General features: G+C 37.5%; 2 protein-coding genes and 1 pseudogene across 3 annotated transcripts; all 3 read right to left on the bottom strand.

Annotated features, from left to right (window-relative positions):
• Positions 1 to 29,175: 29,175 nt before the first annotated feature.
• On the bottom strand, positions 29,176 to 95,363 carry RPAP3 (RNA polymerase II associated protein 3). Of its 2 annotated transcripts, none has more exons than XM_044679922.1 (17): positions 95,236 to 95,363; positions 93,077 to 93,232; positions 90,951 to 91,091; positions 88,130 to 88,252; positions 87,078 to 87,205; positions 77,165 to 77,286; positions 75,950 to 76,020; positions 75,077 to 75,202; positions 70,992 to 71,119; positions 64,532 to 64,653; positions 47,270 to 47,340; positions 47,057 to 47,158; positions 45,571 to 45,809; positions 43,226 to 43,436; positions 41,930 to 42,027; positions 41,281 to 41,381; positions 29,176 to 29,471 (listed from the first exon to the last, which is right to left on the bottom strand). In XM_044679922.1, the coding sequence occupies exons 2-17, from the start codon at positions 93,224 to 93,226 to the stop codon at positions 29,386 to 29,388; spliced, it is 2,019 nt and encodes a 672-aa protein (XP_044535857.1). In that variant the 5' UTR covers positions 93,227 to 93,232; positions 95,236 to 95,363; the 3' UTR covers positions 29,176 to 29,385. The 2 variants fall into 2 exon arrangements, with proteins under 2 accessions (XP_044535857.1, XP_044535856.1); XM_044679921.1 differs by having other exon boundaries at positions 29,177 to 29,471; positions 95,196 to 95,363.
• LOC123250709 lies at positions 71,411 to 71,944 on the bottom strand (annotated as a pseudogene).
• A 19,777-nt stretch (positions 95,364 to 115,140) lies between the features above and the next one.
• On the bottom strand, positions 115,141 to 137,915 carry ENDOU (endonuclease, poly(U) specific). Its single transcript, XM_044678656.1, has 10 exons — positions 137,861 to 137,915; positions 131,669 to 131,791; positions 126,063 to 126,128; positions 125,301 to 125,435; positions 124,949 to 125,120; positions 123,085 to 123,284; positions 118,988 to 119,101; positions 118,003 to 118,109; positions 115,462 to 115,604; positions 115,141 to 115,261 (listed from the first exon to the last, which is right to left on the bottom strand). The coding sequence occupies exons 1-10, from the start codon at positions 137,913 to 137,915 to the stop codon at positions 115,141 to 115,143; spliced, it is 1,236 nt and encodes a 411-aa protein (XP_044534591.1).
• Positions 137,916 to 144,179: the final 6,264 nt, after the last annotated feature.

Genomic DNA, 144,179 nt, shown 5'->3' with positions numbered 1-144,179 from the left:
CATGTAGAAATACATTAAATACATCAGGGAAACAGGATAGTTTTGGAGAGAGGTTATCAAAGCAAAACCCACCTTCAGAGGGAGTAAAGGGTGGAATAAGGGGAAGTAAAAGGAAAAAACCAGGGAGGGGGGAAAAAACACCAGGGAAAGGGGAAGAAAAGAAGAATAGTGGAAGGAAAAAGGATTGCATCAAATATAACACATTCATATGTTTAATACCCTTTTCTGTGTAAAGAAATTGTTTCTGTCTAGGGGAAAAGAAGTAAAAAAATATAATGGGGTAAAATGTGAGCATAAATGAAATGAACTCACCTTAAAAAACTTAGGGCAGCAGAATAGAATAGAAAGGAAAATACAACAATATGTTGCTTATAAGAAATGCACTTGAAATAGAAAACTTCACAAAGAGTTAAAAGGGACTAGCAAAATATAATACGATTCAGGTGAACTGAAAATATGCAGATGTAGCAATCATGACCTCAGATAATGCTACTGTAAACACAGACATGATCAAAAGAAAGAAACAGGGAAGTTATATTATGCTTAAAGACACCATAGATAATGAATTCATATCACTATTTAACATATATGCACCAAATGATACAGCATCTAAATTCTTTTTTAAAAAGCTAATCAATGCACAGGAAGAAAAAGACAGAAAATTGGGGATTTTATTGTACTCTTACACTTAAATAAATCTAAGCAAAATATAAACATGAAAGAAGTTAAGGACTTCAGTAAAATGAAGAGTTTATGTTTTCCAATTGGTAAATCCCCCAAAAGACAGCAGGCAGTTTTTAAGGAAGAAATCCAAACTATTAAGCCTATATGAAAAAAATGCCCCAAATTATTAATAAAGTGAGGAATACTAATTAAAACAACTCTTGGATTTTACTTCACATCCACAAGATTGGGGGGAGGGAGAGAAGGCAGCCCTGATTATAGAATTTTTGAGAAGTTAGATGTGTCAGATTTCTGGTGATTACTGAATAGAAATGGAAATGATACTCACTTCTCTCCTGGCTCTGCTTTTGATTCTCTAGACTTTTCCACCTCTTGTTCAGCTTCCTTCTCTTCCTGAAGATGGGTCTTCCACTCTTTCAGTGGGGCCCCTTCTCTCATTGGTGAGTTCTGGCTGGGAATCTCCATTTGAGGAAATGCTTGAACTAGTCACAGCTTACAGTTTTTCTCTTGATTCTCCTCACTTTTTCCACCTCTTCCTTGGCTGTTTTCTTACCCTGGAGCTTCTGTACTGTGCTCCCCAACCCTGCCCCTTTCAGTGCTGACCTGGTAAATGTTTATCAACTGGCTGTCTGGGGAAAAAAAAAAGTACACTTTCAAGAATCTGCAGTATTACATTTTTTACAGTATTACATCACCATCATATACCACAATTTGTTCAGTCATTCCCAAATCGATGGACACCCCCTCATTTTCCAATTTTTTGCCACCACAAAGAGCGCAGCTATAAATATTTTTGTACAAGTATTTTTCTCTATTATCTCTTTGGGGTACAAACCCAGCAGTGGTATGGCTGGATCAAAAGGCAGGAATTCTTTTAAAGCCCTTTGGGCATAATTCCAAATTGCTCTGGTTGGACCAATTCACAACTCCACCAGCAATGCATTAGTGTCCCAATTTTGCCACATCTTCTCCAACATTTATTATCTTCCTTTACTAGTGATTTAGAGCATTCTTCCATGCAGTTACTGACTATACTTTTTTTTTTCCATAAGTGACAGAACCAAAATTTAAACCCATGTCTTCTGACTCTTAAAATAAACACAAGTAGGGGGCAACTAGGTGACTCAATGGATTGAGAGCGGGGCCTAGAGATAGGAGGCCCTGACTTCAAATCTGGACTCAGATGCTTCCTAGCTGGGTGACTGTGGACAAATCATTTAACCCCCCATTGCCTAGCCCTTACCACTCTTCTGCCTTGGAAACAATACACAGTACTGATTCTAAGAATGGAAGGTAAGAGTTTTTTAAAAAACACCACACTAGGGGGCAGCTGGGTAGCTCAGTGGAGTGAGAGCCAGGCCTAGAGACGGGAGGTCCTAGGTTCAAATCTGGCCTCAGACACTTCCCAGCTGGGTGACCCTGGGCAAGTCACTTGACCCCCATTGCCCACCCTTACCACTCTTCCACCTATGAGACAATACACCGAAGTACAAGGGTTTAAAAAAAAAAAACCACACTATTTTAATTTTCAGTTCTAAATTCTCTTCTTCCATCCCTCCCCCAGCTACTGAGAAGTCAAGAAATGTAATATGTACTATACTATCCATATACAGTCATGCAAAACATAATTATACATTAGTTATGTTCTTGAGGGAAAAGCAAGAAAAATAAAAGAAAAAATACTTCAATCTGTACTCTGAGTATCAGTTCTTTCTCTGGAGGTAGATAGCTTTTTACATCATGAATCCTTTGGAGTTAAGGTGGCTCATTGTATTAATCAGAGTAGCTAAGTTTTTTCAGTTATTTATCCTTACTACATTGCAGTTCTTATACAGATTTTGACAATACTTATTCAAAGAATAGCTTTTTTTCTTTTTTGCTAGGGAGAGGCATTTAGGAGGTAGAGAAAAGTGGACAAAAACAGGTCATAAAAGATAGTAATTGAAGCATTTAAAAAAATACACCCAGGGGGCAGCTGGGTGGCTCAGTGCATTGAGAGCCAGGCCTAGAGATGGGAGATCCTCCGTTCAAATCTGACCTGACACTTCCTAGCTGGGTGACCCTGGGTAAGTCACTTTACCTCCATTGCCTAGCCCTTACCACTCTTCTGCCTTAGAACCAATATACAGTACTGATTCTAAGGCAGAAGGTAAGAGTTTAAAAAAATACACCCAATAGAAAGGTTCAAAAGGAAACATAGACAAGTACAGCTTTGAAAGTAATACACTGGAATAGCTAGGTAGCACAATGCTTAGAGTGACAGGACTGGAGTCGAGAGGACCTGGGCTCAAATCTAGCCTCAGATGCTTCCCAGCTGTGTGAGTCTGGATAAGTCACTTAACATCCCCTTTGCCCTTCTATCTTAGAGTTGCTACTAGGAAAGAAAGTAAGGGTTTAAAAAAAATGTTGAATTCATGATATATATTGAAAGCAATTACGTTCAGAGGAAAAAAGAAATACTTTGAAGAAAAAAAAACCAACAAAATCAGAATTATATCTTTTTATATAGCATATTTTAAATTATGAAATAGGGTTCCTCTCAAAATTGAAGATGAATTTTAAAATACCAGAGCCAATATTCAAAGATAAATGCGAAATATTATTTTGATGTTCTTGTCAGTTGAAATATCTGGAGATTTCTATGGTAATTATACTAAAGGATACTGATACCAGCCTGAAGGAAGGGGGAAACCTTTTATCTTATCTAGTGTTTAAATGAAAAATGGGGAACAGAGTTGTAGCTGAGAAAGCATAAGCCATTAGCGTGTGGTAAAAAAACACTAAAAAGCTGTCAGGAACATTGTTCGACAAGATGACTTCAGCTACTGTACTGGGAATTTGCAGATTGTTGGAAGGACAGAAGCTAACTGGAAGGGAACTGAACGCTGCTGAAATCTGAGCTATTGTCCTCCTGTAACATCATCTACAGACTGACTTGAAACTTCTTTTTTTTAATTAAGTTTATTTATTTATTTAATTTAGAATATTTTTCCATGGTTACGTGATTCATGTTCTTTCCTTCCCCTCCTCCCACCCATTCCCTGTAGCCAACGAGCAATTCCGCTGGGCTTTACATGTGTCATTGATCAAGACCTATTTTCATATTATTGCTATTTGCACTGGGGTGATCGTTTAGAGTCTACATCCCCAATCACAAATCCCCATTGAACCATGTGATCAAGCAGTTGTTTTTCTTCTGTGTTTCTGCTCCTACAGTTCTTTCTCTGGATGTGGGTAGTGTTCTTTCTCATAAGTCCTGGGTCATTGCATTGCTGCTAGTAGAAAAGTCCATTATATTCTATTGTGCCACAGTGTATCTGTCTCTGTGTACAATGTTCTCCTGGTTCTGCTCCTTTCACTCTATGAAGTTCTTTCCAGTTCACATGGAATTCCTCCAGTTCATTATTCCTTTGAGCACAATAGTATTCTATCACCAACAGATACCACAATTTGTTCAGCCATTCCCCAATCAAAGGGCAGCCCTTTCCAATTTTTTGCCACCACAAAGGGCGTGGCTATAAATATTTTTGTATAAGAGACTTGAAACTTCTTGAAGGTGCTTGGTTGCTCTCTGATGTCTCTGGTTTGAGGAGAAACAGAGGGAAAGACAAGCTCTGTAGCTGCTCTACTTTAAAAGAGTTGGATCTGATTGGACATCTACTTGATGAAGTTTTCTGTTGAATGGGGAGATGGATATGTTTGTTTTCTTTACTCAGCCAGCCATCCTAAGGAGCATCATTTGAGAGTTGTCTTGCTATAAAACAATAAAAGCTGATTCTGTCATCACACAGAATCTTACTGAGTAAAGAGCTGGCTGGGATCTTCTGCATTGTCCAGAGAATCAACCTGAGTTTTATACTTCTGATTTGAGACTTTGCTTGCCACTATAATAGTGAGATACTTTTTCTCTACCCTTTTAAGAGTGATTGTGACTTTAAAAAGCTTGGCATTATTGCTCAAGAGCAGAAGACAAGAGGATCTGCACAACTGGGGAAGAGTAAGGATCAGAAGGAGAACAACCAGCAAGAGAAGAAACTTTAAGTGGTGCAGATTGTCCCGGATCAGACCAAAGACGTTAAAGCCTGTCCCAGTGAGACTTATGTCAGAGAGAAGAGGCAAGTGTGCCTTGACAATCTCAACATTTTCACAACTCAAGGGAATAAAGGGAGCAAATCAAAATAACAAAAGGACCAGAGGGTGGTTTTATTCCATCTAATTGGTTTTAAGAGAATAAAGAAAAGGAATACACTTGGAAAGAAGTGAGGAAGATGCGAGGGATTTACTATTTCTCATAATTGTACTGCACATAATTGAAACATATGGAATATGTAGAGAGGACTAGTACTTCTGGTATGAGGACTTCCTGATCCCTTGGCAGGGCTGCTCATCCACCTTTGGTGTCTATCTTTTATCCAGCTCTTATGCTAATCCTCTCATCTTCTGCACTTGAGCAATACCAAGCTTTTTAAATCCATAATCCCTTTAAAAGGGTACCAAGAAAGTGAAAAGAGAAGTATAACCTTGACACAAGAAGGATAAAATCTTGCCTAAATAACATGAATCATGTAACCATGGGAAACAACAAAATCAGAATAGACTAAATAGAAGCCTAAGATTTGATGAGACAACAAGAATTATTAAAACAAAGTCAAAAGAGTGAAAAATAATAAAAGAAAATTTAAAGTATCTCATAGCAAAAAAAGTATCTCATAATCTAGAAAACAGGTCAAGCGAAAAAAAGGTATCATTGTACTACTACCTGAACAGTATAACCAATTAAAAGAGCCTAAATTAGCATCATATTACAAGAAATCTTAAAAGCAAAGCTGCCCAGATCTCTTAGAACCAACGAGCAAAGTAGACATTGAAAGGTTCCACCTGTCATATCCTGAAAGAAGTTCCAAAATAAAAACTCCTAGGAACATGATTTCCTAAATCCAGAGGTTATAGGCAAAAAAAAAAATACTGCAAATAGCCAGAAAGAATTAATTCAAGTACCAATAAACCACAATCAGGATTACACATGATTTAGCAGCTACAACTCTGTAGGAGTGGAAAGCTTGGAATACAGGCTTAGAACCAAGAATACCTTAACCAATAAAACTCCAAGCATTCTGATGAAAAGACTAGAGCTTTATAGAAACTTTGAAGTTCAAACATTACAGAAACATAAAAAGGTAAATATGAACAAGCAATAATAAGGAACCAAACAAGCATAGATGGCTTATATTCAAAGATGGGGAGATGATATATGTATCCCTGGGAACCCTATAATCATCAGAGATCATAGAGAGTCTAATTAGGCCAGGGAGTGGTTCTGTTATGTCTTTATGATCTTAAGAGAAGACTAGTTAGAGAGGAAGAGGAATACATTAGAAAGGAAAGGAAGAGAAAGATTAGGGGAAATTATCCCATATTATCAGAGTACAGAGGTAGATATGCAAGCAAGGAGGAAGAGGTGGGGATAAGCATTGACACTTCAACCTCAATCTCATCTGAATTAACTAGGGGGCAGGTGAAAGAATACACATATACTTTGACTTAGGAACAGGAAAAAAAATACATTTTATTCAGCAAAAAAATGGGAAAGGGGCTTCCGGGTTAAGATGGCGGCAGAGTAAGAAGCAGCTCTTAACCTCTCCTGACCGAAACACACAAAACTCCTCAAGGGGACATAAAAACAAGTCCAGATGAACGGAGGAACCCCACAACAGGGCACAGCATGGAAGGTACGTGGAATCGAGGCATTTCCATGCTATAAAGGGGTGAAACAGCTCTCACTAAATCGCAGGCTGAGCAACCACCCCACCCCCACCCCCTCCACACACATCTATAGCGCCGAAGCCAGCTAAAAAGAAATAGAGCAAGTTTGGGGCACCCATCGAGTCATTGGCAGCTCCGGGGCCTGTTCCTGAGAGCAGCAAGATTTAGGACCCCAATAAGCCAAAGAATGCACGCGAAATCTGAGCGCGGGAGCAGAGAGTGGACGCAGGGCGCAGAGCACGGGCTGAGAGCACAGGCACGGGCAGAGACGTGGGTGGAGGCAGACACAGCCAGGAACTAAAGCTCTGAAAACCTGAGTGGGGAACCAGTGCAGACGGGTATACGACTGTGGAAGCAGCACCCTGAGACTTGTAAAGGAACCTCCTGCAGAGGATCAAGCAAGGGGGTCCACCAGGGGGCTTGACCTTGGAAAAAAACAGAACTCAGACCTTAGGAGCCAATAGACCGCAGACAGACACTGAGCGTGAGGATAAACCTGAGAAGCTGCTGGGCTAATGATGGCTACCCAGTCTCAGGAAGCTCAGAAGAGAAAGAATAACAACAAGAAAAAGAAGCCTTTAACACTCGACAACTTTTACACAGAGAAAATCCAGACAACTGAGCAAACAGAGGAGGAGAACAAACAAGCATCCGGACCCTCCTCAAATAAGGAAAACTCCTCACAAGCTATGGAAGAGTTCAAAATTGAGATTTTGAGGAAAGGAAGAGATCTGGCAAGAAAATAACAGTTTAAAAGGTAGAATCTTGCAACTGGAAAGTGAGGCTCAGAAACCAAATGAACTGATAAGCAAATTGAACACCAGAAATGACCAGATTTAAAAGGAAAACCAGAAAATTATAGCCTAAAACCAGAAGATTATGGCCGAAAACCGAAAGATTATAGCTGAAAACCAGTCCCTAAAGGCTAGAATTGAGGAGCTAGAAGCTAATGATCTCTCAAGACAACAAGAACAAATAAAACAAAGTCAAAAGACTGAAAAAATAGAAGGAAACATGAAATATCTCAATGAGAGAGTGACACACCAAGAAAACCGGTCTAGAAGAGACAATTTGAGAATAATTGGTCTTCCAGAAAAACCAGAAATTAATAGAAACCTGGACTCCATACTAACAGAAATAATTCAGCAAAATTGCCCTGAAGTCCTACAACAAGAAGGCAATATAGACATTGAAAGGATTCATAGAACACCTGCGACATTCGATCAAGAAAAGAAGTCACCCAGAAATATAATCGCCAAATTCAAGAGTTTCCAAGCAAAGGAAAGAATCTTACAAGAAGCCAGAAAGAAACAATTCAAATATCAAGGAGCACCAATCAGGATCACACAGGATCTGGCAGCCTCCATGCTAAAAGATCGCAAGGCTTGGAATATAATATTCAGAAAGGCAAGAGAGCTGGGCCTGCAACCACGGATCAACTACCCATCAAAATTGACTATATATTTCCAGGGGAAAGTATGGGCATTCAACAAAATTGAAGAATTCCAGGTATTTGCACAGAAAAGACCAGGGCTAAATGGAAAGTTTGATATCCAACCACAAAAATCGAGAGAAACATGAAAAGGTAAATAAGATACAGAGGGGAAAGAAAGAAAACTTATAATTTTTAAATTGGCTAATAACTTTTAAATAATTATCTTCTCTCTTCTTCAGTCTCTCCTTTTATACTTGCTACTTCCAAACTGGAGAAAATATATTTAAATTTCCCCATTCCCATTCCACCCCCTAAAATATAATCTTTTGCCTAATCCTGAAAGGACTAGTCATATTTTAGCCTTTTATGATATCAAACTCTTAGAAAAGTCATTTATTTTTTCCCTGTACTTCCTCACAACCTATTCATATCTTGATCTGTTATAATCAGACTTCTGTTCTCTTCAAGGTTAGCAACATTCTTCTAACTGATTCATTCATTTGCCTTTTAAAAATTCCCATGTCTCCTTGACCTTTCTAGTGGTTTTTAATCTTTTTGGCTACTCCTTCCTTCTATACACTCATTTGTTTTTTGTGATGCTATTCCCTCCTGGTTTTCTTCTTATATTACCCCTTTTACCTTTTTAGTCTCCCTTGTAGGGTCATCTTCCATTTCCCATTTTATTAGAATCGTTGTCATTTGTCCATTTCTCTTCTTTTTTCAATATTCACTCTCCCAGAGACATTATAAGCTCCCAAAGATACAATTATCATCTCTATGTGAGTAACTTCCAAATCTATATATTTAACATTAATTGGTTAGTAGAATACTCTTCCTCTATTTCTAACTTCCTGCCAAATTCCTCTACCTGTTGTCCCATCAGAATATCAAATTCAATTATATTCAAAACAGAACTAATATTCTTTCTCATTTAAGCTACCCATATATCACACATTTCTATTTTGGTTGCTCATCCCACCATCATAGCAATCAACAAAGTACTTGCTGCAATATCATTGTTGGCCATTTCCTAACTCATTCCCCCACCCCTCTTGTTGCCTTTTTTTAAAAATATCATCTATAGCATGTCTTCCTCTTCTCTCCAAACACAACACCTTTGTTCAGACCCTCCAGTCTCTTCCTTGAAATATTATAATAATTCCTCTCCCCACCTCAAATCACTTCTCTGATTCCTCCTCTACATAAGTGACAAAATTATCTTCCTAAGGCCCAGATTTGACCATTTCATTCCTTTGTTCTATACTTTTTGTTGATTCCCTAACACCTTGTCTTTCACAATCTGATTCTGAAAGGACTAGTTCCATTTCACTTTATTCTATTTCTTCCCTTCTGATAAATTAGGACATGAATTATCACTGCCTCCCTTTCCACATTCTGTTTCCTACTTCTATGAATTTTCACAAATTGCTTCTGATTCCTGGAATGTCTACTTGTCATTGCCCCTATTTTTCTTTAAAGTACAGTTCAGGTACTACTTTTTCCATTTAGTCTATCATGTTTCTCTTCAGGTGTTAATTTCATATCTCTCCTCAAACTACTAGGTATTTTCATATTTGTGTATTAATTGTATTTTATCTCTACTCTCTCATTTCTTTTCTCCTACAATAGTCAGTAAAATAATTTTGAAGTCAGGAATTCTAATTTTTCTCTTTATGTCATTAGTGCATAGCAAAGTTTTTTGTTTTTTTTTACATAGTAGGTACTTGAATTTTGATGAATTGTTCAATAAAATTGTTAAATTACAAATTTGTTATGGTTTAGTTATGAACTCTGCAACCTATGCCCCACTTTCAAATGTCATCATATAAATTATTTACAATAATATTTTATTTAAACAAAAAAAATGGGAAAGGGGAGAAGGGAGAAAGGGCAGTCAGAGGGAGAATAGATTAAGAGAATTATTCATGAGCAAAACAAACTCTACCTGAGGGCATACAAAAATATTTATAGCTCTTTTTGAGGTGGTAAAGAATAGGAATCTGAGGTTGGTGCCCATAAATTTGGCAATGGATGACTATTATGGCATATAAATGTGATGGAATACAATTAGGCTGTAAGCAATGATAAAGGGATGATTTTAGAGAAACTGGTATGAACTATGCAGAGTGATGTAAACAGAACTAGGAGAATAATTTAGGGATTCTGATCAGTGAAAATGGCCAGTCATGATTCCAGAGAATGAAAAATGATACCCATCATTCATAATGGAGAAGGGAAGGACTTCAAAGTGCAAAGGTAGAGGGAAGTGTTGGGGTCAGAGGGAAGGAGAGAAGACAGATCTTTTTGCTGATAGAAAAAATAATATATAATTTTTAAAATGTAATGGATAAACATAATAAAACAATAAAATACTCAAAATAATAGAATAAGAAATAGACATTTCAAATATCCCAACCTCTGAAAGAAATTATATAAATCATAAAGTAATTCCAAAGGAAAAAAACAAACAAACCTAGGACCAGATAGAATTATAAATTAATTTAATCAAGCAGAATATCAAGCAGGATCAAAGAAAAGAGCTAGAAATATCTGAGTTCAGATTCTGCCTCATTTACTAGCTGTGTAACCTTGGGCAAATCAATTAATCTGTCTCAGCTTCAGTTTTTTCATCCATAGAATGAAGATAATTGTACCTTCTTTATAGTTATTGTGAGGATCAAATGAGATACGTATGAAATGTTCTTTATATGCCTTAATGATCTTGATACTTTAGCTATTATCATTACTGATTTTAAAATAGAAAAAAAAGTTGACGTATGAATCAGATTATGTTCACAAGGAAAAATAAGTAGCTCACTGCTTGATAAACTCAAGGATACGAACAAGTGGTAAGGGCTCATTATTCTACAAAAACTTCTGGTAAAATTGGAAAGCAGTCTTGGATAAGTTAGGAATTCCAACTTTCATAACTATAGATAAAGGAGATGCTTTTGACTCCACAAAGGATGGAAAGATCATAAAAGAAAAATGGACAATTTTCATTAAATATGTAGTGAGAATAGAGAAATCCCTGCTGGCCAACCTAACATAAAATGCAGGAATTGATGTACATAAATAATCAATTCAGTCTATTCCTTGAAATAAAGCATTATAAATATTCCTCAGCCTGCCTTCCAGTGTAGTGGTTATTGGAGTCAATTGGTCTAATCAAGCTCTTTCAATCTATCAAAATAAAGTCATCTTCTTTAGAGAAAATCATCCAGACTTGATACTTAATTAGATTGAGTATATATCTCATTCAATTGATCAGTCAATGACGGGTTTTAGATTAAGTGTTAATTAAAAGTGGAATAGTGGACAAGAATCACATCCCCATAGGTAAGAAAATTTGTGTGCGCCCCAAAGGATCATCTATAAAGAATCAAGTGAATTGAAAAGACATTGGAATTCCAGACATTGGAAGGGGAAGAGAGGAAAAACCTTGGCCACGTATCCCCCACCTCCCTCCCTGATCATATAGTTAAAGGAGATTCAAAGAGTCTGAAACATTTTGGACATTACCATATTTTCACCAGTTTTCTAGCTAGACTTTAGTGCTCTAAGATTGAGTCTACTCTCCTTTGGATTTGTATGTACTTGTGGGAGAGTATATCAAAGATCTTTGGGGAGGATGTTTTGTACTAACTCTTCTTACTTTACTATTTTTAAAATAACTCTTTCTAAAAGTTGTTTAAGGCTAGATAATCAAATTGATACTCAACTGTAGAGAGGATAGTGATACAAAAGAAAGAAAACATATCAATGAAACATTGAAAAATACAGAGAAGAGGGGAAAAGGAAGTTATGAAGGAGATAATAAACAGACGCAAGAATATTTTGTTTGATCTCATCAGATTCCCCTCAGACACTAAAACACTTAAAAAGACAAAGCCACAACTTTTTGTGTGATTTTGACAAAAATAATGTTTTGGTCAAAAGTAAGCAGAATAATTATTTAAAAAGAAAACTGAATATCAAACTTACATTTGGAGGAAATTCATTTCAGTTCAGACTGCTCAGTAATTCTACTTTTAGGGTCAGCTTGCTGTCCAAAATAGGATGACAGCAACCACCAAGAGATGAACCCTAATAGTCAGGGATTTGATGTAATCAAGAACCAGAGGTAGTCTGTCACAAAGGACAGGGTGGTGCAGAGCAACAATGTCTAAACCGGGAATATAACTTAACTATCAGTCTGTTAAGGATAAATATCACAAAGGCTTTCTAGAGAGTAGGGTCAGCACATACTTGAAATCTGCTAAATCCTCTGGGAAATTTTCTTGCAGCTAGCTCACATTCCCTCAATCAGTGGAAACACTAATGGAGCCATTTACCTTCCCTGCAAATCTGGGAAGGCAGGTTTGTGGCTACTTTGCCACATTCATCATTCTAATTGGAACACGGAGGTCTGTCAACCCTCTAATTTCATCCAATAAGGTTCTGTCTATTCAACAATCCTTCCCTACCACTAACTTGCTTCCAGCCCGTCTCTCACCTTTCCACTCCCTTCATTCATCCATACCACTAGACCTTAGTGTAATACCCTTTACTCTATTACTTCCCATACATTCAGTTCCATCCACCTTAGCCCTCTTAAAATATTTTCTTTACTAATCCCCTCAATAATGGTGTTCTGTGGGCCATGTTAGATGTGGAGAAGGTGAAATTAATCCACCAACAGATTGGATTTCTATTGGGGGTGAGGAATCCAGAATGACCCCTCAGTTGTAATACTGAGAGCCTGGGAAGATGGTGTCGTCCTCTATAGTAATAAAGAAGGTAAGAGGGGAATGAGAGTTTAGGGAGAAGGATAATGGATTGTGTTTGGTAGGCTGAGTTTAAGATATCTCCTGGGCATCAAGTTTGGATGTGTGAGGAAAAGCAGTTGGAAATGTGAGTTTGGAGATGAAGAGAGTTTGGGGCAGGTTAAATGAATTTGCAAATTAAATAATAATTAAATCCATGGTAGCTGATGAGATATCCAAATCTTCAAGTAGTATTAAGGGGAAAAGGGCCCAGTATAGAACCCCCAGGGACATTTGCCACTAATGGGAGTGATCTGGAAGAGTATATCCAGCAAAGGAGACAAAGAAGGCGTAGAAGGCAAATAAAAAGAAAGAGAACCAGGAGAGAACAGTATCCCAAAAACCTAGAGAGAAGATTATCAAAAAGGGGAGGGAAAAAAAGGAGAGTGATCAAAGTTTTGACAAAAGCTGAGAAGTCAAGGAGAAAGTGATGATTCAAGTTATTTGAGAGACTGGTTTGGGGTAAGAATATCAATTTATTGATTAGGCTAGTACTATAACTAATAAAGCAATAGGCCAGTGGCTCCCTTGAATGACCAAAGACCTTGAAACTCCCTTAGGCAGACCTATAAATACAAATTGGAAACTCATTATTCAGCCTCTCCCTTGAACACCTTAAAACATCTCTAGTTGGTAAACAACTAAAATAGGAGATGGTCCATCAAACTCCCAATCCATCCCCAAACCATAGATGATGAAGATCATGTTCATGGAAAGAGAATCCTTGTCTCACTTTTCTATTAATGTTTCTATTTTCTATCAAATTTTGTTAAAAGGAAGACATTCCTTAAGATTTCTAAAAAGCAACAGACTGATTGGAATTTCTGACCCAGAACCCAGACATAGGAATACACAAGAAATTCTATTTGATCCTTGACTCTTATATAGAAATTAATATAGAATATTAAAAATAAATTTCCATAAGAATGAGGATTAAGAAAAAGCCTTTAGATATGGCAACTAAGAGATCATCAGTAACCTTGAAAAGAGCATTTTTGGTGGAATGATAAAGTTAGAAACCAGATTGTGAGAGAGTGAGAAGAGAGTGAGAGGAGTTAAAGTAGACTGCTCTTTTGTAGATGGCCTTGAGGACTTTAGCTACAAAGGGCAGAACAGACATAGGATCATAGCAGGGATGGAAGGATCAGGTGAGGGTTATTTCAGGATCTAGGGGACAGTGACAGTAGTATTTTTAAAAAGTATCAATAAAGTAGGGAAAAAAATTGGGATAATTTGCCAGACAACTTTTGTTCCCATTCATTATTCTACCATCATTACTTCTCTCATAAGTAAGCATCATCCACTTAGAACATTTCTCTTCACTGTTCTGCTGCCTGCATTTAGCACTTATGACATATTTCCATTTTCCTTGATAATCATTTGGCTTTCAATTTTCTTCTGCCTTAAGGAATGCTGATGATCCAACTGATATCTTAGACTCTCATTTAGATTCTGATCTCATCCACTTTAGTCACTGTTACAGTGTAGCAGGCTGAGACCCCAAAACTGTTAAGTCAGGTTTTTCTGACTACCTGTTTTAGCTTTCAAAACTACTTTTTTGCTCTCACTGTCATCCCTGTCTTGGGGTTGTCTCAACCCTGAATGAAAGAAAGTTGGAATGGTGACTTGGGATGGTCTTTGAATATGCTTAAATATCTATCTCCATTTTATATAGAAAAGTGGTTGCTGCTGAATTCTAAAAGTTGTAAGGAATTAATTCTAAAATAATCTTGTGATCACCAATTTAAAATATTATAGTTCAAGTCAAAACGACTTTTAATATCTTTTATTTACAAAAGGGTGAAAAGAGTGAAAGTAGAGAAATACAAAAAGAGGGTAGAGAAGATGTCTACCCTATCACACTAAATATTATTCCAGTGCTCAGCTCAGCCCAGCAGGGCTTGTTAACCCTTGACCAGAAGACCCAGAGTTCCACCCCCATGGCCTCCCCCAAGAAGGGAAGGTCTCTCCAAAACTAATCTCTCTCCAGACACCAGGAAAAGAAGGCCAGCTACTCGCTCACCCAAGTCCAAGTCCCAAGTTATCTCCAAGAGGCAGGTCACTAGTAGAAGACGCCTACTGAAGAATCAAGGAGTGTTTTCAGTTTTGGTTGATCAGTTTAAAAGTTGCCGATGCTAGACAAAGAAAGTCTGATTCACACTTCACAAAGTGTACTTGACAGAATGCACCAACCACATCTGAAATTCTGATCACAACTATACCAATTTCTTGTTGACTCTATCATATTATCTATAGAAGCTTTTCTAATCCTTCAAGACCCAAATTCAATTTTGCAATTGCTGTTTTGAAAAAATGGAGGCAGGAAGCATGACTAAACACTACCATTCTATTGAAACAGATCTTTTCACAGTTATCATTGACTTTGCAATCATCAGAAAAGCATTTCTGTCTTCTACATCCTTGACAACTCTAGAGTATTAGCTATCTCAGCTACCATATCCTTCATTGAAACTCATTCTTTTTGGCTTCTTTGCCAACACGAAGCCTTGGTTTTTCTTCTGCCCTTCTGCCCCTTCAATATGTTGGAAAGAACACTGGATTTGGGATCAGAAGACCTGACAAGCTTTAATTTCAGCTCTGCTATTGCTACACATTATTTGTGTAATTCCTAACAAGTTATTTAAACTCCAAGTCTCACCTGCGAAATGAAGGAATTGGACTAGATGATATCTAAGGTCCTTTCTAGCTTTGAATACTTTGATACTGCAGTGTCTACTTCAAACCCCCATTGGACTATTCATCTATGGTTTGTTATTCTTAATATTTAACTGATTCATCCCCTTTTCCAATCATATATGTCACAGATGTATCTTTTACATCATTTCTCACTTGCGAGTCAGCATTGCTAATGGGCTGTAGACCCCTTAAGCATGGTTTCTCCATTGACCTTTAAATGACCTACAATTGATTTCTCCCAAGTCATGGTATTGTTTGGTTATCAAGAGTTGGATTGAGGGACATTCATAGATCATGCAGGGAGATGAGCCTGAAGGGGCGAGCCATACATCAGGCATGCTTTTACCTCCAGCTGATGATAATGCAATCCCCTTTTTGGTCCCTTGAAGTTCCCTAAATAGGCTTTAAAAGGGAGATGGCTTCCTTTCCTCTGTGAGTTTCCTCCATATATATATGACTATATATGTTTTTGCTATTATACCTGTTTTGCAGGCACTTAGCATCACTAGGTGACTTGTGGGTATTAAACAAGATGGACTTTTGGTACAACGAGTGGCTTGGATTCATTCAAAGTACTATGTAATTTCCAAAGTATGATGCAGTTTGATTTCATCCTCTTCTAACTCCCTCCCCCGGTTTAGACCCCAAATATTGGTTCTAGTTCATCGCCCATGGAATAGAATGGAAAAGCATTTATGAAGTACTTACCTTGTGTCAAGTATTGTGTTAAGTTCCTGGTCATACAAATAGAAAAGAAAGATAACCTCCTTGCTTTCAAGCATATACATGCTAACAAGAGGAAGCAATACCTCCTACAGGATGAACAGTGATGGATGGGTCAAAAGGCAAGGGCTAGGAATCCAGAGGCCAGAGTACCGAGGTCAATTAAATGCACTTATTGAATTTATTAAATGCTTACTATGTGTCCAGGCATGGTGCTATGTGCTAGGAATACACGTAGGAAAAGCAAAAGAGTCCCCCTAGCCCTCAACAGCTAACGCTTAATTAGGGAAGAATAATATATAGAAAGACTTAATAATTGACAGGATGCCCATGAATTGAAGAATGGCTAAACATATTGTAGTTTATGATTGTGATGGAATACTATTTTGCCATAAGAAGCAATGAGCAGGTTAATGTCTCTAATAAAAAAAAAATTGAAAGAACTATACACGATAATGAACAGTGAAATGAGCAGGATCATTCGGCTACAGAATTAATGCTGGGAATGTTACCTCCAGAAAGTGAACTGAATTAATATGAGCATGTTGGTCTCCCTGCCATACCTTCTGTGATGCAGGGAGAGTGGGAAAGGGCAGGAACACTTGTGATAGAATTCATTACATAAATATGAAGAAAAGTAAGTAAAAAGTAAACATGCAAGAGATTTGTGGTTTCATGTAAGTACCATCTATTTCTTCGTATATGGAAATGCTTGTTTTATTTGGCTTTGTAAACTCTGGATTAAAAAAAAGTTTTTTAACTGTAACCTGTTTGCCCTCTTCTCTACCAACTGTTTCCGTATGGGGTGGGGGGAGCGGGGAGTGTGGGCAAGCCAGGGAGGGTACTCGGCTAAAGAAAAGCTTGGAGCTGGGTCCTACATGCCAAATAGGTTAGCGTAATAAAGGTCCCAAGTGCGTGTAGTCTCTCACTCCACTGACTGATTCTGATAAGGTCTGGGTTATATGCTAGAAATTGAAGCTTTTCCCCTGACTGAGACATAAATCTCCCTTTGGTAATGAATGTTAGTTGGGGGGGGCGGATACAAGAAGATAGATATTATTGATTGGTTTACCCTCTCTTAAGGAATGAAAAAGGGGACCTCTTATCTTTCTTCCCCTTCTTCCAATCATTTCCCTCTGAAAGAAGACTGTCTTTAAAGGTAAAAGTAGCCGCCTCTCTCAAATTTCACTCCTTGACGCCATTCATAAACATCATACATTTATACTGTGACAATAGATTCACAAATAACAATAATGGTAAATGGGAACAAAACATTTGTAAGAAAGTGAATGAATGTAAAATTGTTTATTAGGCTCTTAATGTGTGCAAAGTACTGTGTACACCAATATTAGAAAGGAGACAGCTCTCACCCTTTCTAGGGGGGAAGACTTTCTAGGAATGGGGGCACTTTATTATGGGAAGGAGATATCTGTGGTAGCAGGCAGAGAGTGAGAGAGCTGGGTAGGTGACTGGATGCAATGTGGATCCGAAACATAGGTCTGAGTGAAGCCCATGGACTAGTTTGCACATACTTGGACACCAATCAGCTGGGGTGGGCCCTAGTGCTGGAGCTTCAAAGATGAGCTCATTGACTGCTCTTTGGACCAAAGACCTGGGTTTTGGAAGAGTCAAGTGTGGAGCACATCTGGTATGGAAGATGCTGGTCTAGGTGGAAAGGAAGCTAACAGATGGCCTAGGCTGGATGGTTGGGTATAAGGGGATGTGCTGGAATCAGCTCCTACGGACTCATAAGCCAGATTGTTCAAATTTTCACTCTGAATATTTAAACCTCTTGTGAGGATACTCACTCCTGTCCTGCTTTTCCCTGGGCCCTCTTATGCTTAGGCCTTAGTTTAGTGTAGTCTAGTCCTTCCCCTGTCCCTGTGGTCTGCCCTTAGCTTGTAAGTGTAGAATCCCAATTCCCATCCTTTACCTTGCTCTGTCCCTGATTAAAATGTGTTGTTAAACTCTCGCCTTTACTTATCAGCTTCCATAGGCTCTGTCTTGTTGATGCTGGGTGGCAGTTGGAGGCCAACAGCCATTTCTGTTACAGACACCCAAACAGCTGTTATAACCCAGTCTCCCTACTTGTTGGGCCCCTTCCTGTCATTCCTGTCTCCCACACACCCACCTGTTTACTGTTTAAGGCACCTTTCTCTGGTTTCTTCCTTAACAGTTTGGCACTCCAGATGGCTGGGTAACAGGGAGGTAGACAGGAAGTGTCTCTTGGGCAGCCAGAGTTATAGGGGAAAACTGAGATCTGAACATTCCGGGGGGGGGGGTGTGGAGGGGTGGAGTTTCAGCCATTGGTTGTGAGCTGAAAGTTCTTAACCTGTGGTGAGCTGCTCAGAGCTGCTCAGCCCCCACCCCAGGTCATTCATAAAATCTCTGTGGGAAGGCAAAATACTATCAGGCCTGGAGTAGCCCCAGAGAAAGGGTTTTTTACCATTTTTTTTGTGTGTGTTTTGTTTTCTGTTGTTTGTACTTAATTGTAATTGTAATTGTTGTTGGTTATTGTTATTGATTGTGGTTATTAGTTGTCATTAGTCAGTAATTGTGGCTAATAATACCACTGATATTGCAAAGGGCTGGTCGGTTTGGGCAATGATGAGAACAATGATGTTGGAGGACTGGATTAATTATGTCATCTTGGGGTTGTGGCAAGGAGTGTTAGCTATTCCATACCTGGGGTTCAAAATCATACCCAGGTATTGTAGAGGTGTATTAGATTTGGAATTTGCCCAACCCATTCTAACTATTAATGTCCTGGATTTACTATCACATACACCAATCATTGTCCTTACTGGTTATATTGTGTATAAATTGAGGTGGATGGTCTTTCATGTCACTTATTGTTTTAAGATCATAGTGACCTGATGTTTTAGGGATTTGGAGACTAAGCAGATGTTGCAGATGTTGCAAATCAAACTGAATAATTTGGAGTTATATATGCAGAATGATGATGTTTCTGGTCAACCCCCTAGTCCTCCTAATACTGGCAATGTGGCTGTACTTTCACACATGGGAAATTCTGGCAAAAGTGTTACATCTAAGGCTGAGTTGGAACAACAGGTGCTCAACAAGGGTGATAAACCCATTAATCTTTTTCCCCTTCACGACCTTCTGATTGTATGTGATGATGGCATTTTCCACGTTAGGCAGCACACTAGGTTTAGGACAGAGGATGTAGAAAATTTAAAAAGAAAAATCTCAAATTTCCATGATGATTCTGAGAAGTTTGTTAAGATCTTTAAGGCATTTATCAAAGCCCATGACCCTGACTTTGAGGATTATTGGTATGAATTGGGGGAGATCTTGTCAAATCATGATAGGGCCGAGTTTGTTGAGACCAGAAATACAGAGGGGATGACACCATGGCCAGTAGCCTGGGAGGAACTGGACCTCAATTCAGTTCCAATATACCAAATGTTAAAGCAGGCGAGAAAGTCATTAATAAAAATCATGGAGAAAAATTCATGACGTCCAAACTCGTGGTCTAAATTTGAAAGAATCAGGCAGACTGCACAAGAGACCCCAGCAACATTCCTAGATCAAATTATTGAGGCTGCTGAGATGTATCTGGGTATGAATGTCTCAGAGGATACCACCGTCGACCACGTAAAAAGAATATTTGTTAGGAATGCTGTTCCCCAGGTTAAGAAAGTTCTTTACAGATAATTACCCGGATTGGGAACTTCTGAGCCTGGATGACTTAAAACAGAAAGCCACTTATATGTTCACACAGGAGAAAGAAAGGGGAAGTGATGAGAAAGATACCCTAATTGAAAGCCTTAGGAAACAGCTAAGGGAGGCAAATTCTAGAGCCAGAGAAGGAGATAAATGAAATTAAGGCAGTGGCAGCATTAAGGGCAGCAGAGAAGAAGAAGAATGCCAATAGTTATAAGACCAGTGGTAATACATACACAAGGAATCAGAGACAGCAATCCTGCTATGTTTGTGGCCCAATTGGACATTTTGCAAGAGGGTGAAGATTTAGAAGGAGATCATATGAGTAGAGGTTCAACAATAACAATGGATTTAATCAGTTTAATAATAATTATGGATATAGGGGAAATAACTGGAATAATGGTTTTAATCGTGGAAATGGCCAGCAAAATGTGTTCCAAAGCCAGAATGCATGCTGCCAAGGCGCTCAAGCTCCTAATTTGGCAATGATGCAGGATTACATACGGGCCAGAGAGAGGCCGAAATACAGCCATATTGTACAGGGGAATGTTAATAATGGTAACATGAATGGAGGGACAGCTTCATTATGAAGGTGTGCCCGAAATTCAGAAGTAATTAATCAAGGTAATGGGACTAAAGTGAATATTAGTGAAATTGTATGTGTTAAAGATAATGATGATGTAATTGTGAATAATGGAAATGGTGCCCTTGGTGTTAATAAGAATTTAATAATGGTGATGAGTTGATCAATGCTAATTTAAATGGAATCAATGATAGTTTAATCAATGTGAATGATAATTTGATGAGAATTAATGATAATTTGAAGGGTGTAAATGTTAAATTATCTGAATTAACTATTGGTAATGGTGTAAATAGTACTTTAACCAATGTTAATGGTAATTTGCCCACTGGTAGTAGTTTGATTAAGATTGATGATGGTTTATATGGTGTTGATAATAATTTGATTACTGTTGTAAATAATGGTGAGGAAAAGAGAAATAGTGTTAGAAGTTCTATAAGTGTGGAATTAAGATGAATAATAGAAATTGTAATTTGATTAAGGATAATTTGATTGTAAATAAGAACAATGATACCAGAATAGAGGTGAAAAGGACGAAAGGTTTAAAATCCTGGGAAAATTCTGTAATTGGAGCTAGGCAAGAACATGGGATATGGATTACTGATACAGGAAGACCATTGTTACCAAAAGATTTGTATACCTATTTGTGTCAAGCCATCCACACAAAAGGTCATTTTGGTACAGGAGCTGTTGTGGATTCCATCAAGAGACAATGGGTTGCTCCTGGAATAAGTACTGTTGCAAATAAGATCTGTAATAGTTGTTCAGTCTGCCAAAAGTTCAATCAAAGTGCATTCCTGTCATTCCTGTCTCCCACACACCCACCTGTTTACTATTTAAGGCACCTTTCCCTGGTTTCTTCCTTAACAAACCCTGCCAACACTACAAAGCAGAGATTGGGTTTTTGACTAGACTTAAAGTGATGGAGAAAATGTTAATAATGAGTATTTTAAAAAAAGAAAATTGTTAAATAAATAAAAAGCATACCCTTGACTGGATGGGATGTAAAAGTGAAGTACCTCCTGCTAAGTAAGCTCCACTCCTCTGCCACAGGGTTAGGAAATTGGAAGAAATCATTCATCATTCCAATCTGAGAAGATGAACTCGGCACTAAGCATCAATTCCTCATTAAAAGGCAAGGTTGGGGGAATTTAGCAATCTCACCAAGGAGGACCCTGGCCATGTCCATCAGGCCTAAGCAGAGGTTTGCTTCTTCTACCTTCTATTCCCATTAGCTGTAACTTCAACCTATGAACCTCCTCAAGAGAAAACAGGGCAGGCACCCATCTTCCCTAAAACCAAGCTCAAACATTGTAGCTACTTAAAAAAACAAACAAACAAAAAAAACCACCTTGAAGTAAAAAGGCAGGTGGTCACCACAAGTCCAACCCTAAATTCATGTCTCCATTAAAATTCACTATCTGGATAACCAGAAGGCAAAGAATTACACACATACAAAAAGCTTATAATAAATGCTAAATAAGTGATCTAAATAATTCAAAGGAAAGAACAATTATTTAGAGTGGGTTAAGTACTCCAGGAAGATCTCTGGAGAAAGTCTGACTTGAGTGAATCAGATAACTTGGAGCAAGCTTTGAAGGAGGGCATACCTACTTTTATAAGGCTCAGAGTTGAGAAAGGAGTTCATGTGTTCTGCCATGCAAAAAAAAAAAACCTAGAAAAGCAATATAGGAAAAAAATCAATCTACAGGTTCTTAAAATTGAAGAGATGAACAAAACTGAAAAAATTTCAAAACCACATTGATTTAAAAGCAAAAAATTAGGAATTTGGTGGGTTGGGGGAGTAGGTATCTGGTAGAGTAGGTAGAGATAGATAAATTCAGTTTGAAAAGGGATAGAGAGGTGATACAGTGGATAGTGTACCGGGCCTAGAGTTAGGAACATCTAAGTTCAAATCTGGGCTCGGATACTTCTGGCTATGTGACCTGTAGTAGGATACTTAACCTCATTTTTCTAGTCCTTTCTCTTCTGAGAGTCTCCACTAAGAAAGTAAGGAGAAAAAAAAGGGAGAGTGATAAAACCAAATTATCAAAAACCAAGTGAAAAAATGAATAAAAGGGGTAGCTAGGTGCCTCAGGAATAGAGAGCCAGGCCTGGAGACAAGGGGTCTTTGGTTCAAAGTTGACCTCAGATACTTCTTTACTGGGAAAATCACTTAATCCCAATTGCCTAGCCCTTACTGCTTTTCTGCCATGGAACCAATACTTAGTACTGAGTTTAAGATGGAAGGTAAGAAAAAGAAAAATGAGGAAAAAAAGAGAATTCACAACTGAACATGAAATAAAGGAAACTCTTAGAAACTATTTCATCCAGTTATCTGACAAACTGATAAGTGAAACAGATGGATATTTACAAAAATGTATAAGAACCAGATGAACATTACTCAAAAGAAAGCCCTTTATACTTCCACCCCCCTCATCTTTGATTCTTGCTATTTCTTGAACAAGATAGTCCATCTTTCAGCTCCAGGCATTCTCACTGGTTGTCTCCCAATTCTGAAATGCTCTCTCTCTTCAGACCTGCCTCTTGGACTGCTTCAAGTTCTAGCTGCAACCCGACCATTTACAGAAAATCTTTGCCAATCTCTTTTAAAAAACAAACCAACAGTACCTAATCAGAAATGATACTAAGAAGTATTTATAGCAATAGGGGTATAGTATTATTTTCAGGAAAAAGAGATACTGAAGTATAATTTCATTTTGCTTCAGCTCTCACTGGAAGATTACTATTGATGCTGGATTGATGGAAAGGGCCAAATTATTGAAAACTATAAATTCCTGTGTTCACTGGAAAATCAGATGGGTAACTGGAAATCCTATATATTATTTCTATAATTAAAGGTTAAAATTGTGCTCAAGAAGCTGTTATACAGTTACATGATTTCATTGCCCCAAGATTCACAATAGCAAGTCTATTGACAAACAGAAAATAGCTAAAGGGATGGAAGTTTAGGTAGAGAAATCTCATATTGGCATAGAGAAGTTAGACTACTAAGAAGCCATGTTCTTACCTTAGATTACATTACCAAAAGTCCTGTCATTTTTTTTAAGTCAAGAAGCATTGCTACATTTTAAGACCTCCTTATCCAGTGTGTATATTGCATATAATTTTTTTTTTATTCTGAGCATACCATTCTCCCAAAATAAGCAAGCTTGTATATAAAGGAGGACAATAACAAAAAGATTGTGTATAAAACTGAATCTATTGTTTATTTTTAAAAAGTATGTAATAGAGCTGAGTGTGGTGGGAATCCACTGTAATCCCTGCTCCTCAGGAAGCTTTTGAACTTGGGAGTTTGGCAGTAAACCAAGCTGATTGGGGGTTCAAATTAAATCTAGCCTCAATAGGGCTGAGTGCTAAAATGAGGGAAGAGATGTGAACTGGAACAACCTCCAGGAATTGGCACAGTAAAAGGAGCAGAACCAGGAGAACCTTATACACAGAGACGGATACACTGTGGTAAAATCAAATGTAATGGACTTCTCTACCAGTAGCTACACAAGGATCCAGGACAATTCTGAAGGACTTATGAGAAAGAACAATATCCACATTCAGAGAAAGAACTGTGGGAGTAGAAACCCAGAAGTAAAACAATTGCTCGATTACATAGGTTGATGGGGATAGGATTGGGGATGCAGACTCTAAACAATCACTCTAGTGCAAATACTAATAATATGGAAATAGGTCTTGATCAATGACACATGTAAAACCCAGTGGAATTGCTCATTGGCTGGGGGAGGAGGGAAGGGAAGGGTAACCATGGAAAAATACTCTAAATTAATTAATTAAATGAAATTCAATTAAAAAATAAAATAAGATAAAATGAGGGAAGAAGAAAAGACTAAGGCTTCAATGCCAAATCAGTAATAGGATCCATCTATGAAGAGGAGGGGGGCGAATGAGCAACTCCTTACCCCAAGTGCTGTGCTGTGTTTTACAATTTTTTTTTTAACTCTTACCTGCTGTCTTAGAATCAATACTAAATATCAGTACCAAGATAGAAGGACAGTAAGAACTGGGCTAGTAAGAGGATTAAATAATCTGCCCAGGGTCCCCCAACTCAGAAGTATCAGGCTTAATTTGAACCCAGGACCTCCTACTTAGCCACCTCACTGCCCCGTATTTTATAAATATTATATTTGATCCTCACGATCAACCTAGAAAGTAGGTGTTATGATCCTCATTTGACAATTGAGGAAACTGAGGGAGACAGCAGTTGTCACACTAGAATTCAGATCTTTCCAATGCCAAGCCCAGAGTTTTCCCCACCTCACTGCTTCACCGGGTAAGAAATTCTTACACTGACTGCTGAAAAAATGTCTGTCTCCATCTTGCAGCAGCCACCAGCGAAGCTTCAGGGTTGGGGATGGAGGGAATTCTGCCTCTGAGGCTTCCTAGCAGTTGGCATTGTGAAAATAGATAATGGAGTGCATCAGGGATGTTACAATAAATCTAAATGGTTGTGGGTACACACTCTGGGTAGTAGGAGAGACTGGACCAGGATGGGGAGACCAGAGTTCACTGGATTAACACAGGAATGGCAGTTGGCCTCAACTGTCACCCAGCTCCCCTAGGCCAAAGTCTAGAAACCAGCAGGCAAGGTAAAGGGTTTTAACAGGTTTAATTATGTTTAACTAAAAGGTGGGAAAGGGATTTCTATACTTAAAACCTAATGACAAAACCACAGGGCAAGGGGAGGACGTCTCTACTCTAATCTTAGTGATCTAGCAGGCAGAGCCCAAAGGAGCAGTAATGGAGTCACTGGGAGGCTGCATCAAACCTGGTTCCTGCCAGGCTTGATCAGCACAGCTAAGGGCTGAGGGTGGCTTTGGCGTTTCTCACAGTAATCCACCGATGTTCTCTGGATGTCAAAAGCCAAGGTATCCAAGTAGAGAGGGTGTGCTTGAGATGCTGTCCACCAGATCCCAAACTTCTCCTCTTCTTGGTGCTGCTCTGTAGGTCTTGTCCTCTTTGTTAGAAACCACCACCGCTCAGGATCCCAGGGAAATGGGGATGCAGGGTGTCCTTTACTCTGAGATCTCCCAGGGCTAACAACAGTTTGTGCCAACCCCTAATGGAGTCTCTCTCAGGGCATAAGGCACACCCTCCTGCTCCTTCATTCCCTCTTGGAATGCTCCAACCTTCCTGCTAGGTACATCCTTAATACTTAATTAATTACTACCTAATCTTCCTCACAACAGCTCACAAGGACCCCGAGAAGCATCGAGTACCTAGTGCGGGCTGGCGCCGTGCTGGGCACTTCACAAATACAAGCACTCCAGAAGGCGGGACACCGGCTCTTCCCCAGGAGGACCAGTAACCCATCACCCCTGCCTCTGGGCATATCATGAGCCCCCACGGATTCAGTGGTCATCTCTCCATCTCTGGGTGGACCACTCCTCAGACCCTTTTATCTAGCCCTAAACCCCTGATGGCAAGCCTATGACACGCGTGTCAGCACTGACACACGTAGCCATTTTCCATGACACGCAGCCATGAGAAGTATGGGGCCTCATGCCGAGGATGAAACATTTGCTGTAGTGTAGCATAAATTAAATAATATCAAGACCAACAAAGGAAACTGACTGACAGATGAACAAAGAAGTCACTAAGCAGGTAAGTTAAATAATTAACTTTTTAATAATTTTGTTTTATTAAATAGTTATATGTTACAATTATACATTTTTGTTATTTAAACTATAAATTATTTTTTTTTCTCGAAGTGACACACCACCCGAGTGATGCTCGGTTTTTTGGTGAATTTTGACGCACCAAGCTGAAAAGGTTGCCCATCGCTGCTCTAAATTCTCCAGATTGCCACTCTCTCGCATTGACTAGTGGCTCTTGGTCGTCCTGACCCGGATGTCCCGGAGACTCGACAAGTGCTATTATCCTGGTGTGCAGGTCCACAACCAAGGTCCCTCCACTTGGGGGGGTCTCCCGATCCTTCAACGCCGCCTCATCTCTCCTCTTCAGTCTGGCCTGCAACCAGCGGCCCAAATGGTCCTTCTGAAGGGCAGGGCTGGCCATGCCAGCAGCCGATACCCTAGTGCTTGCCCATCAGGAACAAACACAAAAACTTCCCTGCCATCCGCCTCTGATTCAGGGCAGGCCTCCTTGCTATTTCCTCACACAAGATGCCATCTCCTGACCATGTGTGTATGTTTTTTCCCCTCTTTTTAACCCTTCCCTTCTGCCTTAAGATCAATAATACTAAGATGCCATTTCAGGGCTTAAGAGTGATGAAGGCTAGGCAATGGAGGGTAAGTTACTTGTCCAGGATCACACGTTTAGGGTGTGCCCCTGTTTCTTTAAAAAAAAAAAAACAATCTTACCTTTTGTCTTAATATTAATTCCAAGCCAGGAAAGCAGGAAGGGTTAGGCAATTGGGAATAACAGGGTCTCACAACTAGGAAGTGTCTGAGGCCACATTTGAACCCAGGTTCTTCCACCTCCAGGCCTGGTACTCTATCCACTGCTACCCTGTCCTTGCTGCCCCATGTGCATTTTCATTGGCTGTCCCTATGCCTGGAATTCTTCCATCTCCATCTCCATCTCCTGGTCTCTCATCCTGGCTTCTTTCAAGTTCCAGATGAAATCCCACTTTCTCTAAGAAGCCTTTCCCAATGCCCTTTAATGCTTAAAGCCTTCCCTCTGTTGATTACCTCCAATTTATCCTATAAATTTTTATGAAGTTTGTGAAGTTATTTGTGTATGGCCTCCCCCATTAGACTGAGTTCCTTGAGAAGGACTGTTTTTTTGCTTTTCTTTTTATCTCTAGTGCTGGCAATGCTTGGCACTCAGAAGATACTTTTTGACTGATTTAGTCTCATGCTTCAAACTCCATTTTGGAGAAAATTGCTTTTGCTTTTGGCTCAGTGATTGATTCATTTTACCAAAAAGCTGCCAGGTTATATTAACTTCAAGTAAATGAAGGCACATAAAAGGATTATAAGAATTAGGGGTACAAAGCAACTTAAGATTTCCTTTTCATTTCATAAATGAGAAAGCTGGTAATTAGTCCAAGTTTATATACCTTCAAGAGGAAAAATATCAACATGCAAATGGAAGCCTTTACAACTTTTTATTATGAATTTAAATGGCAAAACATTTCAACATACACAGAAAAGAGGACTGTAAAACTGAACTTGTTACATGTTTTGAAGTGTAATTTAACATAACAAAATGAACTGGCTTGTCCACATTCCCTTCTGCTCTCATTCTATGCATTTAAAAAATGCTTCATTGATGCTTTTTTTTACTGCATCATTAACATTATCCAATTATCCACTACCTCTCTCCTGCCTGGACAAAGGTCCTTCCTTGCAACCAATTTTGTAACCAGAATTCTGCGAGTGAAGCTTTTTAAGGAATTTACTTATAAATTCTTTCTAAAAATCAAGATTAGTTCATCATGTCATATTTTCAAAGTTAAATACGTACTTTATGTGCTCTTTTAGTATTTATAGTATATATAATAGCAATTAGTTTTCAAAAAACATTTGGTAACTCAACAGGGAAAGAAAATATTATCCCAAACATCTAACCATAGCTAGGGAAATTGAATGTAAATTTTAACAAAATAAAAACTTTCTTTTGTTAACTTCCCCCTTCATTTTCAAATTCTTTTATCTTTCAATATTTTTCCCCAATTACCATTTTCTAAAATTTTGAGTTCTGAATTCTTTCCCTTTTCTCTACCCCCTCCTGATATGGTAACTTGCTATAGATTATATATGTAATATCATGCAAAAACATACTTCCATAATGGTCATGTTATAGAAGACAACACAAGTCAAAAAAATAAAACTCATTTAGAAAATAAAGTGAAAGTATGTTTTAATCCAAATTCACCCTCCATCAGTTCTTTCTCTGGAGGTGGATGGCATTTATCATCATAAGTCCTTCAGAACTGTCTTAGATCATTGTACAATTTTGTTATTTTGTTTTGGTGTTCTGCTCACTTTACTTTGCATCAGTTTGTGTAACTCTTTCCAGGTTTATTGTAACAAAGTCAAACATCATTACCAGCAAACATTATCCCAGGTTTCCTAGGAATCATCTCCACACATTTCTCCTTAACACTTATTCCAGACCCAGTACCCCTCTGGAGCAGCTTATAAGTCTCCGTCCAGTTACAGACTCAACAATTATATTCACTCCTCACTCTCCCATTCCAATCACTTGGAACTGTTGTGGATCTGAACTGAACTGAAATAAAACTTGGTTACTCATCAAAGTATTGGTGAGCTAAGTATTGGCTTTTATTTATTCGACATTTCTGGGTTGTTGTTTTTTCTTTACTGAGTGCCCAATGTGCTAGGGTTTAGTAGAGAATCCTTTGTCCTATATGGCTTACAGTCTAAGTAAACAGATATTCACAGATTGCTTTTCTTGGTCATCTGCCATTCTTTGGTAGGCCTGATGAGAAAACAGGAGGAAAGATTATAATGAAAACTTTCATTCTGCCTATAACCCCTCCTTAAGATCTTTTATATATTTATAAATTAAGCACTATAAGGCAACTCAGTGACTCTTAATGGGTTTGAATCATATGTTATCAGAGGCCTTGGACAAATGACAGTCCAGCTTATTCCTTTATCATGTTACAAAAAATTAATATTTTATATTTTACCATTTTAAGTGAGTATGAAAATCTTAATGGAGGAAACATAAAGATGTAAACAAGGGATGTTGTGCTTGTTGGAGGTGGACAATTTGCATTAGTTTAATATTTCAAATTCTATAATAAAACACTGATTTCTCTTCAAGTTATTTGTATTTTATTTTCATGAGAAATTTATAAATAGTACATCGCACTAGTGCAAATCACTATCCTATTTCAATTGACTAACATATCTAAAGATATTATTTTATAGAACTTCATAGCCTTCAGCAGCAGACCTACATAATACTTTGTCTTCAGTAGGAAAAACAAAATTTTACTTTTGAAAACAAGAGGACAATAATTTCATAAAAAAAATAAAAAATCAACTACTATATCTTTTCTTGAGTTCTTCAACAGAATTATCCTTCAATCCCGACTTTTCCATGTGATTAAACAATGCATATGTAACTAGAAGAAAAGAAAAATTAAATATTATTTTTATTTTCACTTTAATTCCTTTTTGAAATTTTGATACTTTTGAAGACATCTAGGGACATAGTAAAAGCAGGGAAAGCTTGAACCATTCTTGAGAATTCTCTCTAAACAACTTTAAAATAAAGCTTCAAAACAAATACTGGAGTGAAAGAATCAACAAGGGGACAGAGTGAAGCAACTTTCCTGTAGAAAACAACTTGACAAGTAAGCAGAGAAGGTCTGGTTCACTGGGGTGAAAGGGAGCACAGCCCTACAGCAAGACCCCACTAAAGAATACCAGTGCAAGTCAAAAGCAAGCCCCTCCACCCCACATCTACTATTCCAGTTCTGAACCTGGGCCCAATCAACTTTGAGACTCTGAGATCCTGCTTAAGCCAATAACAATACAACCCAATGCATACCCCTTAAAGTTCCAAGCCTGCAGGGAGACCCCAAACCTCAGCAGAGGGCAGTCCATGCTATGTCCAGATGGTACAGGCCCAGAAGGAGGCTCTGATTCCTTGCTCAAGCCCAAACCAAGGCTCTAAGCCCGAGAGCATGGCAGTCAGCTGGTAAGAGCCCAAGGTGAGGCCCAGAGTCTTCACTCAAGCCTGCAGTAAGGTCCTGAATTCTAGTTCAAGGCAGTTTGCTCAGTCTGCCTGATCTGTTTTAGCAGGGAAGTAAGCCCCAGATCTAGGCCTAGAGCTTCTACCCAAGTTCAAGGTGAGGTTACAAGCCCCAGGGCAAAGCAGTCTACAATGTGCCTGACCTAATTAAGCTTTTGCCCAAGCCTGAGGCTAGACTCTAAACCCCAGTACAGGGAATCCAATAGTGCTCTGAATTCTTCAGGCCATCAGCAGTCTCAGAACAGTGATTGAATTAGCAGTGAGAGGTGTCTTTCAGCCCACAAGTCACCTTGGAAGAAATGAAATTTGTAAAAACCCTCAAATAGAGCTATAAGGAAAAACTGAATAAACTTCAGAAGAGTGTCCCCTCAACCCTGAGAACAAAGTGGACCTTGAAGAAAAAAGTAAAAATCAAGAAAAAGGCTGGGAAAATAAACATAACAAAACTCCTAACCACAGAAAATGTTTATGGAGGGGAAAAAAAGCAAGGCACATATATGCACATATATGAAAGCAAAGCAAATATATGTAAAACTTTAAAAAAAGACATGAATTTGTCTCAGGCTCTAGAAGAACTCAAAAAGGATTTTAAAAATCAATTAACAGAGGCAGAGGAAAAACAGAGAAGAGAAATGAAAGCAATGTAAGAAGAATATAACACAGGTCACATGAAAAAGGATGTTCAAAAGCTCATGGGAGAAAATCATTCCTTAAAAATTAGAAATGGCAACTAGAAGCTAATGACTTCATGAGATATCAAGAAATAATAAAACAATCAAAAGAACGAAAAAACAGAAGAAAATATGAAATATCTCATTGAAAAAAAAAACTGACCTGGAAAACAGATCCAGGAGAGACAATTTAAGAATTACTAGAAAGCTATAATTTAAAAAAAAAAATAAAGCTTAGATATCATATTACAAGAAATTATCAAAGAAAACTGCCCTGATATTCTTGAACAAGAGGGTAAAATAGAACTTGAAAGAATCCACAAAACACTCCCTGAAATAAATCCCCAAATGAAAACTCCCAGGAATACTATAGTTAAATTCAAGAGTTCCCAGGACCAAGGAGAAAATACTGCAAGCAGCCAGAAAGAAACAATTTAAATACCATTGAGCTATAGTCAGGATTATAAAGGATTTAGCAGCCTGTACATTAAAGGACCTACAGGCCTGGAATATGATATTCCAGAAAGCAAAAGAACTTGGTTTACAATCCAGAATCAAGTACCCTGCAAAACTGAGAGAAAAACTGGCCATTTAATAAAATAGAAGATATCCAAGTATTCCTACTGAAAAGACCAGATCTGAACAGAAAATTTGATGTCCAAATACAAAACTCAAAAGAAGGTAAATAAGAAAGAAAATTTAAGGGAATCAATAAGGTCAAACTTTTATTCCTATGTGTAAAGATAATAGATGTAATTCTTAAACTTTTTATCAGTTTTAGAGCAGTTAAAAGGAGTATATATAGACAGAGGATATAGGAGTAAGCTGATTAGGATGACATGATATAAAAAAAAAATCAAGGAGTGAAAGAGTATTGTACTGAGAGAAAGGGAAAGGGAGAGGTGGAATGGGGTAAGTTATCTCGCCTAAAGAGGTGTGAAAAACTATTAAAGTGGAGGGGAGGGGAAGGGTGGTGACAGGCAATGCCTAAACCTTACTTTCACTGAAATTGGCTCAGAGAGGGAATAATCATACTTGGGGTATAGAATTTGGAGGGGTAGGAGGGCAGGGAGAGAGAGAAGAAATAGAAGGGGAATAAGAAAAAGGAAAGGGGGTGGTAATAAAAAGGAGAAGGTTGATTAAAAAACAAAACACCCGGGAGGAAGAAAAGAATGAAAGAGAAAAAAGATATAGTATCAAAAGATGGAAGGGAATATACAGTTGGTAATCATACCTGTGAATGTGAATGGGATGAACTCACTCATAAAATAGAACCAGATAGCAAAGTGGATTAAAAACCAGAATCCTATGAATGTAGTTTACAAGAAAAAATATCTGAAGTAGGAAGACACACACAGAGTAAAGGTAAGAGGCTAGGGCAGAATTTATTGTACATCATCTGAAGTAAAAAGGCAGAAATAGCAATCATGATCTCAGACAAAGCTAAAGCAAAAATATATCTAATTTAAAAAGATAAGGAAGGAAATATTAATAAAAGGTACCATATACATAATGAAATAATACCAATACAACATATATGCACCAAATGGTATAGCCTCCAAATTTATAAAGGAGAAATTAAATTAACTCCAGGAGGATATAAATAGTAAAACTATACTAATGGGGGACCTCAACTTCCCCCTTTCAGAGCTAGATAGATCAAACTAAAATCTAAGAAAGAAATTAAAGAAGTGAATGAAATCTGGAGAAAACTGAATGGGAACAGACTGGAAAATACCTTCTTTTCAGTATTACATGGCTCCCACACAAAAACTGATCATGTTATTAGAGCATAAAACCATCACAACCAAATGCAGAAATGCAGAAATAATAAAAACATTTATTTCTGATTCAAAACACAATAAAAATTACAATCAATAATGGTCCATGGAAAGATAAATAAAAAATTAATTGAAAAATATTCTAATTTTTAAAATGGGTGGGTCAAAGAACAAATTATAGAAACAACCAATAACTTCATTAAGGTGCATGACAATGAGGAAGCAACATCAAAATTTATGAGATACACCCAAAGCAGTACTTAAAGGAAAATTTATATTTCCAAATGCTACATCAATAAAATACAGAAAGAAAAGATCAATGAATTGGGCACACAACTTAAAAAATTTTAGAAAAAGAACAAATTAAAAATCCACAATTAAAGACTAAATTTAAAGACTAAATTAAAGACTAAAACTAAGTCAAAGGAGAAATAAAATTGAAAGTAAAAGAAGACTAGGAATTGGTTTTATGAACAAACAAAATAGATAGAACATTGGTTACTTTGTTTAAACAAAGGAAAGAAGAATATTGCCTAAGGCGATCAAGTTCAACTCAATGACAAGGTCACACATAGACTCTGAAATCTGCAAGGCAAGATTTACACTCCTGGATTTCCACGTAGACCTCCCTGTGTGACTATTTTCTTACCAACACTCCCTATTTAGTGATTAATATCCTCACTAAGTTCCAGGGAAATACAGAAAAACACTATAGGCTATTATTAGAACCCTTACAAGCCCCCTACAAACTCTTAGGAAAAGCCCCACCTTTATATGTAATAACACAGAAATTTCCCTAGTCTCCCTATAACAAACCAGCAAATAGTGAGTTAATGTTAAAGATGTAAAAACCCTAACTTAGATACATAAGTGCCTGCAAAAACAGACCAAGATTCCCCCCTCCCTGATCCCTGATTTGGCAGTTAACAATGGATGATAAATGGAGAAATTACCCTCAAAAACTGGTATGTCTCATTCCACTGACTGGACAGTTCTCCACTGCCAAGGAGACAAGTAAATACACCTTGAAAAGTTGTTAGTAACAAGATTGTTGGTAACAAGGTTGATGTATGACTTGTTCACTATCTCCAAGAAAAGACGTAAGTTGATTATGGAATATCCATACCAACCCTGTATGTAATCTTAAGAAAGAAAAGGTATAAATAAAAGAAGTCAGCAGATGGCAGTAGAACAACCTTTGTGAATACCATCTGAGTCTCTGGCTGTGCTCATTCAACCCCACCGAAGCTGCTGTGCTCCCAAGATTCCTGTCCTACAAAAGCAGGTCTTTTGCAGAATATCAAATAGCCAGTATCAAAAATGAAAAGCGTGAATTCACCACCAATGAAGGAGAGATTATAGCAGTCATTAAGAACGATCCTGCCCAATTATCTGACAATCTCAGTGAAATGGATGAAAATTTACAAAAATATAAATTGCCCAGATTAATAAAAAGAAGAAATAGAATACTTAAATAAACCTATTTCAGAAAAGTGAATTAAAGAAGTTATCAATGAATTCCCTAAGAAAAAATCCCCAGGGCCAGATGTATTCACAAGTGAATGCTATCTAACATTTAAAGAACAATTAATTCCAATATTATAAAAAATTATTTGGGAAAAGAGACAGAGAAGGAATCCTACCAAATTCTCTTTATGACACAAATATGGTATTGTTTCCTAAGCCAGAAAGAGTAAAATCAGAGAAAAAATTATAGGTCAATTTCATTAATGAATATAGATGCAAAAAATTTTCAATACTAGCAAGCACAGCAATATGTCACAAAGATCATTCACTATCACCAGGAGGGATTTATACCAGGAATGCAGGGCTGGTTTAATAACAGAAAAACTATTAGCATAACTGACTATTTCAATGACTAAACTAATAGGAACCACATGATTATCTCGATAGATGCAGAAAAAGGCTTGACAAACTACAACATCCATTCCTATTAAAAACACTAGAAAGTATAAGAATAAATGAGCCATTTCTTAAAATATCTACCTAAAACCATCAGCAAGCATCATCTGTAATGGGGATGTTAGAAATCTTCCCAAAAAGACCTGGGATGAAGCAAGGATGCCCATTATCATCACTATTATTTAATATTGTACTAGAAATGCTAGCTTTAGCAATAAGAAAAAGAAATTGAAGGAATTAAAGTAGGCAATAAGGAAACTAAATTATCATTCTTTGCAGATGATAGGATGGAATACCTGGAGAATTAGAGAATCAACTAAAAACTAGTGGAAATAATTTTAGCAAAGTTGCAGGAACAGAATAAACCCACATAAATTATCAACATTTCTACATATTACCAACAAAGTTCAGCATCAAGACATAGAAAGAGGAATTCCATTTAAAATAACTCTAGTGAATATAAAATACCTGGGAATCCACTTGCCAAGACAAACCCAAGAATTAAATAAACAATTACAAAACACTTTACACATAAATATAAGTCAGATCTAAACAGTTGGAAAAATATTAATTGTTCAAGGGTAGGCCAAGCTAATGTAATAAAAATGATAATTCTACCTAAATTAATTTACTTATTCAGTGTCAAACCAATCAAACTACTCAATAATTATATTATGAACTAGAAAAAAGAATAGAAAAATCATCTGGAAGAACAAAAAGTCAAGAATATCAAGAGAATTAATGAAAAAAAAAAAGGTGAAAAAAGGTGGCCTAGCAGTATCAGATCTCAAACTATACTATAAAGCAGCAATCATCAAAACAGTCTGGTACTGGCTAAGAAATAGAATGGTGGATCAATGGAATAGATTAGATTCACAGAATACAAGATAAGTGTTTCATAAATTCAAAGACCCCAACTTTTGGGATAAGAACTCACTATTTAACAAAAACTGCTGGGAAAACTGGAAAATAAAGTGGCAGAAACTAGTTATAGACCAATATCTCACTCTCTATACCAAGAAAAGGTCATAATGGGTATATAATTTAGACATAAAGGGTAAAGTAAATTAGGGGAACAGAGAATAGTTTACTTCACAGATCTATGGAGAAGGGAAGAACTTATAACTAAACTAGAGGGAGAAAGAGCTTTATAAGATGTAAAAAGAATAATTTGGATTATATTAAATTAAAAAGCTTTTGTATTCAAAAACCAATGTGACAAGACTAGAAGGGAAACAATAAACTGGAAAAAAATTTTATATCAAATTTCTCTGATAAAGGTCTAATTTTTCAAATTTATAAAGAACTAAGTCAAATTTGTAAGATTAAAAGTCATTCCTCAATTGAAAAATTATCAATGGATATGAATAAGCAATATTCAAATGAAGAAATTAAAGCTAGCAATATTCAGATGAAAAAATGTTCTAAATCACTCCTCATTAAAGAAATGCAAATTAAAACATCTATCAGATTGGGCAATGTGATATTAAAGGAAAGGAATATATGTTGGAGGGAATGTGGCAAAACTGGACACTAATACATTGCTGGTGGAGTTGTGAACTGATCCAACCATTCTGGAGGGCAATTTGAAACTATGCAGGCCCTTTGACCCAGTAATACCAATACTAGGTCTGTATGCCGAAAAGATTTTTAAAAAAGGGAAAAGGGCCTGCTTGTACAAAAATATTTATTGCTATTCTTTTTGTGATGGACAGGAATTAGAAACTGAAGGTATGTCTCCCAACTGGGAAATGGATGAACAAATGATTGTATATGATGGTGATGGAATACTATTGAGCTATAAGAAATGATAAACAGGATGATTTCAGAAAGAGATGGAAAGACATGCATGAACTGATGTAGAACAAATTAAGCAGAATCAGGAGAACATTATACACAATAACTGCAATACTGTACCATGATTCTGGAAGGTCTTATGACAAAGAATGCTATGCACTTCAGAGGAAGAACTGTTAAGAGTCAGATGCAGATCAAAGCATATTATCTTTCACATGCAGATCAAAGCATACTAATTTTCAAATTAGTTTACTTACATTTGGGGGGGGTGTGTGTTGGTTTTTATGAGTATTCTCTTACAACAATGACCAATGTTAGTATGTTTTGCATGAAAATACATGTACAACCCAGATTAAATTGCTTATCATCTCCTAGAGACAGAAGGAAGGAAGGGGGGGAGGGGAAGACAATTTGGATCTTATAATTTCAGAAAATGTATGTTGAAAATTATTACATGTAATTGGGATAATAAAATATCTTTAAATAAAAAATAAAAGTTGATACTCTGCTGTATCCTTCAATGGCATCTTTCTAATAATACATATCACAATTCATCTGTGCAATTTTCATTCAGGCCTTTCCAAAAATCCTCTAAAAGGAGATTCTGTTTGACTTCTCAGTGTATATATACCTAAGACATGACAGAGAATCTTTCAAGATTTGTTAAAATTTCATGGGGCAATTTTGGGAAACTTTTGACAATCCACAGGCACAAATGACACCACCAGAAGGAATCTAGGAAACCTTGCTAAAGATTATGAAGTCTAGGGGAAAGAAATAAAGATCAGAGTGGCACATTTTTCCCCCATCATTCTTACTGAAGATAAAAGAAGGCAAAGTTGGGATGAAGAACAAGTTAAGAAGATAATGTCTAATTATAGGCTTCAGATTTAGGGACTATGGCTTAAAATATAGTAGTGCTGGCAATACCACTACTAGGTCTATATCCCAAAGAGATTTTTTTAAATGGGGGGAGGGGGAAGGGGGAAAGGACCTGCTTCTACAAAAATATTTATAGCTGTACTTTTTGTGGTATCAAAGAATTGGAAACTAAAGGGATGTCAATTGGGGAATGGCTGAACAAATTGTGGTATATGATGGTGATGGAACATTATTGTGCTATAAAGAATAATGAACAGGATGATTTCAGAAAAAAACTGGAAAGACCTACGTGAACTAACGTAAAATGAAATAAGCAGAACCAGAACAACATTATGCACAGTAACTGAAATATTGCAGAACAATCAAATGTGATAGACTTTGCTACTAATAGCAATACAATGATTCAGGACAATTCTGAGGGTCTTATGAAAAAAGAATGCTTTCCACCTCTAGAGAAAGAACTGTTGAGAATACAAATATTTGCAGATGAAAACATATGATTTACCACTTGTTTATTTGGGCATATAATTTGGGGTTTTATATTATAAGATTATTCGTTTACAAAAATGAATAATATGGAAATATGATTTGTGTGATAATACATATACAATCCAGATGGAACTGTTTGTCAATTCTGGGAGGGGGGAGGGAAGAAGGTAGGGAGACAAGATGAATTATATAACTTTGGAAACTTATGCGTAAATTTGTTATTAAAATAAAGATAAAACTTAAAAAATAAAACAAAATATTGAAATGTTGCTTAAATATTATGTAATCAAAAGGGTTTTAAACTGAAAAGGATCAGAAAGAAAACTGCCGATGTACATCTACCAAGCCAGAGAGATTCCAGAGAGCAGCTATGATGTAAGATGAATAGCAATCATGACACTAGAAATTCAAAGAGGGAAAAAAATCCAAGAAAGGAGGTAAATAACAGATCCATAGGCTCAAATGTCTAGGCAAAAATGTGGAATCTAGGCAACAAGTAAGACAAATGTGGTTCCTAATTGCAAAGAATAATTTATGGATTGCAAAATATTCACAACCATATGAAATACTGCTCCAAATTATTATGAAAAGAAATGTAATTCAAAACAACTCTGAGGTCTCAACACACAACCAGTAAACTAAGAAAGAAAAATAGCTGGCTGTAGAAAGCAAAGCACACTAATACTGTGGGTGGTGTTATGAATTGGTCCAATGATGTCAGAGAACTTAGAACTGTGCTAAAAAATTATTAACTAGTTGATACAAATCTCACCACTATACTATTCTCCAAATCTCAAAGATAGAAAGGGTCCACAAAAAGAAAGGGCCTATATAAAAATATTCAGAGCTCTTTGTGGCAGCAAAGAGAACTGGAAACAAAGTTGAAGTATAATCACTGGGGAATAGCTAAAAAAATTGTGGTACCTCTATACAATAGAATACACTATGCCGTAAAAATTAAGAATATTAACTGAAAGGAGAATGGTAAGACTCATAGAAACTAGTGTGAAGTAAGCATAACTAGGAACACAATATACACAATGACTACACAGCAATATAAAGGAAAAGAACTAATAAAACTGAAAGTGAACATTACATAATTATTATGACCAACTCTGACCCCAAAGAGATAAAAATAAATTCACTACCTTCTTTTCATTGTATTAACTTTCAGATTTGGTTGTTGGGGCCATTAGTTTTGCTCAAGTACTATTAAAAAAAAATTTTTTTTATTACTAGGAATGGCATGCTAGGTTAGGGAACAGGAAGGGATATAGTCAGAAATGAAAATGATATCTAAAAGTGTGTGTCTATGCAAAATAGAAGGTTGATGTTCAGAGTGGGTGGGAATGAAACCTGACAATAAAATGAAGGCAGAGCTGCTCAATTTTTATTTTATTTCTGTTTTCACTACCAAAGAAAATGACCTTTGGACCATGTCAGAACAAAAGTGGCAAAAAAGTATCAATGCCAATGCAAAAAGGACACTAGCAGCCTTGATGAGTAAAATCATCAGGCCCAGAAGACCTAAATTCTTGGATACTCTGAAAGAATTGGCAGTTGCAAGTCAGTTAGTGATAGCTAAGACTGAGAAGAACAAGAGAGGTATTTAAAGACTAGAACAGGGCACATCCCCTGATTTTCAAAAAAAAGGGAAAAGAACAAAATCTACAAAATGACTTTACTTCATGAAAAAAATTCTAGACTTATTTAAAGAGAGGGTTAACAAATATCTAGGAAAAGGAAGTTACAATTGCTAGAAGCCATCATGGATTCATGAAGAACAGGCCACACCAGGCACTTTGCCAGGGTTACTAATGGGAATGCAGCAGATGTAGTTTACCAAGATTTTTGCAAAGCACTTGATAAGGCCCCTCTCATATTATTCTTATGAAAAAGACAGAAGTGAACCACATGATATTTGGGACAGAATTGGAACTGTTTCAATGGCTAGAGCCAAAAAACAATCACTAATCATTCCATGTAAATTTAGGAGTGTCCTGGTGGTCTTATGCTTTTTTTCAATTAAAAAAAACAAACACAAAACCTCACCTTCTATCTTCTAATTGATACAAAGTACTGGTTCCAAGGTAGAAGAGCTATAAGGGCTGGGCAACTGGGGTTATAAGTGACTTGCCCAGAATCACACAAGCTAGGAAGTGTCTGAGGTCAAATATGAACCCAAGATCTGTCTCTAAGCCTGACTCTCTATCCACTGAACCATCTAGCTGCCCTGCATTAAGCTTTAATGTTATATTTTGTGGTCTGCTCTACTCTCTCTGGATTTCAACTTCACTTCATCTCATAATAATGTTTATTTTTATTTTATATTGTCTCTCCTCCACCCAATAATAGAATATCTGAAACACTGTGCTAAATTCTGAGAACATTTTAGAGAGGATATCCATAAGAAGAGCATTTAGAAGACAGCAAACAAGGTGGTAAAAGGTACTGAGTTCAAGCCATTTGAGGACCAGTTGGCGAAACCAGAGATGTTTGGCATAGAAAAGGGAACACTTAGAGGTGATCTGGTGTCTTCCAGGATTTGAAGGGCTATCATATGGAGGGGAAATTTTATTTGTTCTGTTGGTCCCTGCAAGTCAAAAATAGGATCAATGGGCAGAAATTAGAGAGCAGTAAATTTAAGCTTGATGTCAAGAAAAACTTTCTACTACTATTAGAGGCATGTAAAAACAGTTCATGCCTTAGAAGGCAGTGGGGTCTTCAAGCAAAGGCTACATGACTGCTTGATGGATATTATATAAGAAAATCTTTTTAAAGGCATAATTTGGAATAGAAATTGGGTGCCTTTTAACTCTCAAATTATTTTCCTCTGAGAATATGTACATTTTTAGATACCCTTGTTGGTCTAGAATAGATAATTACAATTACTTGACTATATTTACTTAGAACCTGAGATGAATCTGTTTGCAAGAACTTAGTTCACAATGAGGACAGTACCTGGCAGGCACAATAATAGCAGCAAAAAAAGAAAAAAAAATTTAAACTCTTGACTAAAAAGATTCTTAATGGGTTATTACAACTAAATTAATTTTCTGATTAACTGAAAATTAGGGAAAAAACACAAATGTTTTCTTGTCTAATATATACAGTATAAACCCTTCTCTATTATTCAAAATCCTATGGTAGTCAATCTTGATGGAACATGCCTTGTAGTTCCTGCTCCAAGGAAGGTTAGGGCTAAAGTTGATCACCAGGTGTCTGTACTAAGCCTGGCACAAGGCTACATAAGAAGAATCAAATGATCCAGGTAAGGAAAATGGAGCTGGTCAAATATTCCAGGCCAATCAATATTGAAACTGGGGTCATGAGCGACTATTGTACTTCTGACCTGAGCAAGATAGGGAGACCCAGTCTCCTCCCTCACTTTCCCCTACCAAAAATAAATTTAATGTATAGTTGTATCATTATAAAAATAAATGATTACAGTAATGTCAATATATGAAAAAGAATGAAAATGATCCAAATGATTACTAAGTGCTGGAAGACACCTCAAAATTTATTTGCTCCAAATACCTCATTTTTAAAATGAGGAACTTATCCAAATCCTTAAAAATTTATGTTTAAAAGACATGTAGGAATTTCCAAGAATGGAATTTTTTATATTACTTACCCTTTTTTTCTGATTCAGACATAAACATTACCGCCATATCAAATCTTTTTAGTTCAGATAGTCTTTGCAAAATTTCAAGGATAAGTGATGGTTTTTCTTTGCTGAAATGATACAAAGAAGAAAACAAATGACAAATCAAAAGTGGTGTACTTCTAAAATTTTCTAAGATTTGTAATTAATCTTAAAAGTGCTAGATTTTTCTTTTAGCAGTACATTTTTCCTTTGTTCTATTTTAGAGTAGAATTTTCATAATACTGTTGTAATTTCTCAGAGGTTTGGGACTTTTTACATCTGAAAAATTGAGATTTTTAAATTTTTCTAAGAACTAAGTAATGAATCAACTCAAGTAAACTAAATGAAAAGGGATTATAATAAATCCATCTCTGGATCTGAAGAAAAGATAAATTAGCCTATTTATACATTAGACTATCTGCTCTCTTCTCCCTCCTCTTTGCCATTTTTCTTTCCAATTTCAATACTTAATATTTCTTTTAAAGTTTCTGTAACCATAAGTTTCACTGGAAAGATATTTTCATTTATTATATTTCGTGTAATTCATTCAATGAATTCAATAGCAATGAATCGCCTACATTATAGTAAAAGAGTAGAGCTTAGCAATGTATTAAGATAATTAAGAAATTCAACTTACTCAATGTAAAAATCATGCAGAGTTTTCAAAATCTGGTTGAATACATCAGGCTCTAAAGATTTTTGAAACAGCTTAGGATAGAGAGAAGGTTCAATTTGCTTGAAAAAAAAGAATAGGTACAAAATTTACTGAATTATATGTTAAAAGTTTATAAAAATCACAACCATGAATCTCATTTTTCACCAGGCACTTAAACAGAGAACAAATTCAGAGATGAGGTATGACTTCTGTGTGTTTTAGACTTGGGGATTCACACTAAATTCAAAGGATATAGTGGAATGTACAAAGAAATTACAGCCTATAGAAAACACAAGATAACCAATAATCTTTGTAACTTATTTTTAGGTCTAGAAAAGCAGAATTTTAAAAAGCTCTATCAAAAATGACTTTTTTTAAAAAAAAAAAAAGGATTTGTTTCGTTATCTTAAAGAGCTTGAGTAGAAGAGGTTAAAATGTTAATATGTGTAATTTACATTTTTACATTTACATATATAATTCACATTAATATACTAGATCAGTGGTTCCCAAACTTTTTTGGCCTACCGCCCCCTTTCCAGAAAAAATATTACTTAGCGCCCCCTGGGAATTATGAAACTATTTATCGAACTCAGAATAGAATGTAATACAAAAAAGTGTGGCCATCACTGCCTCCCTGGATCGCTGCAGCACCCACCAGGGGGCGGTAGTGCCCACTTTGGGAATCATTGTACTAGATGATAAATGGTGCAACAGAGAAAACAATGCAAAGGAAAACAAGTTCCTTTGCCCAGATATTTCAGCTTAGTTAGAACAACATGCCAAAATAGAACTCATTTCTTTCCATTCAAATTCTTCCCTCCTCCAAATAGCCCTATGATTGTGAAGCCCTATTATCCTCCCTTAAACTCCATCTTTTTTGTATCTTCACTGCCTAACATAGAATCTGGCACTTATTAAATGCTTGCTGATTTTCTATATGGATTCATTTTTATATAAGTCCATATGATATTAGGTGATGGGTAAAGGCTTGATGTTTATTTTTAAAATTTAAAGTACTATGGATACATTTTATTTTTTAAATCATCATTATTTCCAGGCACATAACTGAATTTTTTCTTTGTTAAAAAGAAAAAGTTAAGCAAAACCAAGCCAACACATCTGACAAAGTATGCAACATTCTGCATCCAAAGTCTACCACCTCTCCAAGGAAAGAAAGTAAATGCATCTCCTCATCTGTTCTCTGGGCCAAGGCTGGTTATAAAAATTATATGGCACTCAGCTTTGTTTTAAAGAGAACTACTAATTCAAATCACTTACCTTTAAATATTGATATAACATATCTGGAGAATTTTTCAGCTTTCTGAAATCAGATTCAAGCTGAAATGAGTTTGCAGGTATTGCTGGAAGAACAGTTGTAATAAATGGAACAGATATTTTTTCTATTTCAGTGGAATTTTTCCTACCAAAAGACTGATGTACAGTAGACTGCTGTATAGTTGATGAATCCACTTTTATATTGGTATGAGATCTGAAAAATATTTAATAACATGTTTATTTAACATTTTAATCCCAGCAAAGTACTTTGCGTATACTATCTTATTTCAGTCAAACAATCCTGTGCAATAGGTGCTATAGAAGTTATCTTTATTTCAAAGAAGAGCAAAATGAAGCTCATGAAGGTTAGAAGGCTGGCCTGTGGTCACTTAGTCCTGGGTGACAAACAGGAGTTGAATCTTGTTCTAGGTCTCTTTCAGTTCAACATCAAGCTGCCTAAGCAAAACCATTCTTGGCTAGGAAAATTAATATCCTTTTTAAAAAAAAAAAATTGAATTAGACCATGGACTTTCTCCAGAGTCTACTAATTGCCCATGTTATATAATTTTTCCCATCCCCAGAACTTAAACAAAAGGTGGTGAGAAGAGGAAGGATGTAACTGTTTATCTTTTGACTATTAAACACTGAAAAAAGTCTTCATTCCAGGCAAAAGTTTTTTTAAAAATGGAGAAATGCTTCCCTTTAATAAGCACCTTCTTGTTAGCTTTTTGATGAGGCAATCATTTTAATTAAAAAGTTTATGAAAATTAAGCTGAAACAAAAACTTGCTTAAATAAAGTTAGCCTATTAAAGAAGTGCCTACCCTTTAACCCAGCCATACCACTGCTGGGTTTGTACCCCAGAGATTAAAATGGAAAAAAACTTGAACAAAAATATTTACCACAGCGTTCTTTGTGGCAACGAAAAATTGGAAAATGAGGGGATGTCCTTCTATTGGGGAATGGCTGAACAAATTGTGGTATATGCGGGTGATGGAATATTATTGTGCTGAAAGGAATAAAGAACTTGAGGAATTCCATGTGAACTGGAATGACCTCCAGGAATGATGCCAGAGCAAAAGGAGCAGAACCAGGAGAAAATTGTATACAGAGGGACCACTCTATTACAGATATGAATAACAGAGAAAACGGTTTTGAACAATAATATACGTAAAACCCAGTGGAACTGCTTGTCAGATTTGGGAGGGAGAGGAAAGAGTTGGGGAGGGGGTGGAGAGATTTGTGAATCTTGTAGCCATGGGAAAACATTCTAAATAAATAAATAAATAAATAATGTTAGCCTAAATACATTAAATTACTATTACCATATACTTTTCCACCATTAGGGAAAAATGTTACTTTAAAAAAATATAAAGTCATATATAAAAAACATCCTTAATGCAAATAACTGGAGCCATTTGTCATCCTTTGAATGTTTTTAAATTATAAAAATTAATTATACTAAAAGATTTTAAAAAATGGTTGAAGAATATCTTCTGAACTATAAACTCTATACTGCACACTCAAGATATTTTTTATACATTCATACATCTTGCATAATGCTGCCCTAATTGTTCCTGTCTCAACAATATCTTTAAAAACCTATAATCACGGGGGCAGCGGGGTAGCTCAGTGGATGGAGAGCCAGGCCTAGAGACGGGAGGTCCTAGGTTAAAATCTGGCCTCAGACACTTCCCAGCTGTGTGACCCTGGGCAAGTCACTTGACCCCCATTGCTTACCCTTACCACTCTTCCACCTAGGAGCCAATACACAGTATTGACTCCAAGACAGAAGGTAAGGGTTTAAAAAAAAAAAAAACCTATAATCACACTCCACCATAACTCTAAGCCTCTATAACATCTTAAAGCTGGTCTCTAGAGAAGAAAAATGGATTGATAATGATGATCTGTACTAGTGCTTGGGCTTCAATGGCATTAAATTCTCTAATTTCTATTTTCAGTCATTATAATGTTTACTTTCATGTACATAATAAGTAACTACTGCTCATAACAACAACTATCATGTTATTTCACCTAATGCTTTGTTTTCACAAAATTAATGTACAATGTAGGACAGGGTATGCCTGTAAAAAATTATTTTTTTGCAGTAAACAAGCACTGATAAAGGTTTTATATGCTTTCTTTTTATTTCCTTATGCAAAATCTCATATATTTCAAATAAAAAACTAGTAAAAATTTAAAGTACTATATGATTCTACTCTAAAGCAAAACTGGGCAGTTGCTTTACCTTTTAACAGTAGTAAAGCTCAGCATAATTAAACATAGTAAGTTTTTCCATGGCAATCATGTCCCCATAGAACATTATCAAATGTGCATATTTGTACTCACTGTAGGACTGGAGTATCTGGGATTTCTTCTATTTTTGATACTTTTGCTCTTGGAGTATCAGTTGTGGGCAAAAGATCATCTTGGCTTGAATTCTTTTTGTTTGTAATAGCAGACACTTTCGTAACATTTGTTGGATTAATACAATTGGTCTCTAACACGGAAATGGTATTTGTTGCTGGCAAATCAATATTTTGCACCAAGTTACCAATTTCTTCAATGGCGACTGTCTTCAATGGTTTCTAAATTGAATGATGAAAAGTCAAACTTGCACACTAATGGTTGAAGATTACCATCAATACCACAAAATATCTGGACAAATTCAAGGGACACAACATTCTTTTGGCCAACTTGCTTCAGACTAATCCTCAAAATTTGGTGGACTTCTTTATTGGCCCTACTTAGTAAAAGAACCAGGATATTCTCAAACATATGGAGCATATTCTGAAAAGTTGTGGAAATAATTCCAGTTATTAGTTCACCCTATGCTTTGGGACTTTCTTAGTTCTAAGTCCAGGGTTCTCTGCTAAATCTGCAGAAGCCTGCTTTGCCACAATACTAGAAAGAACCTCAATTTCCATCACGTCAATCCTTCCTGAAGCACCTCCTGCAAAAGCAACAATTTATCTGGCAGGTGGGGGGTTGGGAGAAACTAGAGGCCATGGGCTAGATAGACCCCAACTGAACTTCCAGAAGGTTACTAATAGATGGTTGTCTCCAAGCAACCCCTTGAGACAGCACTGGCTGAGACAAAAGTATTTCACAAGCAATGGTATCAGCTTAGAGATGTTAATATTGCTTCTTCCCAGAGCCCTGAAGTAGAGACTGCGGAAAGAAAGGCCCACCTCAAATCAACTGTGAAGGGATGTCCACCAGAGTGGCCTTTACCCCATTCCTCACCCCACAGGACAGGTTTCTCATCATGAGGTCTCTAAAATGCTAAGGAACAAGTGGAGAATATACTTAGGATAGTGGTGGGGTTCAGGGACTGCTTATATATTCTAAGGTCCTGGGCATCTGGTCTTAAATTCCTTTGGTATGAAGGAGGTAGAATATAGAGTAGTGCTTCTAAAGGAAGTTCACTATTCTGCTTTTACACTCAGTTTCCTCTTTACTTTAGGAAAGAGAAGGGAAAAATAAGAAAGGGAAGAGAAATGTTGGGAGGAGGGAAAAGAAACTAGAGGAAAGACTGAGAAAATGATCATTAACTTATTTTTTAAAAAGTAATGAAATTTAAGTTTGCTATGCAAAATATTCTAAAACATTCTTTAATTTTGGGAATTTAAAAAGCTCTATTATTTTCTTATTTACATCTCAACAATGCTAGCAATTATATACTACTTCTCAAAGTAGAGCTTTCGATGTTTACCTTTCAAACATTTGTATTAAATTTCTTGATATTATGAATACAAGTAAATGTCCAGCAATTATTGAGATAGCACTAATATTAAAAGAGAAAATTCAATTTATTAGAAAAGGTTATACTTACATTTGATCTAAGATGAAGTGGTTTATCAATTGGTTTTACCAAGTTTTGCCTTTCGGTTGATTTATCAAACACATCAGCCCATAGTCCTTTTTCAATTAGTTCCTTAAAAATGAATGTGAGATGATTATCTGATATCATCAAATGAAATAAGTAACAAATTCAATATTTTTACATATCAGAACTTTAAAATGCTACTATGACAAGAATACATACTTTTTTAATCCTGGAAAGTTCATTTATCGCTTGCTTATTTCCTGGTTCAAGATTTAAAACTGTTGTGAAGTCTAAAAAAAAAAGGGGGTGGTATAATAAGCAAAGTATTAAAAGAGTCCATGAGATTATATGTTCAGACAATAATACCATGTCTTCCTACCAAGGTTACACTTAAATGTGTTAGTAAACAGAGCAAGACATTCAAGGGAGAATAGCATTTGGCAGTAAATTAAATGAGGATTAAGAATACATTCTAGGGATGGAATACTATTGTGCTCAAAGGAATAATGAACTGGAGGAATTCCATGTGAACTGGAAAGACCTCCGGGATGCAGAGTGAAAGGAGCAGAGCCAGGAGAACATTGTACACAGAGATGGATACACTGTGGTAAAATTGAATGTAATGGGCTTCTGTACCAGCAGAAAGCAATGACACAGGACAGCTCTGAGGGATTTATGGTAAAGACGCTACCCACATTCAGAGGAAGAACTGCAGGAGAGGAAACACAGAAGAAAAACAACTGCTTGAACACATGGGTTGAAGCGGACATGATTGGGGATGTAGACTCGAAACTACCACACCAATGCAACTATCAACAATTTGGAAATAGGTCTTGATCAAGGACACATGATAAAACCAGTGGAAATATGCATCGGCCATTGGGGGGGAGTCGGGGGGTCAAGGGGAAAGTAAGAGCATGAATCATGCGACCATGTTAACTTTTCTAAAAAATAAAAATTATTAAATTAAAAAAAAAAGAATACATTGTAGGGGTAGCTAGGTTAACAACCAGTGGAGAGAACACCAGGTCTGGAGTTAGGAGGTCCTGGATTCAAACCTGGCCTCAGACACTTTCTAGCTGTGTGATCCTGGGCAAGTCACTCAACTCCAATTGCCACTTACCACTCTTCTGCCTTAGAACCAATGCAGAGCATTGGTTCTACGATGGAACATAAGGGTTTAAAAAAAAATCTTTGAATAGAACTGAGAAGGATCTCTCAAATTTGTATTCTTGGTACAGACCATGAGAATCTCAGATTACTTCCACAAACTTCTGTACTAGCAGCAATGCAATGACCCAGGACAATTCTGAGGGATTTATGGAAAAGAAAACTACCCACATTCAGAGGAAGAACTACAGGAGTGGAAACAAAGAAGAAAAACAACTGCTTGAACACATAGGTTGATGTGGACATGATTTTGGATGTAGACTCTATAAACAACCACCCTAATCAATAATATGGAAATAGGTCTTGATCAATGACATGTAAAAACCAGTGGAAATGCGCATTTGTTACGGGGAGGGAGGGTTATGGGGGTGAGTAAGAACATGAATCATGTAACCATGGAAAATTTTTCTAAAAAATAAAATTTCAAAAAAAAAAAAAGAAAAGAGAAATTTTAAAAATCAATATTAAAAGATTACTTCCACAACATAAAGCAATGAATTAGAATTTAGAATGCTAGTATCGAGATTAATATAAAACAAAATTCTGTGTTGATTTAATCAAGTGGAAAAAAGCTGTCTAGAGAGAAAAAAATCTAGATTCTAGTCCCAGCCTTTGTAGACAATGACTTCTCTTTTGAAAGTCAATCTCCTTTCTCCTCCACTATTCTGGAGGTTAATATTCTTCAATTTGGTTTTCTAGATTTCCTTCATTACCAAATCTTCTATAAAAAGATATTTTAGGAGAAGTAGCTTTGAAAATTTTGTTCCAGACCCATGATTTCATAGATCAGTGGTTCCCAAACTTTTTTGGCCTACCGTCACTTAGTGCTCCCTGTTACATACTATCACCACCCCCTTACAGTTATTCACCGCCCCCAAATGCACCTGTGGCCATCACCGCCTCCCTGGATCGCTGCAGCACCCACCAGGGGGCGGTGGTGCCCACTTTGGGAATCACTGTCATAGATGAAGGAAATATTCAGTGAAGACCTTCCTTTTATCAATGCTGGCAACAACTCTTCCACTTAAAAGTCTTAAAGTTACTTGGAGGCACTGAGAAGATAAAATCTTTCTCAGTGTCATAGAGCCAGTATATGCCAGAGAAGGAACTGAATTCATGTGTCCTTGACTCCAAGGTCAGCTTTCTATCCACTATGCCAGTGATGGGCAAACTACGCCCCACGGACCAGATGCAGCCCCCTGAAATGTTCTATCCAGCCACGGGACATTATTCCTAATCTGATGAATACAATGAGTAGGATACAATACAATGAAACTTTGAAAGAGTTGCCTTAGAAACAGACTGACAGATGAGCATGTCCTTTCCTTTGGCCCCTCTTTAAAAAAGTTTGCCCATCACTGCTTTGCCATACTGTAGAATAGGAAAGAAAAAAAAAAGAAAGAAAAATTCTGTCTTCTTGTATTTATTTTAAAAATAGATAAATAAAACTTAAAAATATAGTATCTGAGCTCCTGCTATATACAAGGTCCCATGAGAGCTACAAATATGAATAAGTCATGATCCCTGCCTTCAAAAAAACACTCTAGTAGGTAAAGACATGAACACAAATAACCATAATACAAAGAGAAAGGAAGTCAGTGCAATTATAAGGCACATAGGCACCCATAAAAGCTATGAGGATTTAAAGGGAGAGAGAAATCACTACTAGCTGGGGGTGATCAGGGAAGATTTCATGGAAAAGCCTAACTTCTTTCCCCCCATAACTGATTTTTTAATTTATATCCACAATGCTCTATACAAAATTGAAATTTTTTTCCCCCCAATTATTCAAACTGGATCCGAAGAGAGGCCTAAAGTAGAAGAGTATGTAATTCTAACTATAATGTAAACTGAGTTAATGCAGCTTTCTAGAACAGTTCTCTGTGGGCGCGCACACACACACAATTTTAAGGCTTTATTAAAGGGGAGAGATTAGAAAATGAAGACTGTGTAATCAAGAGTAATAATTTTTTTAATTATCATGATATTCATCAGATCTTTAATTCTGACTAGCTTCTATCATACTATATTTAGAAAATATATGCGTTCCTAGGGATTTCTAATAACTCTGCTCTCCACTCAAGGGTTCAGGGAGAAATATACAGATCTGTACTTTCCCATCCATTCAGAAAAATCTAAAGTAGCTTTTCAGTTTTCTGTAATTGATAATCATTGCTAATGTCTCCTCTGTAATTTTGCTTGTCCAACTGCTTCTCATTGAACTGACAAACAGGAACTCTAGTTCAAACTCTCAGTATCAACACTTACCAGCTTTATGAACTTAGATAAATGGCAACCTATCTATGTACCTTGGTTTCCTCATCAGTAAAACAAAAATAACAAAACTGTAAAAAAAAACCTACTGATCTAATCTAACAAAATAAATGAATTTTGGAAAACCTGCTGATGCTGATGTAATCATGGGGTGGGGGGTAGGGGATTGCACATTCACATTCCTTAACAATGAGAGGTCTAACTGTGCTTGCAGCATCTTGAGTAACATTTTTATCTCAGGTGATGGGAGCAAGAAAGGGTATAGTAATTATCTCTAAGGTTCTCTGTGACTCTAAAATTTTTTGTTTCTGTGATGTTTAAAATAATAGTTCATCTTTATAGAGTGCTTTCCTAACTGCAAGTATGAGATAAAGTTCAAATTTCTTCATTTTACTGATGAGGATATAATAAAAATCAAGATATAATTCTATCTGGAGTATTTTCTATATTTGAATCATATATGATTCTATATGAAGTATTTTTATTCTTTTAGAGGTTTAGCATTTTTAATAGTTTAGTCCTTTTGGAACTGAATCAGTATTCAATTAACAGTTCCTGTTGGAACCGAAAAAGTATTTGATTGTAAATATTAATCATTCCTAAAAAGAGCAATCACTTAATTCTGAAAGGATCATTTTTAAGAAGAGTCATAGAACAGGCATAAAGTTTTCTGACACTTCTCCACCCTATGCTCTACTATGTGAAGTTGTGGTTCAAACACTGTTATCTGATTTTACCATCTCTTTTACTCTAGGTTTTATTTTTATTTTTCTTGATTTATTCTTCTGTAATTACAAATATATCTGGAAAATTATTATATCTTTTGTATAAGTTTTGGGGTATATAAGGAAGCTACTCACAAGGTTCAGGGTCTTCAGTTGCTGATCAGAGTCCAGCTTTATTGTGAGACTAGCCCTCTTTCAATAAACCTATTTCTTGTTGCAGGGGATGTGGCAAAATTGGGCCACTAATGCATTGCTGGTGGAGTTGTGAATTAATTCAACCATTCTGGAGGGCAATTTGGAATTATGCCCAAAGGGCTTCAAAAGATTGCCTGCCCTTTGATCCAGTCATACCACTGCTGACTTTGTAGCCCAAAGAGATAATAAGGAAAAATACTTGTACAAAAATATTCATAGCCATGCTCTTTGTAGAGGCAAAAAATTGGAGAATGAGGAGATGTCCTTCAATTGGGGAATGGCTAAACACATTGTGGTATCTGACAGTGATGGAATACTATGGTTCTGAAAGGAATAATGAACTGGAGGGATTCCATGTGAACTGGAAAGACCTCCAGGAATTGATGCAGAGTGAAAGGAGCAGAACCAGGAGAACATTGTAACCAGAGACTAATACACTATGGTACATTTGAATGTAATGGACTTTTCTACTAGCAGCAATTCAATGACCCAGGACAGTGATGGGCAAACTATTCCCTGCAGGCCAGATCCAGGCCTTAGTTTGCTCATCACTGCCTTAAGCAATTCCCTAATCACTATGCCCCCACATCCAGATGCAGTGATTAGGGAATTGCTTAGGGCAGTGATGAGCAAACTAAGGCCTGGATCTAGCCTGCATCTAGCCGGCAGGGAATAGTTTGCCCATCACTGACTTAGGACAATCCTGAGAAACTATAAGAAGCTATCCACATCCAGAGAAAGAACTGGGGGAGTAGAAATGCAGAAGAAAAACATATACTTAATCACGTGGTTCAATGGGGATATGACTGGGGTTTTGCCGTTAAAAGATCACTCTTTGGCAAATATGAATAATATGTAAGTAAATAGGTTTTGAAAAATGATACATATCAGTTCTGGGAGTGAGGAAGAAAGAGGGGTGGGAAAAAATCATGAATCATGTAACCATGAAAAAAACATTCTAAATAAATAAATAAATTTTAAGAATTCATAAACCTATTTCTTTTTGGCTTGGAGACTTTGTTTTACTTTTTGGTGTTTCTGCTAATAAATTTTCACCACAGGAATCTACCTTTTCTGGTTCTTTTTGTTTCGTCCATTTGTTGCCCAACGTCCTATATTTCATACCCAGTCATGGGATTCTACCCATGCCTGATATTGGTATCTATGGTCAAATCCTCACTGACTGCTGGTAATTTTAAACTCTAGAACTATGTGCTTCTTTTCACTGAATTCTTGGCGGTCTCTATTCCGATTTTCCAGGCATTTGGAATTTTATTTCTCCTTCTTTTCAAAATGTTACCCATCCTTTAAAGCTCAGCTGCCTCCTTCATGACACCTTCTTTAAATCTCCTAGTTGAAATTAATGTCTTTTTTGGTTTGTTTTTTCCACCATACTCTATCACTGTTTTATACTACTCATTTATTGAGGGCAGTGGCCATGCCTCATTTATCTTTCATTTAACCTCACAAATAGGGCCAATAACAACAGCAAATTGGGGATGATATGCAGAGGGAACTCTGAATGCCCTGAAATCATTATGGTAGTAGTGAAGGGCTAGCAGGAACCTTGAAACAATGGCTAATTAGGCTCTGGTTGGTGACACCAATGATTAAGTTAACATACCAGCCAGGGATGAAATAGATGGGCATGCTTTTGATTACAGCTTGGCCCTCCTCAAAACTGTCATTATGACCAGTTTAACACCAAGAACAGTTGAAGCAAGTGGTGCTCTTTTAATGCTCTGGTATAGAAAGGCAAAATACCTTAGAAGAAATAAAAAAATACAATTATTGGAAATGCTTCAGTGCACTAAAGCAAATAAACTACTCCTACTGTATAAGAGACTAAAGAAATGGACACTTGCATTTTTTGGTAGTATTAATCAAAATAAAAACTAAAACTCTTACCTCTTCAGCACTCCCTACCCTAGTACCCTTCCCTCCCTCTGCCTGGAAAGGGTGGACAAAATTGTAAACATATCTCACCACTTAACAGGCAAGGGCTTCATACTACTTTTTGTCAACAATACAATCAGGTTCAAGACATAAACATAAATGTGTCGCTATAGGGCAATAATAAAAATTAATTTCGGGGGCAGCTGGGTAGCTCAGTGGATTCAGAGCCAGGCCTAGAGATGGGAGGTCCTAGGTTCAAATCTGGCCTCAGACACTTCCCAGCTGTGTGACCCTGGGCAAGTCACTTGACCTCCATTGCCCACCCTTACCACTCTTCTGCCTAGGAGCCAATACACAGAAGTTAAGGGTTTAAAAAAAATTTCATCCCTAAAGAGACTAAATGAAGTAAGAAATGAAATCTAGCAGATACTAAAATCTGAAGAAAGAAAAATTAAAACATCCTAAGCTTGCTATTTTTCATAGACTGATAGACCACAAATCCCCACACTGTAAGTACAGAACTTAAAACTAGATCATAATCACAGAATGAACTGTTACAAAAATAACACCAATCCATAAAAACTTGAGAATATTTTTAAATAGTTGTCACTATCCCAAATACTTGTACTATCCAAGGCACATGGAACAAAAAGGTTTCAAAGTATAGTAACCTACTAATGTAATAAAAATGACAAACCTACCTAAATTAATTTACTTATTCAGTGCTATATCTATCAAACTACAAAAAAACTTTTTTATAGAATTAGAAAAAATTTGTTCATCTGGAAGAACAAAAAAATCAAGAATATCAAGGGAACTAATGAAAAAGAAATGTGAAGGATGGGGACCTAGCAGTACCAGATCGTAAAGCAGTGATCATCAAAACAATATGGTACTGACTAAGAGATAGAAGGATGGATCAATGGAATAGACTTGGGGTAAATGACAGCAGCAAGATAGTGTCTGACAAACTCAAAGATCCCAGCTTTTGGGACAAGAGCCCACTATCTGACAAAAACTGCTGGGAAAATTAGAAAATAGTATGGGGAAAGTTAGGTTTAGATCAGTGATTCCCAAAGTGGGTGCTACCACCCCCTGGTGGGTGCTGCAGCGATCCAAAGGGGCGGTGATGGCTACACTTTTTTGTGTTACATTCTATTCTGAGTTCAATAAATAGTTTCATAATTTCCAGGGGGCACTAAATAATATTTTTTTCTGGAAAGGGGGTAGTAGGCCAAAAAAGTTTGGGAACCACTGTTTTAGATCAACATCTCACACCCTATACCAAGATAAACTTAAAATGGGTAAATTACTTAAATATAAAGAGGGATATTATAAGCAAATTAGGTGAACATGGAATAGTATATCTGTCAGAGCTACGGGAAAGGAAGGAATTTAAGACCAAGCAAGAGATAGAGAATATTATAAAATGTAAAATGAATAATTTTGATTATATTAAATTAAAAAGGTTTTGTACAAAACCATTGCAACCAAAATTAGAAGGGAAGCAACAAGCTGGGAAAAAAATTTTATAACAAAAACCTCTGACAAAGGTCTAATTTCTCAAATTTATAAGGAACTAATTAAATTGTAAAATGTGATAATTGGATTAAGTCTACACTGCCCATCTTTAGATTTAATCACCAAAGGTGAGAGCACCTCTAATTCTGGGAAGTCTATAACCCCATGTGCTAGAGTGGGTGATGAATCAGAATCAACTAACTGCCCCCTATGCAGTACTAGGAGAATCATGCAAATTAGGAGGGAGGAACAGGAAGTGACACCTTTAAAAGGAGAAGGTCCTCAGTTAGCTGGGGTCTTCGGTGGAAGAGAACATCTGGTGACGGACCTCTTCTGGTTCACGGAGGAGTGTTGGAATGCTGAGACTCTGGTGGGACCTCTGATTGCTTCCCTTTGAATTGTCACATGGGTAAGTTAGGCTGACTCTCTTTCTCTTCCCTTTCTGGAGGCTCCTGCCTCAGGGAGGCCTCTCTTGCCTCTCTAACTGTAAAAGGCCTTGTGGTTAGAAGCCTTGTTTAATTAACCTCTGTGCCCCTCTGTTGGGCCTCTAAATTCTTACCTGGTCCGGGCCAGAGTTTCTCTCTCTCTCAATTTCCCTACCTACAAACTTCCTAATTATAAATAAACTTCCATAAAAGTCAATTTTGACTTGAGGTTATTCTTAGTTGAGGATTGATAATAGTTCAACCCTCTGGCAATCATCTTTTAATATACTGAACCCATAAAACTCCTTTTTCACCATTATAACAAGAAATCAAAACTATCAATAATCACATGAAAAAGTGTTCTAAATCCCTCCTAAATAGAGAAATGCAAATCAAGACAACTCTTAGAATCATGTAACCATGGAAAAATATTCTAAAAAAATGTATTTTAAATCTTTCTAACAAAACCACACACACACACACAACTCTTAGGTACCACCTCACACCTAGCAGATTGGCCAATATGACAGTAAAGGGAATAATAAATTTTGGCAGGGATGCAGCAAAATTGGGACACTAATGCATTGCTGGTGGAATTGTGAATTAATCCAACCATTCTAGAGGACAATTTGGAATTATGCCCAAAGGGCTTTAAAAGATTACATGTCCATGGGGCAGCTGGGTAGCTCAGTGGAGTGAGAGTCAGGCCTAGAGACAGGAGGTCCTAGGTTCAAACCCGGCCTCAGACACTTCCCAGCTGTGTGACCCTGGGCAAGTCACTTGACCCCCATTGCCCACCCTTACCACTCTTCCACCTATGAGACAATACACCGAAATACAAGGGTTAAAAAAAAAAGATTACATGTCCAGAGGCAGCAGGGTAGCTCAGTGGATTGAAAGCCAGGTCTAGAGACGGGAGGTCCTGGGTTCAAATCTGAACTCAGACACTTCCCAGCTGTGTGACCCTGGGCAAGTCACTTGACCCCCATTGCCTATCCCTTACCACAATTCTACCTTGGAGCCAATACACAGTATTGACACCAAGACAGAAGGTAAGGGTTTAAAAAAAAAAAAAAGATTACATGTCCTTTGATCCAGCAATACCACTACTGGGTTTGTGCCCCAAAGAGATAATAATGAAAAAATATTTGTACAAAAACATTCATATCCATGCTCTTTGTGGTGACAAAAAAATTGGAAAATGAGGGAGTATCCCTTAATTGGGGAATGGCTCAACAAATTGTAATATATGATGGTGATGGAATATTATGGTGCTATAAGGAATGATGATCTGGAGGATTTCTATATGAACTGGGAGAACCTCAATGAACTAATGCAGAATGAAATGAGCAGAACCAAGAGAACATTGTACACAGAAAGTGAAACATTGTGGAACTATCCAATGTAATGTACTTCACTATCAGTAGCAGTGTAATAATCTAGGACTCTCCTGAAAGATGTATGAGAAAAAATGCTATCCACATTGAGAGAAAGAACTATGGGAATAGGAATATGAAAGAAAAACATATGACTTGTCACTTATCACCTGTATATATATGGGTGTTTGATTTGGAATTTTGGCTTTAAAAGACTGCTCTATAGCAAAAAATAAGTAATATGGAAATAAGTATTGTGATAATTAGATCTACACTGCCCATTTTTAGATTTAATCACCAAAGGTGAGAACACCTCTAATTCTGGGAGGTCTGTAACCCAGGTGTAGACTAGAGTGGGTGATGAATCAGAATCAACTAACTACCCCCTAGGCAGTACTATGAGAAGCATCTATTGTGATTGGACATGCAAATTAGGGGGGAGGCCCCTTTAAAAGGAGAAGGTCTTCTGCTGGAGAGAAGCTTCTGGTGAAGAGGGCTGCTGCTGAAGGAGCTCTTCTGGTCCATGGAGGAGTGCTGGCTAGAATGCTGAGACCTTGGTGAGACTGCTTTCAATATCTTCTTTAGAAGTCCATGTGGTGAGTTTAAAGACTGAATCTTCCTGAACTTCTCTTAAGGAACTTCCCCTTAATAGAGACTCATTCACCTCTGGCCCTCTGACTCTCCGCTGAGGGTTAATTAGATCTACCTGGATTAATTAGAGGATTGTAGTAATTTACCTACTATGTTAGATTCTTATTTCCTTATTTCCTCTCTCTTCTCAATTGTAAATAAACTTTCATAAAAGTCAATTTTGACTTCAGATTTTTCTTAACTGAGGATTGATAATTGTTCAATCCTCTGGCAACCATCTTTTAATATACTGAACCCAAAAAACCCTTTTTCCCCCTTACAGTATCAAGTGATAATATTTGTACAACCCAGTGAAATTGCTTGTTGGCTCTGGGAAGGGGAGGAAAGAGGGGAGGGAAAGAAAATTAATCATGTAAACATGGAAAAATATTTTTTAAAATAAATTTTTTTAAAAGTATAGTAACCTAAGATCAAAGTCACATATTAATGGGATAAAGGCAAGTATCTTCTCTTTTGTCCTGTATGCTACAAAGAGTAATAATCATATGTTTAGTGAGCCTACAAAGGATAAGCTTAGATCCTAATGCTTTTATTCAACTATAAAAGCTAATTATTTTGCCAATCTGTGCAACAATCTATAGAAGAATGATTATAAAGAATAACAGGAAAGCAGGGTTGTCCCAGAATTATTTTCTTTCTAAACTACATTAAAAGAGATGAGAATGAGATAATAATGATAATAATGATTACAGGATAGCAACTTGCCCTAAATTTATTTCTATCTTAACTTCATCAACAAGTTTAAAAGCAAGAATTTTATTATTAATAATTTAACTGATGAGAAATAACCATATTAAAATACAAACCTCAAATTATCCTTGGGAGTTTAACAACTAGAGTGGTATTATAGAAGAAATTAAAAACAATATTTTCAATATATATCACCACAGTGAATATTCAAAATTTCCAAACTGGATGAAATGAAAAGCCTTCAAATTCAGAGATCTAGCAAAAGAAGTAAAAATCATGACGAAACAGCAAGAGCCATATATGTTGACCCACATTCTCCCTGCCAGTGGAGTTATCCCCAAAATGCTTTCAGTGAGTTTATAAGTGAGCTTACATATCAATACTCTTACTCAGTTTTGTGGATTTTCAAATTAATATTCAATATCTCCAAAAGTTTAATATTTAGATTTATTAATATTTAACTAGAGAGCTAGAGAACATAGAGAACGTTCCCCACTCACTTCACATGGAAGAGAGAGCTACGGCAACAGACTGGTCACCACTCAATTCACGTAGAAGAGTGAGAGCATGGCAGAGCGAACCCAAACTATATACAGACTGCATAACCATGCACGTATACAAAAGGCAAAAGGAATTGTAGGTAATACAGAAAGGAAGTTTGGGGAATGTAGTTTCAGGGGTTCAAGATTTTCTAACTATATAGTTTCAAGACAGTCATTTTATCTAGCTGTTCAATGGTCAGTAGAACATTAAATATGAAAGAACTAGTAGTAGTTTTCTTCTAAATTTTCCTCTAAATGTTTTTATCCAAAATCCATCAAAAAAAGAGGAGCTAACAGTAACTAACCCTTATAGCATGTGTTATATTGAATCTCTGGGAGCCAGGAGTCAACACTGTGATTGACAGGTGGATCCGTTGGATGTCAGAATGTTCCCAGAGAGGCGTGTGGACACAGGAGAGGGCAGTTGGCCCAGGGGATATAAAACCACCCTGGCAGCTGTGGCAGGGTTCCTTTTCTTTCCTGAGACCTGAGATCAGTGGATCCTGGTCTTTTGTGGGATTGAGACTTGCAGACTCAACCTTGCAAGCTCCTCCTGTTGTTCCTGTACCATCAACAACCTGTACCTAGACCATCATCTCTGATTCTACGGCCCCTAGATAGTAGGAAATCAATCAATCATCTTAGTTATCTAGGTTTCCCAGGGCCTGGGAGAGATCCAGGAAGTGGGCAGAAGAAGAAGAGGGTGGAAAGGGGTGGATATCTCAAACATGTTAGGCTTATCATCTAGTGAAGAAGAAGCTGAAAGATTATACAGCAGTTTGCCTACTCTGGTGTGGCTGTGGCCAGGCTGTGCCAGGAAGAGGCTAACCATCCTAATTCCTTTACTTGCCTACAGTTTAGAGATTCACATTATCATTTTAACTAGGGTCTCCCAATACCTCTATCCAATCCCATTATCCTCCTTTGTTAAATATAATCAATGTTTTAAAGTACCTTCCTGAAGTGGTTATTCAAAGCTTCTTTGGGAAGGGAGAGAAGCAGTCAGATACCAATGCTACCCAGCTAAAGAGCCCATTATATAATATCAATTAACCCCAGGTGGGTCCTGAAGGGATATCATCCATTGACCTAAAGGATCCTGCCTGGGCAACTGTTATAAAGGAGGGAGGTGTCATCTCATCCTCTCTATACTCCATCTACATCTACATCTAGTGGAGTGGAGTATCATTTTATTATAACACATGTTAAGCTTTGTAAAGCACTTCACGTGCTTATTTATTTAATCCTTATAGTAACATCTATCAATTAAATACTACAGGTATTATTCCTAATTTAACAGATGAGGAAACTGGAGCTTATAGGTTAAATGGCTTGCCCCTAAACACAAGGTAGACAAATATTTAAGAGTGTGTGCCTGAGATACTAAATACTTAATACTTCTTGAACAGAATTGGAAACATTTTATGTTTTGATTTCAAATACTGTATTCCCAAGCATTGAGACAATTCCATTTTCCAAGCAGACATTGCTAAATGGAAAAGACCTCTTTCCTGATCTATATGAATATCTAGCAGTTCTATTTCTCGTCACAATTTGATTTTGTGGAATAAAGTAGTTCTTCAAGTTTGAATAATGTGAGCTAGTTTTTGCCTGTCCCTGGAAGAGGCAAACATTAAATTTCCAGATTTTTAGAGCTAACAATGCTCAAGAACAAGTTAGTCGTCAACTTTCACTTAACATCTTGCCTACATAGCTATTTTTACTGAACAAAGAGGTCAGCCCTTAGTGATATGGAAAATTATATGTGTCAATTAGCAAAGTTTTCAAATAGTTCAAAGAGAGACAACATGGGAGAAATGGTTCAGTTTTAGCTTGCTACTAACTGGCTACTGAGTACCTCTGTTTTCTCATCTCTAAGTTAAGGTAGTCAAAATCAATTATCTGAAAGGTTTCTTCTAATTCTTAAAAATTGTGATTTTAGATAAGAGCACAAAAAATGATGATGGATTCCTGACCCTTTACATCCTCTGGGAAGCCTGTGTGGATTCTCATAGTTTTAAGTGTCCTTTCCCGAAGGAATTATTTAGTATGTAATTTATATTGACTTATCTGTGTTTATGTTGTTTACCCCAATAGAATTTAAGTTCCCTGAAGGCAAGGGCTGTTTCATTTCTATATTTCTATCTCCAGAGATTAGCATTCTGCCTGTGATCACAGAAAGGACTTAATGAATGTTTGTTTTATTGAACTGAATTCATTTATCTCCCAAAGCAAAAGCCTGGCTCAAGAATAATTGTGGCCCAATGAATAGAGAGCTGGCTTTGGAGATAGAAGACCTGGTTTCAAGACCTTTTTCTGCCACAAAAAATCCATGTGATCATGAATAAATCACAATCTTTCAGTGCCTCTAGGCAACCATCTCAGGCTCTAAGTTAGAAGGAGTCTCCAATCTTCATCCATAAAAGGTGCTCATAATGGGAATTCTCAATACCAATGAAATTACTAGTCTGGGAGAAAAAAAAACCAGATTTTTTTAACCATAAATTCATTATTTCTTTTCCTAGTTTACATATATGTTGATCAAACAGTACAAAGTTAAGGAAAAAGTACTATCACAAGTCCTATATCTAAAACCAGAAACTTTACAAAGCAACCGTTAGATCTCATATTTATAATGTATCACAGAGTATTTTCCTCAAAAGTCTAACAGAAAAGTTATTTTCATGTCATATTTTTCTAATTTCTGAATGTACTTGTCTGCATTTCTCTTTTGTTATAGCTATAAGTGTAGAGATTTACATATTACTATCATAGCTTCATATATTACAGAGATAAAATGAGGATCTATGTATTTTTCAAGCAGAAAACAAATCTATTACAGCAAACCAATAGATTAGCACTAAGAAATCTAAACCTGACATCTTAATAAGATCAAGGAGCTTTCCAAATACAAAATACAAACACAAAAGCTCCAATAGAATCTATTTACTCAAACCCAAGTTGGTTACTGGTAATAATTAAAAGTACTACAAAAATATTGATGGCTGTGCTCTTCGTGGTGGCAAAAAATTGGAAAATGAGGGGATGCCCTTCAATTGGGGAATGGCTGAACAAATTGTGGCATATGCTGGTGATGGAATATGTAATGAATAAGGGGCTGTAGCCAGTAAGATGATAGATCGAGGAAGGTGCCAGCTTTGAGAGGATGATATGAGCCAAGTACCAAAGCTGGGTTTGAAACTGAATATAAATGAATCAAGGATCAGCCCACAAAGCTACCAGAGAGATAGGTAAAACTCTCCTTAACTAGGCACCATGCTCCTTTAAGGTGAATGTTCTATAGCCCCTGTCCTGATGAGGAAATGACTTCCTATTGGTGTTTCTAGAAGTGAGACAGGAAGGGAGATGTGACTCTTCCTGTTCTCAGTAATGGAGTTTATCTCTGCTGTAGCACTTAGAATGTTCAAGCAGGCTTTAGATGAAAGTAAGCAAACAACTAGTTCTTGGATTAAAGCTAAGAGTTTATTGAATAATCAAGTTTAGGTAAAGGGGATTGGAGAGAGGTTTAGGTAAAACTAAGAACTAGCTAACAGTTACCTTATTAAATCTAAGTTTAAGATGTTATGGTATGGTCTTCAGCTGATCTAAGGGACCAGCCCTGAGTCAGAAAATAAAGTGGTCTCTTTTGTTGGAAATAAACTAATCTTTGGTAAAGGAATAATTGGTGAATCAGATGATGTTCCTATTTGGCTTTCAGTGATACTTTGATCCTACCTAGCCTAAAAAACTAATCCCATGTTCTCACTCCCACCTCCCAGGGCCCCAGAAACCCAACAGGTAGAAGGACAAATGAGAAGTGAAGTAGCCAGGGGCCTGCAAGCTCTTATATAGCCTGGCTCCAATTGCCAGGTGCCACCTGCCCCCCTGGCTCATGCCAGGTTCTATATTCTAACTAGGGCAAACTGCCAACTTGCCCCTGTTATGATTAAAAATGATGAGGGCCGAGATCAAAAGGAAGAATAGTATTTTAATAAAAGCCATGCTGATAGAGATAAACTGACCACGCACCTGTAAGAAAAACCTATTCCAACCTCACCTCCGCCATTTACCTTCCTCTCTCCTCGAGCTCAGGTAACTAAAGAGGAAGTTCCAAGTCACTCCCCCTACTTAAAACAGTCCCTCACCTTTAATACGTCATCCAAAACAGGAAACCCATGAACCCATTGGACCACAGGAAATGTAGTTTTAAGGACCCCCACAGGTCCACAGAAGTTTGTCAAACACTATATTGAGGTTCAATCCTTCCAAATAGAACCCCAGGTGATTTTAACTAACACACCCCATGAAAACATGGCAGTATGATCTTCTATATTACAAATACTATTGTGCTAAAAGGAATAATGAACTGGAGGAATTCCATGTGAACTGGAAAGACAGGATTTGATGAAGAGTGAAAAGAACAGAACCAGGAGAACATTGTACATAGAGACTGATACTCTGTGGCACAATTGAATGTAACTGACTTCTCTACTAGCAGCAATGCAAGGACCCAGGACAATTCTGAGGGACTTATGAGAAAGAACATTATCCACATCCAGAGAAAGAACTGTGGGAGTAGAATCACAGAAGAAAAACAACTGCTTGATCACATGGTTCAATGGGGATATGATTAGGGATGCAGACTCTAAGCATTAATCACCCTAATGCAAATATTAATATTATGGAAATAGGTCTTGATCAATGACATATCTAAAACTCAGTGGAATTACTCATTGGCTGGGGGGGGAAGTATGAGGGGGAAAGAACATGAATCATGTAACCATGGAAAAATATTCTAAATCAATAATTAAATAGAATTTTTCAACTAAAAAAATAAATAAAGGTACTAGCTGAAGATTAATACTGATACAAGACAGCAGAGATGATGATAAGAATTTTATCATTTTATAAAAATTACTAATATTTGAATGATATATTTTTAGTTACTATAGCAATTCTATTGATGATCTTTAATCAATTAATTCACCAACAAGCACTTATTAAATGCCTATTATGTACTAGACACTAAGGCTACGAGAATAAAAATGCAAGTCTTGCCCTCAAGGAGTTTCATTTAAGGAACACTTTGTTGATCCTAGTTGAACTTCAGCACTCCCTCTCCTGTACTCTGTGATCCAGTCTCAAACCAGTCTTCTCACTGTTCCTCACCCAAGATCATCTCCCACCATGGTGGCCATCCTATATCCCTGGTGTACCTCCTTCTTTAATCTACACCATGGAGTCTCTTCTTGGAAGATGCACTGGATAAAGCCTTCATTGATTCTCCCAACTGCTAGTGCCCTCTCTCTTAAACCACACTATATTTTACATATTTTAGAATTAACCTCAAATGTGTAATATGTATATATAAAAATATATATATATATATGGCACTATAAATACAAACACATGTGTATGTATATTCATATTATCTTCTCAGTATACTATAATATATTATGTATTGGTTCCAAGGTAAAACATAGTTAGGAAGTATCTGAGACAACATCTGAACTGAGTACCTCTTGTCTCCTGGCCTAGTCACTGAGACAAGAGGTGTACTTTTAAGTTAAGTTCCTTTGTCAGTAGAGATTGCATGTATACTCATAGTACATTACTTGGCACATAGTAAGTAGGTGCTTAATATTTGCTGACTGGTTTTAAAATAGTATTATTCAGACAGTTTTCTAATTCAATCTAGTCTCAAACCTCTGCTCTATTATTCACTAGCTCTATGGCCTTTGCTGAGTCAACTCATTTTCCTGAACTCTTCATCCTAGTATGCTATCTGAATAATCCATTAGTGAAAGGGCATTATTCTGTTCTTTCTTGTATGTTCCACAGTGCCTTACACATAGTAGCCATTCAATAATCAATATTTACTAAATAAAGGTAAGAATGATTTAAACAGTTTAAACTGTTTTCTACCCCTGAACTGTGAAGAAGAAAAATTCTTGCTCCTAAAACCTTAGGTTTCATCAAGATAATTGAATACTGGTAAATACTATAAAAATCTTACCTTCTTTGGCTTCATTTAATTTTCCCAGAGCTGTTCTTGCAGTACCTCTTCTGGCAAATGCCTTCAAATATGAACCATCTAACAGTATAGCTTGTGTACAGTCTTTTTCGGCCTCTTCATATCTAACAAACACAGTTTTACAATTCCCAAATTCAGTTTTTAAAAAAATCTTAAAGGAAAAATTACATGAATAATGCCATTCAAAATGAAATACCAATCAAGATTTCTCACATCTGTTATGAAAAAGAGCTATTTGTCATGTCTCTGAAACTTTGAGGTCAGTTGGAGGTGTTAACAGTGAAGTCAGAGGAGTTAAGTAAAGTCTCAAATGAAAATGTGGATGAAAGATGCTGTCTAGCTATATCCCCTCTCCAGAACCAAAAAGGCCCTTAGAGATCATCCAATACAATCCCTTATTATAGAAATTAAGAAATCCAGACACAAAAAATGGTAAGGAGCAAAAGCAAGTCCACATAGCTACTTAATAGCTAGAGCCTAGGTTTTCCTGACTCCTTTTCCTTAGCTGAACCCTAAGGTTCCTTTTTAATTCTTGACAATCTGGTTGTCTTTCCACTGCATTGAAATAAATTCTTTAGAGAAGAAACTGTTTTATTTTCCCATTGTATCCTAAGCATTTAGCACATAATGGTTGCATAAAAAATGCTTAATGAATGAAAACATGCTTATTCTATCAGTCCTTTTCAGATTACCATCACTCTCTTTCTCTGACTATTTTTCATCACTTCTCTATCTCTCACAAAAAGGAATAAACCCAGGCAACACATGATTGAGTTTCTAGCACTTACAAGGTCTTAAAGCTTCTTTTTATCTTCTGTAAAATTTCCCTAACATAAAACTATCACCTTTCTTCTGCTGTTTTCATCTTAGCAATAGAGCCCAGTTTGCACAAGTAAAAACCAATTAACAAACTATTTAAGAGGGAAAGGATTTTAGAAGTATATAATTGTTATAGAAACACATAGTAGAATAAAAAAAAATAGTCCTATAATTTCATCCTAAAGTTCCTCAAACTCTTTGGGGCAACTAGCATTAACTATCTGCTTACAATATTCTTTTCTGTTCAAATTGTCAATTAGGTCTAAAAGTACCCATGAGCTTTGTGCGACTATGTATACCTCCAAATTCGGGAGTGGAAATCTAGAGTTTAAACTGTTGTTAAGAGCACTTTCTTCTCTATGGATCAAGTAACTCAAATCAATTTCTAATATTATAAACTTGAATGTTCTGATAATGAGGATCAAACCCATCCATACCTGCCCATCCTGTCCTACATTTGTTCAATCCCTTTCATAAAGAGGGTTCAACCAACATACTGAGAGACTTTCTCACTTTCTCCACTCACTGAGAGGATACCAGCACGTAAGCTATACATCAGTTGGCTATCTTTTGCCCTGTAATATTGGAAAAATAATATTATACCAAATAGAATATGCTAAATGTAATATTTAGAAATTTGTTTGGAAATATTAGTTTTTCAATACTACAGCCCTTACCACATGAACAAATTTTTTTGGATTATATATTTCTCTGATGACATTATTATTTTTTTTGTAGTTTTTTATTTGCTACATGTTCCGAACCACTGTGGACCTTGACTTTGCTTTCTGAGTATACTCCAATATCTAAAATAACTTATTCTATATTGGTCAAGTATCATTAAAAAGATGGATCTTTGTTTCAGGGAAAAGTTTTGGTGATTAAAAGAGCTATGCAATTTCCTAAAGTCAAACCAGTTTATTCTCTTCTAGTTTAATTCTAACTTTGTTGTTTCATAATCTAAACAACAGATGTTTTTCATCTAATTCGTTTTTCCAAAGTGTACTATTAAAACAAACTCTTCTTGAGCAGTTATGGATCTCTTTTCAGGAAGCTCTATAATGTTCTACAGTTCTACATCTACCAACATGATGTCATCCACAAAGAGGAACATCTGGAAGACCATACCATCCTTAGAGAATCCTCTTCATCTTGGAATCTGTGTATATCTTCTGAGGAATTGAATAATTTTAAGTGGGAGATATTGAAGAGAACTTTTCAGACCACATTGTTCTCTATCAAATCAAATCTTCTTGAAAAAATAAGCAACAAACAAAAACAGTGGGATCTTGCATTCTCTACACCTTTCAATCAAATATATGATGGTAAAGATATGATCTATTGAGATCAATTAATAAACATTTATTAAACACTTTCTATATGTCAGGCACTATGCCAAGTGCTAGGGATACAAAAGCAAAAAGAAAATAGTTCTTGTGTTCAAGAAACTTAGATTCTATCACTTGCAATGTACTCTTATTTTCATAAAAATTTACATATACATGGGAAAGTGGGCATCTAGGTCAGCAGCTAATGTTTTCCACCACCTTTTTTCTAACACTACTAAGATCTAATATTAATAAACACTTTTACCAGGGGCAGCTGGGTGGCTCAGTGGTTTGAGAACCAGATCTAGAGAAGGGAGATCCTAGGTTCAAATCTGGCCTCAGATACAGTGTAATCAGGGGCAAGTCACTTAACCCCCATTGCCTAGCCTTTACTGCTCTTCTACATTGGAACTAATACATAGTACTGACTCTAAGATGGAAAGTAAGGGTTTTTTGTTTTTGTTTTTTTTAAACCCTTAACTTCTGTGTATTGGCTCCTAGGTGGAAGAGTGGCAAGGGTAGACAATGGGGGTCAAGTGACTTGCCCAGGGCCACACAGCTGGGAAGTGTCTGAGGCCAGATTTGAACCTAGGACCTCCCATCTCTAGGCCTGGCTCTCAATCCACTGAGCTATCCAGCTGCCCCAGAAAGCAAGGGTTTTAACTTAAAAAACAAAAATTTTTCCATGCCTTTTATATCTTCATCTCCCTTTTAAATTTCTTGTGAATCAATTTCTCAACATTCCCATAATTATGAAGTATCCAACACTGATTTTCTCTATGCGCTCTTAGTCTAACAGTTACATTTCCTATCTTTGTTTTCTTTAGCACATCTGGGGCTCTGATATTAGAATCCATGTGGCTTCATGGTTCTTGATAGTGAATCCTATTTTAAATTACTCCCTCCAAGTTTTGCAGATTTTTGCAGAAAAATTTTCCATTTTTCTTTTCTCTGTTGTTATCCTACCATTTTCAACCTTAAACAATCTTGAACAACTATGCTTAACTGGGCTTTCTTAAAACTGATTATACTCTTACTGTTTGTCTCTGCTCATAATCTTGAATAATTATCTCCAAAAAACTATTTAAATTATATTATAAACTGGTGCTTCCTTTGATGTCATCTTTCTCCACTTGGAACAAGTCAAATATATATTAACTAAAGGTCAGCTAGGTGGCTCAGTGGATTGAAGAGCCAGGCCCAGAGAAGGGAGGTCCTGAATTCAAATCTGGTCTCAGACACTTCCTAACTGGGTGATCCTGGTCAAGCCACTTAGCTTCCACTGCCTAGCCCTTACCATTCTTCTGCCTTATAACCAATATACAGTATTGATTCTAAAACAGAAAGCAAAGGTTTAAAAGTTATTATAATATAATGTATTATAATATAATATATAAAACAATAAAATTATTATAATAATTAATATGTTAATTATGATTTTTAGGAACTTTTGTTTTCCCTTGTTATGGTAACTGGTTAACATAAGTCTAAATTTCCACATAAAATTATTAAAATAGATTTTGATATTTTTTTATTCATCTAGTATTTTTCGAGAATAATTTAAATTAATCAGAAGAGAGTTGTTTTAACTGTTTAGCAAGGATCACTCATATTAATCTCTTGTCAAGATTTCTGAAAGACTCTCGTCATTTTCATCTTTTTTCTCATTTCCTTCTAGCTTTGATCTTTTTGATCTTTAACAAGTGGTCTGAATAGGCATAAATAGCTGGTTCAGGAATGATTCTCATATCAATAATGATTTAATTTCTGTCTATTAAAATATAATCAATTTCATTTTTTGTGATGCTACTCGGTGTGTAGCATTCCCTTCTGGTTCTTTTCTAGAATCAAATATTCCTAATATGTAGGCATGAGCCTTCTATGTAGTTACATATTTCCAATATATTCCTCATCAGATCCCACCTTTACATTGAAGTCAACAAGTATTAAGTATTAGAGCATAATGCCAGTTTAAAGAAAGCTTGATAAACGCATCTAAGTAAAGTTAATATTTTTTTAAAAGCCAAGAAACATAAAAAAACTATCAAGTTTATGTCTATTTTCCCATTGAGCTCATCTCATATCAATCAAGGGCATCCTCACTGAGGACGTTAATAGGCAAGAAGAACTTCCCAATCAGTACTTGAAGAATGGATCTTTACTATTTCACACTGACCTAAGAGATGTAAAGAATACAAAATCTCACTGTATTTATCATTTATCGTTTATGAAAAAGCATTTGATTTGTTAGAGCAAAATCTTGCCTTATAGCATCTCTTCCAATAAGGAATCTTAATCTATCCACAAATCAAAATTATTCAAGATTCCTTGAAAGATATGACAACAGAAAAAAACCCCGTTCAATGATTCTAATTATAAACGTAGAAAACAGGGAGATGTGTTTACCAAAGGTGTTCCTCACTGGTAGAGGAGATCCAGCGCAGAGTTCAAATTGAAAAAAGATTTCCTAAGGACAGTGAGGACTTCTGGGTGCTTCTGTTTGTATAAGACACTGCACTGGCTGCATCAAGCCTCAGAACACTGTAGAAAACATCTCTTGGAAGAGATCCGTAACTACTCAAGACTTTGGCTCACTTATCTACGTAGGAAAAATTAAATGAATGAAGAACATCTATTGCCTAGATTATAACATGCATATGTGTGGACAAATCCACAGAGCATGTGTCATACAAATGGATAAGTTGGGTACATAGTTAAACAAGAGGAGAAGAAAGGGCTAGACTGCTATGAGGAAACTACAAGGCTCCTTTAATGATCCCAAACTTCTTCCAGAAACAAATGCCAATCTTTATGATACACCAACATTCTACTGGTGTTACTATAGGGTGTTGAAACATGGAACACAAACCTCTGTAGAATTCACCATAAATATCATATAGAAAGCAATGGAAAGTCAGTGGTAAATGCAAAAAGGCTGCAAAATAACTTCAAAGTACAGATGCAAAAGATTACAAGGAAGACATGTGTCAGGAAGGTATGAGATGACAGGTAGATAGTCAGAGTGCTCAATTGCTATCTTCACATTAGAAGAAAATGAGGCAGGCCATTAGTATGTTGGCTTGAATCCCTCAATGGAAAACTTAGGGGTTTGGACAAAAGTCACACAGGATAGACAGGAATGATGAAGTGCAACCCATATCATTAGAGGGCATATTCAAATGAATGAGATCACAGGTCCAGTTGTCATATGCCAATATTACCATCAGCTATTTATTATTACAAATGGAACAATAAGAGATTGAAAGTACATTGTAATAAACATTTTAAAAGAGAAACAATAATACACAGCATATGCATCATATTCTCCCCATTAGTTTAAAAGCTCCCTAAGGGCAGGATTATCACTTTTCATTTCCATAAGCACTTAGTAAATGTCAACAGGCTCCCTAATAAACAATGACAAAAATGAAAATCCTTGCCCTCAAGGAATTTACTGAGGAAAAAGAACATACACCAGACATATTAATCTAAAATAAATAAATATAAGTGTGTGTGTGTGTGTGTGTGTGTGTGTGTGTGTGTGTGTGTGTGTAGTCATTTCAGTGAAAAAGAAGAGGTAAGCACTAAAAACTGAAATCAATAAAGGTCTCATGTAGGAGGTAGAATATGAGCTAAGCTACGAAGGAAACTAGAAAAGGTATTCCAGGAAAAGAGGGCAGTTTGTACAAAACACATAGGGAATGTCTTGTAAAGAAAAAAATAAGTAGATCAGTTTGGCAAGAACACAGACTGTGAGAGGATGTACTAAAAAATTATTCTGCTAAAATAGGCTGGAGTCAGACTAGGAAGAACTTTTTCTTATTAAACATGGGTACTTTGATTTTTCCATAGACACAAGAAAAAGTCACTGAAAATTCTTGAGCCTGGAAATGATTCAAACTTTAGTTTTAGGGATATCAAACGTGGCAGCTCCACAAAATATGAATTGGGGAGGGGCAAGGTGAGAGCGGGGAGTGAAAAGCAAGAGACTAAAGCATAGAATGCCAGGAAATACAATTCAGATTTTTCACCTTTGTATCACTAGCACAAAAATGGGTGCAGGTAAGATATTTAATGCTTTTTTTAACTGCATGTGAATATAAAATCACTACACATTTACAACTTTACACAATGATCTTTATATATAGTATTTCATTTGAATTTCACAATAAAGCTAAGAGGTAGGCACACATTACTGAATACAAATAGTGCTCAAATCAATGAACTGAACTTAAATTGAATTGTTTGGATATTTTGCCATTTTCATTTGAAAACACAAAATGAAGAAAACTTACTTTTGAATCTTTAGATAGGCCATAGCCCTATTTGCTGGAAGAAGAGCATTGGCGCCATCTGCTGCTATACCTCTAGTATAACATTCAATTGCTTGCTCGTACTTCCCTTCTTTGAAAAATCCATTTCCCTAAACATAAGAAAGAAAGGAGAATAGATGAGTTGGTATACACAAGAATATGTGTATTTGCATATACATATAAAAACAATACCTATCTATATGTGCAGATAAGTAGGATTTAATTAAAATCAATGTTTCAAAAAAAATTAAATGATATTAAGTTACTCCATTATTGTTAGGAAACATTTAAAATCTTATATTTTATAAAATGCCACTTGAACAGGGGGAAAAAGAGCCCTGAAACATGATGACTTCAGTTTACTGTATTAAAATATATTTTCTTGTATCAAATTTTTTTAATTAATCATCTTTAGAATGAGTTTTGCTTAAATGATTAAACCACATCAACCCAATTCCAACCTTGTGGTTCACCTTCATGATCTATCTTATCTGACAGCTTATGTTTCAGTTTTTGAAAGCTATTCATTTCTATCTTTTTTCTTACTTGAGGGAACCACATTAGGATTTATAATATTGCTTATTGATTTCATAAAATCAAGAGGGTGATGATTCTATAAGAACCATTCTTTACTGTCTTTGGAATATTCAAACTGTATTGTCATAGCAGTTCCAAGATTAATATCAACTTTTAATTTAAACAGAGTATTTGTTTCATAGCTGATGAAATGGTATTGTTAAAAAAAAGCATCCATAGATATGATTAGAGCTGTTTATGAATATGTTTTGATTCAAGAAAATTCTATTAAGAAAGCTTTTGGATCACTTTATTCTATTCTGAAATGAAATTGGATTTAGTTCTTGGAAACTTTCATCAACTTCATAAATAGAATGCAATGATGCCAGTTCCATCTCCTGATCCTCATTGGTACTCATTGCTCTGGCAATGAGATCCTCCCCTCCCTGGAAGGTTGGAGGATGGAGCAGGGAAAAATAGAAGAAAGCCAAGGGCAAGGATCAGTAGTACTCAGTGGCCAGAGAGCCCTTCCCTCATCTCAGTCAACAAGAGTATGTATTAATAAAAATATTTCCTCTAAATATAAAAACAAGTAATAAGCACACAGATGCTAACTTACTAGTATTAGATTTTCCATTAAAAACATATTTAAGCTGACAATAGGCAACTCCATTAGCTATGTACTTTGGTACTGCCATCTGAATTATAGATTACAGTTTCTTACATATTCTTCCTTGAAAACTTTGTAAATTTGTTTTCTCATGAACTTAAGGTTCATTGCTTTTCTATTAACAGAAAGTAACTCTTACTATAAAAAGTCCAATTAATGTCTATATTTGCTGATTTCTAAAAATGTACAAGATAGCAATATATTTTAATTAACTTTTTAAAAATATGTGCTACCATATTTATAGCTGCGCTCTTTGTGGTGGTAAAAAATTGGAAAATGAGAGAATGTCCTTCGATTGGGGAATGGCTGAACAAATTGCGGTATCTGTTGGTGATAGAATACTATTGTGTTCAAAGGAATAATGAACTGGAGGAATTCCATGTGAACTGGAATGACCTCCAGGAACTGATGCAGAGTGAAAGGAGCAGATCCAAGAGAACATTGTATACAGAGGCTGATACACTGTGGTACAATCGAACATAACAGACTTCTCTACTAGCAGCAATGCAAGGATCCAGAGCAAGGCTGAGGGACTTATGAGAAAGAAAACTAGCCACATTCAGAGGAAGAACTGTGGGAGGAGAAACACAGAAGAAAAACAACTGCTTGAACACATGGGCTGATGGGGATATTATTGGGGATGTAGACACTAAATGATAACTCTAGTCCAACTATCAATAATATGGAATTAGGTCTTAATGATACATGTAACAAAACCAGTGGAATTGTGCTTTAGCTATGGGGAGATGGGAAGGAGTGTTTTGTGGGAGAGGGAAAGAACATGAAACATGTAACTATGGTAAAATATTCAAAATTTTAAAAAATAAAATAAAATAAAAATATATGTGCTATCCAGTGATCTTAAACAATATGGTATTGGCTTAAGAGATAGAAGGGTGGATCAATGGAATAGACTTGGGGTAAGTGACATCAGCAAGACAGTGTATGATAAACTCAAAGATCCCAGCTTTTAGGACAAGAGCCCACTATTTGACAAAAACCGCTGGGAAAATTGGACAACAGTATGGGCAAAATTAGGTTTAGATCAACATCTCATACCCTATACCAAGATAAATTCAAAATGGGTAAATGACTTAAATATAAAGATGGAAATTATAAGTAAATTAGGGGAATATAGAATAGTATACCTGTCAGATCTACAGGAAAGGGAAGAATTTAAGAGCAAGCAAGAGATAGAGAACATTACAAGATGTAAAATGAATAATTTCAATTATATTAAATTAAGAAGGTTTTGTGCAAACAAAACCAATGCAACCAAAATTAGAAGGGAAGCCATCAGGAAAAAAATTTTATAACAAAATTCTCTAACAAAGGTTTAATTTCTCAAATATATAAAGAACTAAGTCAAATTTACAAAAAAAATCAAGCTATTCCCTAATTGACAAATGGTCAATGGATATGAACAGGCAATTTCCAGATAAAGAAATCAAAACTTATCAATAAGCACATAAAAACAATGTTCTAACTCCCTCCTAATTAGAGAAATGTGAATCAAAACAACTCTGAGGTACCACCTCACCCTTAGCAGATTGGTCAATGTGACAGTAAAGGAAAATAATAAATGTTGAAGGAGATGTGGCAAAATTGGGACACCAATAATTTGGTGGTGGAGTTATGAACTAATCCAACCATTCTAGAAGGCAATTTGGAATTACGCCCAAAGAGCTTTAAAAGAATGCCTGCCCTTTGATCCAGAAGCACCACAACTAGGTTTGTACCCCAAGGAAATAAAAAAAAATTTGTACAAAAATATTTATAGCTGCACTCTTTGTGGTGGCAAAAAATTGGAAAATGAGGGGTGTCTCTCAATTGGGGAAGGGCTGAACAAATTGTGACATATGATGATGATAGAAAACTATTGTGCTATAAGGAATAATGAACTGCTTGATTTCTATTAAAACCGGAAAATTTCTATTAAGACTGCCATGAAGTGATGTGGAGTTAAATAAGCAGAGCCAGGAGAACACTGTACACAGTAACTGAAACATTAGGGGACTTTGCTACTAATAGCAATGCAATGATCCAGGACAATCCCAAGGGATTTATGAGAAAGAATGCTATTCACATCAAGAGAAGGAACTGTAGGAATAGAAATGCAGAAGGAAAACATGATTTACCACTTGTTTATATGGGTATAGGATTTGGGGTTTTGGTTTTAAAAGATTATTCTATTACAAAATGAATAATATGGTATTGAGTGATAATACACATATAACGCAGTGGAACTGCTTTTCAGCTCTAGGAGGGGGGAAGGAAGAGGGCAAGAAGAGAATGGGAATCATGTAACCACGGAAAAATACTTGAAAATAAATTTAAATAAATAGACCACACACACAAAGAATTCTACCTTATACATATATTAGGATGGCTTATAATTACCTGCAATATTTACAGATTATTAATCATCCTAGACATTTTGAAAGTAAAGATCCAAATTAATTTAAAAATAAGAATATGAGAGGCAGTAAGGTATAGCATATACGTTACTTTCAGAGTTCAAATTCCACTTCAGGCACTTACTAGCTATGTGACTCTGGACAAGTCACACGAATTACTCTCTTTAAACCACATTTTTCTGATGTGTAAAATGGGAAAAACAAAAGTACCTACATCAAAGGTTTGTTGTGAATATCAAACTAGATAATACATGTAAAGTGCTTGAAGTCCTACAATAATGTTAATTATGATAATTATGGCAAAATACAGATAGTAAATAAAGAACCAAGGAAAATACTTGACAGGATCCTTATCTGTGATGTATCTTACAATGTCCTCAGAATATTTTGTTAACACTAAGTAACTGACAAATGTAGGCAATTTTAGGAAATTCAGGGGGGGTTTATAATATATATATTTTTACCAAGTCTTTTTCTCTAATGGCCTGTTGCCTACACTGCTGTTCTTTAAGTTGTTTTTTTTCTTCTTCAGTTACTTCAATCACTGCATCAATTTCCTTTAGCTGAGAACCTTCTTTGGATATCAGTGCCTAGGAAACAGAATTTTTAAAGTTAGAAAAACATTAAGTAGATACAAACATGGGATGTAAATGTATATTTTGCAGGGAGTACACGTACATGAAATACACCCCTTTGCAGAATTTGTGATCTCAAAACAATTCCCAAAATACCAAATGTTCAAGTTTTATTCAAAATTTAAATGCAACCAAATAAAAACAAATGAAAAAATATCTGACATGGCTCTCAAACAAGCATATCAAACCAGAAACATCTTTAAAAGTAGATCTCTGTCTGAGAGTATAATGGAAATCTAAGACTGCAATTCCTAAATCTTGCACACTTAACGAGACAAAAATAAAACAAATTCTACAATGTTGTTCTAATATGAAACTATATTCATTTTATAAAGCAGATATACTTTCCTATGTTCTCAAGAATAGAACAGAAAAGCAGGAAAAAACTTTACACAAAGTTTAAAGCACTATACAACTGTGATCTAATGCTAATACCAATAATAGTATGTCATGAAACAACTTCCAACTCCAGATCAAAAACTAAACTGAAAAGATTAGAGACCGAGTACAGATTTGATAGCTAATCTAAATAACATTGAAATGTTCAATGTTAAAATATTTTATTTTGAGGCATTATCTAGAAAATGCATATTGAAAGATAATTCTATAACTACATTAGACTAAAAAATAAACTAGGCATAAAGAAAGGATTGACCACCATTTTTTAATGTTGTTTTAATATGAGCAACTTTATTTTTTTACCTGATTGATTTTCTTGAGTTCACTTTTTGCTTCAAAGTTATTTGGTTCCAGTTCTAATACTTTTTCATAATCTAAATGAGACATGGAAACATATAACTTATAGAGAAATACATGGGAAAAAAGTTTCAATGATAACTAAGTTTTTTTATAGGTCATTAACCACTTGTTACATATGAAAAGCTGGAAATTGACATTCTGTACATAGCCCAAAAGGAAAACTATTAATTGCTAACATCAGTCAAACTGACATGATTTAAATCCCAGCTCTTAACTTCAAAACCCAACTTAAAGAAAGTCCTAGCATAAATCATATACTTCACCAGACTTAAGACCAATACCAGCAGATAATTTACTACTAACAGAAGTCAGTAAGTTATTAAATCTTATTACACAGCCTCTTCAGGCAGCTATTTTGTGACATATATAATATAAAGAGCCTATTCTGTCAAGTCAATAAAGTTAGAAATTAATTTTATTTCTACTTAGAATTTTTCCATGGTTACATGATTTATGATCACATCCCCCATGCCCCCAGCTATTTCCTTCCCCCTCCTGAAGCCAACAAGCAGTTCCACTGGGTTATACGTGTATCATTGTTCAAAACTTTTTTCCATGTTATTCAAACTTGAAGTAGAGTGATCCTTTAACATCAAAACCCTAATCATATCCCTATCAAATGACGTGTTCAATCATATATTTTTCTAATGCATTTCTGTTTCCACAGTTCTTTCTCTGAATGTGGATAGCATTCTTTCTCCTAAATTCCTCTGGATTGTCCAGGATCATTGCATTGCTACTAGTAGAAAAGTTTACTGCATTCAATTGTACCACAGTATATCAGTCTCTGTGTACAATGTTCTTCTGGTTCTGCTCCTTTCACTCTGCATCAACTCCTGGAGGTCATTTCAGTTCAACGGAATTCCTCCAGTACTTTATTCTAAAGTTAGAAATTTAAATAAAATCCACAAAATACTTTTACCAGATATTAAGAATCACTTAAATCCCTTATGCAGCTGAAAAATCTATCAAGACTTCCAGAAAAATGGATCATTTTTGTCAATACTACTGAATAACTTTAGTGATAAGAATTAAATTGAATACAAAAAAATTATTTTAAATGTTATGTTAACCCCTGAAAGGGCAAAAATGTCACTATATAGTTCTCTTTGAATGACAACCATGAAAAATAAATGCTTTTGACAATGACTTTATTACCTTCTTTGGCATCCTCTAACTTCTGGAGTGCAAAACGAGCAGCGCCTCTTCTAAGATAAGCCTTTGTATAATTTCTATTCAATGCAATTGCCAAATTACAATCAGACTCAGCAACAGCAAATCTGTAACAAAGGGTATGTCTTTATTAATAAGATGAAATATTAGGAAGGTTTCTTAAACACAGTCTTCCTCTGATGCCTTACTGTAGCAAGAAGATAACCCTGAGTTCTTAAAGGTTATGACTGCAGAGGGAAAGCTCTGGAAGGTTCTATATGATTAGAAGGGCTTTAACAAGGGACAGCTAAGTGGCTTAATAGACAGAAACTCAGACCTAGTAGACAGGAGGTCCTAACTTCAAATCTGCCCTCAGACACTTAACCCCAAATGTCTAGATCTTACCAATCTTGTACCTTATAGGTTCTAAGGCAGACAATAAGGGTTAAGAAAGAAAGGCTTTGACAATGGTCCTATCAATAAATGATTAATTTAATATGTTAAAAGGGATTTATTAGGTACTCAGTATGTGCTAAACACTGCATTAAGATCTAAGGATACTAAGAAAGCAAAGACAGTTCTTGCCCTTAAAGCAGTAGAGAAGACTAGAGTTTGAATCCCATGTCCTATATTTACTGCATGACCCTGGACTGGTTACTTTATCTCTCAGCCTCAGTTTCTTCATGTCTAAAATGTTGATAGTAAAAGTACCAATCTCACAGGGTCATTGTGAGCACCTACTGGGATAACATATATCAAGTGTTCTACACATGCTAGCTATTATTATGATTACTATTCTAATGCAGAAACAACCCCCTGAGGATAGCATTGACCAGAGAGGGACATTCTGGTTAATCAAGTTAAAGGGCTAAGTGGAATAACAAAAAAGAAGAGATGCATCCCAACCAAGAATAATAATCCTCTATTTGGGGAGGGTGCCTAAGCCAGTCATGATTCAATCTCCAGGCTATCCTCCAGACTTTCTTAACCATGCCTCTGGTGAGTACCTTCATTTTTACCCCGCCACAAACACTTTTTCAGCTTCATTTTATGTTGTCTTCGCCCATTCCGATGTCTTTTCCCCATTCTCTGAGGGGAGCTATATCTATACCTATATTCCCACCTATGTCTACATCTGTGTTCCCAGCACCAAGCACACTGCTTGGCACACAGTAAACACTTAATAAATGCTTGTTGAGTGACAATGGCAAAACTGACCTGAACCCAGGTCATGGTTGCAGAACCAGAGGTTGTGGAAGGGGATGGAAAGGGCACACTTCAGATACAAAGAAAGCTATAGAGAAGGTGGCTGGAGAGGAAGAAGCAAAGTATGGCTAGGGCTTTCCGGAACACAGAAGAGGCAGTCACTAGAGTGAGGAAGGCAGGGTTCAGGGTAGAGCTGGGAAGAAGTTATGAAAGAAGGTGCCACAGAGTGGCAAATAGCTGATTCCAACCTTGGAACAACAGAGAACAGAACTAGTAGATCGGTCACAAGATGATGAATTCTTTTGCTATGGCAACTCACAAAACAAAGAAAAGTAAAAAATAACCCATAGTCCTTGTGTGGGTTCCAAAGGGAATGAAAAAAGGACTACTTAAAACATGAAATCCTTGTCTAATGACTTATGGGCAATATTGCTAAATAACTAAATAAATCACATCCATTAAAAAAAAAAAACTCTTACCTTCTTAGAATTGATATTAGTACTGGGGTTACATGACTTGCCCAGGGCCACACAGCTAGTAAATGTCTAATGCCAGATTGAAATTCAAGTTCTCTTGACTCCAGCCTTGGCTTTCTATCCACTGAACCACCTTGCAGCCCCTCATATCAATCTTAACCATCTCTCCTCCCCAAAAAACAAAAACAAAAAACCAAAAGATGCAGTTGCAGCTAAACAGAAGAATGGCTTTTGGTATTCCTTGAAGAAATAAAAGAAGGAAAGAGCAGTGGATTTTATTGTATGCCTAAAGGTAACAAGAAATATTATTTCATGGAATATTTGGTTATCAGGAGTTGTAAGACAATTGAAAAGTAGTTGCAAAAGACCATTATGAAAATGGCTTTGATGCAGACAAATCAAATAACTATTAAAAAATGAAGCATTATATTCTGACAGGAAAAAACCATATGATATAGGTGTTACCCATGAGTTAATTGTCAGGCACAGAAGCCTGATTCCTGGAAAGACAGGCAAGACATTTTATAGTTAATTAAAAGATAGAAAGAATAAGTGATCCCATTGTGTTTACTATTTCTCAATTATGAAATACTATTTAATTTAGTAGACCACCTTTATACCTCATTTACAGTAAATTGTTTCCCATCCATATATCAAAATCATTTAAAATTCCATGAAAGATGACTCTCTGATAATAAACATAAAGCAAGACATAAAACAGAGAAAATGAGGTCCTCCAAATCCTTCTGGGTGCAGATGTTTGCAATCATGTTATAATAATTACATAAAAGCCTCAGAACTCAGTAGAGTCCTACAAGAGATCTATAATCAATGGAATTTGGCCTATTTATTCACACAAGAAAGATCAAGTGGATGAATTAAAAAGACTGTTTATAGAGCCTATCCAAAAGCATGTATGACTAGGATAGACAGTACAGGTGGACAATGAATTAGGTCTAGAGTTGAACAAGAGAATAGGTAGAATAGCCTTTGAGAAACTGCATTGCTCTTTATTGATCTCGAGCTTTCCATGAAAGCAAGATTCATCTTTTTAAAATTAACATTTCACTAAAGTTGCTATATAACAGTGAGACATAAAATATATCTCTGAAAAACTAAAAATTAATATCACATAGAAAGCATGGAAAGATGCACAATGGGCTTTAAGTAGGCTGACATACATATAGATTATAAATAAAAATATATACACATATAACAATGAGTAACTTGGAAGCACAAAAGTAAAAAAAAGCCATCAAGAAATTATATTGGTTGGTCATGTGGTAAGAAAAAAACCATCAGTATCTTCATACCAAGAGAAAGAAAAGAAAGTCTCTAGCCACAGTGGGTGGACCTCCTATAAAAGGAAGGGGGAATGGGACACAACACTATGGTGAACTTAAGGGAGAAGATGAACAAGAGTCATATGTGGGATATTAGTCATGGATGGGTGGCTGCTTGCATTATTTAAGAAACTTATTGAATCAATGAGAATACAGGTCCATTCAAGTTGAAACCTAAAATAATTCCTTGAATTTCTTGAAGCCCATTATTATGATGTCCAAAAAAAAAAAAAAAGAGCCTTTTATCACTTTGTTTTTTACATGATGTCCAAGAGTTAAATCTCTCAACTGCTTTTTCCTGAGCCAACAGATAATCTAAAAAAAATAAGACTAGAACACAAGATCATGTCTAATATAAGAAACTTAATAAATTCTATTTGTTTTCTTATTTAACCATAAAGCATTACCATTTTTTTCTCCTTAAAAAGTATCTTTGTAAAGGGGAAAATTAAAAGAAGGAAAATTCATTATACAAGTTGCAAAAAACCTTCTCGGGAACATGTAGGTCAAAATTAAAGCATTAATACAAATGACTAAAATTCACTTTTATTGACATGAAATAAGTCCCTAACAATAATACCATTAATGGTGTTTTTCTCACTTTATAGAATAATTTTTGGGCCTAGTGGAACATATTGTGGTTATAGAAACCAATCATACAACACTTAAGACCATAGATTTAGAACTTGAAGTACCTTATAAGCTTATCTAGTTCAACTGTTCTCATTTTAAAAATGAGGGAAGCAAGGCCCAAAGAAGTTAAATGACTAGTTCACGGTCACATACACACAAAGTAGGGCAAAGCTGGGAGTTGAACCCAGGTCCTGATCCCAACTCCAGTATTCCATATTGCCTGTTGTTCACTTCAACTTTTAAAGATATTTATATGTGGAACATAATATTCTGGAAAGCAAGAGAACTGGGTCCACAACCAAGAATCAACTATCCAGCAAAACTGACTATATTTTTTGCAGGAGAAAGTATGATCATTCAATAAAATTGAGAACTTCCAAGCATTCATAAAGAAAAAACCTGACTTAAACAGAGTTTCCTGCCCAAACACAGAACTCAAGAGAATCACCATTAGGTAAGTAAGAGAGCAAGGGGGAAAAAAAAATCTTTTCTTTAAGGGACCCAATAAGTTCAATCGATTTGTATCCCTAGAAGAAAAGAAGATATTGGCAAATATTAAAAATTGTTATTGTCAACAGGGTAACTAGAAGAAGTTTACTTAGAGGGAAGAGTGACAAATTGTATAGGATGAAATGTCAAGATATATATATATGTATGTATGTGTGTATAAATATATACAAAACTAGAGGGGAAAAAAGAAGGTAATATTAAGAAAAATGGGAAAACAAACAAAATGGAGTAAACTTATATTCCATAAAGAAGCTTGTGGGGCAAACAGGGAAGAATAACAATACACTAGAAGGGTAAAGAGGTTGGAGAGAGGAAATATTTAATACTTAAGGGCATTACTTGGGGCAGAGAATTGATTTGCACCCTATAGAGAAGTAGAAGGGTAACAAAAAGACTGGTGGGGAGGGAAGTAACACTAGGAAAGGGGGGAGAGGGGAGCTTAAAAAGACCCTAAAGAAGAATAAGAGGGGAATAAGAAGGGAGAGCGGAGAAAGGGAAGTACAATAAGGGAAGGAATTAGGGGAATTGATTAAAACCAAAACACTGGTATAGAAGGAAATAGTGAAAGAAGAAAGGGCAGGACAAAGAGAGAGAATCAAAATGTCTAGGAATACACAGTTGATAATTATAAATCTGAATGTGAATGGGATGAACTCACCCATAAAATGGAAGCAAATAGCAGAGTGGATTAGAAACCAAAATCCTACCATATGTTGTCTACAAGAAACACACATGAGACAGGCAGACATACATAGAGTAAAATGAAAAAGGATGGAGCAAAATCTATTGAGCTTAAACTGAGAAAAAGAAGGCAGGAATTGCAATCATGATTTCTGACAGAGCCAAAGTAAAAATAGATCTGGTTAAAAGGCATAGGGAAGGTAATTACATCCTAATAAATGGCAGTATAAACAATGAAGAAATATCAGTACTCAACATGTATGCACCAAACGGTATAGCATCCAAATTTCTAAAAGAGAAGCTAGTGGAGCTCAAGGATGAAATAGCAAAACTATATTAGTGAGTGACCTCAACTTTCCCCTATCAGATATAGATAAATCAAACCAAAAAATAAATAAGAAAGAGATAAGAGAGGTGAATGAAATCCTAGAAAAATTAGAGTTAACAGATATATGGAGAAAAATAACTTTTTTTGAGAAAAAAAGCTTTTTGTCCCTCTTTATTTTTCTCCATATACTCTCCAGAATACACCTTCTTTTCAGTAGCACATGGAACATTCACAAAGGTAGACCACGTACTAGGGCATAGAAACATGGCAAACAAATGCAAAAAAGCAGAAATAATAAATGTAACCTTATCAGATCATAATGCAATAAAAATAGTTATTAGTAAGAATACATGGAGAGGCAAACCAAAAACTAATTGAAAATTAAATAATATGATTCTCCAAAATGGTGAAAGAACAAATCAAAGAAACAATTAATAATTTCATTGAAGACAATGACAATGATGAGACTTCTTACCAAAACCTATGGGATACAGCCAAAGCAGTTCTAAGGGGAAAATTTATATCACTGAGTGCATATATTAACAAATTAGGGAGGGGAGAGATTAATGAATTGGGCATGCAACTTAAAAAACTAGAAAACGAACAAATTAAAAATCCCCAAATGAAAACTAAATTAGAAATAATAAAAATCAAAGGAGAAATTGATAAAATCAAAAGTAAAAGAACTATTGAATTAATAAATAAGACTAGAAGCTGGTAGTTTGAAAAAAAATAAAATAGACAAAATACTGGTAAATCTAATTAAAAAGAAGGAAAGAAGAAAACCAAATTAACAGTATCAAAGATGAAAAGGGAGACCTCACCTCTAATGAAGAGGAAATGAAGGCAATCATTAAAAACTATTTTGCCCAATTATATGGCAATAAATATAGCAATCTAGGTGATATGGATGAATATTTACAAAAATATAAATTGCCTAGATTAACAGCAGAAGAAATAGAATACTTAAATAATCCCATATCAGAAAAAGAAATTGAACAAGCCATCAAAGAACTCCCTAAGAAAAAATTGCCAGGGCCTGATGGAGTCACAAGTGAATTCTATCAAACATTCAAAGAACAACTAATCCCAATACTATACAAATTATTTGACATAATAAACAAAGAAGGAGTCCTACCAAATTCCTTTTATGACACAAATATGGTATTGATTCCAAAGCCAGGCAGACCAAAAACAGAGAAAGAAAACTACAGACCAATCTCCCTAATGAACACAGATGCAAAAATCTTAAATGGAATACTAGCAAAAAGACTCCAGCAAGTGATCATGAAGGTTATCCATCATGATCAGGTGGGATTTATACCAGGAATGCAAGGATGGTTCAACATTAGGAAAACCATCCACATAATTGACTATATCAACAAGCTAACAAACAAAAATCACATGATTATCTCAACAGATGCTGAAAAAGCCTTTGACAAAATACAACACCCATTCCTACTGAAAACACTAGAAAGTATAGGAATAGGAGGACCTTTCCTAAAAATAATAAACAGTATATATCTAAAACCATCAACAAGCATCATATGCAATGGAGGTAAATTAGAAGCCTTCCCAATAAGACCAGGAGTGAAACAAGGATGCCCATTATCACCTCTATTATTTAACATAGTACTAGAAACACTAGCAGTAGCAATTAGAGAAGAAAAAGAAATTGAAGGTATTAAAATAGGCAGTGAGGAGACTAAGCTATCACTCTTTGCAGATGATATGATAGTCTACTTAAAAAATCCTAGAGAATCAACTAAAAAGCTAGTAGAAATAATCAACAACTTTAGCAAAGTTGCAGGATACAAAACAAATGCACGTAAATCATCGGCATTTCTATATATTTCCAATACATCACAGCAGCAAGAGTTAGAAAAAGAAACACCATTTAAAATCACCCTAAGGGGCAGCTGGGTAGCTCAGTGGATTGAGAGCCAGGCCTAGAGACAGGAGGTCCTAGGTTCAGATCCGGCCTCAGACACTTCCCAGCTGTGTGACCCTGGGCAAGTCACTTGACCCCCATTGCCTACCCTTACCAATCTTCCACCTACAAGTCAATACACAGAAGTTAAGGGTTTAAAATTTAAAAAAAAAAAAAAAGAAAAGAAAGAAGAAAATCACCCTAGACAATATGAAATACTTAGGAATCTATCTACCAAAACAAATACAGAAATTATATGAGCACAACTACAAAACACTTTCCAAACAATTAAAACTAGATCTAAACAATTGGAAAAACATTGATTGCTCATGGGTAGGACAAGCTAACATAATAATGACCATTCTACCCAAATTAATTTACTTATTTAGTGCCATACATATCAAACTACCAAGAAACTTTTTTACAGAATAAGAAAAAACTATAACAAAGTTCATTTGGAAGAACAAACAGATCAAGAATATCAAGGGAAATAGTGAAAAAAAAAAAGTGAAGGAAGGTGGCCTAGCAGTACCAGCTATTAAATTATGCTATAAAGCAGTGGTCATCAAAACAATATGGTACTGGCTAAGAGACAGAAGGGAGGATCAGTGGAATAGACTTGGGGTAAATGACCTTAGCAAGATAGTCTATGATAAACCCAAAGAGCCCAACTTTTGGGACAAAAATCCACTATTTGACAAAAACTGCTTGGAAAATTAGAAAACAATTTGGGAGAGATTAGGTTTAGATCAACATCTCACACCCTACACCAAGATAAATACAGAGTGGGTGAATGACTTGAATATAAAGAAGGAAACTATAAGTGAATTAAGTAAGTACAGATTAGTATACTTGTCAGATCTCTGGGAAAGGAAAGATTTTAAAACCAAGCAAGAGTTAGAAAAAATTACAAGGGGACGGCTGGGTAGCTCAGTGGATGGAGAGCCAGGCCTAGAGACAGGAGGTCCTAGGTTCGAATCTGGCCTCAGACACTTCCCAGTTGTGTGACCCTGGGAAAGTCACTTGATCCCCATTGCCTACCCTTACCACTCTTCTGCCTTGGAGCCAATACACAGTATTGTGTATTGTGTATCCAAGACAGAAGGTAGGGGTTTTTTTTAAAAAAAAAAAAAAAAGGAAAGGAAAGAAAAACTTACAAAATGTAAAATAAATAATTTCGATTACATTAAATTAAAAAGGTTTTGTACAAACAAAAACAATGCAACTAAAAATCAGAAGGGAAACAACAAACTAGGAAAAAAATCTTTATAATAAAAAACTCTGACAAAGGTCTAATTACTCAAATATACAAGGAGCTAAATCAATTGTACAAAAAAATCAAGCCATTCTCCAATCGATAAATGGGCAAGCGACATGAAGAGGCAATTTTCGGATAAAGAAATCAAAATGATCAATAAGCACATGAGAAAGTGTTCTAAATCTCTAATAATTAGAGAAATGCAAATCAAAACAATAGAGGTATCACCCCACACCCAGCAGACTGGATAAAATGACAGCAGGGGAGAGTAATGAATGTTGGAGGGGATGTGGCAAAATTGGAACATTAATGCATTGGTGGTGGAGTTATGAATTGATCCAAACATTCTGGATGGCAATTTGGAACTATGCCCAAAGAGCACTAAAAGATTATCTGCCCTTTGATCCAGCCATACCATTGCTGGTTTTATACCCCAGAGATCATAGGGAAAAAGACTTGTACAAAAATATTTATAGTTGCGCTCTTTGTGGTGGCAAAAAACTGGAAAACGAAGGGATGCCCTTCAATTGGGGAATGGTTGAACAAACTGTGGTAGATGCTGGTGATGGAATACTATTATGCTCAAAGGAATAATAAATTGAAGGAATTCCATGTGAACTGGAATGACCTCCAGAATTGATGCAGAGTGAAAGGAGCAGAGCCAGAAGAACATTGTACACAGAGACTGATACACTGTGGTAAAATCAAATGTCATGGAGTTCTGTACTAGCAGCAATGCAGTGACCCAGGACAATTCTGAGGGATTTATGAAAAAGAACGCTACCCACATTCAGAGGAAGAACTACAGGAGTGGAAACACAGAAGGAAAACAACTGCTTGAACACATGGGTTGATCCAGACATGATTTGGGATGTAGACTCTTAATGACCACCCTAGAACAATTATCAATAATATGGAAATAGGTCTTGATTGATGACATATGAAGAAACCAGTGGAAATGCATGTCAGCTATGGGAAGTGGGGGTGTGGAGGGAGGGGAGAGAGAGCAAGAACCTGAATCATGTAACCATGGAAAAAATTTTTCTAAAAAATAAAAAAATTAAATTAAATAAAAAAAGATTTTAAAAAAGTTAAAAAAAGATAATTATATGGATGCTTTTTGAAGACATAACTTTCAGAAAGTAAAATTTTAGATTTAAACTAAATAAGAGGAAAAGAGTTCCTTTTTAAACTTGTAACATCATTTTAAACATTTTGTATATTATTTGGGTATGTACATATGGCTATATGTAGCCAACTACATATAATATAATGTTTAAAATGATGTTACAAGTAAAATTCAGTACAAGAAAAAAATCTTCAAGATGCTTACCCATAATGGTAAAACAGACTCCCTTTTTGTATTCAATTATTAAATAACCCTTGCCAAGCAAGCACCTGTACTTATTATTAGCACAGCAGGAGAGGTAAAAAGGAAACGGTCCCTGTTCTCATGCAGGTTACAATAAAATGAAGGAGAAACAGTACACACACAAATATGTAACAATTTGGAAAAGTACAGTATAGAACAAAATGATACAAGTGTAAGCTTACTTTTTTATTCTAAAGAAAGCTGATGCTCTGTTTGTTGGTAAAACTGGATTATATGGATCTGCAGCCATGCCTTTTGTGTAACAGTCAATTGCTTCATCATATTTTCCTTGTTTAAAGTATTTATTTCCCTGAAAAAGCATAACATTGGTCAATTTTCATGATAATGGAGCACAATTCCATAGTAACTTTTTTTTGTTGGTACATCTACAAACATCCTTCTCACATTAAATACAATCATCAAGGCTAGAAGAAATGAAAAAAAAAAAAGATGCTGTTTTACAAACTCAAGTCTTATTACAACTCTTTTCCTACCATAAACCAAGCTGGTCCCAGGGCCCTGGTAGAAAATAGACAGGCTCCCCTTCTAACAAACAAGAAGAGCCCAGAGTGACATGATGTACAGGACAAGGAAAAGAAAGGTATCAAAATAAAAGTTTAATATGGACAAAATAATCAGCCAAGATTTTCTGTGATTTTCACATTTTCAGCAGTTCAGCTGGGACTGTTCTACCTAGAATCATAATCCCAAGGATATCTGGTCTTCCACTTCAGCTAAAGAGAGTATTAAGGATTCTTATGGTCATCTAGGGAAACCAGCCTTTCTGAAAATGTTTTTAAATGCATAAAGTAAAATGCGCAGGATCACAAAGCAAAACAATTGTATTAAAATATAGTTACCAAAAAAAATTTTTTTTAATACTTCTCAACCCCAGGTTAAAAAACCTTGTCCTCGTGGCACCAATGGCACAAGTTCCTGGCAACAGAAAGAAATCAAAAAACAATGCCATAGTGCAGCAATTTCTAAAGGATAGAATATCATACCTTTATGAGGGAGTGGATAGAGGGAAGGGGGAATGTTAACGGTAAGTGTGGTACAGTAAGAACACTTCTGGGTTTATAGAACAAAATAGCATAGATTCAAACTCAAGCTCTGTCACTTACTACCAATGTGACTTTGGGCTAGTCATCTGACCTTTATGTTTCAGTTTCCTTATCTCTAAAATGAGGAAGTTGGGTGACTTCTAAGATTTCTTCCATGTCTAATGTGGTACCTTTTCTTTCTCAGCAAGAGCCTTTTGTGAATCTATATGAATTCCATCTTCTTCTGATTCTGATTCTGCAGATATTGAATCATGAGTACTGTCTTCTTTATCAAGCTCTTCCAATATTGTGTCCTAAGATCATATAGGATAAATAGGAGATGTTCATAACAGAAAACTATTTAAAATTTAAAGAAAAACATTAAATATGTTGGAATTATGGAACATTCAAACCATAGCATAGTACAACATGGTACAGCAGGCTAGATTAGCCAAATTCCCTGCAATCATTATTCCAGAACTGGTGTATAGCAATAACTGTGCTCTCAGAAGATTTGTGAAAATAACATGCAACAAATTAAGAATACTACAAAAGTGCTATATTAACTAAAATTTGCAATAGAAAAAAAGTCAAAATCAGTGAAGAGTCAAGATTTAGAATCAGAAGAGAAATGAATTCAAATAATGATTCAATATTTACTAGTAGTCTGATCACTGTCTGAGTAAAATGAAACTGATCTCAAATTATATTGACCATGTGCAGCAGATATGGGAGAGGGAATCTTCAAAAATCAAAAACTGCTTAATGCTAACAACATAACCAAGCACAAGTAGCAACTGGAAGTAAAGCTAGTTTTTGTTTAAGGAGTCTTGTTAAAATATCTGTTATGTAGGATGTAGAATTAACAAAATGATTTGTCTTATTTATTCAAAATTATGTTTTGAACATCCATATAATGCTTTTGCTGGGTTGATATCACTTAAGTCTTCTGTCAAATGTCTGGTTTTAATTGTTGACTGAAATGCCTATAGAGCATATTTTTAACATTAGATTTAGGTTTCTTTAGTTCATTTCTTCAACACGTAATCTCAGTCAGTATGTAGAAAAGAAGGCTAGAATGTAATCGTGATCCAAATTTACATGATTGAGACAGATTAGTATATAAATTAAAAATAAGAAAATGTACAATACTTAATTACTCTCAAAAACTGCTTATTAAAGTTATAGCAATTAAAATTATGTACCTGGGAAACTTAGATAGTGTACAGTATCTTATACTTGTAAGCATTGAGACTTAAGCCAATATTGTTTCCTATATTGTTATATCGCCAAATATTTAACCCAAAGTAAATCATATATATGTCATACATATAAATAAAAATAAATTCTTACTTTCTGCCTTATAATTGATACTAAGTCTCGGTTCTAAAGCAGAAAAGAGGTAAGGGCTACACAACTGGGATTAAGTGATTTGTCCAGGGTCACAGAGCTAAGAAGTGTCTGAGGCCACAATCGAATCTAGGTCCTCCTGACATGGTACTCTACCATTGAGCCACCTAGTTGTCCTCCTGATTTTATATATTCCTTGATTTTATCTATCTTAAAGAGTTCTTAAGGATCCCAAGACTGAAAACCAAATGAGACAATGTACCATTGTATCCTCACCTTTGAAAACTTAAATCTCCACGTAAATGTCAACTATTAATAATTATTACCATCCCTAAATCAAAGAGCCTTTTACACAGCAAAAAACAGAAATGCAATCAGAGCAATGAATAGTCTACTAAATTGACAATACTCACACCCAATATGCCAGGAGATAAAAATCAGACCAAAAAAGTATGAAAGCCTTGAAGAGAACAGCTGGCAGTGTCAAATAACAGTATCATCCATCTTGACACTAAGCAGTAATGTTCAAGCAACTAAATGAATGATAGAGTTTTGGATTTCCTAGAGATGAATAAATTTAATTCATTTAAAAATAATACTTAGCATTACATGGTATGACTATTAAGGAGAAAAGTAGGAATTACAAAACCGATATATACACAGTTCATCTAATCCAGTATTGTTGCCCCAAAGGGCATAAGCTCCTTTTAGTAGCCATTGATGAATAAACTCAAGAATAACTCTTGGGTTATAAACCTAGGCAAATGGAAGAATAGGTGGCACAGTGGATAGATTGCCAGGTCCAGAGTCAGGAACACTCAACTTCCTGAGTTCAAATCTGACCTCAGGTTCTTATAAGCTATGTGATCTTAGCCAAGACACTTAACCCTGTTTACTTTGGCTTCCTCATCAAAAAATGAGCTGGAGAAAGAAATGGCAAACCACTCCATTATCTCTGCTAAAAGAACCTCAACTGAGGTCAAGGAGTCAGACAACTGAAAAAACTGAAAAAGAAAGGTGGTGTCCTCAACAGGAATAAAAGTGTTGTTTTATTCAGGATAAATATAATAAAACAAGTTTTAAGGAAACTAAAAAAATCCTAATAAAAATTATATACAGAAGATCCCCTTAGTATTACCACTAATTCTAGAAGGGTATTACCATAACTGGCTTGAAAATTAATTCAGAAAAAGGCAAAGAAGTAGAACCTCAATTAAACAATGTACTCTGGAAATAGATTACTCAAAATTTTAAATTAATTATGTACAGGGAAAACCAACATCTTTTTACTTCAATATTAGTCAAAATCTTTTTAAAATGAGGGTCTCAATCCAACAATCCTCTTTGTATTGTCCTCTACCTATAAAATGAATATTAGAAACTGAAGAGAATAGATGTCAATTCCAAAGTATACATTGAGTTGATTTTTAAATAAATTCCTAGCATTAGCTAGATTTGCTATCATTTGCCACCTTCTTGAAAGTGGATCAAAGGGGGTAAAAGAAATCTGGTTATTTGGGGTTCTGAGTTGAGATTTTATTGTACCATTAAAAAACTATAATAAAGAAAAACTACATGGAAATTTTGTAGCTTTTTTTTATCCAATTAAAGATTGCTGACAATCCATGAGTAAATTTGCATTTGTATAGCAAAGTAACTTACCACATCAAGTTTTCCCCACGCTTCATAATCATAGGATTTTATTCTATTTTTTTTGTTTTCTTCTGTGGTTTTTTTAGAAGGCACTTTTGTTTTGTTTTTCTTCTTCTTCTTAAAATTTTTATTTCGAACAGGAAATAAGTTCTAGGTAGAAAAAACATTTTTTTTTTATTTTATTTTTAAATTTTTCCCCAAGGTTACATGATTCTTGTTGTCTCCCTCTCCCTTCCTGGAGTTGACAAGAAATTTCACTGGGTTATACATATATTATCATTCAAAACCTATTTCCATATTATTCATTTTTGTAATAATCTTTTAAAACAAAAACCTCAAATCATATGCCCATATAAATGAGTGATAGTGGGCAGCTGGGTAGCTCAGTGGATTGAGAGCCAGGCCTAGAGAATGGGAGGTCTTAGGTTCAAATCTGATCTCAGACACTTCCCAGCTGTGTGACCCTGGGCAAGTCACTTGACCCCCATTGCCTAGCCCTTACCACTCTTCTGCCTTGGAGCCAATACACGGCATTGACTCCAAGATGGAAGTTCGTAAGGGTTTTAAAAAAATAAAAAAAAATAAATGAGTGATAAATTATATGTTTTCTTTTGGATTTCTATTCCCATAGTTTTTTCTCTAGATGTGGATAGCATTCTTTCTCATAAGTACCTCAGAATTGTCTTGGATCTTTGTATTGCTTTTAGTAGCAAAGTCAATTACATTTGATTGACCCATTATGTGTTAGTTACTATGTATAATGTTCTCCTGGTTCTGTTTATTTCACTCTGCATCAGTTCATGTAGGTCAGAAAAACATTTTTTTAAAGTGCCTTATTATCTTACTTTTAACTATCAACAACTGAAAGATTATCGCTAACATGGCATTTTCAAGAAAAAAAATGCTTACAGACATCAATTGAATGCACATATTTGCAATGATTATCTGTGCTCAAGTCAAACTTCCATTTAAATACTTCAAATATTCATGATTTCATCACTGTGGATACTCAGACTACTCACCTTAGTAGACAGCCTATAATTGCTGTGGCAGAGAAATCAGTCACATTGAGCCAAACCTATGATAAATAGCTTCAAATTCAATTAGGCTGGTCCTCAGTTCCAAATTTAAATCAATTTGAAACAACAGACTAAGATATCAACCACTGCACTGTTATTATATGGGTTCAGCAGCAATACAAAGGTCTCAATTAATAGTATAACCTGTTTTCATGTTTTATCTTCTTCCCTATATGAAAATATTTTCTCAGACAAAAACAAATTTAAGGGTACTTCCTTAAGATAATAATTTAAAAATAATAAAACATTATTTTGAAAGACTTGGAATTCTGATCAATTCAATGACTCACGAAGATTCCAGAGAACCAATAATTAATGCTATCTACCCTCCTGACAGAGAAATATGGTCTCAAAATGCAGAATATTTTTGCACACAAACAATATGGGAATTTGTTTTTCTTAACTACATATTTGCTAAAAAGGACTTTGTTTTTATTTTCAATTGGGCAGGGGAAGTGGGAAAAAAAAAGGGACTATGAATAGGAAAACCTCCAAAAATGGAAGAAAAAAAGCTATCAAAGCATTTTTTAAAATGCAATGAAAAGAACAAAAGCCAGAAGGAATGACAGACAAGTAAGACAGTTCCAAAAGTTACATGTTGAATTTCTCATATTTTTAAAAAGAAAAATGAGCTACACATAATACTGTGCATATGGAAATGCCCATTTAATTTCATATTTAAGGTTAGAATAAAAAATAACTTTTTAAAAAAGATGCAAACATTTAATAAAATCAGTGTAGTGCTATGAGATATTTACGTATTTTCCTATAAAAATAATCTACCCTATAAGGCTCAACTATTTAATTATGTTTTAAGGGACTAGTTTACTCTTGGATTATAATACATGCTAATCATTGTAATTCTAGTTATTCATTAAAATTATTTTTCAAAATGAATAAGCAAAAAATAATAGGATTTCTAAAAAAGACAAAAATTTAATAGTACAGCAATTCACTTCAGTTTCGCAACTCCAAAAATACAAAATACAAAAATAATAAGTTGTTGGGATTTTATTTTTAGTTTGCTAGATGGTACATGAAAAATGCCCAACTTACCTCTCCTGAAACACCATTTTGATTTCTCAATTCCAAATCCATTTGTTTAATATCTTTTTCCCAGCTTTCTAAATCCTTCACGAAGTCTTGTAGTTCCTCAGCATTATGCTTCATCTGTAATTGCAACTCAACTGCTTTGCTTGAAGTCATTATGGTCTGCAAAGTTTTAGAAACATTAACCTCTATTAGAATTCCTTTTAAATGTATTAATTTTCCTAAATTAGAAATATTCTTGTAGGAACAGAAAATTAGTGATTCTTCCAACTATTTTAGATATTTTAGATATGGTCAAGGCATAAAATAGGCAAAAAATGAAACAAAACTCATTAAAAAAGCATATATTCAATGGGTTTCACAAATCAGGGTACCAAATAAAATATTTTAATAAGGAAATCAGATTGTGTAGTCTAATTCATCTACGAATGAAAAAAGTATGCATAAGAGCTTCTTATAAGAACATGCAGCACATTGTAGCAAGTTAGTATCATCCTCCTATCTCAATATGTCATATTATTTCTTCAGTTGCCCCTGACATTCCTAGTTCATTCCAATTCATTTTAGAGAATTACTAGAAAGGTGTTTATCTCTTAAATATTTTAAAGTTGACAGGTGGGCGTTTGTTTAGAATAGGTTATTTCCCCAAAATAGCTAGGATATTTACAAAACCAGGTACACTTCCTTTAAAGAACCATTATTTTGGGAGGCTCAGCAGACAACTCCAGGCTTGGAGGTGGGAGGCCTGGATTCAAATTTGATCTCTGACACTTCCTACCTATGTGACCCTGGGCAAGTCACTTAACTCCAACATAACGGTTCTTCCTACTCATTTGTCTTAGAATAAAAAGCGTTTAAAAAAGTTTTTTAAAAAAGAGCCATTATTTCTTCAGTATGGATATTTATTCCCTGTGCCAGCTCAGATTTGTAGATATTAAGGGATATAGGTCCAGTTCTTAATTTTATTGTTTAGAAAAATGACCATTCAGTGAGATTCTGAGTTGTCCTGTGGCACTTAAGTTGTCCAATAGCTAGCATTTATTTAAGGTTTACAATGCACATTACAGGTCATCTCATTTTCTCCTCAAAACCCTGAGAAAAGTACTATTATGGAGGTAGTAAAATATGGCCGAGTTAAGTGATCCGCCCAGGATCACAGAGCTAATAAGTCAATAGCATTTACTAAGAATTGTGTGTGGGACAGTTGGGTGGCTCAGTGGATTGAGGGCCAGGCCTAGAGACTGAGAGGTCTTAGGTTCAAATCTGATCTCAGACACTTCCCGGCTAAGTGACCCTGGGCAAGTCACTTAACCCCATAGCCTAGCCCTTACCACTCTTCTGCCTTGGAGCCAATATACAGTATTGACTCGAAGATGGTAGATAAGGGTTTAAAAAAAAAAAAAAAGAATTTGTATGCTAGGCATATTGATAAGTGCTGGGCACAGAATAAGAAAAAGAGCTCACGGTCTAATGGGGGATACAACATGCCAAAAACTTATGTACCACCTGGAAATAATCAACCAAATGGAGACAAAAACATTAAAGGGAATTGGGAAAGGTTTCCTATTGAGAGTAACTCGAAGTAACTGCAAGTGTAGGAGAATGTTCCAGACGTGGAGTTTCTTAGACTAGGAAAAGTCTAGGGCAGAATTGTAACTCGAGTCTTCAGGTCTCCAGGTACATGGATCGAACACACTACAGTCTCTTAGTGACTTAGTAAACAAGTAAGGTGTTGGGGGGACAGGTACTGGAATGCATCCAAGTCCTCCGGGTTCTAGAGGTTTCGCACTACAAGGTGGTGAGACAAAATCAGGAACGTTCCTTAATCTTGGCCCCCTCCCGTTCCCTCGGCCATTTGCTCAAATTAATCCCCCAAATTTGGGGGCCAGGGAGGAAGGTGACAGTTGTGGAAAGTTCTGGTAACTGAAAGCTTTTCCACCGCCCCATTTCGTCAGCTCCCGCCGCGGGGTCTCACTCATAGGATGTTTCCACGAACGCCCCGCCCCCTGGAAGCCCCGCCTCCCAGCGGAAGGCTCCGCTACCTGGGAGACCCCATGGCCACGGCCGCCAACCCACCGCCGTCAACACACGTACTCCTCCCTCCTCCCCTTCAGGCTGCCCTCACCCAGGGCCTGAGGCCGCTTCTAGCCTCAGTGCCGACGTGCCTCGCGTTGTCACTAGCCTCCGGCTACTCCCGGTCCGTAGACTGCGGTGCCGACACTGGACTCGCACCACAGCTACCGTCGCTCAAGCACCCCTTCCCACAATTCCTGGCGCGACCCGCTTCCTCTCGCGCCCGGGGTACGACGGGAGGGAAGCTCCGGACCCCGCCCCCTTCCCCGCCCTCTCTCTCCCTCTCCCACCCCTCTCGCTCTTGCGCATGGGCAAAGGTTGGAGCCGACTCCTGAACGCCGGAGACCCCTGGCGTTCTGTGAGCTGCTCTCTTATAATGCCGCGTTCAGCCTATCCCGGGAACTCAGATTTTGGCGCAGCGGGGTATCGTTAAGTTGGGGATGAGGAAGACCTCAGTCCGGATTCTGCTCAGACACTTCCTGGCTGCGGGACCCGAGTGATTTACTAGGTGTCGAGTCTACGCCAGTTAACTTCTTCCGACTTTATGAGACGAAAGCTAGTTCCCACAAGTCAGTTGCATTGATGGAAATTCGTAGGACCCTCCTCCCCCCCCAACATTCCCGGGAGGCAACCTTTGAGAGCATCTAGCAGTCACATCTCTCCACCTTGCAGTTGGAAGAGTTGGCCCCTGAGACCACGCTCGAAGCCACAGGTTGCAAGCACCTTGGCTGAGATTCCAATCCAGATCTCCTTTGACTGTTCAGAAGATGCTTCAAGTATCAGCTAAATGCCAGCTTTCTGCCAGAAGTCTTTCTTCATTTTTAGTGCCTTCCCTCCGCGATTATCTCCCTTTTTTCTGTAGGTGGCTCGTTTGTAGGTACTTGTTTGCATATTCTACCCACCCTCCACCGATTTGGACTATAAGCTTTTTGAGAGCAGGAACTGTTTTTGGCTTTCTTTGGGTCCACAGCACTTATCCTGACATGTAGTGGGAGCTTAATAAATGCATGTTGACTTACTGCAGAGTGCTTTTCAGTGCAAAGGCCTGGTTATGCTCTCATCAAAAGAAGTCTTTGAGGCTGTTTTCCTTTTTTTAATGAGGGAAGGAGAGGGCTAGGCAAAAGAAAAAAGGTCATTGAAGCATTTTTTGGTGCACATAAGAAAACAAAGGCCAGAATCATAGAGAAACCGGACAGAAGAAAAGCAGATTGCACATAATATAACTGCAGTTTGATGTATAATCCATTATCGTTCTGCTACATACTTGGAAGGGGCAGCTAGATAGCATAATGGATAGACAGACTACTGTCATTAAGACTCATCTTCCTAGGTTCAAATTTGGTCTGAGATATTTAGCCCCCTCCCCCACTTTTGCCTCAGTTTGAGCTGAAAAAGGCAAACTATTCCAGTATCTTTGCCAAGAAAACTATCAAGAAGTTATATGCATTACTGAACAATAGCATGTGTTTGGAAATGTGCATTTTGTTTGATATTTGTTGATTACAGACTAAACACTTTAAACCGTTTCCCCACTTTTGTTTTTATGCCTTCACCTGTTAGGCAGATTTGATCAATTAAATTTTATTTTCACAAAACTGTCTTCTCTGATCCACTATTGAAAAAGCAAGAAATACAAAACCCTTGTTACAAACAGTATATAGTCAAACAAAAGTATATAATCTCAGTCTGTACTCTGTATCCATCATCCCTCTATCTTATTTCCCAATGGTGTTTTTTTTTTTTTTTACCTTTAACTTCTGTGTATTGGCTCCTAGGTGGAAGAGTGGTAAGGGTGGGCAATGGGGGTCAAGTGACTTGCCCAGGGTCACACAGCTGGGAAGTGTCTGAGGTCAAATTTGAACCTAGAACCTCCTGCCTCTAGGCCTGACTCCCAATCCACAGAGCTACCCAGCTGCCCCACCCCCCATGATGATTCTCTTTAAAGCTCCTAGGCTCTTCCCTAATCCAGTCTTTGATCTAAGAACCTTGTCTCATACAATACAGAAAAAAAATAAAGCCATTTCACATGAACTCCCTCTTCTCCCCTCTTCATCACCTCATATAATTTATATTCCTTTTTTCACATTCTTTCTTCACCCCTGTCTCACAAGATGAGATATCTTTACTCCTTACTAATCCCTCTTCCTGCTCAAGGGATCCTATTCTGTCCCATCTCAGCACATTGTTCCTATGTCATTCCCACTTATTTTCAATCACCTAAATCTACTAAATAGCTCCTTCCCTACTGCCTACAAACATGCCCACGGGCTCCATCATCTTGGAAAAATCTTCACTTGATCCTTCTGTCAGTGAATAGATACTTGAGGAAATTGAAAAGTGTACCCAAAACTAAATCGGTTAAGGAGAAAGCATGTTGTTACTGCCTCAACAAGACAATTATTTTCACAAGAATTTTTATCTACAGACTTTACATTAGCTGACTCAGTTGCAACATTTTTTCCCCACCAAGTAATAGGAGTGTTGATGTGGAGTAAAAGTCTAAGCTTTTAAACCTGGTTAAGGCTGTTAAGTAGTTAAAAGTTGAATGAAACCAGTTTTTAAATCCTAGCATCTCAACCTCCCCAAAGGGGGTGTGTGTGAGAGGTTTTAAAATTAGGGAAATTTAGAAGCATTTTCAATCTTGAGAGAATTGTTGGAGTTAATTTTAATGTGAGACTTTTAAAATTGTTTTGAAGTTGAAATTGTTGTCAACGTGGAATCTAGAGACCCCAAACTTGTGGCTTAGTGAGATCTGATGAACCCCAAGTTTTAGAAATAGCTTGTAGGTTGGAGACCCCCAAAGCTTGTGCTGGTTCCCAGTTCCCCTGAGAATCACGGACTGGCAGTTCAGACTGAATACTGGACCCTAGGGTAAATACTAAATACCCTTTTGTCTTAGGTAGTCTTCCCCATAGTATCAAAGACCCTGTCTCAGGAAGACACACCTGGGCAGGGACCATCCTTTAGTATCCATTGTGTAAGTAGCCCCTTCCCTTACCCCCTAGCCTCTGGCTAGGATTCCTTTCCCAAGCTTGATTGTAAGTCCCATCCTTACCAGTATAATGTCAATCATCTTTCCCAGCCCCTTGGAGTGGTCATCTAAAGCAATGTTGCTCCCCTGGGGTCAGGGAGCAGAGTTCAATACTGGACTCTGAACAAGGCGCATCACTGCATAAGAGGCCAAGTAGCCCTGTTCCCTTGATTAAAGAGTGGCTTTGTGACTATTTAATAGTTCTGCGTTTTTTCTAAGTTAACATTGTCATAGTTTTCATTGGATTTTGAGATTGCTGTCATAGAATATTTAGAATTTTTCTTGGTATTAGATGATAATTTAATTTTTGGTCACTGTACAGAGGAAAGGCTACTTTCAGATTCACACTCCCTGATTAACCTGTGATGTGGATTTATTTTTGCTTTTATATTTCTATAGTTTGTAGGGTTGCTTTTTTTAAAAAGATATTTTGGTAAAATAAGGCAATTTTTTCTGATTGAGCATGTAGTTTAAATAATCTTGTAATGTGTGTAGAATGAACACTAATAGAATCAATTATATGGGATGTCAAGAGCAAGGTTAGAATAACCTTTATAGTGAGTAAGTATGTTGGGAGTTGATCAAGTTCTGTTAAAGAATGGGTTTATGGATCTCTTTTAAGTTTTCTCTTGCAGCAATGAAGCCGTCCTGTACAAAGAGAGAAGTCTGCCGGAGAGAGGAAGCCAAAGGCCCCAGGATTTGAAAGACTTAAAAGACTTGGGGAAGGGGGGGGAGAAGTGGGCTAATGTTGTGTTTGTCAAAATTTGCCAAAGGTTGACTCCCTGCCTTTCTCTGGCACAACTGTCAATGCGCCGAGCACTGGGGAGTGCCTCCAAGTGCCAATCGCCCATACCTGTACCCTAAGGTTTCCCCACCATTAGTGAGAGTTCCATCATTGGTCAGCGACAGCAATGTTCAGTCTTAACCAAAAGGGGAGTGTGTGTCAACGTGGAATCTAGAGACCCCAAACTAGTGGCTTAGTGAGATCTGATGAACCCCAAGTTTAGAAATAGATTGTTAGGTTGGAGACCCCCAAAGCTAGTGCTTCCCTGTTCTGGTGAGAATCCACCCTGAAGGGAATCTCAGGCTAGCTGTTGCAGACTGAATAATGGACCCCAGGGTAAATGCTAAATACCCTTTTGGTCTTAGGTAGTCTTCCCCTTTGTATCGAAGACCCTTTCCTGGGAAGGCACACTTGGGCAGGGACCATCCTTTAGTATCCATGGTGTAAGCAGCCCCTTCCCTTATACCTAGGGTCGGCAACCTTTTTGGCTGTGAGAGCCATAAATGCCACATTTTTTAAAATGAAATTTCATGAGAGCCGTGCAGTGCTCACAGTGCGCTTCTGTAACAGCGCCTGAAAAAAAATGGACTTTGTGGCTCCTGCAGAAAGAGCCACATCTGGCCCTCAAAAGAGCCACACGTTGCCGACCCCTGCCTTACACCCCAGCCTCTGGCTAGGATTCCTTTCCCAAGCTAGATTGTATCCTGTCAGTATAAAGTCAATCATCTCTCCCAGCCCCTGGATCTTCCCAAATGGTATATAAGTTCCCCAATTTCCTTTGTTCCTTGGAGTGGTCAACTAGCAGGTTGTCACTCCCGGGGGCAGGGAGTGGAGTGAAGCAGTGTTCAATCCTGGACTCTGCACAAGGCGCAGCTCTGCATAAGAGGCCAAGTAGCCCTCATCCCCCTTTCCCTTGATTAAAGAGTGGCTTTATGACTATTTAATAGTTCTGTTTTTTCTAAATTAACACTTTCATTCCTACTATCATAGTATAATCTCTTGTGCCTTTGTAGTTAAACAACTTGAAATGTCCCTCTACTTTCTCTCCTCTTCTTAACTTTTGTTATACTCCAACCTTGTTTACTATGTTTATTTCTGTTCCAAATGTTTATTTTTCTTTAAAAAAAGAAAGAAAACACCTTATTTTCAGTTCTACTAACAACTCTTAAGACAGAAGAGCAAAGACTAGACAATTGGGGTTGAGTGACTTGCCCAGTATCACACAGCTAGGAAAGTGTCTGAGGCCAGAATTGAACCCAGGGGTCCTCTGAACTCCAGGCCTGGTGCCATATCCACTGTGCCACCTAGCTGCCCTTTCAAAAATGTTTCTTGAAAACAATATATTGTTGGAGTCTGATTTCTAATCCATTCTACTATTGTCTTCCATTTTATGTATGTTCATCCTATTAACACTCACGGTTATGATTACTATGTTTTCCTCCATCTAATTCTCTTATTTTTTTTCTCTGTCTCTTCTTTAACAGTCTGCTTTGCTTGAAAAAGAATGCTATTTACCTCCAGAGAAAGAACTGTTGGGAGTAGAAATGCAGATGAAAACATGATTTATCACTTGTTTATTTGGGCAGATGTTTTGGGTTTTTGGTTTTATAAGATTATTCACTTACAAAAATGAATAATATGGGAATATGTTTTTTGTGATAATACATGTAGAACCCAGATCGAATTGTTTGTCAGCTCTGGGAAGAGAGAAGGAAGATAGCGGGAGACAATATGGATCATATAACTTCAGAAAACTTATGTGAAAGTTTGTTATTAAATAAAATAAAAAGCCCGGGCGGGGAGGGGGGGGAGTTTGTTTTGCTAATGCCTCCCTTATCTACTCTTTTGCTCTCCTTTTCTCTTAACTCCTATCTTTCCTATTTGTTTTTTGGATGAAATGTAGGTTTGTACCCATTTGTGTGCTTATATGTATTCTTCCCTCTTTTAACCAGTTTAGGTGAAAATGAAATTCAAGAGTTCTTATCCCCATTATCCTCTCTTTGTTGTATAAACTCCTTATGTGTACCCCATTTATAAAAGATCATTTTCCCTATTCTTCCTCTTTCTCAGTCTTTCAGTACATTTCTCTCTATTCCAATCCCATTCCATTCTTCTTTTGAGATTATCCAAACACAACAGAATCATACCCCAGCCCTCTGTTTAATTAGACTCCATGACCCCTGGTGATGATAAAGTTTTGAGAAGCTATATATATATATATATATTATCTTCCAAGTTAAGAATATAAACATTTTTTTAAAAAGAATATAAACAGTTTGACTTTTTTTAGTCCCTTATGATTTCTCACTCATGTTTACCTTTTTATGCTTATCTTGAATCTTCTGTTTGTATGTCACACTTTATACTTGGCACTGACCTTTTCAGGAATGCCCTCCATAGGATTAAACTCAATTTTGCTGAGTAGTTATTCTTTGTTGTAATTGGAATATCATATTCCAAATTCTCTACTTCTTTTAAATGGTGGCTTCCAAATCTTGTGTGATCCTCTTTGTTTGTGCCAACTTCTTTGTTTCTGATAACTACAGTAGTTTTCCTTAAGCTAAGTGCTCTGGATTCAGGTTATAATATTTCTGGTAATTTTCATTTTCAGATTTCTTTTAGAAGTTGACTAGTGGGTTCTTTCATCTTCTATTTTGCTTTCTGCTTCTAAGACATCTGTACAGTTTTCCTTTATGATATATTGAAATATGATGTTTAGGCTCTTTTTTTTTGTTCATGGCTTTCAGGTAGTATAAGGATTCTTAAATTATTTCTCCTTGTTTTCCAGATTAGTTATTTTTCCTATGAGAGATTTCATTCTTTTTTCCATTTTTTTCAGTCTTTTGACTTTGATTATTTCTTGATGTTTCATGAAGTCATTAGATTCCATTTGGCCAATTATAATTTTCAGTGAGTTATTTTCTTCAATAAAATTTTGTGCCTCTCTTTCCAAGCTGTTGATTCTCTTTTCATATCTTTCTTCCCTCTTTCCCCACTCTTTCCTATACGGCTTTCATTTTGTTTTGTTCTGTTTTTGTTTTTAGCTCCTTTATTTCTTGCTTTTGTTCTAAGAAGTCTGATTGGATTTGTGTCCAAGATACATTTTTTTCTTTGTTTGCAAATGTTTGTCTAGTCTTTCTCGGAAGCCATCCAGCAGCTCCAGGAAGATTCCTAATGGGTGGGAAAGGGGAACCTGAGACTGAGAGAAAATGGGTTATTGGTTAAGGTCTAAGGGAAAGAGAACATAAGGCGAGAATAAAGACACACAGACATAGAAAGTTCTGGCATGAGGTAGAGAGACAGCGAGTAAGCTCTGGTGGACAAGAGCTTCCATGGTTCAGAGCTTTACTGGGAAGAAGCTTAGATGGTTCAGAGCTTAACCCTTAGCTGACATACTGCTATTTTTACTGTAGTTACAACAGTATAGGGGGAAGGGAAAAGCCAAGTGGTCTGATACATTAACATTATGAGGTAATCATCAAGAGATACAAACTGTCCGATTCTAAGACAATACCCAGATCAGGAATTCATATGATCTAAGGCATCTACAGTTGTTTGATACATATGTTAATTGATCATTTTAGGTAAAATAAGGAGACTGAGATAACTGACCAGTCTTCTGGAGTGTAGCCTTAGGGAAGGGCTAGGAATTTGGCTTGGTTGAAGTTCAATTTAACTCAAGGTTACAGAAATCAATCATAAGCAATACTAGAGTCAGCTTTTTGATCACCCTTAAAATAATATCAAGATTAATGTATACCTGGATTGCTACATTCTCTTTATCTTCTTCTGTACTTATGCCTTGAGCTTCTTTGTCACCAAAAAAGATTTTTTTTGGTCAGGTTCTTTTTTTGTTTGCTCATTCTTCCAACCTATTTCTTGACTTTGGACTTTATTTTAAGACTGATCTCTGCACACTTCTGAGAGGAATGTTAAATCTGAGCTTCTGTCCTCCTACATTTTCCTCTTTCACAGTTTTCACTATGAAAGCTTTCTATGTTCCCAAAGTATTGTGATCTGTTAGGATGTTTGTTTACTGTCCTCTTGGTTTGAGTTTTGAAAATTCATAACTCAGGTTTGGGTCTTTGGGCTTTTCAGTAGACTGTTGTTTAACTTGGCCATTACCCCACTAAGAGTTTCAGATAGACTAAAACTACCTGCTCCCTTTTGGTTTGGGATGTTGTGCTCTGTTCTGGAAACCAGAGCCACACAAATATTGTATGCTTCCTGAAACAACTTCTGTGTGCAGCCAAAGTTTAAAACTACTCCCCTTCACAAGTCACTCCTCTTCATTCATTCATGACCTGGCACTGGGAAGTAGATGACAGAACTGCCAAATCGAACCCCTTCCTGCTCCACTTGCTCAGGCATCCCCTAGGATCTTTTTCTTCTACCCTGTCTTGTTCCTCTCTCAGTCCCTGGGTGCTGCAATGCTCTCCATCTACTGTTATAGCCACACTCCTGACTAGATTCCTTTCCCAGAATCTACAGACCCCTTTGTTTCTTTTCCTAAATTACTCTGAGTTGATTCATTGTGACTTCTTCTTGACTTTTTTAATCACAATTCTGTCTGGTGCATTCTCTATGCCTTTCCTGAGGGGGTGGGCAGGGGAGAACTAGTCTATAATGCTCTCTGTCCCCTATGTTGACTCTGAAATTCCCCCCTTCCATATCTTATACATTTCCTAGATTCATTTTGAGGAAATTTGTTAATAGGAACATGGCCTCCTACCACTCCATCATCTTAGGCATGAAGATGTCATTGTGGGGCTCAAAGGGAGGCAGACCAGTCATCTTTAGCTTCTCCTTCTTCCTTTCTCCAAGGGAGACTTTCATTCCTGCCAGAAGAGAAGCAAGGAAGTTGGGTCTAGACATTATTTAACTCTCCTCAAAGCAGGTTTCCAGACTAGAATTATATCTATACACTCCCTCAAATAGTGTAGGGGAGATAATTGGGGTCAGCCTAACTTCTGATCACTGTTTCTTTCATTGGGAGAAAATGAGATCCAAGATCTATACCTTAAGTTTTAAAAGGAAAGGCTTTAACCCTTTTCCACCTAATACTGGTTCTACAATGACGTTGTTTGTCCTTCATTTTCTTTTTTTTTTTTTAATTCAAAGACATTTTCTTTTCCTAATTACATGGTATAACAATTTTCATTATATCTTTTCTGAAATTATAAGATCCAAATTGTCTCCCTCCCCTCCCCAAGATGGTAAGCAATTTGATCATGCAAAACATACTTCTATCTTGGTCATTGTTGTAAGAGAATAATCATATAAAGCCAAAACTCCAAAATAAAATCATGAATAAACTAATGTGAAAGATAACTACATCTAATTCCATCAGTTCTTTCTCTGGAGGTAGATAGCATTTTTTGTTATGCTTCCTTAGGAATTGTCACAGATCATTGTATTGCTGGGAGTAGCTAAGTCTTTCACAGTTGATGTTAAAAAGAAATAAAAGGGATATATATATGTATATATACACACATATATATGCATATCTATCTATCTATCTATCTATCTGTCTGTCTGTCTGTCTGTCTGTCTGTCTGTCTGTCTGTCTGTCTCCTGGATCTTCTTGAGAATAGATTGTATATATGGATCTCAGAGATATAGTTGATGAAGGAGAAAACACTCTCCTCTCAAAGTCCTTGTTGATATAATCTTTGCCTCTCCTCCCTGACAGACTTTATTGGCTAAGCCTGTCAGTTGTTCCCTTCTAACAGTTTCTTCAGGCAGAGACCCCTTGAGAGGTTGTGTGGATGATTAACATCTCTAGGACCCAACCTGAGGTTGGATTAGTTGTTGATAAGAGCTATTGAGTGGCTATTTCAAAGGGTATAATCTGACTGGGTATTGACCTCCCCTTCCCAAGGGTTTTGATATAATAACCACTCAGGAAAGGTACTTGTTGGTAAAACACTATATTGAATCTATTGATGGGGTAAGGAAAACAAGGTAACAGGATTGAGGATTAGGAACTCTATTGTTAATTGATTGGCTATTAATCTAATTGTTGATCAAGTTTGGAAATTGCTAGGCTTAGAAGCTGGAAGTTCTTCACTTTCTCACTAACTCCCACCTGACCTGGCCACAGCCAAGACAGAGATTAGGGAAGGCTATTGATGATGTTGATAGATGAATCAGTATACTCTCTCAGCTCTAATAACAATGGTGTTGATTGATCACTAGCTCTCTCAGTAGGATAACAGGTCACAGGTTTCAGGACTACCCCTTTCACTCTTCACTTCCCACCTTCCCAAGGCTCCAAAATGAGCCCCCTTGACTTGTCACTTGGGGGGTATTTATAGGGCTGGGGCCAACTGCTTTTTGCCCTTGGCTCAACGCACCAGGCAACATTCCAAGATTCTTAACTGCTGGTCCTGTCATTCAAAGTGGCATCCATCTTGTCCCAGACAATAATTTTAACATTGATCATTGTACAATATTGCTATTACTGTGTACAATGTTCTCCTGGTTCAGCTTATTTCACTCTTCATCAGTTCTATAGATCTTTCCAGCTTTTTCTGAAATCATTCTGCTTATCATTTCTTATAGCACAATAGTACTCCAACACCAACATATACCACAATTTGTTTAGCCATTATTTAGTTGATGGTTTTTCCTTCATTTTCAAGGAGTACCAACATCATCAGGGACTGATATCCGGACTTGCAAGTATATCCAAAATATACCCAAATAGAAATCAGAGAAGGTTATACACATGAGATTATAAGCCAGACAATATAAAATGAAGGCGCTCTCCCATTGGAAATGGGGTGACTGAGTTCAATAGAAAGAGTCTTAGATTTCTCCCAAAGAGAAATTCCCAGAAATCTTAAGTGTAGCAATCTCCTTGGGTGAGATTTTTAGGACTCTCTTCATTAAACTGAGATAACTCACTTCCAGTGGGAAAGCTCCTTCACTCAGTATTTTCTGACACATACTGCTTTATGTAAATTTGACTTTACATAAAGAATTCTGAAAGAAATCCTTATTCCAAAAACCTCATCAATGTTAACTTTACAGTATTATGCTTTCTTCCTCCACTCCTACCTCCTTCCTCTTCACTCGGACTTCCAATGTCTTCCACGTCTCCAAAAAAAACCCCAAAACAAAACAAAACTCTCCAAAGAAAGCAAAAGAATGGACAGGCAGAGAGACCTCCACTGCCACCTTATAGGGGCTTGGCTTGAGACTTCCAACACTGGAAGAGACCTTTCCCTGGCTCTGCCCATTGGTCCACAGTATCCAGCCCATGTGTTTGTCTTCCATCTCTCTACCTGGGTACCATGTGCCTGTTCCCAGGTCTCCTTGTTTCCTGTTGTCTTCTATCTGGGTCCAAGTCCAGCCCTGATGGGTCTGCCCCACCCTTTTACCTTTTTTTTTTCCTCTCCCTTCCCATCAGGCTCCTACATGGCTGGCCCTGGTCTATGTGTTCCTCTTTCTGCTCTCATTTCTCTGTCCCCAGTCCTCACATGTGCTTGAACAGTGTGTCAATCCCCTCCCTCTACTCTCTCTTCCTACTTTCCTCCCTCCCCTTTCTTCCCCAAATTAGCAGACAAATTCACATAATGTAAAATCGCTTTAGGATCTGTGGATCTTAAATTCTCATATACATGTATACTTTCTCTGACTTCCATTTTGCTTTTGATTTAGATAAATGGATTTCTCTGCTTTTTTGCTATGTGCATGTGTCCATTGTAGAACTAATATTTGTTAGGAAGAAAATCAGGTTTTATATAAAGAGCTTGAAGCCCTCCTTTCCCCATTAATGAATAGCAATCAGAAGCTTAGCTTGAAGCTGAAAACTATGTCCTCTAGACTAATTATATTTAAAGGAGCAAATAGATATAATTCTAGCCCACTATTTTTTCTCTCTGTAGAGAGCAGTACAGATGGTCTCAACCTCCTGCTTCTCCTCCTCCCAAGAAGTGAAGTCCCTCTTGGAGAAGTGAGGGTGGAGGAGATATTAAAGATATATAAAGTAAGATGTTCTTGATTTGGTATGAACCTTCACACCCTAATCAAGATAGTCTCACTACAATTTATTCATTCATTCATTTATTCATTAATTCATTCTTCAAAATAGCAACCTGGAGACTCTGCAAATCAGTTCTGAAGCTAGGTTAATAGAATCTGGGTGGAAACTGATAAGTTTGAAAACTTTTTCCTACTTCTCCCTTTAGGCAACCAGATCAGTATAGCACCTTCTACACTGTCTTCAAGTATTGGAAAGCGGGGAATGTGGACTTGGAAATGTGGAAGGAGGAATTATGTTTATTCTGTAAGGAAAAAATAATCCCAAATAAATTTATTGAAATTAGAATGGCCTCTGTTTGCCCCCCTGCTATTCCTTGAATACGATTTCCCATCTCTAGGCTCTGGGTGTTTTCAATGGCTGTTTCTTATGCTCATAATTTTCTCCCTTCTCATGTCTGCCTCCTGGCTTCCCTGGTTTCCTTCAAGTCCCAGCTAAAATCTCACCTTCTTCAGAAAGCTTTTCTCAATCCCTCTTAAACCTAGTGCCTTCCCCGTGTTGATTACAAATTATTTGTCTTGTATTTAGCTTCTTTGTATGTTGTTTCTCTCGTTATATTTGTAAACTCCTCTGTGGCGGGGACTGTCTTTTGCCTTCCTTTTTGTTCCCAGCACGCAGCACAGTACCTGGAACATAGCAGGCAATTAATAAATGCTTATTATCCAACATCCATGCCTTCTAACTGGGTATCCCTAAGACACTATCCTGGATGCTATTTCCTTTTATACAGTTTCCATTGTTGATCTCGTCAGATTCAAATATTACTTCTATGCAGATGATTTTCAGATCTTTTAATCCAGGCTTATCTTCTCTCCTGGCTTCTAGGATCCAAGGATCCAAAACTGGCTATTGAACATACTGAACTGCATGCTCCATAGACTTTTAAACTTAGCATGTCCAAAACTGAATGCATTATCTTTCCCTCCAAGTCTTGCATTCTTTTGCACTGAAGTCCCCAGCATCCTCCCATCTCCCAGGCCTGTAATCTCACTCATTCTTTCCTCTTATACTTCATATCCAATCTGTGTATTCTACATTAGTAACATCTCTTGTAAATGCCCCTTTCTCTCATCTGATACTCCCACTATCCTAGTTATCCCTTATAACCGCAGTCATGGACTATTGCAATAGCTTTCTGGTTGACCTCTTCCTTGTTGTTGCTGAGTTGATTTAGTCATGTCCAAATCTTCATGACCCTATGGACCACGGCATTTTCTTGGCAAATTTTTTCTGGAGTGGTTTGCCATTCTCTGGTGGATCAAGGCACAGAAGTTAAGTGACTTGCTCAGAGGTACCTAGAGTCTGAGGTCAACTTTGAACAAAGGTCCACATTATACCACCTAGCTGTCCTTCCTACTCCAGCCCATTCTCCACTCAAATATCAAAGTGATCTTTCTAAAGGTCAGATCTGACCACATCATTCCCCTACTTAATAAAATAACTCCCTATTGCTTCCATGATCAATTATGAATCCTCTCTTTGACCTCATCCCTATGGCTACTGGACTTATATGTTCAAAAGGTAGTCAGCCTTGAGCATTGCTCTCTTTCTCTATCATCCTTCTCAGTGCATTGCTTTGAATCATCAACCATAAATTTTGATATGGAAACATTAAACTTGTATTTTATTGGGATAAATTATAATGCTCTACACCCTTTTGCTTACCAAGCTTTTGTTCTCTCAGTTTCCAGGCTCACTATTAACATTCAAGTAAGCAGAATTAACAGAGATTTTAATGGCTATTGGATTTTAATAAATAGACATGTACTACTGAGTACTGAGAAATTATTAAACCAATATGTTTTACTAAAATACAAGTTTTAGAAACAATCATGTTCTCCTACTACAAGTGCTGGGGAGAGGAGTCAAGAGCTGTTGAACTCGCCTGCTATTCAGTACTTCATTAGAAAACAAGTAAAGCAAGGGTCTGTCTCCCCAAAGAAGTATGGAAAATTCGTGAAATCCGTGAAGTATGGAAAATGTTCGTGAATCTCTGACGGTTGTTGACCAGTTCGGAGATTCTATCTTTGGCCCTGCTTGCCCTGCTTGCCGGGGAACAGTGAGGTCTGGCAGTGTTGAGCTCAATTTATGATTGATAACCAACCAATCAGTATACATTTGTTAAATGTGTTAAGCATGTTAACATTTGTTGTGTCAGGCATTGTGCTAAGCATCTAGGGTACAAAAAAGAATAAAAGGCAATCCCTATCCTCAAGGAGTTTATTATCTTTTTTTTCTTTGTTTAAATTTTTTTTTCAATCTTATTTTATTTTCAGTTCTGATTTTTCTCCCTCTACCCACTGAAAAGGCAAGAAAAACAAATCTATATAGTTGTGCAAGACAAATTCCTGCATTGGTCTTGTTCTTCCCCACCCCACTCCTCTAAAAAAGAAAGAAGGAAAAGGACATATGCTCCAATCTGTACTCTGAATTCATCACTTCTTTCTTTGGAGATGGACAGCATTTTTCATCGTGTGTCCTTTGGAATTGTGGTTGATCATTGTATTGATTGGAGTTCACAAGACTTTAAAAGTTCATTATCTTTAAAGTACTATTGTTACTACATAAACTATTCTGGTTCTGCTCTTTTCACTTTGAATTTCTTCATGCAAGTTTTTCTGAAACCATTCCCTTCATAACTTCTAACAGCACAGTAGTATTCCATCACATTCTATAAATTGTTCAGACATTCCCCAGTTGATGAGTGTCTTCTTAGTTTCCAATTCTTTGCCAGCACAGAAAAGTCTGCCATTAAAACTTCTGTATACATGGTTCCTTTTCCTTTTCTTTATTTCTTTGAGGTAAAGACCTAGTAGTGACATCACAGAGTCAAAGTGCATGCATAATGTTTAATAACTTTTGGGGTATGATTCCAAATTGTGTTCCAGAATGGTTGAACAAGTTCATAGTTCCATCAACAGTATATATAACTTATTTCTCCATAGCCCCTCTGTGCTGGCTTAATTTAATTTTCAGAGCTATTGTACATCAATTAACTTGAACCAACCTTGAAAAACTGGGTGAATATGCAAGCACCATCTCTACCAACTTTCCTTCCCTTCCCCCTCCCTCAATTTGCAAGTACCTTGGACCAAGTTTTATCAAAAGAAAGAGCATATAATCTTATGATGGCAGGGTTCAATATATAGATTCAATATGGGATGCTGCTCTGGTTCTAACCTCTACCATTCTTTTTTTATTTTTATTTTTATTTTTATTTTTAAACCCTTAACTTCTGTGTATTGACTTATAGGTGGAAGAGTGGTAAGGGTAGGCAATGGGGGTCAAGTGACTTGCCCAGGGTCACACAGCTGGGAAGTGTCTGAGGCCGGATTTGAACCTAGGACCTCCTGTCTCTAGGCCTGGCTCTCAATCCACTGAGCTACCCAGCTGCCCCCTAACCTCTACTATTCTTGCTCTGACTTCCCAGGCAATCTTTTTCCTTCCTCTTTGCTTCTCCATCTCACACATACTCATTTCTGTTTTTTTAATACCCACAGGTCCTTTCAAAGGTGGAATAAAACAAATGTACTGGATAGTCTGCTCTCATGTAAATACCCAAACCTCCTGTAATACAGAGAAAAATGGACAGGTCCACCTCTAGGTAACTCTCTACAGTCTTCTTTTGATTTGTGTCTAAGCCATCTTTGAGGAATTCTGAAAAGGTCTGTTAAAATTGTAATGGCCATTTTTTAACAGTGAAAAAAAGTTGACATTATTAGACAATAGGAATTCTAGTGTGGAAACAGGAAAGTTGATAGTACTGAGCTGTTTTAAATAATCTTAACCAAATGATTGGTAAACTAAACAATTCAAATTGCCTTTCCAGATCCTGAAAGAACTTCCAGAGATAATTATAGAATTGTCTGATACAGAATAAGGAATATGGAATGAAAGAGATTTCAGAGGGCTGTGGATGAGCAAATGAACTCATTTTCCAAAGGGAAATGGGGAGTAGTTTTTAGAAGTTAACCAACAATGAATTTTAAATCCAGGGTGTGCAAACATCTCAGATGATAAACACTCTACAAATCTATCCCTTTATCCAAAAAAAAAAAAAAAAAAAAAAAAGGAACTTGGTGTAACCCAAGTATGGGACTCCCTTCCTCATTAGTGGAGATCAATGCCAAAATTTGCTTGAAGGGTAGGGCAGAGTTTGTGGGAACAAGAGAGAAGAGAGATCTCTTCAGTTCCTTTGGGTACTTCAGTCTCTCCAGCTGCTCTGGCTTTTAGGGGAGAGAGAGAGAGAGAGAGAGAGAGAGAGAGAGAGAGAGAGAGAGAGAGAGAGAGAGAGAGAGAGAGAAAGAGAGAGAGAGAGAGAGAGAGAGAGAGAGAGAGAGAGAGAGAGAGAGAGAGAGACCAACTTCTTTTTAGGACCATGAAAGGAGGAAGACTTTTGAAAAGGAGCCAATAATATGATCCTTTCCCTATTCCTAGTTTGCTACAATTACTCTTGTTTCTCTTTCTAGAGTTTCTAGAAATAGAAAGAATATGCTGTAGAGGCTACATAAACCATGATGATACATTATTGGCTCCAGCATAATAGGGGGTTGGGGTGGGCAAAAAACAGGCTTATTTGATCTATACTAATTAGATCACAACCTATGAAGCGCCCTTCCCACTTTGGGGTAAACATGCAGCTCGGTACTGAAGGAATTTTGTGTTCTGGTGTGACTTTAGTGGCCCTTGGTCCACCCCACAAAGTCAGTGTCATTTGCAGGAAGGCAGCATTCTATGTTACTTTAAAAAGAGTCAGCCTCCAGATTACTCCCTTCTTGCTTTTTGAAGTGTATCAAAGTGGATCTATTTCCCTGGGTTTCTCCTTAGGTTCTCAGAAGGGCTTGTGTTCTTCCTTGACTTTGGTAGACTGTTTGCATGTGACAGTTATAACAGGAGTTCAGCCAGGTGGGCTGAGCTTTGGGCCCCTGGCTGCCTTGCTTGCTTTTTTACGTCTTTCTCTAAGCAGGGGTGACCACATTAATCCCCAAATGGACATGTCCAACCTTGGAGTCAGCCTCATAAGTTTAAGAAGCTGGGAGTATCTGGGTCTTTCAGCTGGACCTGGCTGGCAGCAAATTTCTCTATGGGGAAGGATGACCCCAACCAGGAGAGTAGGAAGATGAGCCCAACCCCTGTCCTGACTCCCCAAATGACATATAGGTCCAAGTTGAAGTATAAAATGCTTATTCAGCAGTTCCACTAATTGCTTCATGTTCTAAGTTTAACGTCTTAGTAGAATTTAACAATAGTCCTGTAATTTCTACTGGTAATTTGAGTCTTTTTGTCCATAAAAATTTGTGGGTCTTGTGTTTTCTGAAAAAAGAAATATGTAACCCATCCTTTATATCTGATCTAAATTACACATTGAGTACCATTCTCTGCCTCCTTTGGGAAGACCCTGGCCATGAGACAAATATAACTTTAAATGATTATCCTTAAGTTCTCAGGGTAGGTACATATAGAGCTCTCCCTTTAGGGGCCAGATTCTCTCATTGATTGAACCTGGTACAAGTGTTTGGTTCCAAAGCTAAGATTTAGGGAAGCTTAGTAGAGAAGGAAAGGGCGAATTCAGAAAACAAAAATATATCAGAGGGACAGTTAGGTTGCTCAGTGGATAGAGCACCAGATCTGGGGATGGGAGATCCTGGGTTCATATCTGGCCTCAGACACTTTCTAGCTATGTGACTCTAGGTAAGTTACTTAACCCCAAATGCCTAGCTCTTCCTGCTCTTCTGCCTTGGAACGGATACCTAGAAGATAGAGGTTAAAAAATAAGGTATATCATATAGTTGAGATTCCTTTAATGGGTAATTGAAAACAAAGGTCACAAGTTTCAGGCAATAGCAGGAGTCAAAGCAGAGCAAAAACAAAAACAAAAAACTCAATTCATCTTCAATCAAACAAAAACTTTACTACAGTAGCTTGAGAAGTTACAGGTGAAAGGGTACTCCAAAAGAAGGGGGACATAGACAACTTCCACTTGTCTCCATGGTTACAAGAAAACCAGTATCATATAATGGAAACAAACATGGAATCAAACAAGAAATGGAAAACTGTGCACTGTCAGTATAATGAACTGACAGAAGAGTTATGTCAAAGGAAGAGATAGAAACTAGCTTTTCTTCAAAACTATAAAGCAATAGGGCCAGCTAAGCTACAAAATCATTGGCTCAAATACTTCACAGTGGCATATGGATCATGAGCAAAACGCTTTTCCAGCATAACATTTCTCAGGCATAAGCCTGATCTCATCTTTCTTAACAGAAGGCATGACATTCTACTAACAAAAGATAAGAACAACACTCAAAATACCGATTATGTCCTTTATACAAAGCATTCACAGCTTATCTCACAGAAAAAAAGTCTATAAACATTTACAAGAAAACAATATATTATCTGTGTGTGCTGAGATCTCAGGAGTATAACGAGCAACTTATTTATTATCCAGTTGGTAGTTATTGAACATGCCACAAAAAGGACTGAGATGCTTATTCTGTCTTTATTAATGATCATTATGATTTAGTTGTACATATGTGGCTTGTTTGTGTATTGCACATTTACAAAAATAGACCCAAGTATCGTGTTAGTGCTAGAGCATTTGGTGTTCACATGGAAAACTCTTCTCTAAAACATGCCACTGGCACAATACTATGAAAAGACTTGTTTAAAGAAAGATTGTTTAAGTCCATTATGGACTGTCCATCCTTGAATTCATTAAGATCTATACTATAATAGAACTAAAAATCACCTTCAAGTTAAAAAGGAGTTAAACCAAAACATCTTATTACTCACTTGACATAAGTGAATGATATCAAGCTATACGGTTTCACCCAAAAGCATGTTAACAGGTCTTTCAGCATATATGATCCTCTAGTGAGAGAGCAACATGACTTTTGGTGGACCTCAATAAGTGTAACATTATTTTTATTTTATCATCTCATTCTTATTTGTTTTTGAGGAAGTTCAAATAGAGACAGTCTGGGACAAGTTGGTATCTTGTTATTTTTCTTTTCTAGTTGCTGTTCTACAGGCTACTTCACAGATATACAAAACAACTGCTAATTACAGTCGAATAAAAGTATTAGGAGGTAGGCTCATCTTCCGCGGGCTCTCTGAAAGCATCCTTGGTACACCTCTTATAACAGATGGAGACGGCCTCAGGGGTCATTTGTTTCTCCTCCTGTCCCTGCATGATTTTAATCTCCTCTGCTGTGGGCTTTCATATTGTGAAAAGTTTTATTTCATGGAGTTTGGAGATTATGAACATTTGGGGTAGCTCACATTATTAAAAATACTGTTCTTAAATGATTGTTATGTCTAGTATAATACCTAGGTAATTGTGGGCAACCGTTTTGTTTATAATTATCTAGTTCTAATATGGTATTATTTTTTTTAACATTTATTAATATACATTTTTAACATGGTTACCTGATTCATGCTCCTCTTATCCCCTTCACCCCCCCCCCCCGCACTCCCCCCACCCTTGGCCGATGCGCATTTCCTCTAGTTTTGTCATGTGTCCTTGATCAAGACCAATTTCCAAATTGTTGGTAGTTGCATTGGTGTGGTAGTTTCGAGTCTACACCCTCAGACATGTCCACCCCGACCCATGCGTTCAAGCAGTTGCTTTTCTTATATGTTTCCTCTCCTGCAGTCCTTCCTCTGAATGTGGGTAGCATCTTTATAATATGGTATTATTTTATTATCTAGTTCTAATATGGTTTTTGAGTTCTCCAAAATATTTGAGGTCTGTAATGGTAGAATGGACTAGTGTCTAGACATGTGTATTATTGCTATTATGACTGTTGTTCCATAACATATTCGTGTAAAAAAACCTAGTTATCAATATTCTGCTCATACATTTTATCCACTAGTCTTCACTGCAGAAATGCTAGAGGACTTTATCTTCCTCTGGATTGGTTGTTGTGATCGTTTCCCAATTTAAATCTTTCTTCTTTCTCCTTTTTGGGCTTTTCTAGGCTTGAGAACCTTCTTTGACAGTCATTTTCCTGATGAAAACTCCATCTAAATAGTTCAGTGTATAATACCTGCGGAGCATCTCTAGGCCAGGGCAGACGGCACCGCAGCTCCCGAAGACCTCCAGTGAACCTCACATTCTTTCCTTGTCCAGAACTCTAATTCGTGGAAGATACTATATAGGCTGTAGCAATGTACTTCTTGCCATTTCCGTAGGTCACCTTGTCCCAGGTATAGGTTTGGATAGCCAGGGGGTACCCCCCGAGGCTCAAGTGACACCTGTAGGGAGAAGACACGCAAGGTCACCCGGGGCAGAAGCAGCAGAGCTCGTGGTCCCTCCCAGGGCCTCGGAGACCCGAAGAAATGCAGGAGGGCATCGAGCCTCAGCAGCCCATCTCCTGCCTCTCTTTCTGGCGGTTGGGAATACCGTCGGGTCTCCCCAAGCCCGCTCCGAAAGTCCCAGCTCGCCCAGTACTTACACACCGCCAGGCCTGCTGATGAAGCACAAAGAATAGAGAGCAAACTCAAACTCCGGACTGCTGCCAATGAAGGCGGATCCCACTTCTTTGAAGTAGCCGTCCCAGTTGAATTGCATTCCTAGCACGTCGGGGTAAGAGTCCCACTGGAGAGAGAAGACGGCAAAAGCATGAGCTGGCGGGAAGGACAGCCTCAGCCAACTGGAGCTCTATAAAGCAGGGGAAGAAGGTGACGGGATGTAATCATTCTACGCTTCGGGTCAAGTCGACTAAGTGCCGAAGACTGGGGGAGCTGGTCCCTATAGAGACCATTTCTTAGAGAAATGTTAATATTTCTGAAATTTGGTAATGGTCCAATAAGGGCAATTTCCACCCTCTGGCAACCCTGTTAAACAAGAGCCAAGAAGGGAGTTACACAGCCTATGAAGCAATTCTAGTACAAAGGAGAAAGAGTGGGCAGCTGGGTAGCTCAGTGGATGGAGAGCCAGGCCTAGAGATGGGAGGTCCTGGGTTCAAATCAGCCACTTCCCAGCTGTGTGACCCCGGGCAAGTCACTTGACCCCCATTGCCCACCCTTACCAATCTTCCACCTATGAGGCAATACACCAAAGTACAAGGGTTAAAAAAAAAAAAAAAAAAAAAAGGAGAAAGAGCATTTGGCATTTTCCTTTCAAGCCCACACTTAGAAAATGAAGACAATCTACTGTTTCCCAAAGATATCCTAGCACAGGGATATTTTAAGAATGCCCTTTGACAAAACTTGAGTCAACCTGGGCATTCCTAGCTGATGGGGCAGGGGAGGGTGGAAAGTCAGTGATGGCAGAATGAACAAAACAGGAGGAAAAAGATAATCCATTCATTTTCTTGGTGGACCTGAAAAATGGCTGAGCAAATTGTGGCATATGAATATAATTAAATATTCTTGTGCTGAAAGAAATAATAAAGGTGATGGATCCAGAGGAATTCTGAAAGACTCGTAGATTAGGATTAAATGAGCAGGGGGCAGCTGGGTAGCTCAGTGGATTGAGAGCCAGGCCTAGGTTCAAATCTGGCCTCAGACACTTCCCAGCTGTGTGACCCTGGGCAAGTCACTTGACCCCCATTGCCTACCCCTATCACTCTTCTGCCTTGGAGCCAATACACAGTATTGACTCCAAGATGGAAGGTGAGGGGTTTAAAAAAAAAATTTAAATGAGCAGAACTAGGAAAAAAAATTTGCACAATAATATAAAAGAATAATTTTGAAAGATTTCAGAGGTTTGCTCAGTGCAATCCCCAATCAATGCTTCAGAAGACTGATGATAAAGCAAAAAGAGTTGATGGAACAGAGATACAGAATGAAGCCTGTGAATTGTTTTGCCTGACCATACTTAATTGTTACAAGGGAAAGTTTATATTTAGGGTGAAGAGGCAGTTAGTATGAAGTGATAGAAAAACCAAAAACAGGTGGGGGAGGACAGAAAAAAAACATCAAGACACAAAAAAAAAAAAAACCAGAAGAAAACAAAAAGTTCAGAAAGAGATAAAAAGCAAGTAGAACTTTTAAAAATACTGTCTTGTTTAATTTAATAGACACTTAATCCCAACTATAAGAAATAGAAATTCATTATTTCATACACAGTCTTCTTTGTATATTTTGTATTTTGTTGGTGATTAAGTTGATAATAATAAAAAAAAAAAAAACATTTGTTTAAAGAAATGTTCCTTTCAAGCAGTCTCTCTTCCCTGAAGCCTATGTTTCAGTCAAACTGGCCTCCTCTCAGCTCCCAGAACAGGCCCTGATTTCCCCCTTTGTTCTTTTGCTCACATAGTTCCCAATATCTGGAATGTTCTCCTGCTGACTTCACTTGCTGAATTCCTACCCATACTTTAAAACACAACCCACGTGCCAGCATCTTTTATTCCTCTGCCAGAGGGATCTTTTCCCTTAGAGCTAAAGGGCACTTTTTATGCCCCTGGTAATGCCAGCCAATATTTTATAGTATAGTTTTGCTTAGAATATGTTTGTTTGCATGTCGACTCCTCCATTAGACGGTAAGCTCCTTAAGGGCAGGGAGGGTCTTTAGCCTCTTTTTGCATTCATCTAGCACTGTGCCTATAGTAAATGCTTCATAAATGTTTGTTGATTGGTTGATCGATAATTATTAGAGTTCTAGAGTGTAAGCTCTAGGAATACAGAATCGTATTGAACTAGCTCCTAGCATAGGGTTTGGCATACAGCAGGTGTTTAATAACTGTCAATGCTTTTTGAATACATAATTTCCAGTTGTCCCATGAAATTCTTTTGTAGTGAAACAAAGAGAACCACCCTAAGTGCCTCCGAATTTTCTCCCTTTTTCCCCATCACAGGGCACCTCACTCCAAGGCTTCTTTCAGGTAGACAAGATAATGAGGGCAATCAGGCTTATTTACCATCCTCAGTATCAAACTGCTGATAGAGAAACAATGACAGCTTTGGCATCTCTAGATTGGAGGGATGAAGAGAGGTAGCGAGGACCCCCAGTAAGGTTTTTTCCATCTGTAAGAATAGTTATTAGGACTTACAGGCCCGTCATAGTTGTGGCTGTAATAGTCAACCAGACCCTCCTTCTCCTGCAGGTAGAAGCGGATCCAGTTATGGAATCCTGACACTTTTCCCTTTTTCACTTCACCTAAAACAATAAAAAATTTCAGGGTTGATCATTCACCCGTGAGACACCACTGAGATCGGCTTCTGCTGACCTCATAGATAATGCCAGGATCCCAGGAGCTCCCTCTCCCCTTCCCATTTCAGACAAATAGGAATTTCTTCATGGTTTTCCTGGACTTTCTTTCCCAGAATCTTCTATGCCACACACTGAGGAAAATCCTTCCTTTGTGTTCATCTATAGTGGCTTCGAGTTTTTCAGATTAATCCTTCTCCTGAAATAGGCCTTCTCCAGTTCTCCAAAGGCAGGAGCTCTGGTTATATCATGAGGCTAGGACCTATAGACATTAGGTAATCTATAGATAATGTGGAGTAAACAAGGGGAGGAGAAAATCACAGGCTCTCGTGCCACTTTTTATAAAGTGGAAAGCAAAGATGCCAAAATGATTGGAATGCTGTTCAGAAACAAATCTTCCCTATAGAATCTCCCATTAGAAATAGTGTTCGGCAATGATACACGAATAACCCAGTGGAACTGCTTGTCATTTCAGGGAGGGGGGAAGGAAGAGGGATGGGAAAAATCATGAGTCATGTAACCATGGAAAAATAGCCTAAGTAAATAAATAATTAAAAAAACAAAAAAGAAATCGTGTTCGGAAATCCTAATATTCAGAATCTTCATGCCACTGGATTCTTCCAGATGAGAGACTGCGCCTTGAAATGGCACCCTGATCTCCTCTAGCTTGGACTGGTTAGGGGAGAAAACAAAAGGGTGCAAGAAAAACGCCTCATCTATCGGCACCGTTTCTAATCTGCTGGTCTCAGATGGGTCCCTCAGACCCTTATTGAAATAAGTTGTCTCCTACCCTCCTCCCTCTTAACCATCACACAGAATGGTCTTACCGGAGAAAACATGTTCAAAGCCACTGGAGTCCCCCTCATCATGGCCCCGGGAATACAGTCCAAACCACATCTTCTTCAGGTCACTGACAAATTCTTGCTCTGAGCTGTATCTGTCTGGGGAAATGGAAATCGACATCTGGGAACTGATAGGGGCAGATCTTAGTTGTCAAAGAATAGGATCTCAGATTCAAACCATTAAGATGTTAAAGGGTTCAGTCAAGCAACAAATATTAATGGAGAGTATCCTAGATAGCCAAAATAATTTTAGTTTACCGAAAGTAGGAAAGATATATCTAAATGGATTCTGCCACTCAAGAGAGAAGATGAATATACACAATAAAATTATGAAACAATATATTACATTATTCTAATTTATATGATATGGGGTAGTATAGTGGGAGGGTGTCATAAAGGAGGTGGGACATGGGATGGGCTTTGAAGAATATAGTAGGATTTTGCCTGGGACAGGGTGGAGATTTAGTAAATATTCCAAGCAGAAGAAAAACCTGAACAATGTCAGGAAGATGCATGAGCTAAGAAGTATGTATGGGACTAATCCCTTCCTGGAGATGAGAGTTTCACTGTTTGAAAATCTGGCAATTTAAAAGCCATGAAGGTTATGGAGAGCATATTCTACCTGAGTAGAGACCAGCAAATGGCCAGAAAGGCTTCCAGCACAGAAATTTAGTGGAGTTCTTAACCTCACAGTGATTGCCTCAGAGACATGGATTGGTTTGAAAACAAACTGTGAATCCCAGGCTATACTTGGGCATAGAACAAACAGGATTAAAGGAACTCTGGGATTCTAGAGGAACAAAGAGATTCAATATTCAGCAAGAATGTGGAATGATAAACAGCATCATAGATTTAGAGCTGAAAGGGATTGTAGAAACCATTGAGTCCAACTTCCTTATATTATAGATGGAGAAACAGAGGCACAGGGAGGTTAAGTGATTTATATAAGATTATATAGCTAGTGAGTGTCTATGGTGGGATTTGAAGGTCTTCTAATGTCCATCACTATCCACAAATTCATGCTGCCTTATCACAACAATTACAATGACAAGTAGTGTCCTACAGTGAGTGGACAAAGAAAGTCCAGCCTTGGAATCCAGATGACCTGGGTTCAAGTTTTGCCTCTAACATGTTCAAGCTGTGTGATCCTGGGTTCAGCTTAAGGAAATTTTTTAAGACTATAAATTACAGAGGAAGCTGGGTAGCACAGTGGAGAAAGCTCCAGGTCTGAAGTTGGGAGGACCTGGGTTCAAATGTGATCTCAGACACTTCCTATTGTGTCATTTGAAATTATTGTAAGCCCTGGAAGACTACATCTCCCAGAACCCTCTCTGCTACAACTTCCCCTGACAGCTCCCACTTCCTTTGGGGGGAGGCATCAAGGAAAGTATAAAAGGGAAAGTTTGGTGCCTTTTCCCACTCTCAAGGCTGGCTGGGCTCTCCCTACCCTGAGACCCTGATCTCTCTCTTGGACCCTTTTCCCCTTTCTTCCTACCTCCTAGTTTTTTCCTAGACCTTTCCCTTTCTAATTAAAATAAAATCTAGCTATTCAAACCCTAAAGTTGCTCTCTGATCATTCATTTGAGGGCTCTGGTCAGTATCCCCCTCCTGGGGCTGGGTACTGCTACCTTCCTTTCCCTTCCTCTACCTTCCTCTCTCCTTTCTCCCATCCTACCTTCACTTTCACCCACACACTATTTATGTGGCTTTGGGCAAGTCACTTAACCCCATTTGCCTAGCCCTTACCTTTTTTTTTTGTCTTAGAATTGATACTAAGACAGAAAGTAAGTCTTTTAAGAGACTGTAAATTACAAATTTCCAATATGCCTCAGTAAAAAGAGTTGTTCTATCAAGAGTTCCGAACAACAGATGAAATCACAAGTCCAGACCAAGAAATAATGATAACTGATATTTAATAGCATTCTAAGGTTGATATACTACTTTTTTTTTTGCAACAACCCCATAAGATAGGTAGTATAAATAATTTTATCCCTATTTTTACAGATAAGAAAAACAGTCTCAAAAAAATAAAGTACATGGACTAAAACCACGAGGTGGCTGGTGAATAGACTGCTGTTCCAAGAGTCAGCAAAAACCTGAGTTCAAATCCAGTCTCAGATACTTAGCTAATACTTGCCTCAATCTCAATAAGGGATAACTATAGCATCTACCTCACAGAGTAGTTGTGAAAATCAAATGAAATAATATTGTTAAAGTGCTTAGTATAGTGCCTGGCACATAGTAGGTACCATATAAATGCTTATTCCCATCCTTTTCTTCTTCCATACCAGGCAGTTAATAAGTGAAATTAGTTCCTTAAAAATGGAACCCATCAAAGTGGAAGGAAAAGTGGATGTCCATTGTCCTGATGGCAACCACTCAGAGTGGGCCTGGGTACTACCTTACCATAATAGTGGAGGAGACAACTCTCAGAGGCAGGAGTATCTAGATAAGTAATGGCTAATGAGCTTGTTATTTTGAGACAAAAAGAAACAGGAAAGAACAGGGAAATGGAAATAGACTTCTCATTTAGAGTAAGAAGACAGTCTACCAAGCCAAGAAGTTGTGCCAACCAAAAATACCTTTGGCTTGATTAGGCTTAGTTTGTATCAGGAACCTGTACTGTGTAGGAGTTTCCTTCCTGCGTCTTTGTTGCTTTTTGAAATTGCTGCCCCCTCACCCCACCAGTTTCCCAGTAAAAGCAAATTAGAGCATCTCTAGTAGAATGGTAAAACAGCTCCCTGGTTGGTTAGTAAGGGAGGTTAGTAAGTCAAGTCAAGGACAAGCTGGCTAAATGTGGTGTTGACAGTCGTCAACAAATCAGTTCTAAGTCAGTTAAAGGATTCTTCAGGAAGACTAGGGACTCTGGGGAGCAACCTAGAAGGAGGGAACCTGGCAGGAAAAAAGACATCCTTTTCTTCATCAGATTCTTTGGGATTTAGTTAAATACTCCACCTCCCAAGTCAGCCCTCTTTAAGTAATTTTGACCTTCCAGACTGTATTCTCAGTTGATAAGGCTATAGAATTTCATTGATAGGCTTGGAGGGTGTCGACATGGTATCTAGAGACCCCAAACTTGTGGCCTGGTGGGATCTAATGAACCCCAAGTTTTAGGATTAGTTTGTGAGTTGGAGTCCCCAAAGCTTGTACTTGTTCCCTGTTCCTAGAGAATCCACTCTGAAGGGAATCTCTGGCTAGTAGTAATACCCTTTTGTCTTAGGTAGTCTTCCCCATTGTATCAGAGACCCTTTCCCAGGAAGACACACCTGGGCAGGGACCATCCTTCTCTTACACCCTAGCATCCTTTCCTAAGCTTGATTGTAGTCAGTATGGTAATGTCAATCATCTTTTCCGGTCCCAATTTCTTTTGTTCCTTGGAGTCATCATCTAGCACTCCCAGGGGCCAGGGCCCAGAAGTTCAATCCTCAGACTTTGTGTAGGCATGGGCCGCTCTGAGTAGAGGCCTACCTCATCCCTGTGACCCCTGTCCTTAATTAAAAAGTAGCTTTTCTGACAATTTTATAGTTCTGAGTTTTTTCCAAGTCAACAAGAGGAAGAGTTTAGGAGCTAGCAATGGACACTAGTGACTCTTGCTTTGGAGTTTTGCCACACATTAACAGTGAAAGAAGGTGGTTATGTTAGAGAGAGAGAGAGAGAAAGAGAGAGAGAGAGAGAGAGACAGAGAGAGAGAGAGACAGAGACAGAGAGAGAGACAGAGAGAGAGACAGAGAGAGAGACAGAGAGAGTGACAGAGAGAGAGAGACCTATTATTATGCTCCAAGCACTGTTCTAAGAATATACATATACAAGCACACACCAAAAAGCACAAAAAGACAATCTCTACCCAAGTAGTTTACATTCTAATGGACGAAGAACATACTGATTATTGAAGATTCTGAAAAACAGACAATTTCTCAGCTCTCTAGGATATAGTCATTCTTCCATTCTCCATGTTCTCTTTGACCCTCTCCCCTAGATCTTTGCTAGAGTTCAGGGGCTTTGAGGATCCCCATGCTCTCTCATAACCCTTCCCCATTCCCTCTCCAGATGCTCTCTCCCACCTAACAAAGGGGTTCACTCACTTTTTTGATGAAGGAAGCCATAAAGTTCCTTCATGACTGCCGTCTTCATTATCTCTCGAAGAAAAGTGTCCTGTTCTTCAAGTTGCTGAGAACTGAAGTGTTCCCCCTGACCTGTTACCCGGTGGTAGTTATTGAGTAGATTGATGAATGCAGCATAGGTTGGTTTGGAGAAGAGTTCTTCATTTACATAGCTGTAGAGCCTGAGTAACATTAAGAGAAATTGGAATTGGGTTCCATGGCAGAACAAAAATTATGATCCTAAGGCAGAGAAATAAGGAGCTTGGAACCATGAGCCATCTCTTAGAGACATGCATACAAGACTCATGCTCTCAGTCATATTTCATCTCTCTACCCAGACTCTCCTCTTTAAATATCCTAAAGAGTACACAGAAAACATGGAATTCAGAATTATGGCATAAGGTTAAATCTGATTATTGCTTTTCTATGTGTATATATGGGAGGAAGAGTGTTGTGGTCCTAACTCAGACTTCCACAAATGTGACTCCTCTCCAGTTCAGTGGCTCAGCAAATAGCCAGGGCATACCAGCTCTACACTCTCTAGCTTTCATTATTTTATAATAATTATTATTATTATCTCTCCCATGCCTCTCACCCTCACCCAAGAGTTCATTCATTCCTCTTAACGTTCTCTCTGAAGGAACTAACAAACTTTCCAATACTGGACACAAACACTAGGCTTTGGTCCATGTTCCTTCCTTCACCACACCCAGGCTAGTTTCCATCTACTCAGAAACTAACACTATTCCAGAGGCAACTTCCTGAAACTTTTAAATAGACCTGTGGAAGAGCCCCAGGGAATCACTGGACACTGCCTTCCTCTCACAGATTCAAGCACTTAAGGCATTCTACCTCTATCCTTCTGCCTTGGAGCATCTTCATTTTTTGACAAGTTATCAGGCTACCAAAACCCCCACTATAATAGATTACATACAAAATATGATACACTATATTCGGTCCTGCAAAGGAAATCAATGGACATAAATTATCATTCCCTGAAAGGCTACTTCTCCCTACTGTAGTGTGTTTGCCTTGATACGTTGTGGTGTTTACCAGATTTTACTACCATGAATTCCATTCGTGCCTCCCACCTTTCCCTTTTGGATTCAGTAATCTGAATAACTGGAGCTTGATCTTACATAGCCAAGGTTTACAAATTGGACATTTACTTTCCCATCTACTTCCTGGTTCCCCCTGATTCATCAATAGGGACTGACAAGCCAAGAACTTTTGAGAACAGCTAGAACTGACCAAGTGCATTTATTTTACTACTAAGTCAGAGCCCCTGCTCTGGTGCAGAGATTGTCTTCAGACCATTGAAAAGAAAGGGCAAAGATCTGCCAAGAAGGGCAAAGACTGACTCAGAAGTTACCTAGGAAGGAGAGAGGGGAAATGGGGGGGAGAAGCTGAGTCCTAAATCCTACATGCTTTTTTCCATCAGATTTCCTGGGGCTAGTAGCTCTCCCTCTCTTCCCAGGTCATTCTGCCTTTCACTTAGCCACTAGGAAGGTTCTACACTCATTCCAGACAATCCTACATCTCTGGTGGTTTCTTCCATCCTGCCTCAGTTATCTTTTATTATGTTTCACCACTCAAGTCAATAAGAAAACCTGTTAGCTATCTAATTACAATCTCTCCAGCTACAAGACACTCTTGCTTTCCTTTATATTCTTCACAACCTCCTTTAGGTCACACATTAAATACCTTCCCCTTCTTTCAAATTCATGTTACTTTTCTGCTTCTTAGGTGAAAGACTTGGAGATTTAGGGATTGAGTTAGACTCAAAAGTAATAGGAACGGGAAAAAGCAGAAAGAAAAAAAAGTCTGGAGAAGGGGGAAGACTTACGGCTCAGGGCATCGATCCACTTGGTCATTTGTTTCAGAGGGGGAGATACGGTTCTGGCTATTGATAATGATATCTTCCTTTCTAGCTTTGTTGGTGTCTGCCTTGTAGATCTTTTCTGAGATAGTCAGGAGTTCATCCTTGGTGATGGCATCACTCCTTCGGGAGAAACCATCTAGAAGGAATGAAATGTGGAATGTGGAAGAGCTCCAGGGAGAAGTTCAAAGAGGCAGACCTCTCTGCTTACTCTCCCTGGGGTACCACCAAAAAAGCAAGAAGAAGAGGCATGGAAGAGCTGACATTCTTCTTTCTTTTCGGATACTGTATGTCATGGAGTGGTCATGGAAGGGCTTACCATGAGCACACAGACTTTCATAATCTTCACAGCAGTTCCCAAAATTCTGACACTTTGAATTGCAGTGGCATGGGTGGTGTTTGTCAAAAGCTTCATGACAACGGCCATGGCAAGAATTAGGTGCCATATAAAGATCTGAAAGGACAAGGTGGCAATGGTTAGTAGTTTACAGGTCATCCCAACAAAACCAAGCTGATTTTGGTCTCATGAACCAGACTAGAAGTCATTTTGTCCCTTCCCTCTCACAACTTGACATAAGAAAGAAAAAGGCAAGTGGAATTGTTTCTTCTTAAAGGTCTCTAGGAAAAAAAACACTACTCAAATTTTGCTCAGACCCTTCACAGTCTTCATAGTTAGTCTTGATGTCTAATGGCTTTTCCTGATGCTCCTCTCCTTTGCTTCTCTCCTTTCAGTAATATATTAATGAATGCCTCATTGACTCTATATGAAACTTCCTGGAATCTAACTCTAGAATTCTTATTCTGGCTCTGTCCTTTGTTTCATTTCAGGTCTCTGGAGGCCAGGACCCACTAACACTTTGCCCAGCGGCATATCTTTGGTGATCCCCTCTAGCTCATTCTGGCCTCATCCAAATTTGATAATGTTATTACAAATAATACAACCTCCTTTTCTACTTCCCTCTTTAATTTCTTACTAGCCCTTAGCTTTCTCCCTTTTCTTTTCTAGTAGGTTTCTACATCCTTAGTATCAAGGTTCAGAGATTTGGGATTTCTAAACTTTTAGAGAAATAAAGAAACCTACTGCTGGCTGGGTCTGCTTCTTCTTCCCATTCTGTCTCTACCTCCATTGCTTTGGGCTCTTCTTGACCTAAAAGGCAGAAAGGCAAAATGAAAAAAAAAAGAATCCTATTCCTTATCAAGAATAGTCTAGTTCCATTATATATAAAGGTAAGGGGCTGGGTATGACTACCAAATATTAGAGAATTTTAAAAGGAGAAGAATGATAAAAGCAGTGGGAAATATGAGAGGATGAATCATTGAAATGAGCCAGAATATGTTATATGTAACCATACCCACTAGAAAACAAAATTTCTTATTTTTTGAAATTGTTAAAAGAGTTTTTCTTATTTTCTCTTTTTTTCCCACACAAGTAGCACATTGATCTCTGGTTTGTATATTCTCTTTGGGTTGTATATTCTCGCACTGGAGCCATAGCTTCTCCAAAACTTGTATCACCTTTTTCAAGTTTATCAATTTTTCTTTTCAATGTTTTTATCTCCTTTCTTAATGCATCCACTAAATCACTATCATCAAAATCTTTCATTTCATGCCCATTATAAACATAAACTACCACTCTCCTTAATTCATCAAGGTCCATATCCAGCCAGTTAAGGCAACTGGTTTTGAAATAGTCCTTGACTACTTTGCAACAGTTTTTTACAAATTGTCTTCTCAGTTGTCTAATGTCTCTTTCTCTTGTTAACTCAATGTATATGTATCTTCCTCCCAGTTCTATAAGTTTGTCCATGAAATCCAAGAGGGATTTTCTCCTGTCTCTTGCTTTAAATTTTCAAATTTTGTCCAGGTACAACGTCTATCTGAATGTGCTCTCATTTCATTCAGAACTGCTTTTGTAGCATGTCATAATTTTTCATAGTCTTTTTCATCGTTAACATCTCAATGAGAGTCATTCTCAGGCCAGTGAGCTGCACCCCACTCCTCTCTGGTAAGCTCGATAACTTTATCCTTTTCCCTTTTAGTTAGTAACTCATCTAGAAGATATTCAAAATCAATCCAGGTTGGATCAAAATTCCTGCATATCTTCTCTAGCTTTTTTTTTTATCACAGCTATGAGATCCTCCTCAAAAGAAGGAATGCTGTGCTTAAATCTCTCCATAGCCTGAGAGGTAAATGATTTGTGGTGCCTAACTTACACTCTCTTCTTTGAATTAAAAGTTGGTACTTCTCTTAAATGTAATAGGCTAGGGTTTGTATCTTTTTTCTTCTGGATTTTATTTTTTTTCAGCCTTGGTGGGAGAATTAGAAACAGTAGGAAAGTTAGTTTGAATGAGATATAGTGAGCGATAGTTTCAGTCATTTGCAAGATACTATATTCAGCTTTAGAGATAGTTTTTTTGTTGTCTGGCTAAAAACTGGCCCCATCCTTGGTGACCTATAAATAGTTCTAGCCAGAGAATGAGTTTGAAACTTTAAGAGAGTCCAAGCAAGAAGTAAGTAACCTTTTCCCCATTCCAGGGAATAGGGAGTCCCAGAGAGGTACTTCCTCTCTCCTTTGGCTCCAATAGCCAAGGGCATCTTGCAGCTGAGCTCCTTGCCCCAGGAGACACCACATCCAGGATGAAGTGGAGATGCAGATGCTCTGTAGTGACACAGTCACGGAGGTAGTGTTCACGCATCTCCAAAGAAAATAACAGTAAAGAGCCAGCTAAGGACTCAAGAGAGAGCTAGCTCTGGCAATTGAGAGTCAGAAGGGAGTAGACCCTGGAAAATCAGCTGAGTAAACTGTCCAGCAGAAATTCTGCTGAGGGTGGGGACCTTCATGGGGATTTCACAAGGAGAGAAAGGAAGAGATGTGTAATCCTGGTCACATGTTTGAGGAAATGTTTTGTAGCTAATATTGTGATGTTGTTTTAGTAAATGCCATTACTTTGGGCTAACTGAGTCTTTTAGCTGCTTGGTAAGGGAAGAATTTATGAGCTATACCAGTAGGAATGGGTCCCTGATGGTAGTCATTCCTCAAGGACCTCAACCTGAAAGTGTAGGTTGGAGGTAGCTGGCCTGCCTGTGTGAACATGTGCCATGTCCAGGGAATCTAAAAAAAAAAGTTTTGTATCTGCCTTAACTGTTTTTAGACACTTCTCATATATAAGAGCATTGTGCTAGACAGTAGAACATAAAGATACATACAGCCCAGATCCTACCATCAAGGAATTAAGACTACAATAAGGGAGGGAAACGTTATACAAATTTTACAAGACAAGTTATACAAGTATAGCAGGAGACTGGGCAAGCTCAGTCCTAATGAGCATACCCCATATGTAGAATTGATGAAGTCCCTTCAATGGACTTGGGAACATAAGCTGATATTACCTAACTGGTTCAAAGAGATGGACTTAAATTTTTTATTTTATTTTATAAAGCACCGTGGGAACCTTAAATTTTTATGCAAATGTTAGCTACCATTTTAAAAAGCATATTTTGGCCTAGCTCTGTGATTTCATTAATGTAGAGAAATAACTGGCATAGAAATTATCCTCTAATGTATGTATACAACTTTTTCTGTTGCCCAAGTTATGAGTTATGGTCTATGAGTTACTTGAAACACTGAAAGGCTAAATGATTGCCTATAAACACACACACACACACACACACACACACACACACACACAGAAAACAAAGTTATATTTTTTCCCTCCATAAAAAGAATGAAAGAATGCCTTTTGGACCATGAGAAGAGATGGATTTTTGATTGGCTGCTGAACCAGAACAAGGGCCCATTCAAAAGGCACTAACTGGCAAAAACAAGCCTTTCATGCCTGGCTGCTGGTGAAAGAAATATGCTGGAATGGCATATAGCCTGTAAAGATAAGTCTCTGTTCTTTGCTTTGATCTTCCCTGATTTTAGGTGAAGAAGTATATGAGACAGCTACAACTTTCTGAGCTTTGAAAGGTCAGAAAGGCAAGCCACCAGAAGTTCAGGATTTGGAATCCATGCCAGATTTTGTAGTCCTGAATGGACTGTTTGGCCCAGAGCTGATCAAAGGCAAGAGAGAGAGAGAGAGAGAGAGAGAGAGAGAGAGAGAGAGAGAGTTAGTCATCCATCCATCCATCTACCCATCCATCCATCCATCCATCCATCCATCCATCCATCCACCCACCCATCCATCCATCCATCCATCCATCCATCCATCCATCCATCCATCCATCCATCCATCCATCCATCCACCCATCCATCCATCCATCCATTGGCTGGCTATTCTACTTTTTGAATTGATTTTGGTGAGACAAAATTTTCTAGGAACTGCATTAAGTTCAATCTTACTCCCTCCAGGCTCAGGTGGCATAAAGGAGTGTGTTTCCTCAAGTGTTAGGGTAAGAGCAATGGTCTTTACTTCTGTTTTGGTTATATCTTCTAAGCAGAAATTCCCCCTACCCCTTCCTTTTTTAAAACCTTACCTTCCATCTTAGAATCAACACTATATATTGGTTCTAAGGCAGAAGGGCAATAGGGGCTAGGCATTAGGGGTTAAACTTCCTGCCCAGAGTCACACAGCTAGGAAGTATCTGAGGCCAGATTTGAATCCAGGATCTCCCCTCTCCAGTCCTGGCTATTTATCTACTGAGCTGCTCCCAGAAGATATCCTTTTGTTGTTCATTATTTAACTGAAACTGGGTCTCTAAGTTGCTGGGAATTGATATCAGGGAGAAGACATAGGAATAGGGGGCTGGAGCCAAAGGCATTGGAGAAGATCCACCCCACTCTCAACCTCTGAGAGGTACTGATAAGAACCCTAAGAGGAGATTTAGCAAGCTTTATTCTAGGGCACTTGGTTTGTCTGTGAGAATGAGATTGGGATGAGAATTGGGATGAAGGGTCTTAGAGTTGCTAGGAGACTGTCCTGGGAGAAATTTGAGGAGATAAAGATCCCTTTTTATCTGGGAGTGGAGGGAGGAGAGTAAGGGAAAGTTTCATGGAAGATGGAGCATCTGGGTTGGGTCTTCATGAAAGACTAAAGCTTCAAATTACAGAGAGGAAAGAAATGAACATCCCAGAAATGATGTACTGTGTGAACAAAAGCAGGATGAAAAGAAGAAATGGAGAGTCGTCCAGTCTGACTAGGCCACTATTCTCCATGAAGGGGATTAATAGGAGATAAGACTAGAAAAAAGAATGGAGACAGATTGCAGTTATTGATAACATATTTTAAAAACATTTTCTCATTTGAGCCTCACAGAAACCCCATAAGTAGGTATTACAAGAAGTATTATCCCCATTTTACAGATAGGAAACTTGAAGCAAGGGGTGCCTTTGTTCATGGTCACTCAGCTATCCATCCAAAGCCAGGCCTCCTGACTCCAAGTCTAATTCTGTGTGCAGTAGACCATGCTGAAAGGCTTTTAACACCATGGTCGTCCAGCATATCTCTCTGATCTACTTAGGGGCAGCTAAAGAGGCAAAATGCTGGCCTGATATCAGGAAGACCTGAGTTCAAATTTTACCCCAGATACTTATTGGCTGTGTGACTCTGGACAAGTCACTTAATCTCTGTTTAGTTCAGTTTCCTCATCTGTAACATGAGGGTAATAATAGTATCTCCCTCCCAGGACTGTTGTGAGGTTCCAATGAGATCAGATTTGTAGATCACTTAGCATAGAACCTGAAACAGAGTAAAAGCTGTATAAATATTAGTTATTATTATTATTAAATGGCATGACAACACAGAATTATTGAACATTTTTGGGTGGAAGAGTGCCATGATCAGAGAAATGAAGAGCTTTGGAAATGTTTTGCATTATTGCACATGTTATTACCTATTTATGTCAAAATGCTTGTCTTCTCAGTGAGGGAGGAGAGGAAGAGAGAGAATTTGGAACTCAAAAATTAAAAAAAATGTTAAAATTTTTTATATGTAATTGGGAAAAATTAAATATTTAAAGAGAGGAATGAAAAAGAATAGAACAGAATAGAGTATGAAAGATGATTTGGAGAGAGCATAGGAAGGCAGGAGGACCAGTTAGAGGGCTACTATAATAGCCTAGACAGACAGAAATAAAAACATATCACATCATTTTAAATTGTTTCCTCCTTATGTTTACAATTAAATAATTCCACAGGTGTATCTTGCTTTATGCAACAGACATTCTTGAAAAATTATTCATAGCTATAGTTTAGCTAGATTTGGGGTTACAAGGACTTTTTGGGGCTGCCCTGGCAACACAACCTACATGTAAACTTACTTCTACAAGAATATGTGTCCCAACTTCTAAATAACTGATCTAGCACTGAATTTTTGGAATAAAATGAAAGGGTACTGCCTGTACTTCAAACTACCAGCCTGATGAAGGATGGGAGGGGAAATCAAGAACACGTCCCCATTTCATTTTCTGTCTAGTAAATCAAAGATGGGACACTTGACCCAAAGCGGGTGGACGCTGAGCTCTTGACTCCGGACCAGAATAGAGGGAAGTGATTCTGATTTTTATGTATCTGGGTTAGACAGAGAGCCTCCTCCCATGATCGTCACATTCCTGTTCCTGACGGCACATACTCTGACTCAGGGCCGGCCCCCTCCACCCAAAAGACTAAGTCAGAATGAGTCCCTCTAGACAGGGAGGACATGCTAAGACCTTGGCACGCGCCCCCGGGCGCCCTGCAGAGCCACTCACTTGTACACAGTTTCTCGTAGTCCTCGCAGCAGTCCTTGTGTTGCTCACACTGGTGGTTGCACTGGCAGTCAGCTGCCTTGTTCAGTGGCTCTCCACAGCGATGCGCACATGATTCCATTGTCCCTTTTGGCAGCAAGAGACACGAGGTCAGCCTTATGGTGTCTCCATTCTCAAAGGAGCAGGATTCCACACCAGCAAGCTCTGGGGGACTCCAAGAAAGGTTCAGAGACAACAAGGAAAATGGCCCCAACATTCAAAAAAATTCAAACGTCCCTGCTCAGAGGATACTTTCCCTCTTCTTTATTACATGGCCCTCCTAGCCATTTTAGGGCTTCTTTATATCAGCGCCAGCTTGCCTGCGTCTTCTCCTCCACCCCTTTGTCCTATCCTTTCTATTTCATCTCACCATGCCCTCTTTTTGTCTTTATTCCTCTCTCTTCTGCCTCTTCCATTCCTTCCACAACCTCCTTCCCGTCTCCTCTGGGCGTAAAATATAAATCCCATTCCATTTGTCTTTTTCCTATCTCCGTCCCACTCTTGTTTAAGGTCCATGTTAGAGTTGGGGCTAGGATTAATGCTGAAATTGGGTTAGTGCCAAGGAGGAGTTTGGATTAGGATTAGGGGATGGGATAAATCTTATAGTTTGCAGCCAGGGTTAAGGCTCAAGTCCAAGTCTGAGCTAGGATTCAGTGAGTAGCCAGAGTTTGGATTGCACACAAGCAGTTCAAATCCGGCCTCAGACCCTTCCTTTCAGCGTGACTCTGCACAAGCCACTTAACTGCGTTTGCCTAGAGCAGGGGTCGGCAACCTTTTTGGCCGTGAGAGCCATAAACGCCACATTTTTTAAAATGTCATTTCGTGAGAGCCGTGCAGTGCTCACAGTGCCGCTCCTGTGACAGCACCTGAAAAAAAAAATGGACTTTATGGCTCCTGCAGAAAGAGCCACATCTGGCCCTCAAAAGAGCCGGATATGGCTCAGGAGCCATACGTTGCCGACCCCCGGCCTAGACCTTGCCCTTCTTAGTTGTTACTAAGACAGAAAGTGTTTAAAAAACAAACAAAAAGGGTTTGCATGCAAGCAGCTGTGTTGAAGTGGACAGTCCACTCCTTTGGTGTTGGAGGGCACGGGTTTAATTCCTATTCCCACTACTCAGGGCATCCGAGGCATAGGCATGAAGCTTGTTTTGTTCATGTGCAAATGAGTGATAATTATGCTGCCTCGTTCCCCGAGATGCCGTGACTATAGAGATCATGTTCTTCTTGGAAAGTACATCTCCTACAGTGATGACGTTTGCACGCAACTCAAACTAGTAGGAAGGCAGCATTATCATTTATAGGCTTTCTGATTAGCCTGTGTGGGGTAGAGTCCCCAGAGCGGGCACATCTTCTCTTTTTGTCGTTCGGTCATATCCATTGGGTCCAACTCTTTGGGACCCTATTTGGGATTTTCTCGGCAAAGATTCTGGAGGGCTTTGTTATTTCCTTCTACAGTTCAGTTTTACGGATGAGGAAGCTGAGGCAAAAAGGGTTAAGTGATTTGCCTGGGGTCACAGAGCTCATTGGTGTTTGAAGTCACTTAAGAACCTTGAATTTAAGGAGATGAGGGGCAGTGGATATGCCAGGCCTGGAGTCAGGAGGACCTGGGATCACTTCCTGACTCAGATACTTTCTAGCTGTGTGACTCTCCATAAGTCACTTAATTCCAATTGCCTAGCCCTTGCCACCCTTCTGTCTTGGAATCAATACTTAATAGCGATTCTCCAGTAGAAAGTAAGAGTTTAAAAAAAAAAAAAAAGTAATGTATCGAGGCAGAAATCCATGACCACACCTGGGAAAAGGAACTAATCAGGATCCACTAAGGAAGGTGGGTCACCACCGTCATCTTCATATAAGTTAGCACCTGCCATAGGGGCAGGGCTATAGTTAAACTGGTGGTTTAATTTTAATTCGCTCTGTGCAAATGTCAGAGTAAGGTCTAGAATTAGGGTTAAGATTATCCGTACAGCTAGGATTAAGAGTTAGGCTCTTGGATTTTTGTTCTTGTTATTGTGAAAGTTAGGACTATAGGTTAAGGTTGATGTGAAAAGTTACTGTTGGCATAGAGATTAACTAAGCTTAGTGACTCAGTTAGATGTGAATTTTGATGATGATTTGAGTTAGAACTGGATTTGAAATAAAGACAATTATTAGAATTGGAGTTTGATTAAATGTTTAAATATGGTAGAGATTGGGACTAATTTTTTTTTAACTCTTACCTTCCTCTTAAAATCAATACTAAGTACCAATTGCCTTCGGTCTTAGAAGCAATAAGAATTATAGATTCTAAGGTAAAAGAGCAGTAAAGGCTAGGCTATTAGGGTTCAGTGGCTTGCTCAGGGTAACACAGTTAGGAAGTGTCTGAGGTGAGATTTAAACTTAAGTCCTCCCAATTCCAAGGCTAGTGCTCTATCCCCTATGCTAGCTAGCTGTCCTAGAACTAATGTTAATAACATGATTAGGGGATAGTTTAAGATCACCTTTAAAATCACTGATGAGGGGGTAGCTGGGTAGCTCAGCGGATTGAGAGCCAAGCCTTGAGACGGGAGGTCCTGGGTTCAAATTTGACCTCAGACACTTCCCAGCTGGGTGACCCTGGGCAAGTCACTTGACCCCCATTGCCCAACCTTACCACTCGTCTGCATTGAAGCCAATACACAGTACTGACTTCAGGACAGAAAAAAAAAATTAAAAAAATAAAATAAAATCAATAATGAAAACAGAATATAATATGTTATAGGAGGATTGAACAGGTAGTTCCCAGTTTGTGAACACAATGTTGAAATGAGGTTTGGATTATGTTTAGGGTTAGGGTATGGGGTAAGTCTTAGCTATTGAAGCCAGGTTCAGGGTTAAGGTTCAGTTGTGGGCTGCAAACTTCTTGGGGGACTTCAGGATCATCGCAAGGGGTCCAGGAATTCATACGTGCTCTGAGCATCATCCTTTTGGTTTCCGTTTAGCTTTAACAGAATATGCGGTATTAATCCAACTATTTACTTGTAAAATTGTTCAAAATTAGTGTTCAAAAAGGTGGGGAACCACTAGCCTTAGATTAGGGTTAAGCGTTGAAGGTCATTGATACGGCTAGAAATTTGAATAAAATCTGTTTTATATTTTTTTGGATTGGGAGTTATTTAACAGCAAGGTTTGCATGAGGAGTTAGCTTTGGAATTTAATTTGAAACTTGTTTTAGGTTAGGAATTACAGTTCAAATTCCAGCTAGGTTAAAATGTTTAATGTTTTAGTGGCACTTGGATACTCCACGCCACTGATAATGTATAAAATAAGCAAATTGTCTGGAAGTGTTTTATCAATTGGAGATCCCATTTCATACCCCAAATCCAGTAGCACTACTTTGTATTCTTCAGACCCATTTTTAAACATGTTTATCTAGCTGAAAGAAAAAAAAAAAGGCAACTTTAACTTCTCTGTCTAGGAATGCCCTAGAGCCTGTTCATCCTGGCTCTGGAGAACTGGCTGCTAAGTTTTCAGTAGGAGCGTTAAGCCCAAAGAAATCGGCAAACACCTCAAAATCAAGGCTGTTTACTATTTTGTTGATTGTCTAAATTTAAGAAGATGGTGGAGAAAATATTATTCATGAAGTTTAAACTTAGAAGAGTCATGAGTACTTTCAGAGTACTGGTTGTCAAACACTGACCAGCGCACCACCATCTACATCCCGGAATTGTTGGGCCCAGGGTCCCAAGAATTTTGTAAAGAAATATTGGAATATAAGGGAAGGCAGAATTGATAAAGGATCTGTGAAAGCAGCCTGATGATACAAGTGACTTTTCCCTAGAACATGATTTGGACCTCAAATTATTTCTCCCTTAGGAGTTTCACGTCTGGAAGATACCCCCTGATCGTTAAAATTGGTCATCCCTTGTGGTCCAAATCCAGAAACCTGAAGGGGGAATATTTAAGAAAAGGTAAAGCCTGCCAATCAGCTTAGCACCAGGAGCATAACCAGAACCCAAGCAAGAGAGAAATGGGAAAAATTGGGTGTCCAGGATAAGCAAATCTTAAAGTAGGATATAAATGCTAGCTTTCCAACTGGCATGTTTTAGGGAAGCCTCCATTGGAGCAAATGGAATTGTTTTTTGGTCCTAGAAACACAATTCTGTTTGGTGCCCAGGAGGATCCTCTGTATCAGCTGGCTCTTCACATTTTTTGTTGTGACCTTTGACTTTAAAGTTAGTCAGTCTTTGGAAATGGGAGGGGATGATGGGGTTGAAGACCCTCCCCTTGCCATCTTAGGGACATGGATTACACAAACTAATCAATCTGACTAATCCACTCTTAATTCTTCCACTCAGCATCTACCTCATTCTGTGTCTGTCAGACTTATTAGATGAGACACATGAATCACTGCCCCACCTTCCTCCTTTTTTCCGTCTGTCATCCTCTTTATTTGGCTGTATATATGTGTTGGTCTATCTGTCTTTCTCTTGGTCTCAATTCTTCTTCCCTTCTCTCTCTGATGACACATTTAATCTTTCCATTTAACCTTATTATCTTTCCTATTTCCTTAGGCTGATCCTTCGCTAAGTCTGAGGCAGCTGTGGCTCATTGGTTAAGAGCATTAGACCTGGAGTCAGGAAGACCCGAATTCAAATCCATCTTTAGATACTTACTAGCTGTGTGACTCTTGACAAGTCATGTTTACCCTCTGATTGCTTGATAAATAGACCGAGTGGAGATCCTGGTTACTGTTTCCATAGGAACAACCGATCAGTTTTGAAGATCTTAAGTTTCCATCCAAATTCCCTCAAAAATAGTTTCTCAAAATTTTCTTCAAAACCAGTACACAAATGAAACACACAAGTTGGCAGTGTAGACATTGCTGGGGTAACACTGACTTACACACACACACACACACACAATTCTGACAGTAGAGATGGAGACTCTTTTCCCACTGACATATGGGAAGTCCTTGAGATGCTCATATAAATCCCACAACAGGAGCACATAGTTCCTCTCAACTCCCATAGAAAAAGCATCTCAGGCTTTACGTCTGGAGCTCTGCTTTTTTCTTCCTTCTACAGGAGAGTGAACAAGATCCATGGGCTAAAGGGAGGAAAAGCTGCTCTCCTCTTCCTTTACACAGGAAGACCCACTCCTTCCTCGACATAAGGCTCCAACCTCCTCTCCTTCTACTTCAAAGTATTAGTTTCTTAGCCAAGCATTCACAACACACTTTCTCCCAGGGGATAGGCATGAACATTTTTGCATCTTAGAGCTTTGTTCAGGCTCGAGAGATGCTTAGTTCCCGGTAGTGGTAAGAGAAGGGAGACCAAGAATCCCATCCAGTGTTAGGTTGACTAGGGTCCTACCTTGCCCTCATCCAAAGTCTCTTTGTCCACATCCCGGAAGAACAAAGCCCTTCTCCTTAAAGAGAAAGGTAAATTGGGGAGGAATGGGAAGAAGTCAGCAATAGTTGTTCTCTCTTTGGGAGATAACAGCATCCCAAATTTGGAAGGGGGAGCTCCTCCTCAGCATTCTGCCTGTGCTCCCTTGATGAGTTTATTGCTATCTACCAATCAGACAAGCTGTTGTAGTTGGAAGATTCAAAGAGTGCCCAGGGCTATTGAGCTTCTTTTTTTAAGCAGCCTCTCCTCTCTTACACCCGGCTTGAGGCAAGTTCTTCCAACTGTTTGCGCCTCCAGTCTCAGCCATATTCTCTAGCCCTTTGGCTTTACTAAGGAGACACTCTACAGGTTACCACACAAGCCGCCTATTTTACTGAGACTAATCTGGAGAATTTTCAGGCTCCCTGCCCCATCACTGACATAAAAGTCAATGTGGGGTAATTACCAAGATTGACCAAACATCTCAAATACAGGAGTCACAGCATCACACTGCCCAGCTCATAATAACATAAGATATGTCATTCTGGGTCACTAATAATTCAATGGAACCAAAGCATTTTGTTTTGCAATAGTACAATTCTCCTTTATGATAATTCAATTCACAGAGGCATCCAATACCTTGAGACCAACAAAGGAGTTTAAAAAGATAATCAGAGGGAGGAGGCTGGCTTTAGGTCAGAACTACGTCCTCCCTTGCCCTCAATATTTTCCCAAGCTCCCCAGTGCTTTTCTTCTTCTAAAACACCACTTATATGCATTACATTCTCCCCTTTTCCCATATACTCACCAGCCCAGGCTAGTCTGCAGATGAGGACCAAGAAGAGGAGGTCCCTGGTCCCCATGATGCAAAGGCACAGGGGACTAGTGACTGGTAGGCTCTTCTTGTTCCGGAGGAAATTCCACAAATTCTAAACAAGCCTATCTTCTGGACTGAGCCTTTTAAAGGCTCAGGGCTTGTGGAGCTGGTGCTTCCAGATCTTTTCAGGAAGGAAAAAAAAAAAGGGGGAGGGAAACACTAGTGGGCAGGAGGCAGAGACGAAGGTGGGGCCCTGCAGCTGTTTGAAGCCCAAAGGAAGGAGCCTAGGCAGGCAGGTAATTCCAGCTGTTGGTGGCTTCCCTCTGCCTAGAAAATAGGTCATCCACAAACACGACTGGGGTTGACTCCCAGAGAAAAGAGATGCCTGAACTCAGGTCTGGGACAGGGAGTATCACTGGCCAGTTAAGGTATAAGAGAAATGGACAACCCTGAGCTTCTTAACGTCATCACATACTCTCTGCCTTGTGCTTTGGCTTGGGAAGCCACCAATAGTTTTCTCTAGGTTTGGCCAAACTAAATTGGAGTTGGGGTATTGCGGAGAAAAGAGTAGGAGTTGAGGTCTGAGAGTAAATTGGTCTGTAAGCATTTATTAGTCGCCTATTATGTGCTAAACACTGTACAAAGTGTTCAGAATACAAAGGAAGGCAGAAACAGGAGAAAGGGATAATGACTGTATTAGTATCAAATTAAAGGTGTACAAATTACACAAGAGACCTTAGAAATGCATCTGCTCTTTGAGTCAACCTCTCAGGTATTTCCCATATGCCAGGCTTAAGGGATAGGAATTCCAATGACCATATCCTTGGCTCAGTCATTGTGTAGGTAGGTGCCCTCCCTACCCACGCAACGTGCCCGCTCATTTGAACTCTTTACAGACTGCTCATGACCTCCCTGGTGCTGTCACACGTTGTTATTGACTTTTGTGTGCTGTGTTTCAATCACTTCTCTCCTCTGCTGACTAACCTCCCTGAGAACAGGGACTAAAAGGTTCTTTGGACTGTTTGTTTCCTCTGTAGCACCTTACATAGTGCTGTGCACGAGGCGCCTGACTTCACAGGTGCATTGAACTCAGCTAAGTGTGTTTAAGGGTCTTGATGGGAGTAAGGACAAGGGTTGTGGCTAGCAGGACACCGTAAGGTAATCCTGTCTTTGGCTTATTGCTATTATTATTATTATTATTATTATTTTAAATTTTAAACCCTTAACTTCTGTGTATTGACTTATAGGTGGAAGAGTGGTAAGGGTGGGCCATGGGGGTCAAGTGACTTGCCCAGGGTCACACAGCTGGGAAGTGTCTGAGGCCGGATTTGAACCTAGGACCTCCCGTCTCTAGGCCTGACTCTCACTCCACTGAGCTACCCAGCTGTCCCCGTTATTATTATTTTTTTTAATAAATCAGATCTTTTTTTAGTCAATGTCTGGGGTTCCTACCCTGCACGTCTTTCTCTTGATCCTACCCAAAATGATCTCCTTTAACTTTAGAGCCATCGATCTAAAACTTAGACAATGGTTTCCAAGCCTATGTTTCTGATTCTTTTAGTTTGTGGATCTCTGGTTTGGATTTTGACAATGGTTTGTCCGTGATTCTGCTGATCCCTGGAGGAAAAGTATTGGATTTCAATGAGCTTATTGACTTTATGACCCTTTTCACACATCCCTGATTCCCAATCTCTTCAACCTGGGAACAAAACATATACTAAGTGTTATAGATTAGAGAGATAGAGATATATCCACATATATTCTAAATATATAAGAATTATCTAATATATGTTATATATATATAGTTGTTGTTTGGTTGTTTCAGTCATGTCTGACTTTTTATGATTCTATTTGGGACTTTTTGGCAAAGATACCGGATTCATTAATTCATTCATACATTTATTTATTTATTTATTTATTTATTTATTCATTCATTCGTTCATTCACTCATTTATTTATTTATTTGTTTGTTTGTTTTTAAGCCCTTCCCTTCCATCTTAAAATTGATACTGTGTATTGGTTCCAAGGAGAAGAGTAGTAAGGGCTAGGCCGTGGGGATGAAATAATTTGCTCCTAGTCACACAGCTAAGAAGTGTCTGAGGGCAAATTTGAAACTAGGACCTTTAGGCCTGGCTCTCAATTCACTGAGCCACCTACTTGCCCTCTGTTTGCCATTTCCTTTTCCAATGTATCCCCATTTTATGATGAGAAACTGAGGCAGACGGGGGTTAAATCTTGCCCAGAGTCACACATCTAATTAGTGTCTGAGTCCATATTTGAACTCAGATCTTCCTGACTCCAGACCCATGCAGATCCTTTGCACCACCTATCTGCATACGTACATAAAAACATATAATAGAATATGTATTATTTTAATATATTTATAAAATATAGTGTTAAATAGGAAAGATGTTGTATAAGATATAATTATATTTCACATAATTATATACTTATATGATTTATATTACACACATACACACATTGAATGAATCGTCCAGCCCAATCTATTCCAAATAATTTATAGGATTAAGGATCTAGAACTGGAAGAGAATTCAGTGGAGGAGAGATTTGATTGTAAGGCTTTTAATTCCAAGTCTAGTTGTCTTTCCACTCTATCATCTCATCTCTGAAGAGAAGTGAATGTGACTAATAATACCGAGTAACTCTCCCAGGATTGAACCCTTCCCTATTTCTAGCATCATCATCATCCCTTTTCCTGGTGAGCTCTGGAATTCCATGCGTTTCAATACTCACAATAGTATCCTAGAAGAGTCCTTGAAGCTAAACTCTCCTTTTCCCATCCTTTGAGAAATTCTCATAGCCCAGGCTTCTGTCTGCTAAATCGAATATCCCACTTTACTGATACTTGTCTCACTGTTCTCACATAATTATTGTTAAAGCAAAGCCATCATTTAGTGTCTTGTGTCCACAGCAGGAGATAGAAACAGATAAGCAGGAGTACCATAAAAGCAGAGACGAGCCAATAAAAGAGACAGACAGATAAAGATAGAGAATCAGGAGACAGGTCATTAGAAGAACCTCTAGCATGCAGGTAGCATCTTGACATCCTCAGTGTTATCCTGCCTACATAAAGATTACTGCAATAACAGACAGTCAAGGTTACTGGCCCAGATCAGAAGAATATATTCTCTGAGTTGTTTGTCTAATAGTGAGTATAAGTTTGCACAAAGCCATTCACACTTCAGCCCACCTGCCTTTATGACCAAGGGCACCCATTTTTAGGGTTGTTATAGTCTGTAGCATCATTCTCCTTTGTAAGAAAACAATGGCCTGGATATGAAGAAAACTGTGGTCCCGTATGGCATGATGCTTAAACTGAAAAATTTACTTCTAGATGGAACTCTGGGCTGTGAATGCAGTCATTGATGACTAGATCATTCCTCACTATTCCCCACCTGCCACTGGTTTATTATTTTACTAACTTGTGTCCCAGGTTCTAAAAAATAAAAAAAATTCAGAATATGATGTATCCTCATAAAATAATAAGAAAGTATAGTGTCTCTCATAACTAATCAGTTGGCTCTGAATCCTCACCCTGTGCATAAATAAACTAGAAAAGCCTCTTTTCTCATAAACTTTCCCTCAGCTCTCTCTCAGGATCAAAATCCTGTCTCAGGAGAATTAGATAAAATCAAGGTTGCTGACTATATAATTAAATAAGAACCAGAGTCACTGCAACTTCTGTGTCTTCCACAACTTTGGAAACAAATTACACCATTCTCTTTCAGGATGGCAATCAAAGTCTCTGCAGAATTCTTTAAAGATTATTTTTTTCCACAGCATATCTTGTCCACAGGATAAGCATTGAATTGACCCACTTCTCTCAAAATAAATCTTTAGGAGCCAGCTAGGTGGTTTAGTATCTAGAGAGCCAGGCCTGGAAAGGAGAGGTCCTGGGTTAAAATCTGACCTTTAGCAAGTCCCTAAACTTCAATTGCCTAGCCCTTACTGCTTTTTCATTTATTTATTTATTTATTTATTCATTCATTCATTCATTTATTTATTTGCTTATCCATTCATTCATTCATTCATTCATTCATTTATTTATTTGCTTATTTATTTATTTATTTATTTTGCCTTGGAACTAATAACTTAATAGTGATTCTAATATAGAAATTAAGGGTTGTTTTTTTTTTAATGTCTAGTTTTTTCAGACAACAGTTAACTAATTTGCTTTTTTTTTTTTTTAGGAAAGAAAATTGTCTTACTTCTTTTTGTGCCCTGCACAGTCTCTCAGCCTTGACAGCTAACTCTTTCCAGATGACAATAAAATTCTAAGCTTCTATTCCTTCCTAAATATTGAGTAATACTATTTCTTTGGAAGAGACCTTTGGAGCTAAGTGTTATAATAATAATTAGAAGCTGATACTAATAATAACTAATAACTCATATGTATTTGGAGCTTTAAAGCTTTTCTCCTAAAAACACTAGAAACCAGGTTGTGGGACTACTATGATCCTCATTCTACAGGAAAAAGTAATTAAGTTATTTGTTCAGGATCATGAAGCCAATAAAAATGGTAGCTGGGATTTGAACCTTGATCTTCGGAAATCAAGCCTGGTAGCCAACACTACCTCTCAGTAAGACCTTCTCTGTTCACAGAGATCTGTCTAGGGATCCTGGAAACCTCAAGCTGTCAGAATAGAATAATTTGGCTTTCTTACATCCACTGCAGAAGTACCTAGTATTCTTCAAGGCACTTCAATGCACCATACAGGCTTTACCTACTAGAGTGGTACCTGATGTTCTGACTCTTTCCCTGCCCCTAAACAAAACTTATCTTTCCTACATTCTAAGCCTTCAGGACCTTCATCTCTAATTTCTACAGTGATGACTAGCTAATCTGAAAGTTAATCTATGCCAAGGTATTGATGTAATTAATCCAGCTTGCTCTCTAACATGTTTGCGTTTTCATAGGACCTTCTAAAATCCATGCCTAAACCTAAAGGACTGACTCTGAGTGGGGATTTCAGACACTGTAGAAGGCTTCCAAGGAAAATAGTGTTATGGGTCTTCCTATGCCTCAGCTCATATCCTGTAGGCAGCTTTCTCTTCTACAAAGGGGTAGGACTGGCTTGGGTTTACCCTAAGAAACATTGCCATGTGGTGGACAGAACCCTGGCCTGGGAATCAGGCCACCTAGGCTCTAGTCCTGGCTCTGTTCCCAAGTTTCTCAGTGACCTTGAGCTAATGCCCCTGGACCTCAAATTCCTTGTCTATAAAATAGGGTTAAATCCAGTGGTTTCTAAGACCCATTCCAGTTGTGAAATTCTAGTTTTCTGTGTCATATGCTTCTACTCAAAGAGCTGTTTAAAGACCAGTAAAGTATATTCTCTCACTTTGTCCCTTTTTCTAATGTTTCTACTGCCCCCTCTCAAATTTTGGAGGTAGGAGAGCGGAGGACACAGGTTACTTGATGAAATGATGGAAAGGCTAACATTTTCTTGATAGATTTATATGTAGGTTAAGTAAACTTACATGGTGGCCTCAGCACATTGGTGAGATGCAATCACTCCTGCTGCAAGGCCTCTGAGAACAAAATCATTGTTGTCTGAGACCCCCAGTTTGGCCCATGTAATCTTTGATGACGTTTGGGCTAATACCATCCCAAGCCCATCCCTGAGACCTATAGCTTATTTAGGTAACACTAAGCTAAGGAGCCAAGAATCCTGTCTTGCATTTTGTAGAATTGTTCGGACTCTTACATTGGAGCCAAGATATTGACTATAATTATTTCTTGCCAATCCTGATCTCCTCAGCAAAATACAATAGATTCTTAGACTTTTTTGTTTGTTTGTTTGTTTTTAATATTTTTAAACCCTAAACTTCTGTGTATTAGTTCCTTGGTGGAAGAGTGGTAAGGGTAGGCAATGGGGGTCAAGTGACTTGCCCAAGGTCACACAGCTGGGAAGTGTCTGAGGCTGGATTTGAACCCAGGACCTCCCGTCTCTAGGCCTGACTCTCAATCCACTGAGCTACCCAGCTGCCCCAGATTCTTAGACTTTACTTTTTCTAAGAATTGTGATTGTGCCTTTCTCACACCTATATTTCTCTCTCACCATTTTGTCAACCCAATTAGCTCTCCTTGTCTCTTTTCCATAAAAATATCTTCTCTAGGAAGCCTCTTAACGTTGGGAAAGAATATACTCTCAGGGTTGGGATGAACCAATGTTGGGTTTCGAAAACCATTTTACTTCACTCTGTTAATAACTGTAGACATATTTTCAAGTCAGGCCAGTTGAGGCCAAGGTTTCCCCAGGTTAGGAGTCTTGGTTCTTGAGTCTGAAGC

The sequence above is a fragment of the Gracilinanus agilis genome, chromosome 5, assembly GCF_016433145.1.
Source record: "Gracilinanus agilis isolate LMUSP501 chromosome 5, AgileGrace, whole genome shotgun sequence".
In the NCBI taxonomy this organism is placed as follows: Eukaryota; Metazoa; Chordata; class Mammalia; order Didelphimorphia; family Didelphidae; genus Gracilinanus; species Gracilinanus agilis.
This window is presented reverse-complemented; position numbering and strand designations above follow the sequence as displayed.

Coding starts and splice junctions, on each gene's coding strand:
- ENDOU (XM_044678656.1), bottom strand. CDS start 137,915: ATGGGGACCAGGGACCTCCTCTTCTTGGTCCTCATCTGCAGACTAGCC. Junction 125,121..125,300: donor TGAAAGTCTGTGTGCTCATG/GTAAGCCCTTCC, acceptor CATTCCTTCTAG/ATGGTTTCTCCCGAAGGAGT. Junction 123,285..124,948: donor GTGGATCGATGCCCTGAGCC/GTAAGTCTTCCC, acceptor AATGTTACTCAG/GCTCTACAGCTATGTAAATG.
- RPAP3 (XM_044679922.1), bottom strand. CDS start 93,226: ATGACTTCAAGCAAAGCAGTTGAGTTGCAATTACAGATGAAGCATAAT. Junction 91,092..93,076: donor AAAATGGTGTTTCAGGAGAG/GTAAGTTGGGCA, acceptor TTTTCTACCTAG/AACTTATTTCCTGTTCGAAA. Junction 47,341..64,531: donor ATTAAATGAAGCCAAAGAAG/GTAAGATTTTTA, acceptor TTTTTTTTTTAG/ACTTCACAACAGTTTTAAAT.